This window comes from Lytechinus variegatus, chromosome 12 (assembly GCF_018143015.1).
Source record: "Lytechinus variegatus isolate NC3 chromosome 12, Lvar_3.0, whole genome shotgun sequence".
Classification (NCBI taxonomy): domain Eukaryota; kingdom Metazoa; phylum Echinodermata; class Echinoidea; order Temnopleuroida; family Toxopneustidae; genus Lytechinus; species Lytechinus variegatus.
The window spans coordinates 28,125,337-28,253,842 of NC_054751.1; the positions used below are offsets into that span (position 1 = coordinate 28,125,337).

A 128,506-nucleotide genomic window follows, 5' to 3' on the forward strand; every position below is an offset into this window, starting at 1 on the left:
ATCACTATCATCATCATCATCATCATCATAAGTTTTATTATTATCATTATCATAATCAGTTTTAGTAGTAGTAGCAGCAGCAGAAGTAGTAGTAGTAGTAGTAGTAGTAGTATAGTATTGAAGTATATAGTATGAGTACAAAGCCATCGTCATTATCATATTTTATCTTTATTGCATATATCTTCCAAAGTAATACATGTATAATAATTTTTATTTTTAATGCACATTAATTAGCAGTCTCATCATGATTTCTTCCAATGGGTCCAAAGTATGTAAAAAAATACATGCAAACACACAGCTGGAAAGAAAACAAACCCATATTTAAGTTAAGAGAGTGACTGTGTGTATATTATATTACGACAAAAAAAAAATCTGTGTGAGTATAATTCAATGAATAATTTACATTATGCGATGGCGGCGACCTAAGCAATAATTTACTAGATTAAGAATATTCAAGATTCGTGATTTATTCATTGAGTTTATATTCTTATAGCTTTTACAGATAGATTGTTTCTACTGTTTCGTATTGAAGCAAATTCATCATCTGCTGATTACAAACGGAATGAGCATGACCGCAATTAATTAAAAAAATATACTTGAGAGTAAGGGAGAAAAATCAAATTTAGCATCAAAACTGAACTAAATTATTGCAATACATTCGTCCTCTTAAATCAACCCAAAAATGGAAGAGAATAAGGTAATATTTATTTTAAGCAAAATTGTCTTTTTGGACAATATATATCTTAAGAATGTCGCCTACATGTTTAATCATTCGTTTAATCATTTCACTATTATTACTATCGTTATTATTATTATATCATTATCATTGTCATCATCATCATCAACATCACCACCATCATCATCAACATCATCACCATCATCATCATTATTATTGTTATTATTATTATTAGTATTAGTAGTAGTAGTATTGCTAATATCAGTAGTGATGTTCTTCCTCTTATTATTGTTATTGTAGTCGTCGCGGTGACGTCGTTGTATTATTGGCAGTTATAGCGTATAATAGAAGTGTGAGTGGCAGTTAACTTTAATGTTTGGCTTGATAAAATCACAAGTTTTTTTTGCACTTCGACAAAAACATATCGCTGCGGCAAATATTTTGAGAAGCAAAGAACAACGACAAATAAAAAACGGAAATTCTTCCCGGAAATGCCTATTTGTTTGGTTTTACAGGACTATCTTGGAATGTTTTGAAAAACGCCACAATTAAAGGGTGTCCCTTAAAACCAAAACATGTATCCACGTATTTCAATTTTAACGAACTTGGGATCTTGTTTTGATACCATTATTGGATTGCTGATGGATACAGCCCATTCACAGTTTACCTCGGAAATAATGGATACTCAATTAGTAGATATGTTTACACAGTATACCTACGATTTAGGCAGGGACACCATTGTTGAGGGCACTTAATTATGTTTACTTTATTTTTTTACGAACTCGTAATTTATCGGATTTTGGAATGCATCGGAGACCGTCAGGGCTTTAGGAAATTGGCATAATGCTTAGACAGAATGTAGATCAAACACCTGTTTCAATACCCCAAATCAGTTATAATGTAGTGGCTCCTTGTTCCAATTCGAATATATTTTTGACCTACGCATTTTGTGTTGGTCAAACACATTATTTTAGTTCAAATCGACAAAAAAACTCACAAAGTGGAATATTGATTTTCAAATTTTGAAAAACGAAATAATATCTCGTTTCTCGTGTTTTTATTTTGTGGGGAGGGGGGGGGGTAGTTAAATGGTTATGTTTGTTTTGAAAAGCCGCCTCATCATTGGCTTTGATTTTTCTTCAGTTTAGAAATACAGGATTGAGTGCGTGTGTGTACCTGCAAAATGATGAATAAGATATTCAAATTTCGTACGTTTCCTCTGCCATTCCCCCCTCTCTCTATATATATGTTCTTGTTTATAACCAGTGCAGGATAACATGTTCAGTGTAGCAAGGTTAACCTTTAAAAAAATCACCAATTTTATATAGTTCTTTACAGTATATAGTTTTAGATAATTTATCACTTTGATTATTATAGGAACTTTTTCTTCATTGAGCTGTCGCTTCTTTAAAGAAATGGTTTAACATAATCACGAATCTTAAATTCTCAATCCCCTAAATTAAAGCAATTACTCTCCCATCGTCTTGATTAATTCGTAATTAATGACGTCATCAACTTCTTTTGCTCACACGTGCGGATGAAGGCTGCAAGTGAGGCGTTTCCGTATGCTTGGTTTGAGTGTGCGTATGTGCGTGTGTGTATTTGAAGCTGGCTTGATAACGTGCGGTGATTACCCGGCGGTATACCATCGGTGAATTCGCCGAATTCGTAACTTTAAGATAGGGTATAACCACAATATACTTTAAAAACACCTTCAAATCAAGGTATTAGAATATGTACTTGTATTTGGATAGCCAGTTACCCATTATATTATGGCCGTACGAAGCTCGTAAATATTTGATTTTTATTTGATTTGATTTTATTTTTTTCTGCATTCACGTCAGTATCAGAATTACAAATATACAATATACAAAGGTAAAAACAAAATAATAATAGTCGCATAGTATAAATATTGTAAATAAATATCAACAAAATGTGTTATACAGTTTTCAAAACAAGATTATTTAAATGAATGCAGGAGACCGCCATCGTGATCGATATGAACCGGTCCGATACAACATTAATGTTTAATGCTTATCTTGTTTCCCGATATTTAATTTTGTTCATGTTAATACCCTTTCTGAGTTTTTATTGTAGAAAACTTGTTATGATTGCAAAATTACTATAGAAAGCTAATATAATACCAATAAATCATGCAATTTTACCTATGTATTTTGCGCTATACAAAAACGTTTCACCATTGTTATTATTATTATCATAATCATCATCATCATCATTATTATAAGTTGTTTATTTAATTGGCTTATCGTAAAGTTGTCATAGCAATTGTCTGGAATCTATAAAATCTTTGAGAAACTGGATCCAGCGGATCGGTTGGTTGACGCCGTCAAGTAGACTCCGTCTAATACATGGGGGAAGGGGATAGAGAAGACAACAAATATTAAAGAAAGAAAATCTTTATATATAACATACGTGACTTTCGTAATTACCATTGATTATAGAATACAATTAAATTTCTGTGTATTTTGGGATCATAATGAGAGGAGTAGACAAAGGGCACAGGAAACGGAATGATGCTATTCTAAGGGAAGTATATTTTAAGGAGCTCCAGTAATTAATGGAATACAATAGGAACTGTCGCTGGTAAGGGTTCTTTTGGAACAAAACATCAAGCAAAAGACGGTACCTTTTTCGGGGACGGGCGGATTTAAAAAGAGATCATTAGTACCACATAATAAAATAATAGTTCTGGACAAAAAGAGCATGAAGCGAGACGAAAACCTAGTTAATGATATGGAAAGTCCTATTTTGTACTGAAGACTTCGAGAAGCCAATCTTCAATGAAGTTCTATCAACAGAGATGTGATAAATGCGAAAACGTAAGGATAAATCATCGACGAGGGACTAACTTCATCAAAGCATGATCTTTAAGATTACGGGTCAGAGTGCACTTTCCAATCCATTACTTATCATTAAGGTAAAACCCCGCCAAATTGAATTCCCGCGGCAGACTATAATGACAATGCTATTTGAGACCTATTTGAAATAACAATAAAAACCCTCCAGAGAATGTCATTCTGTGACCTCACATCAAAAGAAGATGTCTCGCAGCCGGCCTGCCGCTCTTTTATTGACAACAGGGATTTGTTTAGTGGTGTGTGTTTTCGTGTTGTCTGTATTGGTATTTCATTGTGTTTATTGTGTTTATGGGATGCGCTCAATCGGTTTTCTTAGCCCTTACACAAAATCTTCACTTATTGTTATGTGAGGGATACCTTCTAATATAATAGATCCCCGCAGTTGGGAAGGCAAGGGTCGGGATGGGCTTTGGATGAAAACATGAAAAGATCCCCAATTGGTGCCATAGGGCAAAATGCTTTTCTCTTCGTCTTGGGCATGATTGGAGTTGGGTGAAACATAAACTGATATTTACAGTAGGCCTATTTGAAAATTCTCTGTCTCCCCCTTTTTTTGTTCGTATGTCTTACTAAACATTTAGCCTAAGTTTGTGCTGAGTAAAATAAGACTTTTATTTCAATAAAATATAGGATCACTCTCAGCTTGTGAAGTTATGTACAATCCCTAATGAAACATCCATGAAATTTTCGAAACATATATATATTATTTTTTAATCATTATTTTATACATCACATGCATGGTTGGTATAGACTCTTGAGGAATTGCAGACTAAAAACCATATACTGAATTAGGATTTTTTTTACCAAAATACAATTCATTCATTAAATTCCTTCCCTTTTTCGAATGACATTTCACAGGAGGAGATTAAAGAAGTTTTGGATTAAGAGTACCGGATAGTATCAGGAATAGAGAATTTTGCATTATTTTTTTTGGCGCAGAAACAAATGAATAAAATGCAATTATGTAAATGAGACCCAGAGGGAAGTTGATAAGCCAACTTTCTGTCGTATTCTATAAGATTTGACATATTCTTATTCCTGGATTTGAATCAAGTTACTTATTTTTCAACAGCAACGTATAGATGTCAGACATTCACGAGTAAGGGATAGTTATTTCGGGGTAATGTACTTTGGTACTCAAATGAGAGCCTCTTAGCTGCCCATGCAAACCCTAATCCTAAAGGTGCTGCTGTCCGCTAAGAGCCGAACCATTCAAGTTTTTCACTCTTTGGGCAGAAAATAGCGAATATAATTCTTAATATAATCATGAAAAATATAACACCTCCACTCACCCGGGCCCATTTATTCAGTTTCCTTTCCTGTTTGTTGCAAGAATATAACGTTTTCCTCTTTTTTTGGACTTATTCGTAATTATGATCATATTGTTCGTTTTACATGCATTATCCTATTGTTATCAGTATGGGGCCAATTTATACAAGTAGTTGTGCTCTTTTTGACCCCTCCACATGTGAAATATCTCTTAATGTCAATGTTTTGTATGTATGTATATATTTAACTGGGGAAATGAAGTTGAATTTTAATTTAAAAAAATATTTAAAAAATTATTCGATACTATTTTGACGGAATTGTGGCTGTTCTGCATGGACGGAGAATACCGCCTTAAATCAATTATCAGTTATCTATGGAAGACATCAACGAGTTTTCTTTTTCGTTCTTCATGGGTTTTCTTTTCTATTATACTGTGTGTGTGTATCATATCATCTTGCTCAGATACAATTTGCATTCATGGTGATATTAAAAGCGTTTTGGGGTTTCAAATTTCCTTGAAATATTAGTATTTTGATATTGAGTGTTTTAGGGCATCAACGGAATATGCGAGACTGTTGCATATATCCAAGGCCTACAGATGATGTGGGCAAAACCGTATGTCTGTATATGGGGCGTCACAAGTTACTCATTTTGGCGCCTTAACTTCAATTATAATCGCAATACACACATATCTTATGGGATTTTATTCACGATAAAAAACTTCCGTCTACTAGTAGTATACCATCATGACCACGGACGCCGTGATTTGATCTGGTTATGTGACCCTTTTAACATGCAAGTTATACATTCCACAATGGTGAAATTAACATTATAAACGTTCTTGTTCGCTCATTCTCTTGTTCTTTCATCTTAAAATATTGATTTGAAATGAAGTGAATTAAATCTCAATGTCAAATATATATATATTCTTAAAACAGTACATTAAATTTGAAGAAAAAAATGGTACTTGGAACTAACATAATAGCCAAATGCTGATCGAGGTTAACCCCAAATAATGTCATTTAAAGATTAAACTGTAATTTAGTGCACTAAATCACAACCTTTATACATCAAAGTCAGTATCAATTATACTTATCGCTGATTCATATTGCCCTGTGTAATGATTTCATTTAGTTTATGATTCAATATTTATTCATGTACACCTATGTATTTATAAATTGTATTAATTGTATTTATCATAACATTTATTAATTCGAATTAATTTCGCTTTGTGTTTGGCATGTTGGGAATGGCGGTATTCACTTCTCGGCTCCGCCACAACCAACACTAATACTACAATCCTGCCACGGAAACCGACTCCAAACCTATAGATTTTTTTTTTTTGTTTTAAATCATATTTATTTCTTCCTCATATCACATGTAAAAAAAAAAAATATATATATATATAACATGACATTAAAACTTAATTGTTTCAAGTTAACACATTAACATTTCAACATGGTGAGAAAAGGAATATATATAAATTTCAAATGGATACTTAAAATTAATCTGCTCAAATTTTTTTAACAACTTATAATCACGAAGGGATAAATACAGAACAGAATCCGGGTACAATAGCAAAAATCTAAATTACGGAAATAAACTTATAATCTGTATATAAAACTCAAAATTCTCCATACTCTTCAATCAAACTGATTAATGAGGAAGTTATATTAATAAAAAAACATACACACAACTTAAAACCAGACCCTTAGCTACACTTAACCCCCCTACCCCCATAAACTACAAATAAAGAATAATAATAATGGTAATAAAAAAAAAAAAAAAAAAAAAACCTAAGTGGTGGAAGACTGTGAGGCTGATTCGTCAAAGTGCTCCCATTTTCTTAAATGAAATGCCAAGGTTCCCCTTTCCGTTGCAAGCCGTTTCTCTTCTTTTCTATTTTCAATTAATTTATCTCTAATTTCCTTTACATTTGGAGGTAACCCCTTTTCCCTACCATGGAAGATCATGAATTTTATCAAAATCATAATGTGGTTTAATAATTGTTCTGTTTTTACATTAGTCCCATTTATTCCAATATGAATTTGTTTCCAAGATATTCTCCTAAGAAACGGTAAGTTTAATTTATCAGCACATTTCTCCCACAGTCTTTTAATTATATTACATTCAAAAAATACATGTTGGTATGTTTCTTCTGAAGTATTACAATATGAACACAACCCATTTATCCGAAGTTTGAATCTGTGTAGATGATGGTTCGTATAGACTATTCTATACAATAATTTAAACTGAAACTCTCTCAATTTGCAAACTAATGTGCACAACCTTGGTCGAACAAAAATCTTTTCCACTTCCTTAACTGTTATATTATAAACTTCCATTAAGTTATAAAAAGCAGAGCTAATTTCTACATTATTGCTAATTTGACTTCTATAAACCATTTTTGCATTTATTTCTTCAAATTTATAAACTTTCTTTGTAAATACTATTTCTAGGCTGAGGCCACAGTGGATAGACTTCCTTTCCGGCTGAACGTTTCTTTTCCATTCATGAGGAATTATTGAATATATTTTTCCAATTTTTGTAATTTCTTCTTTACTTAAACCCTTTAAAATAAAATAAGCATCCTTTTTCAATAACCCTTTTTCATCACAAATATGGTGAAGTCGATATATATTTTTCAAAAACAAATTTTCATCAAATAATGTTTTGCCATCCAGCTGAATATATTTATTGTTGTACAAAATTTCATTTCCCTTGTAATTCTCTTCTGCTTTAACATAATTTTTCATATCCGTCCATGTTTCTATTAAACTTCGATAGAAGGTAGGTAGCTTAATATTCACACTCTTGTCCCAATAGTTACAATAAAAAATCAAATTACCTCCCATTGGTCTCATCAAATATTTGAAGTATTTTTTCCAATTAATACCTTGTTTTCCTGTAACAAGCCTTTTTATCCACATTATTCTCTGTGCTTTCACAAACAGTCTGAAATTCATCATTTTGAGCCCCCCTTGCGAATAGTCTAAAGTTATTATGGTATTTTTTATTTTGTTTCTACCTTTCCATAAAAAATCAAAACTTATTTCTTCAATCTCACTATGTACCCACTCTGGAACTGGCATCAATGATGATAAATATATCAATTTGGAATAGCCATATACTTTCATTAATTGAATTTTTCCCATTAATGTTAAATCGCGTTGCTTCCACCAATTAAATAATTTTTTAATTTTACTTAGTATTTCTTTGTAGTTCATTTTTTCCTTGATATCTTCGTGTATCGAAAAATAAATTCCTAATATCTTAACGATATCGACTTGCTTCCCAAAAGGAAAGTTATGAGTGGAAAACTGTGGGCCTAAAAGTAATATAAACGTCTTGTCGTTGTTTATCTTTAATCCTGATATTTTATAGAATGCTTCAAAAATGCGTTCAGTCTCCTTAAATGAAGGTAAGTCTTTAATAAAAAGCGTTATATCATCTGCGTACAAAACTTGTTTTAATTTTGTATTTCCAAAACGGATCCCTTTTACCTGATGATTATTCCTAATCATGTGAGCTAAAATTTCAATACACAAAACAAACAGATATGGAGAAAGAGGATCTCCCTGCCTTACTCCTCTTCCAACCTTAAAGTAACCTGTCGATGCGCATCCATTTATAACACAACTTTCAGTATTAGTATAAAAAATATTTACCCATTTGCGAAACCTTGGTCCAAAATTAAATGATTTTAGTACCTTATGTAAAAATAAATGTGACACAGAATCAAACGCTTTTTCGAAGTCAATGGCTACCAAAAAAGCCCTTTCTCTATAGAAAGAAGTATGAAAGATCATATCATCTATTATTCGGATTGCTTCTCCAATATTTCTTTCCCCAACGTAGCCCAGCTGATCAAAACCTACAATTTCCGGTAAAACTTCTTGTATTCTCTTTGAAAGTACCTTAGATAAAATTTTGTAATCTACGTTTAGTAACGAAATCGGTCTGTAGTTTTTAATAAATTCTGGATCTTTGCCGTCTTTGTGTATCAAGGTAATAACTGCTTGTCTTTGAGAGGCTGATAATTCTCCCAATCGCAGAGCCTCATTAAAAGATGCAAGTATTAAATCTCCAATTACTGACCAAAATTTCTGATAAAATTCTACACTTAAACCATCATTTCCTGGAGATTTGTTGAGTGTCATACCTTTCAATATCTCTACACATTCTCTTTCAACGATTGTTCCTTCACATAAATTTTGTGATGTATCATTTAATTTTGGTAGGTTACCAGGAAAGAAATTTAAAATGTTGTCTTCTATAATATCTGTTTCCTTATATAGTTGCCTGTAGAATGATTTTATTCCTTCAATAATTTCCTTTTCGTTAGTAGTGATATTTCCATCTATAATTAATTTTTGTATTATACTGTTTTTCCTATTTGATTGTATTAACTGTTTAAAAAATGCTGTATTCTTTTCTCCACTTTCATACCATGAGGACCTTGAACGGACTTTCAAACCTTCATTAACATAATCGTAAAGTGAACTTAGTTGTTGCTTCTTAGTTCTTATATTTTCAAAAATGTCTTTCTGATGTCCACTATCAATCGACAATAGACTCTCTAAGTTCTTTATCTCTTCCTCCAGTTTTTCAATTTTTTCTTTTCTTTCCTTCGCCCTTTCTCTTGATATTTTAATAGTAAATTTCCTTATTTCCATTTTCATAAAATCCCACAATACTCTTTTATCTTTAATTTCCACTGACAATTTCTTCTTTAAAGACTTAATTTTTTCTCTCATTTTCTGAACATAATCATTATCGTTTAAAAGACTATTATTGAATTTCCAATAGGATCTTTTGTTATTTTTTGACTGTGATCTTTTATGGAAAACTAGATTAACTGCAGCATGGTCTGGAGCTATAGAGGGAACGATATCACAGTTGGATGTTATCCGTTCCAAGTTCTCTGATATAATCCAATAATCTAAGCGACTCTGCATGAATGGATTTAGCTGTTTATACGTATATTGTTTTTTGTCTTTATTTTTGTTTCTCCATATATCAATTAATAAAAAAATATCCATAAACTCTTGTAATTTTTTACTGAATTTTGAATCTTTTTTTGATACATGTCCAAAATAATCTAAATTGGTGTCTCTAATAACATTAAAGTCACCACCAAGTACTACTGAACTTCCCTCTAAATTATTCCTTAATAATAATTGACCTAAATCACTTAAAAATTGTATTTGGTCATTTTCGTTATTTCCCGTGGGAAAATATACACTTCCAAATAGCAACTTCTGTCCTTGTATCTTGCATTTAATTAAAACATATCTACCATTTTCATCTACCCAGGTATTGCCAATTTCAATGTCTATCTTACTGTCTATTAACACAAGAACTCCTCTTCCATGGTGCGTACCATGACTAAAGATACATTTCCCACCCCACTCTGATTGCCATTTATCCTCAATATCTGGCGAACTATATGTTTCTTGTAAGCATGCTATGTCAACGGATTTCGTCTTACACCAACTAAAGATTTTTCCTCGTTTTGTTTTGTCTCGTATTCCTTTTACATTAAGTGTGAGGAAATGGCATGAAAATACATTTAATACATTATTCACCATCCTAAAATAAATCAACCTCACAGCCTTTCAACCGAGGGGGGAAAATAAAAGAAAAAAATAAATATATATAAAAATTAATAATAAAAAAAAAAAAAAAAAAAAAAAAAAAACTGATATTCGATATAACGTAATAGCTATCGGTTTGGAACCGATATCGTTGGTGTGTCTTAACATTACACTGTAGGTAGACGAATGATTGAGCATTCACCAAGGTGTCTGGATGGGGGTAGAGTTAGTGATAACATTGCACTTTGGGGAATATCAAAGTATATTGCCTTTTCGATGCTCGTGAAAATGAGGAATCGAGGCAGCAAGGTATTATTGAAGTGCGAGATTGTTACCGGGTATATAAAGTCAGAAGTGATTTTATTTTTTATTGTAACGATCTGGATACATGAAAACTAGAGAAGACCTACCCCTCCTAAATAAGATGGAGTATATTCTAAAGAGAGAATGGGGCTAGGGGAGGGGAGGGGGCGAAACGTGATTGTGAAGTCAATTTTATCGTATCATGATAAGGCTAAGCGGAACTACCACACCAAAAGCGTCATGACAAGTGCGGCACCAGAGTCTGGGAGGGGGGGGGGAGGTGTTGGCAAGAAGACCTATGTTTTATTAAAAGAATTAAAGAGGGTAATGTACAGTTACATGATCCCCATCCATCTACCTTATTCCATTCTCTCTTCCCTTTTCATCCTCAGTTCTTCCTCCTTCTTTCCTCCTCTGAGATCGTTGTTCTTTTTTGGTTCACTACTTAAAGATAAAAAGATCATGGGAGGGCGAACGCCCCTGCCCTACCTCCTTTTGTATTTGGTCCACACTCTAAAAACAAATCAGTCAAAAATGACAGGTTAATAGGGTCAGCTGGGTTCAACTGCTATTCTAGTCATATTTGACTATTTTCTAGTCATATTTTACTAGAACAGAGGTATTTCTGACTAGAATATAATATGTCAGAAATATGAATATCAGTGATTGCCATATCAGTTGCTCCCAGCTGACTACTGGTCTGGTCAATTTGACTGATTTGTTTTAAGAGTGCATGTTTGTCGTGACTGATTTGATAATGTGATCATATTACCCCCCTCCCTCGAAGGAAAACCTTGTTCGAGAATATACCTGACATTTTCATAAGATGCGCAAGCACTCGTGATTTAATGGTTAAGAATGTAAAGGGGAATGAAACCTTTGGAACAAACAGTCTTGTGTAGAAACAGAAAAATCAAAGAATAAGAATAAAGAAAGTTTGAGAAAAATCAGACAAATAATGAGAAAGTTACGAGCATTTGAATATTGCAATCAGTAATGCTATGGAGATCCTCCCATTGGCAATGCGACAAGGATGTGTGATGTCACTGACGAACAACTTTCCCTTTAGTGGACTATAAAATACCCTCAAAATGTATCTTTTTACTTTTTCTAATGATGATACAAACTCTTTATGCAAGATGTATCCTTAAAAAAATATGTATTACATGCCCTCATGTAGAAAGAACACATGATCTATGGAAAGATGTGATACAAGAGGCAATTCAAGTGAAATATATACTAAAGTAATGGGGAGAGTTGTTCACAAGTGACATCACACATCTTTGTCGCATTGCCAATTTGCTATCTCCATAGCATTAGTGATCGCAATATTCAAATGCTCATAACTTTCTCATTATTTGTCCGATTTTTTAAAAACTTTTGTTGATCTGTTTCTTTGATTTTTCTGTTTTCACACAAGCTATCTTGTTCCAATGGTTTCATTCTCCTTTAATGTCTGGAGCTCTCGAGAAAAAGCAAATGGAATGAGGTATCCCTCGTTTCCTATTGGAGGACGTACTCGATCGGCTTTTATTTCACCAAGGTGTCATTTTGGAAGATAGTCGAATCATCATAAAACCAACACCTTTGGTGAGAAGGGACGAATAGCACATTAATACAGAAAGGTATTCACTGACAAGTCCTATGAACTGCTGGGAATCGACGCATCCCAATGGCTGAGAGCAAATTAGTCGGTGATAATCACTGAACATTAATCATTCGTGAAATGCATTCAATAATGGACTACTCTCAAGATAACTCGGTTACTTTTTTAAATGAACAATAAGATATTTCATACTTTTTCGGTCCTTCTAACTTGAATTAATTTCTTGTTTCATGCATGGGACTATATGGATTGATATATTCGTTAAACTGTTTTACACCTTTTGTTCTCAAGAGCACGACTTCGATCACTTCAGTATTTAAGTGTTTTCAGAAAAATCAATATCAGATGTTTTAAGTTTTATCTTTGTTATATTTTGTTTATTTTTCTTCAATATACGAGTATTATTCTCCTCTTACAGGCATGACTGGTAATGGAATTAAAATGAGTTTCAGCCAAATCCCCGTTCGACTCTGTCTGTCTCTCTCTCTCTTTCTCATTCTTACTTTAATTCCTGACAGTTTTTGTGTGTTTCTGTAACTATACCGCTCAGTGGATCTTAGTATACAGGCTGGGTACAATTGCCCACCCTTACAAAAAAGAAACATCAATAGAAAACGTGATAATAGTTGTTGGATGGATGGAGGCTAAATTCCCTTGAGATCTGAATGATTTTGAGAGGCATCTTCTTCAGATCGATGTATGATATGACAATAGAAGCAGCTGTGTGTCGGATCGGGACTGGGAATTAACAAGTGCATTGAGTGACGAAGAATCGAATAACGCCATAGAAAACTTGGGTACGCCCATGCTTCACTGATTCTGCGGCTGGAATATCTTTTTGGAAGCCGATCCTTAGTGGCTTCAAAAACCGTTCTTTAAAAGCTTGTGTGCAGACGATGTATCTGTCTTCAGTTTTGAATATAATGCCCGATATAATGATTATCATGTCTCTTCGTTTTATGTTTTCTTTGGCAGATGGTGTTTCGCCGACCGAGCATGAGGCGCGAATACTCCAGAATATCTTTTTGATCCGTTGTTGATGATGATGCGTTGAGAAGATGGGAACTTTGGTGGGGACCGACTTTCTCACCGAGGCAACGGTCCACTCATCGCCGCAGTCCCCGCTGACAAGGGCCGAGCACACCGTGACGACTGGTTCGATGTCCTCTACGTGGAGCTCTCAAGGATCGCCCTGCCTAGGCTGCTCTAAGACCACACTCCTGCCAGATTCAGACGGTGATTCACTGGATGTTTTATCGACAGATGTTACTGTAATTTCATTTACTGAGGATGTGAATTTTTCGTTTCCTTATGGAACATCAAACTACACCTCACCTGAGGTGTCCTCAGACTCTGGAGTCAATGACCTCACCCGTCAACTTCTTGTTGGCATACTATCCATATTCTTAGCACTGGTAATTACATTTGGAAATACGTTGGTTATATTGGCTGTATATCGTGAACATCACTTGAGAACTGTGACGAATCTTTTCATCGTGTCTCTTGCATGCGCAGACTTTTTGATTGGGACCATCGTTTTGCCATTTTCGATTCACATGGAGATAACGCAGGGATACTGGCCCTATGGCGTAGTTTGGTGTGACCTCTGGCATGCATTTGATATCTTGGGATGCACTGCTTCTATATTGAACCTATGTGTTATAGCATGTGATAGATATTGGGCGATTACTCATCCGTTCAGCTACCCGACGCGCATGACGAAAAGGATGGCTCTTATTTTAATCAGCTTGGCTTGGGTGTGTTCCGCGCTCATCTCATTCCCGTGTATCTGGTGGTGGCACGCGGTAGAGCCCCCTCACCCACCACGAGGCTGCATATTTCCGTCAAATACTGTTTACCTTGTAGCATCATCTTGCGTATCGTTTTATGTCCCTTCTGTCATCATGTTGGGCATGTATCTCAAAATCTACCGCACAGCGGTTGGCCAAGTACGGATGTTACGCTCAGGGACGAAGCGCGTCAAGTCTGTAAATGGGGACGGTATGGCAATGCGCGTCCATAAGGGAGGATCCGTCAACGGAGATGCCATGGCGATGCGCGCCCAGAAGAGAGGATCCGTAAACGGAGATGAAATATCAATGCGCGTCCATAAGGGAGGAATTAGAACAATTGATGGCTCGTTACAAAAAAGACGAGCAAGTACAAGCCCAAATTCCTACTCGCCTCAAACTGTGCCGGGAACTGTCAACAGGCGGAATAGCCTGCCTGGAAGGAAATTGATGTCCAGGTTGTCTCGAGAACATAAAGCAGCCAGAACTCTTGGCATCGTCATGGGTGTTTTCATCATATGTTGGCTACCGTTCTTCATCGTCAATGTCACCGCACCTTTATGTCAGACATGTTATTTTCATCCAATCTTAATCGGTATTGTCACGTGGTTAGGATATGTGAACAGTGCGTTGAACCCAATTATATATGCTTTCGCAAGTCGCCGTTTTAAAAACGCATTTACGCGCATCCTTTGTATATATAAATGGAAGCGCAAACGTGAAATGCACGATTGGTCAAGTTCTCGGAGAAAAGGATCGATGACACCGAACAGTCCCACAGGGCTCATTGCTGACACCTCTATTACTCAGTACAGTGAAGAAAGGAATTCTGTTGATACCACAAGCAGTGCTCATTCAAATTTTAGATACTCTTTACCAAATGGTTACTTCTGAAAAACGCCATATTTTGGTGTTGATAAATATTTATGATAATCGATGATGTTACTTTTGCACTTTTTGTACAATCATACTAATGAATATTGGAAATAACTTATTATGAAATCGTATTGATATTATTATGCAATGAAGTTTATAATATGAAGAAGGATAAAAACAAATCAAGACAGTTATCCGTTATTTTCATGATGGTACATTTGTATTTAACTACAGCAACTTTACTATATAGACCTTTTCGAATTTCATCTAATTCATAAAATCTACCACTGAATACTATTTTTATCTATATCATTTTATGTCTCTAGTCAGTTTGATCGATTTTTAGTGCATAAAAAATATGCCTTTATCAAATGCGTTCTTGCAAATTATGTATTTTATTTTTCACTCTAAGTCTAAATTGGAGTTATATTTCCATACTACGCATTTATCGTTGTAATATACTCAAATATCAAATCATTTCATATCTGTATTTAAATCTTTAAAAATCGACATATTGCCGACTTAAATATTTATTTTTCCATTTTTATTTGATCTTTGAGATAATCTTAATGTCAGTTACAAATTGTTTCTTTGGTACCTTATTTTGAAATGAAATTCATTGACCATTAACGTATGTATGAATATCATATATACATCGGCATTTAAAGAGAAATATTCACAATTGGTTTAGTAAATGCCGTAGAAATAAATCGTAGATTTTAAAAGGAGCGTAGGCCTAGCTCTAAAAAAAAAACGAAAAGAAAAGTCACACTCTTCGTCGGTGTCCATGATGTGACACAAATTAATTCAAGTAAATTTCTGAAACAGTCGTGATAAATAGTCTGTTCATGTGCAAACTGATTGTGAAACTCACCTTTCAAAGAAATTAATGTGCTGAAGATGGAGAAAGGCCAGCACTGTTAAAAAAAATCGCATAAAGAAACGTTTCCATGACTGCAAGATGACAATGGCGAATCTCCGATTCTAAAACAGGAAAATCTGAAAAGGGTCTAACCCGCCACAGTCCAAGTTTAGCAGTAAAATTACCTGAGTAAAATAGAAATAGTCTGCTTCGGCATATAAGAAAAATAATAGTCACAATTGGTTTAGTAAATGCCGTTGAAATAAAATCGTAGATTTTACAAGGAGCGTAGCTCTAAACAGTGAAAGGTAAAGTAAGTCACACTCTACGTCATTGCCCATGATGTAACAAAAGAGAATTCAAAATAATTTTCTGAATCAGTCGTGGTGAACACGTCTGTTCACGAGCATACAGAGTGTGAAACTCATCTTTCAAAGAAATCAATGCGCTGGAAGCGCAAGTTTAGTAGTAAAAGTCCCCGATGCAAAGTCTGCTTCGGCATATAAGGAAAAAAAATATTCGCAATTGGATATAGTATATGCCGTAAAAATAAAACCGTAGATTTTAAAGTCACACTCTTCGTCAGTGCCCAGTATGTGACAAAAAAATCAAAATCCGTTTCTAAACTCAATATTATATATATATATATATATATATATATATATGTGGAGCGTTGTGGCCCAGTGGATTAGTCTTCGGACTTTGAAACAGAGGGTCGTGGGTTCGAATCCCAGCCATGGCGTAATTTCCTTCAGCAAGAAATTTGTCCACATTGTGCTGCACTCGACCCAGGTGAGGTGAATGGGTACCCGGTAGGAAGAAATTCCTCGAATGCTCGAGCGCCCGATCAAGGTAGCCGTGCTAAAGCCGGGGTAATAATAGCAGGGCCCGCTGGGAGAACAGTTTTCGGAACTGAAGTGGCTACCCTGGGTAAATATGCCGCTATTATTATTGTTATTATTATTATTATTATTATATATATATATATGTATATATATGCCTAAATAAGATATACACATATTTTTATATATTTGAGTTACAAAGAAATCTATTTCACAACCTTCATTGAAATGTCCCTTTCTATTTTGGTCTTAAAACAATCCGCGACATCATGGTGAACTTCAAAATTGTCAGATAAGTTATGATGTGGATTTATTATTTTAACATTTGAACCCACAAGGTCATTTGATGAATGTTCTGTGTGACCTATTCCATTTTTCACATTTTGAGATGATTAAACATCCTGTGAAAATGTCTTGATTATTCGAGCTCTTACGAGTATAGTTTTCACAATATTCAGCAAATTTTTATCTACTACCCAAAGAACATATTTATACATATTGATTATTATCCTCATGTCATAATATTTATTTCCAAGTATTAAACATATTTTATTCTAATTTCCCATCACTTTATCGTGAATGTGATTCAGTAAAACTAAATGTTGTAATAAATCGGCCCATTTTATGGTGTCTTACACGATTGGCATGTGAAACCTTTCAAGACCTTATTTCTTGTTTGCTTTCAATTTGTGGCTGTGAATATAAGTGTGGCTTCGTTTATAGGTTCGTTACGAGACGGGAGTTTTCCGTCTTAGTCATCTTGTTATTCGAATAAGGCATAATAAAATGATAAATTAATACCTCAGTCACATTTTCCCCACGGTGGCCGTACGGCAAGTCGAAAACAGCCGTTTCAACATTTTTATACCAGCTTCATTATGGGTGGTTGAATAAAAATGAACAAAACGGCTGTTTTCGACTCGAAGTACGGCCGCTGTAGAGGAAATATGACTGAGGTATTAAAGGACAAGTCCACCAAAAAAAATAAGTTGATGTGAACAAAAAGAAAAACTTCCAACAAGCATAAACTGAAACCTTCATCAAATCGGATGTAAAATATGAAAGTTATGACATTTTAAAGTTTCGCTTAAATTGATAAACAATGGTATTTGCACATGTTCAGGGAGGAAGAAAACTTTGTTTCAGGAAAAGATTACGTATTTCATATAATAAAATACAAAAGAAATGGTGAGTGACATCAGTCTCCTCATTTGCATACCGACCAGGATTTGCACATAACTGTTTCGTGAAATTAAGCGAAACCTTAGAATGTCATAACTTTCTTATTTTTACATCCGATTTGATCAAATTTTCAGTGTTAATATGCTTGTTTGATTTTCCTCTCTTGATTTAATGCAATACTTTTTAGGGTGGACTTGACCTTTAATAAAGTGGAGCGAAATTTCTTACATTAATTCCACAATAGGCCCTTCAGTTTTAACTCCGTTCGACAACTCATGGTCGATCCTAAATACGTATTTTGCATGTATTCTTAAAAATAAATTTACTTTGTACTTGCATTACTAATTGCATTGAAAATGCCTTAAACTGACAACCCTGTCGGCTTTTTAATTTCTGTTCTTTTTTCTCATCTTTTCATGGTCTTGTGCCGCATAACTGTTAATTCGTTCTTGAACAGCCAAAGCTGTTACTTCTTATGAGACGTTTCATATGCTTTATATAGTTGTAAGTTTTTTCAGAATCAGGATAAAAACTAGAATTCTGTACAGTCGGGGTAACTTATATGGAATAACAACTTTGTGAAATATGATGAAGTATATAAATCGATGCATATAATAGACCTAATGTTACAGCATACATGTATCGAATTGTAAAGAAGGAGAAGAAAAATAGTTGTTTACGTTGCAAGCGTGTGGGTTTACCAGAATTGAATTTGTAGGGTATTTATTTTACAATGCAATTTTGATAATTATACCCAAACCACACAGGATTGTGTCCAGTTCAGGAATAAAAATTATTTTCAAATTGGTTTACAATTTCTAGGTCATGTTAAGGAATTGAGGACTTAAGTATTATCTCATTATGTTATTTCAGCTATTATGTGGGTATCTAGCTTGTGGAAGATGTTTACATAAAAGTAAAAAAGTAGACATTGATTAATATGCATTTTTGCGATTATTTTCTCTCATCTCGTATATTTGCTCTGATAGAAGGGAATGAAGCCCTGGTGACTGAAATGAAACTTTCCCTGAACTGATTTTTATTTGATTACTTTAATAAATGGGAAATTACCCTGATTAAAGTCTTTCATAAGTGCAATTGCAGGCCACAAAAATATTGATACATGAATCAAAATGTCATGTAGTATAATAAGATAACTACGCTACGAATCAGAAAAAAAAACTGTTACTGTAAGCTTTTTGCTTGTTGTGCTCAATATATAAATTGTACATTTTGGCGTCGTCGCAAAGACACCTACTACAGCTTCGAAGTGACAAATAGATTGGCAATTATCATTCCTGATAATCGCTAAGCTTAAAATGACTATTTATCTACATTACGATATACGTAATCGTAGATCGACTCCTTTTCGAAATTGTAATTTAACAATACTCCTTTTTATGGTTCATAATTATATCACGATCGAGCTGCCCCACTCCAAGGTTGCTATGTATATTAGTAAAGCACTGGGTTTTTTTCTAAGTAGTGATAAATAGGTCCAGTTTTTTTAATATCATCAAAGACAGGATTTCGAGATCATCAGCGCAAGGCTATTACTTATTCGTTACATTTTTTTAAATCACAGCCGATGGGATAATGGAATGTTGACGAAAGTATGTGAAAAGGAAGTACTGTCGAGTTTATATTTATTACAGTTATACAAACTGAGCAAATCTGTAGTTTAGGATTGTGGTAAAATCGCAACAGAAAGTTTTTTTTTAACATTTGGAAATTGAGAATAGTTTATATGGAATATGATAAAATATTAGACATCAAGACATATGTGAACTGCAAAATTTTCATAGGTTTACATTTCCATAAGTTTGTCTGAGTTTAAACCGAAACTATTAACGTTTACTAGTAACTATGGAATGCTGTTTATAGAGTTTTATATTTTCACAATTATAATGTACCCAACAATAATTCATTTCATATTCATCGTGTTCTCATTACGTTGTAAATTCAATTTTTGGGACAGTCGACACTTAGATAGATAAATATATACTTGAATTCGTTAGCAACAGGCATTCCATACATGCTTCGTCTTCATTAAAACATTGTCTATGGTGTACCACATAACACAATAAATTGTATTGTAAGATAATTTGCCGATGTTTGAAGATAATTTCAACTTTCTTAATACTTCAAACATGAATTTATCATTTATTTTTTAAAAATCTTTTTCCTATTTCTTTCATTTTTTTCTTTAACCCTTTAACTCACTTTGATTCCTGATTCATCTCATTCTTCTCCTCCTCCTCCTCCTTCTTCTTCTTCTTCTGCTCCTTCTTCTTCTTCTACCTCTTCTTCTTCTTCCTCCTCCTCTTCTTCTTCTTCTCCTCCTCATTCTTCTCCTCTTCCTCCTTCTCCATCTTCTTCCTCTCATTAACTTCTCCGTCTTTTATATTCTTGCGCAGTGCACAAAACCCGGGGCAAAACTGTATTACACAGCTGGCTACACAAAGTGGCTACACAGCTCACAGATACACACACTCGCGCGCGCGCGAATTAACGCCCATCCTCACACTTCCACACACACATACCATGGACTTGGGAGGATAGAGGAAGGCTATGCTGTCTGATAAAGGTCCAACAATCAGGAAAAAGAAAAAAAAAACCGAATTTAAAAAATGTTAAAGGACAAGTCCATCCCAACAAAAAGTTGATTTGATAAAAAGAGAAAATTCAAACAAGCAAAGCACTGAAAATTTCATCAAAATTGGCTGTAAAATAAGAAAGTTATGACATTTTAAAGTTTCGCTTAATTTCACAAAACAGTTATATGCACATCCTGGTCAGTATGCAAATGGGGAAACTGATGACGTCATCCACTCGTTATTTCTTTTTTATTTTATTACATGAAATGTGAAATCTTCTAATTTTCTTCTCATTGTCAAGTGAAAAAACTATTAATTTCTCCCTGAACATGTGGAATTAGCATTGTTTATATGGTATTGTCAAGTTGGTTCTTATTGTCAAATCTGTAAAAAAATGAAATATTTTATAATTCAAACAATGAAAAACAGAAGAAAATGTGAGTGAGGGACATCATTGACTGCCTCATTTGTATGTTACTGGGTTGTGCAAATTTTGTGAAAATGAGGGATATTTTAAAATGTCACAACTTTCTTATTTTACATGCGATTTCAATGAAAATTTCACTGTTATGCTAGTTTGATTTTTCTCGATTTATTTAAATCATCATTTTTCTGGGATGGACTTGATCTTTAAAAAGGCAAGCCCGAGGCTTAAAGGCTTTAAATACTACCAGGTACAGGTTCCTCAATTAGGAAAAGAAAACAGGCAAGGAAATGACAAGTAGAACATGCCCCGGAGCATTGCCCTAGAACAACCCACTAAAACACCTGCATATAGTACGATGGCTCATGGGCGTCAAGATGGAATATATAACTTATTATTTTTAAAGACCAAGTCCATCCAAAATATAAAGTGAAATGGAACATCATTTTTATCGTTAAAATAGAAAATGAAAATTAATGATATATATATAGATGAACAGCTAGATACATAAATTAATAAATTAATGAATAAATACACATACTGCTTATATCAGTGCTTCTCAACCTTTTTTTACTCGAGGACCACTTTGACTCTCAGATTTTTTCGAGGCCCACCAACCAAACTTTATTTAAAAACGATATGTCTATACTTGTCTCAACTCAAAGATTGTCTCGACAATGATTATAAAAAACATATTAATGCGTAACATTATGATCTTCTGCTGCAGTGGAGCAATGAGCCAAAAAATTGATGGGGCTTGATTATGGTGTATCTCGTACAATCAATGAAATGTTGCGAGCGAACATGGCGAGCAAGCTCAAATTTCGACATTTTTATTACAAAAATCCAAGTTTGTGATAGATTTTTACACAATATTTAAAAAATAATATCATATTTCACCCTTTTCCCTTTTCTTTTCTGTTTTTTTTTCTTAGTCACTAAATATCTGGGGCCAAGAGCCCCCCCCCCCCATCTGTACGCAAGTGTTCTGCTGTGAAGTAAATCCAGCCTTTTTCCTCTCGAAACACTATTTTGGCTTTCCTGCACTCTTCGGGGCAGATTTCTCTGAAGCTCTGACGGTATAAGCGCCTTATTTGACAATAATTTCAGCACATTCGACACACATTGCTTTTGGTTTTGCATCACTCCTCAGTTATGATTAATTAAAATTTTTATATATTCAGGGTCATATTTTCTTACAGTTACCTTCTGAGACTTTTCATTGGTACATTTGTTTCCTCCCTCACCCTTTCGCTTCAAAAGACGGTCCATTTTGATGAAAGTATGTCGTGATATTTGAACATAAAGCTCTTAATAAGCACATTCGAAGCAGTTTGAGAAATAAATACATTTGCAAAGGTCCGGTGTATGGGCGATAATTACTATGCATGCACATGAGGCCTGATGATCACATCAGAGTTAGATCGAAATCAACTTACAATGTGTATGTAAGTCAACAACATGCTACCTATAGGCGTGCCTTTAGCTTAGTTTGATCCACGGAGACCGATCAAACATACCATTTTCAGACATTAAATAGAACATGTTAAATACACTATTTTCCCCCAATTTTTTTTCTTCTCTGGAGCTTCTCGCGGCCCACCTGAGAAAGCTTCGCGGCCCACCGGTTGAGAAGCGCTGGCTTATATAAAGGACTAATGAATAAAGTAAATAATGAATAAAAAGATGGATAATGAATAATCAATGAATTAACAAATAAATACATATATAGAATGAAAAAAAATACATAAATAAAGAAATAAAATGAATGAATAACTACATGAATGAATGAATAGAAAAATAGATCAATTAACAGTGGCGGATCCAGAGGGGGGCGCCCGGGCGCGCGCCCCCCTATTTTCGCCGGATTTTTTTTTTTTGGGGGGGGATGGTTATATTTACTGGATTGGTACAATGTAGTCAATTTCAAGGGCTAGATCTAGTCAAAACTATATTTTAACTTACGCTCATGGCCTTTGTGTTCGCACAAATACACCTCTGTCATACTGTATTGCAATATGTAAATTCCGGAATTCCAGGGCGCGCAAGTCGATTGGTTGGAAAGTTGCACCACTTGTAATCGGGAGTTGCAGTGCAGTGACCAGTGTGAAGATGTTGGATTGGATATCATTTTTTCCCGAAATTTTGTGTTTTTTGTAACATGCGTTTGTCCGTCTTTATGGCAAATACATGTAAATTGTAAGTAACAGATCGCGAGAGAAAGTGTCAACGATGCGAATGATAATGTCTATCCCCGAGATTATTCTTCACTCAAAGATGAAGCCCTATATCGGGCGCCACGTGCGCAGCATTATCATTCTGCCTTGGTCATGTACGTTTTCACTGAAATGTATAGGTCAGACATATTTGTATTTAATGTAAACTAACTTTTACACTTTCTGGTAGATTCAGAGGCATATTATCCAGGGCGCCCCAACTAAGTTCCGCCGAAGCAATCATTCCAACCTTTATCAAGGAGCAAAGTTGTATATTCTCAATCACCAGTCGACCCCACTCCGCGTTTGCTGTGTATAGGCAGCTATATGTCAGCGTAAGGAGCGAAGATTTTATGTGACGGGGGGGGGGGGGGGGGGGGGGGGGGTGGGGGTGGGGGGGAGAATAAAAATACTTTCGTGCTGGGGAAAAACGTCCCGAGGACACATTGTGTATTGTTAAAAAGTAGAAATTGTGACATTAACCCCCCCCCCCTTACCCCATTTTTAATGTTTGATAATCTATAGGTTTGCTGATTACAATATATCTTTAAAAAAGATTACCAGCAAAATCGAAAAAAAAATAGTTTTAAAAATCTAGGGGGGAACGACCTCCCCCGACATATTTGAGGGAGAACACGTCCCCCGTCCCCCCCCCCCCGATCGCTGCCGATGATATGCGCGTAAACCCAAATCTATCTGACCAAGGAGGTTGGTGGAAGACAGATTTCCCCCTCCCTGATGTGTTCCTCCGCGCACCCGTCCGATTGACGTGACTTGTCAGGATTATTGAAGATGATTTGAAAATAATACGAGGGAAAAGGTTGATTACCAGAAGATGATGTCGTTTTTTTCTGTAGTTTGTAACAATTTACTGTGCAATTTGGGGAAAAAAGAACCAAATTTTATGCATGTTGCCATACGACTAAACAATTCTCGTTTGAAACACACAATGTAAATACACAAATGACAATAAACAGAATGGATTATTCGGAACTTATCGATTAAAAGTCTCAGTTTCGTATCATTTAAATTTGATGTTTCAATCACACGATGCAAGCAAGTGAAGGGCCTTTGCCAAATGTATGTTTTGAATGACCGCTTATACGGTGTGTGACTGGAAACTAGCTCCTAAATGAGTCAGTATGTGTCTTTTATTCATGAAGTTACAGTGATTTAAGTGTGCATTTTTCTTCTAAAGGTGCTCTCAAAATACGACTTTTGGACATGATTTTTTGAAAAAGTCCTTGCCGTGGGAGGGGGGTATCCCCCCTCCCACAACCTCCCCCCGCTCGGTCGCTTCGCTCCCTCGCCGCTGGCGCCCCCCCCCCTATTTCAAAATCCTGGATCCGCCCCTGATTAATAAATAAACACATAAATACATAAATTACGAAATAAATTTATTTATTTGTAGACAAAATACATTGAAAATGTTCCATGATTTCATTCGAAAGACGCAGTCATGGCTGAAATGCCATTGAAAATCACCCTTTCCTGTTTTATGATATATTTTGTTAATTTACCACCATTAATGTGGAGGTCCTCCATTGAAATAATCCATGTAGAAAAAAAAGATCAAAAGAGAGGAAGATCTTGCATAAATACCCGAGGAGTTATCCCCTAGTTTCTTTGAACAATGATGGAAATTGAAGAAAAACAAACAAAAGTACTCTCTTAAATGGATTGATCAAAGAATATTTTAGCGTTGGTGAATATGCGTCAAGTCAAATAAATTACAAGGAGTGTGGTTGATTTGGGTCATTATTTAAGGGGTGAGCACATACCGGTATTTATCAACACGATAAACACGAACATGAGTTCGACTTCTATTTAAGAGTGTATACATAACATGACATCACTTATAAATTTTCCATTCAGTTACTTTTACCATGTTTACTGTTGAATAAAGCAATGCGAATCGGATTGCCGTTATAATTGTAAATTATGATTGTATTGTTTTACACAAGTCGCTAATTGTATTTAGCATTAGAATCATCAATAAAATAAGTGTTTGTATTTATAAAATATAAAAAGACGAGGTGGCCGAGTGGTTAAGGCGATGGACTGCTAATCCATTGTGCTCTGCACGCGTGGGTTCGAATCCCATCCTCGTCGAATCTTTATTTACATTTTTTTATGGAATTGAATGAAAAATGAAGATGATGGTGAAGATAATCATGGCAATAATTAGAATAAGGAGATCAATAGGCAAGCAGTAGTACTGTTTAAAGTCATCTAAATACCTTGGCCACATTTGCTCTACGGCGGCAGTACGGCTAGTCGAAAACTGCCGTTTTAACATTTTTTGTACCAATTACATATAGGTGGTTTGAACTGAAATTAATAAAATGGCTGTTTTCGACTCGCCGTATATACGGACGCCGTATAGAGCAAATGTGACCAAGGTATAAGTAGTTCAAAGCGTATACCATAAAACCTTAACCATATATCAACACAATTTACAAAGAATTCCATATCAATTGGAATATAGGATTATTATCAGTCTATTACATTTATAAAAAAAATAAAACAGGCCGACGAGGATGGGATTCGAACCCACGCGTGCAGAGCACAATGGATTAGCAGTCCATCGCCTTAACCACTCGGCCACCTCGTCTTCTTGATACATTATAATAAACTAAGATTTTTCTGTATTATGAAAACGGCAGGCACGAATGAAAATGAAAGACGCGTTCTTGATAAAATTATTTAAATATATACTATAAATGATATGGTATTAATGATTAACGTGAATTGTACATCGCGCACCACTCACAGGAGAGAATTTTCTGCGCTTAAGAAATAGAAAATATGCTTGGGAGAAAAGAATGTAAAAAAATAAACAATTACAAAGATTGAATAATTCAAATTGATTACAATTACAGAATAATATCTTTAATTAGTTGTCATTAAAATCATATGCATATTGAAGTATAGAACAATCATTATTTTATATACATGTACATTACAATCGTTATAATGAAGTTAATTACTGTAAATTTTATGATGTGAATTGAAACCACCGATTAACAATAACAAGCTTAGCCTTAAAATGACACACAATTTATTTGTAAATAAAGATATGATTGAACGCATCCAAAAACGTTACGTCAGGATGATGTCCAAAGATTGGACTTCAAACTATATAACGAGTTATGAAAACGGTTTAAAATGAACTTATTAGAGAAAAGACGTAAATACCATCGGCTTGTTTTTTATTATAAAATTGTTCACAACTTGATTAATGTAGGCAGTGGCGTAACTACGGGGGTGGGGGGCATGGGGGGCACGTGCCCCCCAATCGGCTGACAAAAAAAAACGTGGAAAAGGAGAAAAAGAGGGAGAAAGTAAGATAAACGTACTGGGAAAAAATATATTATCGTTCATTATGATGTTATATTATATCGTAATTATGTTATGTTATATTACATAAGAAACATTTTTTTTCATAACTTTACGAAACATAATTTACTCAGGTCCTATGTCTTCATTGTTCCTGGTGCTCGCATTGTCTGTTTAACGAGATATATAACCCTGTAATACTAAATCCTCCCGTTTTCAAGTCAATATACAACATACTGCCAAATATATTTCCTCGCACTTCGAGTGATTATTGTTTTATGTACAATAGTATGCTTCTTTTTCAAGACTACTTAACCCATATTAAGGTCTTAATAAAAAAACATTTCCTTCGCAGAAGTGGATTGGTGAAATATATCTCCTCTCCATGAATTCCTAGAATCAGTCCTTAAAATGTCCCTTTTTCTGATCTGAATATCAAAAATTTTCAGCTCGCGCTTCGCGCTCGCATCATAATTATGGTAAGTGAACTACGAATGATCTTCCTGAATTCCTACAAACAATGCCCCTCTTCGGATCTGAATCTCCTAAATTTTCAGCTCGCGCTTCGCGCTCGCAAGATTTGATTAGTGATATGGGTATGTTAATCATGATTACAAGTTCATTATGTGCATGTTTAGATGCAATTCTAACAAAATCATCGAGCGCTTATTGGCACTCGCATTAGATGACTATGGTGAGATGTGTATACTCTTATGGATTCCTAAAATATAGTACTTAAAATCTTCCTGTTTGGGGGTCAATATCTACAAAAATTTCAGCTCGCGCTTCGCGCTCCCATTATTTAGTGAGACAGGTACGTATCATGATTACAAAAGATTAATTATAGTGTCCCTTTTTAGGTCTGAATATCAGAAATTTTAAGCTCGCGCTTCGCGCTCGCATTATTTGACCAATGAAATACATATCCGTTTAATGGCACTGTCCTTAAAGTGACTCTATTAGGTCAGTATACCTGGTAACTGGGCGCGCTTCGCGCGCTCAATAGTGACTCAAAATTTTTGCTGGTGTCCCCCAATGCAATGACCCACGGTACGCCACTGAATGTAGGAGAAGTGAATAGGTGCACACGAGCAAATAGAATAGGAAAAAATTATCACACTTTTAAGATGACATTTGCTAGTAAAGATTATTACATGAAGTCCTTCTATCCCCAAACAATTAATGAATGGAATCATCTCCCACAAATAGTAGTTAGCAATCAATCACTTCATACATTTAAATCAGCTTTGTTAAAATATCTCCAATTAGACACCTGAATTATCATTATGTAATTTAGTACTTTGAAGAATTATTTATTGTCTCCCTGCTGTAGTTTCATTTTCATATGATATTTGATATTCTGCCTATTTGTATTTCTTATCTAATGTTATTGATTATGTATTGTTTTATATTCTGGGATGCCTACTTGTATGGGTTTTTCTAGACCTTGTTTGGCAATCCAAGACATGTATATATTTCATTTTTCATTTGTCTGAATAAATTCAAATCAAAGAATGACTATCCATCAACCCAAGTGAAGATCGTTGATGCCCTACATCTAGCGGGTGGCAGCTGGGGCAGGACTACCCCCCCCCCTCCAGCAGTTATCCCCTGAATGCCTCTGACCTGATTTTCAAGGTAACCCAATTTGAATAAATTGCAAAATTTTGAAATAAATAGAATCCAGTTTGCATTGCATCACTTCTTCAGTGGCGTGCCAACACAGACACGAGGGCGACAATCCAATAACTTCCCAAGTAATGAAAAAGGGGCAGGGGAAAATGGAAAGAGGGGACAGAGGAATATCAGAAAGAGAGGATAAACATCCATTTTATATAATTATTTGAGATTTAATTATTCATTTTATTCTATTTTGATAAAATTCATATCATTCAGGCATAAGCACTATTTATTAATAGCACTGTTAGACTGAAATATTTGAAAGGGATAGGGAGAGAGGGAGAGAGAGAGAAAGAGAGTCAGAAAAATCCAATAAAATTAAGAAGCCTCCCCCCCCCACTTTTTTCCAAAACCGTGTACAAAAACGTAAAAATGACCATATGATTGTGATTTTTAGCATGGTCAGCCCCCCCCCCCACTTTGAAAACCGTTCCGCGGCCCCTGCTAAACGCATCCCGAATCAGCTCACCCCGCTCAATGCTCGTGGAGCGTTCGAAGGGAACAGTACAAACATGACAAAGGTGCCAGCAGAATGTGTCCCTTTCTCTCGTTCTACGGGCCCTTGTGTACAGTAAAAACACCTTTACATCGTATAACACGGTTAACTTTATCGGGTTTATTTTTCAGAAGTTGATCAAAATCAATGACCTTTTAAACAGCAATATTCAATTTTTGATAGTTATTTAATGATCGAAAGTTTAACAACACTGTTTCAGTTTTGTTTGAACATTAATTGTTTAATCTCTTCAAGAACAACCGTATCCCATGTTGTAAAAAACGAATACAAGTTGTTTTAATACATTTTTTTTTGCATATTGAGCATACCAGGGCTCCGTCTTAAAAAAAGTTACGATTGATAAAATCAATGGAAATCCATCAGTGTCATATTTTTTTCTACAGGAAATTGGCAAAATGTCCTCTGTAAACAAAGGAGAAAACACCAAATTGTCAAGAAATCAAGGAATTTATGGATATACATTCATATCTAGATTTTTTTTAAACAAACATGCATTTTATATGTTGATTTTGCTAGCTTTCCATAGTTGCGATTGAACGGATCAATTGCAACTCTTTGTAAGACGGGCCCCAGATATGGAGTACGATCTTACATGAATACGATTATGAGTTCTTTATCTTTTACGATCAGTATCTTTTCCCTCTGAGCAGTATTTAAAAAAAATATCTTAAGTAGCGCAACACATTCCTCTTTGATGCATATACCGATCACGTTGTTACATCTCAACTTTTTGAACGATCTGGTCACTTAATTTAATTGCGAAACATTCCAAACCTTCAAATTTGTTATAGCCTTCAGAAAGACATGGTGCTCTTTGACTTCTTGTATGTCATGCGATGTGGAAACCTGTGAAATATAGGGACTTAATTTCCCCTTTCTATGTTGGAGAACTCTTCTGGGAGGCAAACAACTATGACAACTTTAAGCAAGGCCAGAGAGAGAGAGAGGGGGGGGGGGAGTCAAAACATGATCTATTTCAACAGTGACACTGCAATAATGATCTTTGTTAATTCGGTCACGGAATGGCATAGCAATAATGGCAATAGCATGTATAGATTGTTTTGACCCATCATAATTTCGTCCTCTACTTCTTAAAAATACGCCCTTCTCGGGGGAGTTACAATGATCGAGTCATTTTCAAAGCTTTGCGTCTCATTGCCTTCGAATGCATTCAAGAAAATGGTTGACAAACTTGTATGGGTTCGAAAACTACTGGACGAGTCTTCTTGTTGGCGGCGGTAGATTCGGGTCCTATTTGCAATTATCGTATTTTAAACTGTGGGTAGTTTTGTGAAGACATGAAACTTCAGCAGTTCAGAATAAAAACGAATGTCTTCCCAATGTACTCCCCATGATAAAAAACCCCAGCAGTAATTAATGTAATGTGTGATCGGGGGAAAACAACAATATCAGAAATAGGTATATTTTCAGGAGCAAGGTAATTGTTGGTACTTTTATCTCTCACGAGGCAGTAAGCGATGAGTCGACTGGGCATTTGAAGTCGAAGATTATAAATCCTAAAGATTTTCAGAGAAGGAAAAAAAATAAATGGAAAAACTTAGGTCCTTTTCTATAGCTGTTAAAACTGTAAATCCGACTATACTTTTTTGCTCGGTCTATGAAGTCGCAATTTAACAAATGAATGTAGACCAGGGACTAAGTTTTCCTTTTGTTATATCTGACTTAGACTCACTTATATGAAAAACGAGCTTAAAGATTCATATATTAGGATTCTTTTTTTTTTGTTGTGGTGTGTTAAAACTTGGTTTTTTCTACACTGTAAAAAATATTGGGCAAAATTTTAACCAGCACGAGGGTAATTATGTATCCAACCAATTTTGGGCAGTATTTTACACAATGCGGGAAGCATATTGTCCAGTATGGTTAAAAAATAAGCAGAAATTACTTTAGAATGAGCAAATTTTCATCACACTGGATAAATAATAATGCCCAAAAGAAATGCCCAATGTTGGTTGGATACATAATTACCATCATGGAGCATTTTTACCCAATATTTTTAAGAGTGTAGCAATTGTTCTCAAGTCTCCCCTGTGTATTCATTTAAAATCTCATTAAGTCTATAGAACTTTAAATAAATCATGCAAATTTTCTGCTTTCCCATGCAGGACTGGCACATCGGGCTTGATCGGTCATGCCCATCGCCGAGTCAGGGGCGGATCCAGCTTTCGCCAATAGGGGGGGGGGCCGAAAAATATTGTGATCAGCATTTTTTTCGATTTGCCGCTACAATCTGGCTTATTTTTGTTGTTGGTTTTTCGGGGGGTACTCCTAACTAAAGACTGAAGTTTTAAGGATATGTTAGTTTTTATTGCTATAAACAATATAAGGTATCTCATGTGGTCTTAATATATAATGCGAGCGCAAAGCGCGAGCTAAAAATCTTTGATATTTTATGTCCTTATAACTGAAGATTCAAAGCAGTTTTTATAATCATGAACAAAGATGAGTATCCACTAAACAATGCGAGCGCGAAGCGCGAGCCGAAATTATATAGTAACGTGAACAGTGACTCATTTAGGACTGTTTTTAGTGATTAATGAAGAAGATACAAGTATCACCAATTAAATAATGAGAGTGCGAAGCGCGAGTTCAAAATTTCTGATATTCCGACCTGAAAAAAATGAACAGACTAAGCGCGTTTTTATTTAAATAAACAAGCTATGTGTCTCAAACAATTAAATGCCAGCGCGAAGCATGAGCTTAATTTTTTGATATACTGACATGATAAAGGAGCATTTTGACAAATTTTGGTAAGAATTTCCAAAGAGCATAGTTTTCTCACATATCAAACAATGCGAACGCGCAGCGCGAGCTGAACATTTTGATACACATTAACAATTTGTGTAAATCAAACAAAATAATGAAAGCTTGATGTGCGAGCTAAAAAATTGTGTGCAAATTGATATCAGAACTGGATATGTTGTATATATATTGGTTATATATTAGTGTGATTTAATCCTCTTGAATGGGATTCATTAAACAGGCAATGCGAGCGCGAAGCGCGAGCGAAAAAAATTATATAAAGTCTATTTTCAATTCTTCCCCTCACCTTTTTTGTTTCCTTTCGGGGTCGGGCCGGTCGTTACGAGGCTGTAAATTACACATCATGGGTAAAATACCTCTTTCTTACTTTTCTTTCTGTTTTTCGTAGTTTCTATCAAGGTAAAGAGTACACATTTTTCTGCAGGTTGTCAAAAAATAGGGGGGGGGGCCGGGGCCGGCTCGGCCCCCTCCTGGATCCGCGCTTGCGAGTGGCGGTACGGGAAGGGGATGGATTTGGAACGAAAATGAAACGCAATGAAGAAATGAAATGCAATGAAGAAAACAGACATAATTTATGGCGCAGTCACCCTTTCTCCTACGACGGCCGTATAAGGTGAGTCGAAAACAGCCGTTTTCACATACCAGCTACATTATAGGTGGTTCGAATAAAAATGAATAAAACGGCTGAATTCGTATAGGTACGGCCGCCATAGGGGAAATGTGAACGCAGCATTAATCATAAGTTGATCGCCTTCTTATGATTAGTGTATGTTAAAATTCTATTCGTTATCGCTAAAAAGGACGACCGACAAAACTCGAGCAGATTCATACAGCAATTTTTTTTTTAAACAAGATAAACAAAAAAAGATGAATGTCTTTCTTTAGTGTGCCTAGGCAACTTCATTAACACATATCCACCTGCACAAGAGTGACGCATTTATCAATGGAGGAATTATCAGGTATAATGGTGTCAAAAGCCATTTACCCGTCAATTATACCGATCGTGATATCGCATAAAGGAAAGCGATACCCTAACCGAGAAAGTCGTTATTGATCATACCTCTAAATCGATAAGACTCGAGTTCATTATATCTCATGATTACGTAATCACTGTCCACTTATCATTAACATCTTCAACTATTAAACTGTCACCCCTCTATATGAAAAGCGTATCAATTAATTTTACTTATATAGGTTATGATGCATATATTAAGAAAAAAAGTTGCGATATCGTAGTAGGTCTGGATTGCCAAGATTCTCTATTGGAAAGAGTTTTGCTCATTATTTGTCATAATGAAGGTGTAATAATTACAATTAAGGCATTAATTGATTCGAAATATCACATCATTAAACATACAAAGGAATTTCGTCGACGGCTCAATTTCTAATAACTTAGACCATGTTTCTACCAATTGCAAGTAACTATATGAAAAGCGCAACCATCAATTAAAATCTTATCAATACATAGTTGCGCTTTTCATGGCGGTGAATGTATGGAGCAATATAGCGGGATGTAACAAGCAACGAAGCCGTTGATTAGATATTTCACAATGCATTAATAAGACGAGGTGGCCGAGTGGTTAAGGCGATGGACTGCTAATCCATTGTGCTCTGCACGCGTGGGTTCGAATCCCATCCTCGTCGCCTTTTGTCTAACAATTTTTAATGGAAAAATGATTTTAAATGGGTGAAAAAATTAAAAAAAAGAAGAAGCAGAGAATATTTCTAATCATAACTTCTTGTCAAGCGCTGGAAGCCATCTTAAAGAAAGGGGGGGGGGGGCAGTGTGTCATTTATGTCAAACATCATTGACATGGGTACGGCTTCACCCATGCAGTTAAGGTCAATAATATTGGTACCTGACAGGAACTTTGGAACAAATTGCATCTAGCTTGTTTTCTGAAAATGTAAATGAAAAGTATCTTTTTTTTAATTTGAGATTCCAAGTAATTGTAAGAATACTAATATCACAGTTTTGGATGATTGCAAGCCTTCATTTCTCAGTAAAGTCCAAACTGGTTTCAAATCGTTGCCAATCTTACGATTGCTTTGACGTCATTACGGCTGAATATTCAATTCTCTTTTATTCTAAAAAAATATATGATAGAATAGTCACAGATTGGAACATAAGCATTCGCACAATGATTTAGAACTTTACATACTATAAGATGTTCCATGACTCAATAAATTATTCACTTCAAGTCTTACTACTTTTTTATATCCAAAATCGGGTTGCAGGCCAATTGTAGGATGTGCGTTGACCTTTACGAGAAGATATTCACAACATCAGATTCGAGGGAATCATCCGAAGCGATGATACAGTCGGTTACAGTAATACCAACGAAACCGATCCCAACCCAACCGATTGTATATCGTTGGAAATGACGTAATAGCTTTGATCGGTTTGGAATAGGTTTCGCCGGTGTGTTTGTCTATTAAATCGCCATATCAGTCACATTCTAAATTCAACGGATTCTTTGGATATCGGGTCAAGTATATAGGGGAGAATCTGAGTCGAAAGGATTATAATTTTATCTTCAAATAAGAGGAAAGGGAAGCTTTTAATCCCACTTTTCTTTTTGAAATAAGAAATATCTAACTCCAAACCGACCTGATGTGCCATTGGAATTGGCACAATAATGTTTGATCAGTATGGAGCCGAATTTCGTTGGCGTAACTCTATGACAGTCCATGACATTCGACAGGTCATGATAAGGGATGTTATCATGCTGAGGAGGATGTTTCATAGGCATATCTTGTCAAAAAGTCGCTTCTGATAACAGACATGGCCGCACGCGAAATTCTTTCGGGGGGGGGGGGGGGTGGCGTAATTGACTTTCGAATGTGAGGGAGCGAAGCGATCGAGCTTGTCATATGGGGTGCTCTTGCATTTTCTAAAGTGATTTTCGAAATTTCTTGGGGCAACTACCCCCCCCCCTGCGCTGTATATAGCCATGCATCGACATAATTTGACACAAAGTCGATTGTCCAAGTGACATAAAAAAAAGAAAGAATTCAAAACGGTATTAAATCAATTGATATTATATGATTCATCCAGTAACATTTTTTTTAATTTGTTTTACTGATGTTGAAAATTGCGAAGTAAAACCTGACATGTTGGACACTGAGAGTAATAATGCGTCGTGTAATTTTTAGGATCAGACATCATCCTTAATTTTATCGACAGAAAACTGAATTATATACGTACCCCTGGAGCTGCCCATCGTATGGGAAGGAAATTAAGATATGGAAACAGGAATGATATGCGATGGTGATCTTAGAAGGGGTTATTCCCCGGGGGGATACAGGCTAGGATCTGCCTCTAAATACAAATATATAGACATTTTCACTGGAAATGGTAAGGTCCCATTTTGTTGTTATAAAGCGGCTCAACTATGTTCCTTTCAGAAAGTTACTAGACAAGGAAAGGAAAGATAGAGAGAGAGAGAGAGGGGGGGGGGCAATGATGCTAAAAGGATGGTGTAAAGAAAGATGACAAAATATTCCAGTCATTCAGCGCCCCTATCCCGCCTTCAAATCGGGTATAAATCTCCGTGGCGGCACTGCAGCTTGATGAGTTAATTTTCGATCAAATATGATAGCTGGTATTCTCACTATGCAGACAAAAAACAAAAAAAAATGTTACATTGCTCAAACAATTGCTCTTCTATACTTATATACTTCTATAAATTGCTTATTTTGAACCATAGGATAATGATCGCATCGGGTAATGTATAATCGCGAAATAACTGACTTTTTATGAAAATCAACGAAACGCCCGTTTTGGAAAAGGAATATACTCCTCACAAATTCCGCGGGCTGTGTCAGCGCGTCTCTTATTTAAAACCTCCACCTTTTAAAGATATATTAGTATAGTTGCTGAGTTCAGGAACCCAGTATCCAAACTTCATTATTTTTGGTCATGACGTTAATTTTTTCAAAGCTTATGTTGGTTTTTTTAAGAGTTTTTCGCTTATATTAGTTCTCATCTCTGCCTTTTTTTTCATCCCGGACTATAAAGAGGGCAGGGAAATAAGAAGACGCGCTGTTTTAGTTTCGACGAGATCACCTTCATTCGAGAGTGAAGACCCCCCCTTTTTTTTCCTGGCCATAATTTTCTTGACGAAAATTTCTTTCATTCGGGAGGGAAGACTATATTGGCGCTTGTCAAAATTTTCTCAACTACTAGTAATCAGCACCCCCTAAAGTAAACCATTCCAAGACCCTCGGTGTCCGACCGACAAAAATTGTCAAAATCGATCAATACCGATTAATGTCTTCCTAAATTCTTATTGGTTAATCAATTGACATTGAACAATAATTTTGTGGATCAGACGATAAAACCCTCCAACTAATTGGTTACTTTAACCCCCCAGTTCTCTTTGTTTTTTTTGGTGGGTAGATTTTCCGCTCGATCTATTGCTGTATTTTTTTTTTGAAAGGGGGATGAGTTTACTGCATGACGTCTGGAGAGGGGGGGGGGTGAAAATGGGGTCTGGTCAATCTTCGATTCAAGTATACACTGACCAATACGTATTTAAGGAATGTGTAAGGCATGCCAACAAAGGCCTATACCGCCCGATATAGCGTTGATAGAGTGGATTCCATATACGCTGATGTGTCTTCAAAATGGATATTTCACGGAACAAAGTTTTCCACGAAATAAAGTCACCCTTCAATCCATGAGATTATATCCAAACTCTAATATGCCAATCTGATATAAATAAAGAGGAATGTTATTCATAAACCAAGGATCTTAAATTGATTTGCCTGACATCGAGCGGGAATGTTAGTTGTCCAATGTCAGGATTATCCCGGCTCATCTTAAACATAACTCCGTGATCATGGTATTAATGAACTTCGTGTGTCTAGATGGTCCGCTCTAGGTTCAGTCAGTCACACAGACAAAGTTTATTCCAGACCGATCAAAGCTAAACGTATATTTTCAATGACATACCATCGTTCGGTTTGGAGCTGGTTTCATTGATGTGACTGCATGACATTCCGTATCACAACGAATCGCTTTTGAACCCTGTGGGAACTTGTGCACTGGACTTGAATCTGATAACACGTTATGAACCATATTATAGTCAGTAGCTGGGCTGTGGGTGAACAAATTTCTAAATGATTTCGGCGCGCGACCGAACGAGCAAAATATGTCTGTTTATAGAACTGAAACCTAAGTTTGTCACCGATTTCAACAAAATCTAAAAAAATATATATTTCGCCCTTTCGAAACGAACGAGCAAAAGAAAAATGACTGCTTTTAGAATTGACATATAATTTTGTCACCGATTCTATAATTTTTATACGCATATAATTCTTAGATATTATTTCTTGCTGTAAATTACTGTTTCTTTCAAAATCATATTCTATTTCTTTCTCATTAACATGTGAAAATAATGCATAACACGAAATCATATTCAGAATTCATACATACATAGACATTTTGAATTGATTATTCCCAAAGTAAACTCAGAATCAAACTTTAAAGGAGAATGAAACCATTGGAACAAGATAGCTTGTGTGAAAACAGAAAAATCAAAGCAGATCAACGAAAGTTTGAGAAAAATCGGACAAATAATGAGAAAGTTATGAGCATTTGAATATTGTGATCACTAATGCTATGGAGACACTGATCTCTCAGTGTATGGAGATAGCAAATTGGCAATGCGACAAAGATGTGTGATGTCACTTGTGAACAACTCTCCCCATTACTTTAGTATATATTTCACTTGAATTGCCTCTTTTATCACATCTATCCATAGATCATGTGTTCTTTCTACAATGAGGGCAAGTAATACATATTTTTTATGAATACATCATGAATAAAGAGTTTGTATCATCATAAGAAAAAAACAAAAAGAGACATTTTGATGGTATTTTATAGTCCATATCACCAAAGGGAAAGTTGTTCATCAGTGACATCACACATCCTTGTCGCATTGCCAATGGGAGGATCTCCATAGCATTAGTGATTGCAATGGTTCAAATGCTCATAACTTTCTCAATATTTGTCCGATTTTTCTCAAACTTTCTTTATTCTTATTCTACGAATTTTCTGTTTCTACACAAGCCTATTTGTTCCAAAGGTTTCATTCACCTTTAACAATTTATAGTCACAATGGGAATAGTGATAGAAAACAAATCTTCTATTTAAATAAATCTCAATAAATCAATGATAAAACGCAAACACATTAATAAAAGATAAATCTCAAGTTGAATACGATTTTTTTTCCATTTGAATCGAAAAAAAGATGAAGCTATGATAAAAAACACAAAAGAAAGGAAGAAAAAAAAAACGAAACAAATATAAAACACACACGCACACACGCAGCCACGCTTTATACCCCCCGATAAACAACGCATAATAAGAAGAAACATGAAGGAAAAGGACTAATACCAAGATGAGCAATCTAAGCCGACTTCATGTCATTCATGAAAGAACGCAAGGGGGTAAACCTACATTTTCAAAAGTGACAGACCTTAATGCAGCGCTCAAATCTCATCAACTTCATACAGCTTCATGTATGACAGTTCTTCCGCCGTGAATGTTTCGCAGGAAGATTTATTGAGATGCATCGGCCAGTATTATACCAGACAGCCAACATTCAGAAGTTACAAAATACGGTTTTAATAGCCGAAACCTTATAATCTTTGCACTATTTCTATTGATTTTCCTTTCGCTATTTCAAGCAGGGCAGTCAATTGAGTAACATTATATGGAGCATTCTTTGAAAAAGAATGAGCTTTGAAATTCATTGAATATAAACTGGTTGACAGAAAAGTATTTAAGACGAAAGAAAAATGAAACGAAAGTGTTACATATATGATAAAGCATTACCAATGACTACACCAATACGTGTTTAATTCGTACATGTATAGGCTATATTCTGGTTTGAAATTGACTACATTTTAAATGATATATTTCAAGTAAGTGGATTTGACGACATTGCTTAATCATCTAATCCTGTTTTTTCTATATCAATAATACAAATTCTTTTATTCGCAGCGCAAAATCATTTTTTCATACCAAGAATGAGATTTATTTTTATCAAGAAATTAATTTAGAAGCAAAAGATTAAGTGATAAAAAGGTTTGCCTTAATACGTCGGTATATTCTCTGGCTTAAACCTCCAGCTGGGACGGTGGCCAGCCCCTTAATTTTAATACGCCACGAAGATCCCAAAGCTTATTAGCACCGTGCAGCTAAGCCACATGCACGATACCCTTCTTCCGAAACGGTTCTTGGGGGATTTGACAAGATGTTCAGTATTATTAAATAAGACATCGATCATTCAAGAGTTACAAAATGAAGATTTAATAGCCGAAACCTTATGATTTTCATCGAATCTGCATTGATTTTTCCATGCCGCTTGAGGCTATTCAATGATGATGATCAGGGAATATTGTAATGAAGTGAAGTGACCGATCGAATACACAAAGTAAAAACAAGCCCATTGGTGGTTGGGAAAGAGAGGTTGATGAGTATTCGGATAGGTAAAATGATAAAGAAGACATGTAAGATGAGATCCCGATATTTCTGAAAACTTTCGTCAGCTTTTATGAAAAGGAGAATGGTAAATCAACATAAGTTAAATTGATAGATATACAGATAAAAAGAGAAGGAGATGGATTGAGATAAAGAGAGGGAGAGTAAGAGGTTGAGAGAGGGAGAGAGGAAGAGAGAGGTGGCGGACAGATAGAGAGTGAGAGAGGGTGAGGGAGAGAGATGAGGGAATAGGTAAGTAGAACATCCTATCCCATACTACCATTTTTCTCATTTTCATAATAACGGTAATCGCCTTTTCTATTATCTTCATCAAACTACCAACTTGACAACCACAGTTTCAATCATCATCACCATCCACATCATCACCATCATCAGCATTATCATCATCACCATAACTATCATCACCATCATCATCATCATCATCACCACCATCATCTTCATCACCATTATCACCATCATCATCACCATAACTATCATCGTCATCATCATCATCATCATCATCACCACCATCATCATCACCATCATCACCATCATCGTCGTCATCATCATCCCCATCATCGTCATCATCACCACCACCACCAGCACCACCATCAGTCACCATCGTCGTCAGAGTAGTCATCATCCCCATCATCATCATCGTTTTTTATCATTTTTATCATCGTCATCGTCGTCGTCGTCCTCATCATCATTATCCTCATCGTTATCATCGCGTTATCACCATTAGGCCTACAATCATCATCGTCATCATCAATCATCATCACCATCATCATAATCGCCATCATCATCATCATCATCGTCGTCATCATCATCATCATCATCACGTCGTCATCACCACCACCATCTTCCTCCTCCTCCTCATCATCATTAATTAACTCCCTATACGATTTTTTTTCTCATGTAAAAAGAGTTGCGTCGTGGTTTCTGATTAAGAGGAATCCGCCTTGTCATCTGCCTTCGAGCAACATTGGCTTATTAACTGTTCTAAATTAATTTGCGACAAATGAGAAGAGAAAAACCTTAAAATCTTATACATTTAATAATGCATTGACATTGTGTCGTGTCTTCAATGAAACAGGATGAAAAGAATTAAATCTAACAAACTTGTGAAATCGACAAAAAAAGGCAAATTAACAGTGGTTTTCATTTTTCTTTTCATATCCATGCGCATACCCTTGCCTTGCACGTTGTAAGATGCTGTCACTTGCGAGGTCTTCATTTATCTTTGAATAAATCTGTATCACTTACTGATCGCATTTAATCACATCTATATAGAAAGAACTTTTCTATTTTATTGTATTATTGTGAAAAGTGAGAGTATCAACTGAAATGGCAAGAAATCAAGTATTTGAAGAAAGTGAATACGAATCTCTGCAACTTCTTCTTTCCCTTCAATCTCCACAGCATGGTTAGGGATGAGTGAATTCACCACCTTCATAACCTAGAATTATTTGAGAAAATAAGCAGTAAAAATGAAAGAGAAAGGCGTCAGATAAGCGGAAAAGTAATTTTAACGATAGTGATATACTGACAACTGGGAAAATGTGTGTTCGAACAAATTTATTGTAAACGAATACATAGGATTAAATCATTTAGCCATTATGATATGACAGATAAAAAGATTAATTAAAATAAAACAATAATCAAATATTCTCATCAACGGAAATGATTGATGTCGGGGGGAGGGGGTAAGACTGACGTCACATTTTTCTCTGAATCAGTGGTTGTATAGACTTACATGTACCAGTAGTGGCCCAGATCGACTTTTTTCTCCCTTTCCCCCTGTTTTCTAATTTTCCTGCCATTTATTTTTCATTAGGACCTACTTGAATAGTCAAGGGGGCTTTCCGCTCAGGTGTACCGCCCCTATTGCAGCAAAGGAGTAGTTTTTTTTGCAGGAGTTTCTGCATTTTATTCATAAATCAACAAATGAAAATAGAATGATACAATAACAATGACATAAATGAGTACATTTTTGTGTGACAATCGAAAATATAAATAATGAATAAGGTTGAAAAATACATAAATGAAGCACGTAAAATAGTAATTTTGGAGCCCGAGTCTTTATGGATCATGCAGAATATAATATGTATATAACCAGATCTGGCCAACAAAATAGTATAAAAAAATACAGATACTATGTAACAATGATCGAGTTTGCGGTTGAGTAATTGGGCGTCAAATTAAACTGAATTAGTAAATGCACAATATTGTCCCTTTTCCCATGCACCCCCCATCCATCCAAGCATCCTGGAATCAAAACTTTAAGTTTACACTGATGACAAAGAATGAGAAAGAAAGAAAAATCTTCGCCCCCTCAAAAAAAAAGAACTACCAAAACAGACAGCAAGAGAAAAGAAGGGAAAGTACACAAAAGAAATCATACACCATTAATACAAATAAACAAAATAATGAAAGCCGGAAGGCGGTATAAAATTGCATCAAACAAACAAACAAACGAAATAATCCACCAATACACATAAACAAATGAAAGCAGGAAGGCCGTATAAAACAGCCCCCCCCCCAAAAAAAAAAAAACGATCGAAGGGCAGTATGTGCAGTGTGTAGCAGACCGATAAAGCTGGATAATTCTTATACAAGATACAATAAATGCACAATTGAATAACTTTCAGTTTGGGTAATAAAATTGGAAGTTTCGTGAAAAACAGAACAAATATAATATGACCTATTTGAAACTGCATGAAGGGCCGCGGATCTATATTTGGACTCGGTAAATATCGATCGAGAGTGCTGCAAGAAGTAGTTTATATTTTTCTGCCTAAAACAGAAAACCTAAAAAAATAAGTCAATTATCAAGAGAATATAAATTTGGGAAGAAATCGAAACAATCCAAGACGCTTGAAGGGAATAATTCAATGATAAGAAAAAATATATTTCGGACTCCTTGCATCACGTCCAGCTGATTGCGAATTGTTCTTCTATATTCTCAGTCTGCTTAAACATGTATAACATGCTTGTATATGTGTTTTTATGACTTCAATCCATATGCAATATGTTTAACTATAAGATATTAATCAGTGAATTTTTTATGTATTTTGAATCACCATCTTTGCTCAAGAGCTATTACAAGACCGAGTGAATCAGAACAAAACTACATCATAAATTACCAAATTAATGAAGAAAAAAATTGTCCAGAAAACTTTCATCGTATCTCCTCACCTGGAAGAATACCTTCTCCAAAATAGTTTGATACCATTTTACGTGTACATGTTTATGCTTGGATTTGGATGTGAAAGTTTTGAATAGAAAAATGAAATGAATTTTAACTGATATTTACTCAGTGCAACTCTGAAGCAGGAGCGTAATGATTTATGACATCATAGACAAGTATTCATTCATTGCATCCATGTCTTTCTACTTTGACGCAAATTGAATTTCACAAATGCATCTTCCCAAGCTGAAAACAAACAATAAGTCATCACAAACCATTGAAAAAAAAAATTGAAATTTATGCACGTTGTGTTACATAACATAATATACTCGTTTATAGCGTCGCAATTCCAAAACTTAAAATTCTAATAACTTTCTTATTCATTGTTTAATGGATTTCCGCAAAACTTCAGCAATATTTTTTTTCTGCCATTTTTACAACAAACTTTTCTTCAGGGTGAACCCGGGGGGGGGGGGGGCACTTACATTGACGAGTGGTTACCATGCGCGACCAAAAAAACACGTAAATGTCTTTTTCACGATAGGGCACGTTACGTACGTAACGTGATAAGGGTGTCAAAAACACAAAAATAATGAAAAAAGGGTATCTATTTCTCTAGGAAAATTACGTGTTTAGGGTCGAATTTGTGGGATGATAAAACAAAATTAAAATGTATTATAAAGGATGTCCTTTTAGCCCCAACACTTCGTGTTTAGAGTCCGATTTGCGCGAGGTGTAGAAGGTGGGGTCGTATACTAAACCAAATTAGATAAAGCCGACGACCGAAGGACCCGTAACAAGAAAACATTCCTGTACTTGTTTAGGGGTTCATTTCAGGGAATATTTGCCAAGAGTATCGTTTTGTTTCCAATACTTGGGTTTCAGACGCCAATACTTGTTAAGGGGTGCATTTTCAGAATATGGAAATTACGTGTTTAGGGTGCTTTTCGAGACCCCATGGTCGCGCATGGTATCCATTCGTAAATGGAAGTGGCCCCCCCCGGGGGGTGAACTTCCTCTATAAATCTACGCCAATGATTATATTCAAGTGCAAGGAAATGAAATCGAGTGAGAATTAAACATGGTAAAGTCTTGAATACGTCTACTAAATTGAAAGCTGCTCAGCGACAACCCAACGCGAAAATTGAGCTTAAAACAAACTCATTTATATATCTTTACGTTTGTCCATGTGAAATTTAAAGAATCGTGCCAAGAATAGTATCATCATTTAATGTGTTGTCGCTGTGAAATCCCACATGAACTTTGTTAAGTTAAGTTCTATTGGGTCCCGAGCAGCTCGATTCGATTTCACCTCCCCAGTTACAGCGGCTTTCTCGACCCGGCTTTAGTTCCCCAGTCAAGCCAGTACTCCCCGGGCGCCACTCTTTCAAGTACCGTACCTGTCCTTTTGGGCTTGTTGTTCGAGGTATCTACAAACTACACTGGCACTGCTGCAACTGTCCTGGATCACATCAGTCTCTGAGCTCTGATCACCGAATAATGATTAGCCATGCCTTGTATTGCAATAGGGCTACCAGTCACAGCATTGGATGTTACAGAAAATTTCATATTGGCAGGTGAGAAATGACAGAAAAAGAAGCAAAAAATTAAAAGAAAGATACCTAATATAGCTAATGAGCCATGATGAATTATTGATGGTATATTTTGATATGATATCTATCATTCATATTATTAATTTCAGTTTTATTCAACCTTTCAACAATGCTATGGCATGCGCATAGAAGAAGGAATGAAAGAAAGATGGAAAGAAGTGAGATAGCTAGTGAAAGAGATATTAACAACATGTTAAGAGGGAGGGGGTGGGTTGAATGAAAAGAAGAAGAGGAAGGTCGGGGAAGAAGAGTAGGCCATAATATTCTTTGATGTACAGACCTATACATTTTTTTAAAACATCAGAATCTAGAGATAATTCAGGTCCCCTGGTTGCTTGCTCACAGGCATTTGTGCTTTCTTAGCAGTCAGGTAAAAACCTCGGTATAACATAAGACATGAATGTGAAAGCAAGCATGTAAAAAAGAGAAAATAGGCCTAGAGATCTAGTAAATTGTAAAATTAGTTGCAAGTTTATTATATTCAGTCAAAAAAGTATTTTTATTAAATCAAAAAAATATTTTTTGATTCATGACCAGGTGAAGGCCCATTTCTTCATGTATTTGACCTTTCGGCCGAACAGGCTTCACGGTTCAGCACTCAAGTCTTACATCACCAAGTAATTCATGGAATAAGGAAAGGTGAGAATGATCTGTAGTTTAAATGAAGGGCAGCTCCTCCCCTGACTTCAAAACTGCTTGCATAGATGTTACACTCTTAATTATTCATACAGGCCTACTGATGCTGGTTTTTTCTATTCAATTCATTTATTTGACATCCTCTAAAAATACAATAACAAAACGAAAATATCTTGAAGAAAAAAAATCAAATGTTTCAACAGTACAGAAGGATATCGCAGACAAGGTCAAGTCAGATTGTTTCAACTTTGCCATAATAATCAACACTTTGATTGTGGGCATCAACAGAAGGACAAGAGAAAAGAGAAAAATAACTTAATTAACAATAAAAAAAAATATTGATCAATATCAGTGCTTGTATTGATCTTTGCTATTGTATTCCTGAAAATTAATGAATAAAATGGCTTAAAATTACTGGAAGATGTAATAATTGAAGAACATGTAGTCCAAGTAGCATAGCAAACAAAAATATAAACATGACTCTGAACAAACATGCTAAGACATCTCACTATTATTATGACATCACAATCACCAAATTACATGAGCTGTGTGATATAAAAACATTACCTTTCTTTTCTAGGTCATGGATCCACTTTCGCTGTGTTTGGACAGAAAGCAATCAACTTTGTCAAGATAGATCAGCAAAACAAATGGTAAACTAATTCATCCATTCAGGAGATTTAAACATATGTAGCAAGATCAAAAGTTAAGCATTTGCTTGTGAATTAAAAGAAACATTGTTTTGCAAGTGATCTAAGAGAGAGGAAGTAAAGGAGGGGTAAGATGAGAAGTTATTATCCTATCCATGTGTGGGAAAAGAATGCAAGTTAGAACCCCAAAGTGGTAGAAAGAGATATAATAAAGAATGCAGAGAAAAATCTATCTTGTGTAAAGTGTGAAAATAATCCAACAGTGTGTTTTATAAAATTATTTTAGAAATTGCACACCAAGCACAATTTTGCAAATTGGCAGTCTTGTTTTGATGATTTAATATATCCAATATACTGGAAATAAAATGTTCCTAAATACATGGTAATGTCATCGGTGTGTTGGTAGAGCGTCCGTCTCACAGCTGGGAGGTCAGGGGTTCAAACCTTGGCCGCGTCAGACCAAAAGACGTTAAAAGATGGGAGTTGCTGCTAACCTGTTTGGTGTTCAACAATTAAAGGGATAGAACCTCGTTGATCTGGTGCTGCACAGCAGCTGCAGTGCCCACGATCAATTGGGCAAAACAAATTTTCGGAATATTTCATTTCTGATGTCTATTTCGAACAATGAAATATGGATGGATTTCAAATACAATTGTTACATTCTGCATTTAAATGTTTCAATATAACCAATGTGGTAAGAAGTAATTGAAATGTACTATTTATGGTATTAGAGGCTGTTTCCTGAAGCTGTTTGTAAATTCATGTTGCAATTTTACATTACATACGTAGATAATGATTCCATTGCCTTTTTTTCCTCTCACTGTATCTCTCTCTCACACAGTATATTTCTCCTAAATAATGCTCATGAAGTCACAGACTGGATATGGGATGTGTGCTGGCTCCAGTCAAACACTGTTACAAGTGACACGAACAATTATGCCAATGAGGGAAAGGAAAAGGAACATTCATTGGATGCCATTCTCCCCAATACGATGGTTGCCATAGCGACCGGCCACAACGCTGTTCTCCTGTGGGACGTTGCTAAGATGTGTGTTTTAACATCAGTCCACTGCCAAGAAAACTGCATTTTGTATCTTTTTTATTTGAATACATACTGATACATACAATATACAGGTAGAGGGTTTATATTGATCATGGAAGTTTCTGTAAAATGAAAAAAATCTAGAATTCAAATTTGTGGAATTCATGAAATATACATAAATTCCTCTGGAATGTCATTGAAAATTACTAGTATTCAAGCCATTTTGGTTTCTAGATTAATTTATTTGTGTCTTTTGAAATCTTACATTGTATGAAAGGTTCATGCTTACACTTATGTCAATTAGTAATTTAAATTTGTGTATTTCTGCTCTGGAAGTCATGAAAAGTTGCATTTCAAGTGGTGCTGTTCAAAATATCAGGAACTGTGGTCTCTCATTGCATCTGAGCTGGTTCATAGTCATTAATTCAATCATTGAAAATTTCAAGTTCTCAAGACCAGCCATAGAAATTGACACTTCCTCTGGTTGCCTCCATGGATACCTTGACTTCAAGTCTTCAGATACTCGGCAAAGTTCATCGGTCAAACATGGAATGACCTGGTGCTGGCGGCTGGTACAGTCTTCAACCAGGTTGTGTTTTGGCGCCCTCGCGGGTCGAGAGATGTGTCAGGACGTGTTGTAGTTGATTATAGATTCAAGGGACATCAAGTAAGTATGTTACTTTGTTAGTGCTAATCTCTGGAAGAGTCTCCTATCCTCAATTATAATTGCAACACCTCTTCATTTCATCATAAATAAGTTCAAAAGTTACGTTTTATCATCAAGGCTTCCATGATTCTCCTATTGATACGATTTGATTGCATTCTTTTTTTTGTGTGTGTGTGTGTAAACTTTTTTCCTTTCATAACTTGCTTTGTATTATTGTAATCCACAGTTGAATCTATTCACATGTTAACAAACAATAAGTTGCCAGGGATGGTTTTCTGTAAATAGTTAAAATAGTAATATGGTCTTCAAAAACAAACATTACATAATTGGCTTAGCTGGGAGAGTATTTTTTTCTTCACACTGCTAAAATGTGAAGTTGTTAAGATGAATAGAGCAAAAGATATAGGAGTTTGTTTGACTCCATATTTTATGGACTGCTTGGAAAATTCACCGTGAGTGCAGAGTGTGCACATCTCATACTTGAGAGTGAACTTCAAACCTTGTTTTCTCCTTATTTTTTGGGAGCTGACTTAATTTCTTCAGCGTTCAACCAAGTACTGTCAGGGTTATTGTTGATCAATGTTGGCAAGTTATTTATCATTTCAAAGCTTGGGATGTGCTTTTTTTTAACTTGAAAATCTAAAAATTGAAAGTTGTTGACGTATTGTTGGTTTGGGATTTGGATGCTAGTCACACTTTAAAAATTAATGTTTATTATCTGTTTTTTATAATTTCATTTCAACTTTGTTGTCTGTTAATTTTATTACATCCACATTGTTAAACATTTTGATATAAATTGTCATGAAAAGTGCTATACATGTATAAGACTAAGTTCTTATATTTATATTCTTGCAGGGTGTTATCTTTAACATTACCTACAATGCAAAGTTAGGGTTGCTGGCTACTGTCTCTGACGATCGCAGCATCCGCTTGTGGCGCCACCAGCATCCCCCGAGGCCATCGGGAGATAGACCCACTGAACCTGAGCATATCCTCTATGGACACAGTGCCAGGGTTTGGTGCGCAGAAATTCTTAGTGATAGGATAGTAAGCATTGGAGAGGTGAGTAGTGCATTTCTCAATGGAAATATTTCAACCATTAAATATATCCATTTCACAATCCTAGCATTCAAGTTTCACCCGGTGACCCAACATTTTCTCCTGCGAAAATTGCTCCAGGCTTTGTTTCATCTGAGCTAGTGTAGGGTTAGGGTGGCAAAAAGGATTTTATTTAAGATTTAGAGTTTAGTCTAGGGTAGGGTGTACTGTTAAATCCATCATTGAACTTGGTCATTCGATTGGTGTGTAGAATTGATTGCGGAGTATTTGTCGCCAGAGCAAATATCGTGGAATTGTTGTGCTCTCATTGTGAGGACACTCCTCATTAATCCTGAGAGCTGAGAAAATGGTCGACCACACATCGCTCTCACCACCGTTTACATTAATCACAGTGTCTCTCTTTCAAAGTGATTACAAGCACCATTTGAACGCTAAACATTTTTCCTTGTCACTGCCTGTTCTGGTTAGTTCTCATTCTTCCCTCCATATGGGATTCACCGTTTAGTTAAATATGTTATACACTTTTTAACCCTCATTCGCAGCGTGTGCTCTCTTGGAAAAAAAGTGGTGGATATGCATGGGTGGTCCATGTATTTTGAAACACACAAATTTTTCATAATGGGGGCAGACTTGTTATTTTGAATTATTTGTATGCATTCTAGGATTTTGTTTAAAGAAATATCTCTTATTGATTTCATAGAGGGGGTTTATTATTATGTAAGGATATATAAAATAAGCTGCATTTGTAATAAACAGGGAAAATTACACAGGGCTGAAGCGATTTATCCCCCAAAATGCAAAAAAGAGCCCTGAAAACTATGTAAATGAGTCCTGGAAATGCCCATTCATTGTGATGGTAAAACTTATCTGTCGCAGATTTAGGCAGTATTTTGCGAAAAGTAGCCCCCCAAAATATATATTTTTTTGCCAGGTAATAATGAAATATGCACAATTCTTTACTTGCATTATGTGAATAATACTCCCTGATTTTTTTTTTTTGGTCACTTTCTGTACCACGAATAGGATGCTACATGCTGCATCTGGAACATGAATGGAGAAATAGTGCAAAAACTCAAGAGTCACAAGGTAGGTGTAACAGCGAGTGGCTTTGGTCATTATAATTTGGGCTCGACAGCGTTATGGTTGGCGCATACACACTGGTTGGTTGGGCTTGATGGGCAGTTTTCTCACTGCTAAGATCATTTTATAATCATGCAAAGTCAATGGAGTAGTGCACGCAGAAGTGAAATATTCTAACACAGACTGCCAGATTAATCGTAATAAAATATCTTTAAAATGATAATCTAAATTCTGTTAACCATGCCAAGAAAATAATCCATGCTTCTGTTGATACTTTTATCTACTCCTGTAAATGAGATCAAACTAGTGACACAATGTGACAGATTTTGGCCAAGTAAACTAAGAGCACCATAAAATAGTTATTTGTTATGGCCCAATCTGGAATAAAACAGTATGAAAATCTTGCAATATCATTCAGTTATTGAAAAAGAATGCTTGTAAATATGTCTTTTATTTTCACTAAATATACATCATTTTATTCATTCATTCATTCATCTTTCTTTCTTTTTTTTTCTTTCTTTCTTTCTTTCTTTCATTCTTTCATATAGTGAAACCATTTATGTGTTCAACTCTGAAAGTTAATTGGTTAATTTGTTAATGAAGACATGATCTGAGATAATGTTTTATTAAGATATTATTTTTAGTTATTTAAAATTTGTATTCAATTTTTTTTCAATAAATTCCCATTCATCCTCATTAATTATTTGATAGAAGTAAAATTTGGTTGAAATCATAAATTTTTAATGTGATATGACTGATTTCCTTTTTTTTTCAAATAGGGCAAGAGCATTTGGAGTTTAGCTGTTCAGAGAGATGGATCATTTGTTGTAAGTTCACTTAAAGGGATCATTTCACTTTGTAAGCTGCTGATTTAAAAAATTCCCAAACAGAGGTGGAACATGTGTATGAGTGCCTTTATTTGTCCTCAAAAACCCTGAAGCAGACCACACACAATATAGGATGAAAAACTCTAATTTATATACAAGAAGCAATTTATTAGCCTGGATTTGAGAACCGTTTGCTAGATGGGTTCAGCTTATGACCAGTTTTCTCCAATTCAAGAAGTCTGTTGGCTACTGCCTTCTGCTGTGTGTATCTCCTATACACACGCTATTATTAGCTGCACTGTACATTCAGTGTATACCTTGTACACACTGTATGTAGGTCATGCTGTGTTCATCTAGAGTTAATGTGTTGTAGTGCACAGATTCGCTGTATACACATCGTCATTGAAACCAACCTCCAAATATTTTCAAACTTTGGTTTACATCTCCAAGGTTTTGATATTGTTCCTGTAGATATGACACTTTGAAACTTTTGGGGTGGTATTTTTACACTATAAACCCAATGTTTAACCCATTTTTAAGAACCAAAATTAGATTTTTTAAAAATCAGAGCAAAGTGAAATGATCACTTTAAATGAAACGAATGAGTGACATCATTAATAGCTACTGCTATATAATGTTACTTTATATTTGTTTCATTTAAATGCTAAAATTTTCTTAAGAATATGATTTTTTTACAGCCTTTTGAAGCTAGGTAACACAATTATGTCCTATCCTGTGGAGCGTTGTGGCCCAGTGGATTAGTCTCCGGACTTTGAAACAGAGGGTCGTGAGTTCAAATCTCAGCCATGGCGTAATTTCCTTCGGCAAGAAATTTATCCACATTGTGCCGCAATCGACCCAGGTGAGGTGAATGGGTACCCGATAGGAAGAAATTCCTCGAATGTTCGAGCACCTGATCAAGGTAGCCGTGCTAAAGCCGGGGTAATAATAATAGCAGGGCCCGCTGGGAGAACAGTTTTCGGAACTAAAGTAGCTACCGTGGGTAAATATGCTGTTATTTTTATTATTATTATTATTGTTCTACCAGTATTATATTTTAAAGAATCTTATCTCATTGTCTTTGTGCATATAATGTTGCTAAACTATGCTGCATCATAATGACTTAAACAATACTTGCTTAGCACGTATAAAGCAGGCTCCATTTACCTCACCTGGGTTGAGTGCAGCACAATGTAGAAGTCAAAGCACTCTACAATATTGTAGCATAATTACCCTCAGACTGGCTTTAGCAGAGCAGCTGCTACTCACTCATGGTTTCAAAGAATAAATTCACGGGAGGCTCCATTTACCCCACCTTGGTTGAGTGCAGCACAATGTAGATCAGTTTCTTGCTGAAGGAAATTGACACTTGGTGTTGGATTTAAAGCCATGACTCTTTTATTAAGAGAAAGGACTCAGAACCACTACAGCATGATGCCCCCAAATATTTGGAATTTTGGAATAATGTTGGTACACTTTTTGCTACACTAGATCTTCCTGATTTCCTCTCAGAAAGTTATGTTCTTTTTGGTATCTGTAAGCCCTAAATTCCCAGAAATATATTTTTATTGATCTTTCTGCTCCTGTCAGGTAAACTATACACAACAAAAAAAGTAAGTCCCCCCTTAAACAAACATCAATAATTTCCCAACCAATGCGAGTTTTTAGTATATTTTTATATGAGCGTGTAGGTAATTTTATAAGCTACCCTCTGAGTAAATGGTGTGGACTTATTTTGCGTCATGCTTCAGTGAGCACCGTCGGAAGACAAAAATGTCACTTTTCAAAAGTCACAAGCCAAATATCATGACTTTGATTCCATTTTACTGGAACTAATTCCACATTCTTATCATGAAAAATAGTTAGAAGGCTTGTAAAAGGTACTTTCTAAAGTACGATACAACTTTTTCGGCTAAATTTCACGGTTGAATAAACACAAGTCCAAATTTGAAATAATTCGATTTTTTTACACATTTATATCAGTAAGTATGAAAGAATATGATGACAGTTATTTTTGGGAAGAGTATCTTTAACAATATTCATCGTTTCACGGTTCAATGAACATTTAATAAAACAAAAAATACGATTTTCAAATATCATAGGCAAGTATTGTTTCATTTTGGTTACTGAAAATGATTTTTTCTCAACTTTTGCGTTATGTTCACGACCATTTAACATGCTTCAATGATTCAAAGGCGTTTAATTAAACATTCACACTTGAATGAACATGTGGAATTTGTTGCTCTCTTTTTTACGTTATTGGAAAAAATGCAATTCTTAACTATGGATATCTGTTTAAAACCTCCTTGCATTGTTCATTTGATTTGATTTTTACGAAAATCCCGATGTTTAATGCATCAGTGAGCACACAATATTCGAAAATTATGCAATTGAGAGGAAAGTTCAAAGCCTTGGCCCCACTCTGTGCCGTGTTGAATGTTTATTTTGGTGTGCACACCTTTTGGATAGTGTTACTCTGAGGCCATGTGCGAGGTTTCATGAAATAACTGTTGGCAGAAGAAGCAAAAAACGTCCATGAAACAAACCCTCATTTCATATTTGTGAAAATTTTGGCTTCTTCTCTCATAGACTTGTGTACATTACGGGTGCATATGTTAAATAATAAGTAACCCCTCATTCAGTATGGTGGAACTTTTTTTCAAGGCTGTCTTTAGCAATGTCATTTGGCAGTAATGTTTATCAACCTATGGGCAGAATTCTGTGCATAAATGAAATCGATAGGTTTATTCATGGATGAGTGAGCACGCATCAAAGAGGGAAAATTGGTATTTTCAATGTCACAGACTCATTTTAAAGGGTAATAAAGTGAATATTGAGGGCAAATTCGGTTTCAAATGTTTTTGTTTTATCATCCATCATTTCTATCACCACACATTTTCCGAACTTAAAACATTTTCATGGTCGAGCGAGCACAATCGAAAACTTAGGAATGAATACTCTTTATACGGCATAAATGTATTCTTTTCGTAACAATTTCTCATGATCAGTTTAATTTATGGGCAAATTAGTGGTGGACCCAGAATTTTGAAATGGGGGAGGGGCCTATAATCGGGGGAGCCACCAACATTTTCAAATTTTAACATGATCTCGCAAGTTGTAAAGGATACTACCATAACCCCCTATGAATATGATGATACGTCACACTTTCAAAGTGTGGGGGAGGGGCTGAGTCAAAAATTGGGGGGGGGGGGCTGACCATGCAAAAAATCACAATCGTATGGTCATTTTTACATTTTAGTACATGCTTTTTTAAAAAAAGCGGGGGGGGGGAGGCTGAACCCCCTCCCCCGCTTTCGCAGCCCCTGCAATACAATGTGCTCACTCAACCGTGAACATATGATATCAAAATTGTGTGTGGAGTGGCTAAATGATGGATAGTAAACCAGTCTAACACCATAAAATTCACCTAAAAAACAACTTTTGTCCAACATTGTATTTGCGCAATCTGAAACACGACTCTTGTGACTTTCAAAAATGGTCATTTTTAATTCAATCTTTGATTACTCATGCATGACTCAACCGATCAATCTCGTATTTTTCCAGGAGTTGCCTAATGAGTGTAGAAAACCACCTACGAAATATATCTCAAAATAATTCTGTTCAAAAGTTACAGCAATTAGATTTAGGGGGGACTTACTTTTTTTGTTGTGTATATATATTTTTAGATGTCGATGTGATGAAACAAAACTTACTCTCCCCCATTTTTGTAACTTTCTTTTATCATTTGAAACTGTTGAACATACCGTAGCACAAAGGAAATGCAAATTAGAAAAACATGATGGCAAGTGGGCTATCATTCTGAATACTTTAAAGAGGCGATAAAGCAGAAGGCTGTTTTTGTAATGTTTATTTTTTTTATAGGCCAAGTGCCTGATTTTTTTGTTGTTAACAAACATATATGTTTTCTTATTTTATACTATTTTGTATGTTAGACGTGTTATTTTATATGCCAACGTCATCTGAACTTTAATATGTGATCCATTACACCATGAATATTTTGTTGAATATTTTGATGGAAAGGATCAATTAAACATGAATCACAAAAAAATTATACCCCCAAATCTGAACAAGATGTATTCCTTTTTTTAAATTTTTAATCTGAAATAATGTAGGTAACAGGAGGTGGAGACAGCAGTATAAGACGATGGTCTCTTAAAAAAAAGCAACATCAGTCACCAGGTTTGTGACTAGTTTTCTTTGAATATTTATGGATTGACATCATAATAGGGTTGGTTTTGTTTGATTTGCCTCTTCGGCCACCCCTAAGATCTTGGCCATTGATAGTGCGATTGTGACAAAAACCTGAAAATGACTCGACTCTAATTAACTAATTGACAGTGCAAATGTGGTCTCAACAGTTGGATACAACTTAAAAGAAATGAAATGATGCAATGCAACATTTTTCATGTAACAGATTCATCACAAATGAATCTTGAGCTGGCTGAATCAGCCCCACCCAATCTTATTTATAAATGCAATGATGTATGTGTTGGTATGCAATGAAAAATAATGACTTAAGTGTGTTTTACATGCTTCTCCCCCATACAGCCGACACAGCTCCATCAATCTGGGATGTCCAGAGAGAGTTCAAAGCACTTCTAAAGGGTCAAGAAGAGGTCATGGGTATAGATGCAGATGTAGTGCCCAGGACACTGACCATTGCATCTAATGGTCAGCTCCTGGTTATGACACAGGGAGGGTGAGTCATAGATGGTCATTTCCAGAGTTGCCGACTGTTACGAAAAAAATTGTATTTAGTACAGAATATGACAGGAATACAGAGATACAAGAGGGCATCCAAAAAGATACAAGGTGAAAGAAGGAAAAGTAAAAAAAGATGGGGAGAAAAAAGCTAGTTTCATACGCATACAGTACTTGTAATATTGTATGTAGATATGTACATGCAAGCACTGAAATGATCTAGGGTCTAGTATATTCATATAAGTCAGCCACTTGTAGAGCAAAATAGCTGTGCATACAGCATGAGAACAGTCTATGAATAATGGTAAATATAGTCGATTGAGAAATTACGAAATTGGATAGAAAATTATTAATTATTTTCAGGGACTATATAATACTAATATTCAGTCTTCCAAAGGCTTGCAGCTCTTCATTTCTGATTCAAGCTTAAAGAGAAAAAAAGTTGTGGCGATCAAAATAATCATGAGGAGAAAAATGTTAATTTCTTGTTAGGAATGTTAGGTATCTTGTCAAAAGTCAAAGCTTTGTCTTTTGCATGGGAATCCTGTAAGCGGCCTCTCATTATCACTTCTCTTCTGAGACAATACAATGGGGAATACAGGAAAGCTGCCATAAAAAGCCTTTTACCTTGTAAAAAAACTTATGAGGTACCTTTAATACAAAAAAAAAATAATGTTGTAGAGTATATTTAAAGCACCAGATCTACAATGATTATGTGCCCAAGGCGCTGGGGAAAAGAAATATTAAAGAAAGATAATATGGAGCAGGAAAAGACAAAGGATTAAAGAAACACAGTTATAATAATGAGAGGAAAACTACTGGAAGGCAATTTTAAACAAATGGGTTTTTAGAGCAATTTTGAAACAATCGATATTTGAAATATTACGAATGGAATATGGCAACTGTTTCCACAAGGAAGGTCAAACATGTGCAAATGACCAATCCCTCCATGATTTATTGGATTTAGGAACTGCACAGCAATTTGGAATCAGAAGATCTCAAACATCGAGGAGGGTTGTATGGTATCAAGAAATTAACATTATATTCTGGGGGAGAACCATGGATACAGTGAAAAGCTAACTTCATTAACTTATTAATGGGTAACAAATGCATTAAACACAAAGTTGGAGTTTTGTATTTTCTATCTTCCTTTTCCACAGGTATTTGTTTGGTTGGTCCAATATTTCATCAACGTACCATCTTGTGATGCATGATGGGAATTATCGGTCCTACAGTGTCATGGCTTCTCCACCGTCATCACCAATGGTTGCTATCGGCAACATCAATGGCTACCTCAAACTCATCTCATTAGGTGAAGGTGGGCTAAATATCCACATTCTTGCTTGTTGGCCCATGTTGGCCCATTCGTTGTTGTATTGAACAAAATTGGGTTAGAATCTACAAGCATTGTACGGAACTATTTATGTTGTTTTCGTTTGGAAAGTCTAAATATTAATGTATATTTACATTGGTTGGAATCAATAATAATTCACATGTTATATTGTTCTTATATGGAACAAGGAATGTGTTTTGGTTAGCATATATAAACATTTAGAATGTGTTTTATTTTTTTCATTTGGAACACCACAAATGGATTGGGGCTAAAATGTGTACAAGATCTTGTAGTGCTGCATATGTCAGCTCGTAGCTTGAGATCATCATGCCAGCATCTTCAAAATATTCCCCAGACTTTCAATTTGAGAATTCCATTATCCTTACATCTAAACTGAAGTCTGGACTCTATTACCAACACTAGTTCTTGGTACTATGACACTCATTTAAAATCTTTTGTTGTTTTTTTTCTTTTGTACCCTTTTATGTAGTTAACTCTGATTTTAAAAATCATTTATTTGGACATTTTACACTCTCTTATTGCCAAAACATGATTGATGAACAAAATTTTTTTTCATAAATTGCCTGCAATGTCAGGATAATTATTGTGTCTTATTTCTTTTTTCTTTTCAAATTAGATGGATTTGTGATCAGTGAAACCGAAGTAAAAGCACATGATGGGAATGTTGTTAATGTTACTTGGGCGAGCAATGAAGACCTTTTCTCTTCTGGACTGAATGGAATGCTTGTAAGTACCAGTATGTCTTTTATTTACACGAAGTATACACATCATTTCATTCATTTATCATTTGTTTATTCATTCATTTAATTAATTCCTTCATTCATCATTTATTAATTCATCCATCCAACCATCCATCCTTTCATTCATTCATCCATTCTTTTATTCATTCAATCTATCCATCCATACTTTCATTCATTCATCCATCCACCCATCCATCCATCCCCATCCATTCATTCATTTATTCATCCATCCTTTTTTTTATTCATTCATTCATCTGTCCATTCATCCATTCCTTCATTCATTCATTCATTCACATTTCAAACCATCCACCCATTCATTCATCTATTCTTTTATTCATCCATCCATCCCTTCATCTATCCATCCACCCACCATCCATCCATATATCCATTCTTATTATTATTATCCTAAAGATTGAATTTCAGCAGCTTTATGCTAGGATCTTGGAATTGCTTGTCACTGCCAAAATTAGCTCTTAGCAAATCAGATTCAACGATTGCAGTAGCTTTTAACAATTATGGGTTAAAATTATAAAAATGCCTGTAAGAAAATGTGTTTGTCTTCTCCAGCTGTTATGTAAATCACGATAAAGAGAAAGTGGTGAAAAAGTCTACAAAAATGAATTAACTCTTATAATTGGAAATATAACCCTTTCCCCCCCAAAAAAAAAAATGATGGGAAATCAAATATATCGTCGCACGCATCACGAACCGTGCTCTCTGCGCACTTCAATGCGAAAGTTAGTTTTACAGAAAACGCATTTAAAGAAAAGCTTTTTTAAAACCAGCAATAAGTGCAACTACAAGGAGAGCAAGTTATTTACCTGTGTCTTCGTTTGATAGTTCAGGTTCCAAAGTTCCATCCCGTATCTTTATATTTCCTTGAAGTGAATTATTTACGCTACACTGGGCATCGTATCAGAGCGGACGGTTCGTGGAGATATCGCGAGGCGCGATAGCGCACTGTATCTATTCCAGAGAGGACGGTTCGTGGTGCGTACGACGATATGTGTGGTCCCATATACTTGTTTGTAAATGGGCTCTAAGCAGACATCTAATTAATTTATGTTCATGTATTCCTTATGCAGACATGGTGGAAAGTTACAGAGAGCCCTTCACTGGCCTTGCATGCCCATGCCCACTTCACCCTGCCCCCGTGTAAGCAGCGTTGGGCTACCTCAGTCACACTCTACGGTGAAGATCGGTTTATATGCGGGGACAGAAGGGGATCGGTCCATCTCTATCAGTGCAGCCACATGCAGGTTGGCATACTGATGGATGACTTTACAGATGACTGGTGACCCTTTCTTTGGAACTAAATCAACACCAATGGAGATTTGGTGTTTACCATTTAACAGGAGAAAGGATCACAGATCGTTTGTAAAGTCATTCATAAAGTCACTTGAAACCGATGAACAGCTTCATGAAACACCCACCCGATCGGTAGATTACTTATTAATCTACAACTGGTATGTCTACTCTTCATTTGGTCTCCTCCTACATCAGGGGTGTGAGAGTTCAGATTTAAAAAAAAATTCATCTTGATTTGAACTTATTTTTGGCTTTCCTCTGTAAAAAAAAGTATAGGAGCTCTTTCTATTTCAGACTTTTCAGACTCTTCAGCTTTTTTCAGATCTTTTTATTCGTGACCACTCACACCCCTGCTACATGGTCTAATCCTAGTTCATCTATAGGGACAGTGATTTTCCATTTAAAAAAATTTTCTTTTCTTTTCAGAAAATCTCTAATTCTGTTTCAGCTTGTCAGAAAACAGAAATTCTGTTTCCCCTTAGACTTTGTGTACATAAAAAGTGACAATTCCGTTTCCCATTGAATAGCAATATCACATTCGCGCTGGTCAAAATTTATATCTGCTACTGTACCAGCATCGCAATAGAATCCATTCTAATCGGATCTATGCTGGTACACAAAATATTTTGACAAACACATTTAACATAAATACATCCTTACCTTTCACATTATTAGTATTATTTTATGGTTAAATGAAATTTTATCAATCATGTTGGGGTTTTTTGACATCTTTTTTAACAGTCAATGATTTTCGCCTATCCGCCATTTTGGATTTCAAGACCCTGATATCGTGCACATGCTGTTACATCTTCGGTGAGCACAAAGGAAGGATACACGATCGAGTGTGATGAAGTCGAATGCAGTCATGATAATTGTCATGATTGTAGTGAAATGAGATCTTGTTTTCTGGGTTTTGTGGCCATTTAATATTTTGTTGAGATTTTGGAGTAATTTCTGTTGCTGTTCTGTGTATTTTGAGGAAAAATATGTTTTCCGTTATTTTCCGCTTAAAATGCCACTTTCCGTTTTAAATAGCCCTTTCTGTGAATTCAGTCCGTTTTTCGCAATAGTGGAAAATCACTGTCTCTACATCTACAAACATTTTGTCTACTGACCATTCAGCCTAGATGCTGTTTAGCCCATTTGCCATTTGTCTAATTTCCATTTAGGCTTCACCCATTTGGTCTAATAGTAGAGGAATTGGAAATTAGACCAACTGGGCAAAGTGGGTATAAGACCAAGTTTAGAGTAGACCAAATGGCAGGTAGACCAATTGATAGACTAACTGATTGAAGATCAATGGAGATAAATAAAATGCTGATTACTAGTTGTTGTCATGTCATATGGAATAATAATTTCATGAAAAAAAGTCTTTGTAATAAATGATAACCTTTGGTAGTAATATCGAATAATGATATCATGAAAAAATATCTTTTAAATAAAGGTCAGTCGTTGCCATGTCATTGTAGATCTAGATTTGTATGTTAACATAGGCCTAACTTAATAATTCATGAAATCTGAGCTGAAAAATGAGCACACTGGAGATTGCTAACACAGATAAACACATGTGGGACCATGTATTGAAAAAAGACCCAACATCAATGCCATGCTTTTTTTGCAAAAAAATCACAGAAATTACACATTTTGTACTCTTTATCTTTGACACACACACATACATGTGTATATATATTTTTCTGTTTTATGATACTTATACACCCTGTATATACTACTTAAGTTATTTGATTGCATTCCATCCAAAATCATTTTGATTTTGATAAATTTGTCTTTCCTTACCCTAGAATGATAGGCCTGGTCCAGTTAGTTCTATACCAGGAATACATGGCAAGGCTGGAACCTCTTTTGTCTGTCAGTATGATGGATCAGTTTACAGTGCTGGAAGGGATGGGACGTATCGTCAGTATTGCATTACGGAGCAAGGAGAGATCAGATTGGAAAATACTCACAAGGTTTGAAGAGTTAAAATTCATATTTTTTTTCATATTTGGATAAAACATCAAGGTATGTTTCCTGAAGCTGACCTATTTTTATTTCAATTTTAGTTTATTTTTGCTGTGATGAATATGTACTTTGAATGGGATTATTATCTTTCTTAATATCTGTCAGTATGCATTTTTTTAAATTATATATTTTTCAAAGCTAACTTGTAAATATTAGGTAGAGCTGTAATGCTAAACTAATGAAAATGAAATAAATTGTCCATGCAGATCCAAAAGGCCTGGGGGCATATTTCTAAAAAGAGTGAAAACATAAATGATGAATTACTAGTATGTGTCTGTTTTGAGGAGGCAAACAAGGCAGAAACTTGATTGTGTGTGTGACAGAATATGTCATGAAATGTTGCCCTCATTTGGGGCAAACGTATAAAACAAAGGGAACATCTGGGGTTGAAGATATACTGTAAAACAGTGGAAACATGATCTGAAACATCTCACTTGGTATATCTTAGCCCTGTAACTGAAAAAAAAACAATTAATTGTACGATTAATCATACATGTATGTCTATTGCAAACCATGTACAAAAAGTTACAAACGATAGAAAATATCAATCCTATCTCTTCTGTGATACTTTTTCATTCAGGTATACAAAGGGTTTGAATGGTTGGAAAAGCTTGTTTTCACAGAAGATGGTGATCTGCTTGTTCTTGGTTTTCATTCAGTAAGTAGTCCAGGTAGCCAGACCACAGAACGTAATTACTGATCGTACCATGATCGTACAACTGATTTTCATGATTGATTTATATTGTGGTCAATATATCAATCTTGAAATTTATACGACAGTCAATTTAAAAGCTTTTCATGATTTATGGACAACTTTTAGAAAACTTTTTACAGGTTTTGCATAAGTTAATGAATGACTAGTGACATGTTCTTCTTCTTAAGAAGATAGGCTTTACCCCAAATTTATCCTATATTGAACATACATGTAAGGCGAGTGATTGTTACTAAAATTTTGACAAGTTTATAAACTTTTCATTTAGATGCTTGATAACAACAGGAATTTGAACTCTTTAAAAATACAAGCTGCTATTGCTAATTAGCACCAGATAACTCTAATCACATAAAAAATTAGTCTACATATCAGATCTCAACTTAAGCTGGAGGGAATCGAAATAATTTAGTAAATATTTAATTTGGCACCCAAGGCTAGGTCATTAGTCAAGTGTAAAGCTGTTTGTAACTTTCAAATAGCTTTATGTGATACCACCATGAATCATTCCTTCATCATTAATTATAATAATAGCAGGATTTATGTAGCACTGTTCGCTAGTTTGAGCTACCACCTCACCTGGGTTCAGTGCAGCACAGTGTGGATTAATTCTTGCTGAATTTCTTTCTCTTGAACATTTGGGTATATTAGTCCAGGATAGGCCCCATAGAAAATTGACCAAACCTTGTTTTTTTATATATACAATATTTTTTGATGGTTTCTTGTCAATTCGAGGGTGCTGATTACGAATCTGGATGATGCCACTCGTGTAACCTTGAGCATTTTCCGCAAATTGGCAAAATCCAATATGGCCGCCAAAATATGAAAATTACCCATGAAAATCATAAAATTGTCCACACATTGGCTGTGAAATGCATGAAATTGCATGGCAGGAGTGAAATACAATCTTAAGAAATAATTTTTGAAGAAATATTTATATTCCTGATATTCAAAATGGCCGCTATAGGCCATTGTATACACTATCATGTACAATACGAATAGGGAAAACTAATTTTCACAAAAATTAGCACTAAACTGCAAAAATCGCGATGTATGAACGAAGTAATATATGCAAATCATTATTACTAACGAGATATATCATTTATAATGTCATATATGAGAACATTGCTGTATTTTGATATCTAAAATAGCCGCCACTGGCCCAAACAGTATTGCGCACAATGGCGATGGGGGCCAAAAATTCACAAGAGTGATCACTGAAATGCTTATTATAAAGATTGAACAGGTGGAATACTGACTAAAAACATTATTGTAAATATGCCATTTACGTGGTGAATGGTGTATTTTGAAATTCAAAATGGCCGCCATAGCCCCTATATTCATCATGTACAATGCGAATGGAGAAACTAATTTTCACACGAGTAAGAAACATAAAATGCATGTAATTGTGATCTATGAGTAAAATATTGCCTGCCAACATGTTTTATAGCAAGATATATCATTTCTTTAGTCATACATGTGATAAATACTGTATTATGAAATTCAAAATGGCCCATATATGCCCTAACAGTATTATTTGAAATGTGAATTGGGACATATAATTTGGATTATGCTAGACTATGACATCCATATAATCCTGTTGTATGAGTAACACGTTATTTGAAAACCTTTTTTTTAATCATCGCATTTCTTCTTCCATATAGATGATAAATACTTTTTTTGACATTCAAAATACCATACTAGCCCTAACTAAATTACTATGCGAACAGGGAAACAAATTTTCACAAGAGTGAGAATCATTAAATGCATATAACTGTGATGTACGAGTAAAGATATTGTCTTAAACATTATTTCTAACTAAAAACATCACATATGGGTCGTGGACATGGTGGAGGTATGATAAATGCTGTTCTTTGAAATCCAAAATGGCTGCCATATAGGTCCTAAAAGTATTGTGTACATTGTAACATGGGACATATAATTTTGACAGAATTTGGCTTTGCTCGACTCTAAATATTGCATATAATTGTTAATTGTGATGTAAGGGTGAATTATTGTCTAAAACCATGGTTTCTAACGAGATATATCATAATGTTGTGTAATTAAGGTGATAAATGCTGCATTTTTTAAATTGAAAATGGCCACCATAGGCACTTATCGTATAATATACAATTTGGGTGGAGATAAATAATGTTCACAAAATGGGCATATGGCAGCCATTTTGAATGTTGAAATACAGTATTTATCACCTAAATTACACAAGATATGATATATTTTGTTATAAATCATGTTTTCAGACAACATTCCAATCATACATCACCATTTGACCAAGCAAAGCTAAATTCTGTTGAAATGATTTGTTCCCATTCATATTGTGCATAATACCGTAAGGGACTGTAGCAGCCATTTTGACTTTAAAATAACCGTATTTATCAGCTAACTGGCAGAATAAATGATATATCTTAATAGAAATTATGCTTTCAGACAATATTTTACTCATAGATCACTGTTACGAGCATTATGGTGCTCACTCCTGTGAATATTGGTTTCCCACTTTGCATTGTACATAATACAGGATACGTCCCGTTAAAGACAGCACGTTAGCCATTTTCTGATTGGTCAATTAAGGACGTCCGATAGTGTGTGCGTGTTACGTGCAGTCTATTTAATGCCAGCTACGTAGCCGCCCGGTGGGGTCACTCAATATGACTTGGGGACCGCATGACCGTTACCAAAATCGCGGGAAAAGGGGTCAATTTTACGGAACGTCCGCGGACAGAACACTCCTCGAAGTAGTGAAAATAGGGGTGCTCACCGTCCTCGATCTGATGGAAATAGGGGTCAGGAAAAAGGGGAGAACGATTACGGGAAGTAAAATCTGTCGCCGAGTCACCAGCCGCATAATGCGCGCGCATCATGCTCTGTATCTTTATATGGACAACTATTATTTTTACAAAGAATTCTACTTTTCTTATTTTTCAAGAAAAATAAAGTTCTTTTGGATTATTGTATCAGTATGACATGGCTCTTGGTCATCTTTAAGGACTGAGCACTCTGACGCCTGTGTTGCAATTTCCTCTAATGAGGAAAGGGTGTAAATGCCCTGTCCTTGAAATACGGTAATTAGGGGTAAATTTGCGAAATGGGCAAAAGTGTCCTTACAATCTTATAATTAGGGGTGTTTCAAGGTACCATTTTACCGCAATTTTGTCCTTGTTTTGCGTGAAAATAGGGGGGTAAATTTCACAAAATGTCCTTGAAATTGACTGCAATAGGGGGTCACTTGCATTTGTGGTAACGGTCATACGTGTCCCCCCTTTGCGGCTGAGTGACCCCACCGGGCGTAGCCGTACTAGCTGTTCTCCTTCTTCCTCTATCTTTCGTTACGACTTATGAGTAATGTAGATTCTTGCGAATTGGTTTCAGATGATTTATGGGTTAAAACACATGTCGATCTATTTAATGTTCACGATATCGTGAACAACAGAGAATCTATGAACCCGAAACAGAATAGTAGTAGAGCTAGCAATACTCGTTAGAGGTAAGGTATGTGTGCGCGCGTACGAAGTTAGATGCGAGACCAGTCGTTTTTCGAAAATGGAACAGTGCAATTACCACCATTAGAGTACCAAATTCAATCATAAATTCAAGGGAAGCGAGCGCGAGTTCTGCAGCATACCAGTGGAGTTGAAATTTGAAAACATCAACTCGTAGATTATATTGCCCCACTATAAAAGCATCTATTAGTCTAATTTAATATGATTTCATGAATTTACAATTTACAAAAAAAATACTTGGCGGAAGATTCAATGCACTAAGAGTTAGAAAAAATAAATATTTTAATTTTAGGGTAAGGTAGATAGGACTATTTAATTTTGTAAATATATTTTCATCATGATCATTTTCAATATACAAGGCAAAAATGTTATAGCAGGCCCTAAATATTGTAATAGAATTTCAAATACAAAAAAATAAAAATACATTTAATAATTTCATGAAGCCATTGCATGCCAAACAAGATTTTCTTTTCAGTAAGCAAATTTAGACAGAAGTTTGCATAACCTGTTAATTTATGTATATGTCACGAAAATGGCAACACGGCTGTCTCTAAATGTCATATAGACTATATGTCAAGAAAATGGCAACACGGCTGTCTCTAAATGTCATATAAACTATATGTCAAGAAAATGGCAACACGGCTGTCTCTAATTGTCATATGACTATGTCAAGAAAATGGCAACACGGCTGTCTCTAATTGTCATATGAACTATATGTCAAGAAAATGGCAACACGGCTGTCTCTAATTGTCATATGACTATATGTCATGAAAATGGCAACACGGCTGTCTCTAATTGTCATATGACTATGTCAAGAAAATGGCAACACGGCTGTCTCTAATTGTCATATGACTATATGTCATGAAAATGGCAACACGGCTGTCTCTAATTGTCATATGACTATGTCAAGAAAATGGAAACACGGCTGTCTCTAATAGTCATATAACTATGTCAAGAAAATGGCAACACGGCTGTCTCTAATTGTCATATGACTATGTCAAGAAAATGGCAACACGGCTGTCTTTAATTGTTATATGAACTATGTCAAGAAAATGGCAACACGGCTGTCTCTAATTCTCATATAGACTATATGTCATGAAAATGGCAACACGGCTGTCTCTATTATGTAGACTATATGTCATGAAAATGGCAACATAATTGTCATATGAACTATATGTCGAGAAAATGGCAACACGGCTGTCTCTAATTGTCATATAACTATGTCAAGAAAATGGCAACACGGCTGTCTCTAATTGTCATATAACTATGTCAAGAAAATGGCAACACGGCTGTTTCTAATTGTCATATGACTATGTCAAGAAAATGGCAACACGGCTGTCTCTAATAGTCATATAACTATGTCAAGAAAATGGCAACACGGCTGTCTCTAATTGTCATATGACTATGTCAAGAAAATGGCAACACGGCTGTCTTTAATTGTTATATGAACTATGTCAAGAAAATGGCAACACGGCTGTCTCTAATTCTCATATAGACTATATGTCATGAAAATGGCAACACGGCTGTCTCTATTATGTAGACTATATGTCATGAAAATGGCAACATAATTGTCATATGAACTATATGTCGAGAAAATGGCAACACGGCTGTCTCTAATTGTCATATAACTATGTCATGAAAATGGCAACACGGCTGTCTCTATTATAGACTATATGTCATGAAAATGGCAACACGACTGTCTCTATTATGTAGACTATATGTCATGAAAATGGCAACACGGCTGTCTCTAATTGTTATATGAACTATGTCAAGAAAATGGCAACACGGCTGTCTCTAATTGTCATATAGACTATATGTCATGAAAATGGCAACACGGCTGTCTCTAATTGTCAAATCGACTATATGTCATGAAAATGATGCCAAGATATTTGTAAGACTTAACCACTTGTAGGGGGTGATCATTTCCTAATAGAATAGAACATTTTAAAATGTTATTAAAACGTTTTTTTTTTTGCTTTTTGGGAAACGTTATAACGATGTTCAAAAACACTATTTTCTTTTAGCATACAACATTTTTGTCAAAACATTATTAAAATATTAATCGTATGATTTTGTTTTATTATTGTTATAAAAACATTATTACAAAACATTATTTGGAATACATAAATGAGACCTTTTCGAAATGTTAAAACATTATGTGCTATGGGAAAAATGGACCGTTTTATATTGATGGACTTAAATATGCTTCTTATAAGGTAAATATATAGTGCATAAATTGAAGATTATATTTTAATATATGACTCCTCACTATGAAACGAGTCTGCATGCAAGGCAGCCGCGGTCAGCGTTAATTGACAGCCGATTTTGATGTTTTTTGGAAGGCCGTGAAATATAAAGTTATAGAGGCCCGTCGTCGGACATCATGATGGAGAAAAACTTCAACTTTAACATTTATGTGTATATTCCTCATACTTAATTTCCTTGATGATGTTGATGCCTACTGATAGAATGTCTTCACACAGCTCTTAATTAAGTGTGTCAGGGTGTGCATTTAGAGTTACGTCACAGTATAATAGGAGGGGGCGGGGTTTCGGCACACTAAAAGCCGCGGGGGCGTGATTAGGGCGGCGGCTATTATGAGGCGAGTAATCCGGGAACACTAGGTCAATTGTCAGACTTGGACACTCTGTACCTCCTATACAGAAATACAATAGCGAAGATATCATAGTCCCTGAATAGCGATTACTATAATTTCGTCATGAACTTGGCAACACGGCTGTTTCTAAAAGTGCATATAGACTATGTCATGAAAATGACAAAACGGCTGTCGCTAAATGTCAAAAAAGGGCAACACGGCTGTCTCTAAAAGTACATATATGTCATGAAAATGACAAAACGACTGCATGTGTTACCATTTTCTTAACATATTATAGTCTATATGACAATTAGAGACAGCCGTGTTGCCATTTTCATGACATATAGAGACAGCCGTGTTGCCGTTTTCTTGATATATAGTCTATATAGAGACAGCCGTGTTGTCATTTTCATGACATATAGTCTATATAACAATTATATAGAGACAGCCGTGTTGCCGTTTTCTTGACATAGACATATTACAATTAGAGACAGCCGTGTTGCCATTTTCATGACATATAGTCTATATGACAATTATAGACAGCTGTGTTGCCATTTTCTTGACATAGTTCATATAACAATTAAAGACAGCCGTGTTGCCATTTTCTTGACATAATTTATATGACAATTAGAGACCGCCGTGTTGCCATTTTCATGACATATAGTCTATAGTGACATTTAGAGACAGCCGTGTTGCCATTTTCTTGACATATAGTCTACATGACATTTAGAGAAAGTTTTGTTGCCATTTTCGTGACATATACATAAATTAACAGGTTATGCAAACTTCTGTAGATGTCTAAATGTGCTTACTGAAAAGAAAATCTTGTTTTGCATGCAATGGCTTCATGAAATTATTAAATGTATTTTTATTTTTTTTGCTACAACATTTTTGCCTTGTATATTGAAAATGATCATGATGAAAATATATTTACAAAATTAAATAGTCCTATCTACCTTACCCTAAAATTAAAACATTTATTTTTTCTAACTCTTAGTGCATTGAATCTTCCGCCAAGTAATTTTTTTTTTGTAAATTGTAAATTCATGAAATCATATTAAATTAGACTAATACTATAGATGCTTTTATAATGGGGCAATATAATCTACGAGTTGATGTTGTTACTGTTTTCAAATTTCAACTCCACTGGTATGCTGCACATAGGCGGATCCAGAGGGGCCCGCCCCCCCCCCCCCTATTGGCGGAGCAAAAAATAAAAGGAAAAAGGAGAAAGAGAGCAAAAAAAGAAAAAGAACGGAAAAGAGAGGAAAAAATAAGGGGAAACATAAGAGGACGAAGACAATTGAATGAAATAAGATGAGGGGGGGGGGGGGACTTGGAAAATAAAAATCTTTCGTTTCCCTATAATACAATTTTCGCTCGCGCTCGCATTGCGTTTTAGGTGATTTACATTATCTTGCTCAATATGGAGCTTAAAATATCAAATTTTGAACTCAATATACAAATATATTTCAGCTCGGAAAACGAACTTTCGTTACTTTGTTTGATTTTGCAAATTGATTTTTAAAAAGTGCTCTAAAAATGTCTATTATATGGTCTGAATATAAACAATTTCTGACCGCGCTGCGTGCTCGCAAAATTTGATTTGTCTAGTACCAAGTACCTATTATTTTCGTGTATTCCATCAAGTTTTCAAAATGTCCCTTTTCATGTCTGATTGTCAAAATGTACCAGCTAGCGCTGCACGCTCGCATTTTGATTGGCGAGTTGTGTATCTCGTAATATTGATTATACATGTACAACAAACCTCTTAAAATCTCGTTTCCATGACATTTTACCAAAAATTTTGGCTTTCGATTTGCACTCGCCCTAATGGTTAAAACATATTAACTGATGCATCCTATTTATAATTACAAAAGTGCTTGGAATGTCCAGTTTTCAGTCCATAATGTCATCAGATTTATGAATAAGATATTAATTTGATAATTAATTTGTCCCCTTTGTTTCATCTCCCGCTTAGCAAGAGGAATAGGGATATAGTCATTTTCATATGCATGTCCTAATGATGTCCATGTCCTATGTTAAAATTTAAAATAATGATAAAAAAATATCAGTTCTTTATTAAGTGCGATCCATATATCCACCTCAAATTTTTCCTACAAAGTGCTTGAAATATAGAGCTGATATTGACTTTTTTTTCTGATCGGAATATCGTGATAAGAGTGTATTAAGAATGCCTAGATTCTATGTCTAAATATGAAATACGCACGCGCATGTTTATTCAGATACTCAACTTGTTCTTTATTAAAATCATTATCCAGTTTCAGATCACAATGTCAAAAATTTTCTGCTCGCGCTTTGTGCTCGCATTGTTAATGCAGGAAGATTCCCTATTACTCACTTTTTCATGATTTACAAAACAGGAATAGAGTGAATCATTTTTTTTCCTCTAGCGCTTCGCACTTGCATCAATTGTTTCGTTATATACCTATCCTGTTCACGATTAAAACAAATTGATTAAATTTTTACATTTTTTATGTAGAAATGTCAAAATCTTTCAGCTCGCGCCTCGCATTATTTGACTGTTGAAATATGTAACGTCTTCATGGCTAAGTCCAAGCAGTCCTTAACAGGTATCTTTTCTGCTCGCGCTCTGCGCTCGCATTATTAATGTAAGAAGACCCCCACTTACTCATCCTTTTCATGATTTACAAACTTGAATAAAGTGTCTCGTTCAGTAGGTCTAAATTTTCTGCTCGCGCTGCGTTCGCATCAATGTTTAGTTATATACCTATTCTGTTTAAGTTACAAAAAGTGCTGAGAATTTCCATTCCTTTGGTAAAAATGTCAAAAAATTTCAGCTCGCGCTTCGCAATCGCATTATTTGATTTTTCAAATATATGTAACGTATTCATGCCTTGCTAACTGCAAGCAGTACCTTTTTCCATCAGTTCATTTCTGATCGCACTTCACGTTCGTAGTAATTACTCATTTGCATACACATCTTTTTCGGGATATTAAACATTGCCCAGAATGTTCAAAATTTTAGGAAAAAAATACATAAGATTTCCAAAATAATTTAGCACGCGCTTCGCCCTCGCATTATATAAATGAGGATTATGATATTATATATTTACATTTATTATATATATATTCACATATATTATATATTTATATTTATTCATTTAGTCATTTTGCCTCCGAAGAAGATTCTGCTAGAATCGACAGCTTAGGCCCCTTTTGACTCTCTAATTTACATTTATTCATAAGAATAAAAGTGACTATTAGGACTATACCATTCAAAGAAACGTAAAATCATCTTCGAGCGGCCGATCGGAAAAAAATATGGCTGGAAAAAAAATCCGCCCCCCCCCTATTGGCGAAGGCTGGATCCGCCCCTGGCTGCAGAACTCGCGCTCGCTTCCCTTGAATTTATGATTGAATTTGGTACTCGATCTAATGGTGGTAATTGCACTGTTCCTTTTTCGAAAAACGACTGGTCTCGCATCTAACTTCGTACGCGCGCACACATACCTTACCTCCAACGAGTATTGCTAGCTCTATTCTGTTTCGGGTTAATTCATAGATTCTCTGTTGTTCACGATATCGTGAACATTAAATAGATCGACATGTGTTTTAACCCATAAATCATCTGAAATCATTTTGCACGAATCTACATTACTCATAAGTAGTAACGAACGATATAGGAAGAAGAATAACAGCTACGGCTACGTAGCTAGCCCACTACATAGACATAGTCATAGACTGCACGTAACACGCACACACTATCGGACGTCCTTAATTGACCAATCAGAAAATGGCTAACGTGCTGTCTTTAACGGGACGTGTTAATGTTGATGGCGGCCATTTTGAAAGTCGAAATACAGTATTTTACACAAACTTGAAACCTGAATGATATATTTCGTTAGAAAATACGTTTTTAGACAGTATCCAATTAATTTATCACATATATATGCATTTTAGCGCTCACTCTTGTGATTTCCTTTCTACCATTTCTCATTGTGCATTATACTTTTAGGGCCTATGGCAGCCATTTTGAATATCAAAATACAACATTCACCTCATACATGGCATATAAATAATATATTTCGTTAATAATTATGTTTATAGTCAGTATTCCACCTGTTCAATCTTTATGATAAGCATTTCAGTGATCACTCTTGTGAATTTTTGGCCCCCATCGCCATTGTGCGCAATACTGTTTGGGCCAGTGGCGGCTATTTTAGATATCAAAATACAGCAATGTTCTCATATATGACATTATAAATGATATATCTCGTTAGTAATAATGATTTGCATATATTACTTCGTTCATACATCGCGATTTTTGCAGTTTAGTGCTAATTTTTGTGAAAATTAGTTTTCCCTATTCGTATTGTACATGATAGTGTATACAATGGCCTATGGCGGCCATTTTGAATATCAGGAATATAAATATTTCTTCAAAAATTATTTCTTAAGATTGTATTTCACTCCTGCCATGCAATTTCATGCATTTCACAGCCAATGTGTGGACAATTTTATGATTTTCATGGGTAATTTTCATATTTTGGCGGCCATATTGGATTTTGCCAATTTGCGGAAAATGCTCAAGGTTACACGAGTGGCATCATCCAGATTCGTAATCAGCACCCTCGAATTGACAAGAAACCATCAAAACATATTGTATATATAATAAAACAAGGTTATGCCTCTTCTATCCTGGACTATATACATGGAACCAAAGATGTTATAAAGAAATGACACTTATTATGATTTAGTCCAAATTAAACAACCTTTCATTAAATTAAAGTAGAAATGAAAATAGGTTAATGGTTTGAATTTTTCAGGACATGTATACTTTTAAGTGCAAATGTTAATGATGTCATGGAAATGTTCCTTATTTATACTTTCTTGTTTTTATTCAGGTCAACTTTGTAGTGTGGAGTACATTGAACAACGAAGAACTACTCACTATACCATGTGGCGGAGGTCATAGGTCATGGGATCTCTCTCCGTTAGATGATGGTTCAATGACCTTTGTATGCATCAAGATGAAACAGCTCCTCGTACAGCATGTGCCATCTCTTGCCTGGCAACGACAGACCATCCTAAAGGTATTTTAAACCCTAACAAGGCCAGGCTTTTGTGGGTGTTATATGACCGGGGGGGGGGTGAATCAAGTCCCCCTTGAGAACTTGGCCACCGATCACGCGAATGCCATGTAAATTGGCATGGTAATTATTGTGTGGCATGTGATCTACAAGGCTTTATGGTTGATTTTTCGGAAATAATTAGATTTTTTTACATGAATTAATTATCCTGATTTATACACAAATGATACTTTTTGCTCTAATTCACTAAAAAAACCTAGAATGCTAATTTATGGTGTTAATATTCTTTATAGGATTGCTTACAATTACAAATGAAACAAATACTGGTTTGAAAAAGAATTTTTTACTGTATGTATTCTGTTTTATGAATTTCTTGTGTATTTCTTTGTTTTTTTTACATGTTGATTTTTGTCTCACCTGCGAAGCAGAGTGAGACTATAGGCGCCGCTTTTCCGACGGCGGCGGCGACGGCGGCGGCGGCGGCGGCGACGGCGACGGCGGCGGCGGCGTCAACATCAAATCTTAACCTGAGGTTAAGTTTTTGAAATGATATCATAACTTAGAAAGTATATGGACCTAGTTCATGAAACTTGGCCATAAGGTCAATCAAGTATTACTGAACATCCTATTAAAGTTTCATGTCACATGACCAAGGTCAAAGGTCATTTAGGGTCAATGAACTTAGACCATGTTGGAGGAATCAACATTGAAATCTTAACCTGAGGTTAAGTTTTTGAAATGTCATCATAACTTAAAAAATATATGGACCTAGTTGATGAAACTTGGACATAAGGTTAATCAAGTATCACTGAACATCCTGCATGAGTTTCACGTCACATGACCAAGGTCAAAGGTCATTTAGGGTCAATGAACTTTGGCCGAATTGGGGATATCTGTTGAATTCCCATCATAACTTTAAAAGTTTATGGATCTGATTCATGAAACTTGGACATAATAGTAATCAAGCATCACTGAATATTTTGTGCAAGTTTCAGGTCTCATGATTAAGGTCAAAGGTCATTTAGGGTCAATGAACTTTGGCCAAATCGGGGGTATCTGTTGAATTACCATCATAACTTTGAAAGTTTATTAGTCTAGTTCATTAAACTTGGACATATGAGTAATCAAATATCACTGAACATCCTGTGCGCGTTTCAGGTCACATGACCAAGGTCAAAGGTCAATGAACTTTGCCGAAGTGGGTGTATCAGTTGAATTACCATCAAAACTTTGAAAGTTTATGGATCTGATTCATGAAACTTGTACATAAGAGTAATCAAGTATCACTGAACATCCTGTGCGAGTTTCAGGTCACATGATCAAGGTCAAAGGTCATGTAAGGTCAATGAACTTTGGCCATGTTGGGGTTTTTTGTTGAATAACCATCATATCTCTGTAAGTTTATTGGTCTAGTTCATAAAAAGTGGACATAAGAGTAACCATGTATCACTGAACATCTTGTGCGAGTTAGAGTAGTATTCAAAGTCAGCACTGCTGCTATATTGAACCGCGTGATGCAGGTGAGACGGCCAGAGGCATTCCACTTGTTTGTTTATTCATCAAATTAACAGCAGAATCCCTTTTTAGCATAATTAATTAAATCAATTGATTTCAGCTGATGAAAGTAAAAATAATCATATCTTTATGAATAAGATGAAAAAAGTCAATTTGCATTGACTTTGTACACAAAAATCACGTTTTGGAGAAAATTTTTGCTCTGACATGCACTTAATTTTTCAATTGCACACCCAGCCATCATAAATTTGATCTCAAATTATGTGCAAGCCTTCAAAGTTATTAAAGGTCAGCCAGTATTGTGGTTGGAAAAAAAATGCGCAGCAGAATGGTTGTGGAAAATTTTGAGGGGGGGGGGGGTTAGAGTGAACTCTTAAAGTGCTGCAGTCATTGGTACCAACTAACATTTCCTTGTAATTAGCTCTCAAACAACTTATTGCCAATGACCTTTTTTTTCTCACTTGGATGGGTATTCAATTAGCTGTTAATTTTTTTTAAAATCATGTTAGCTTGCCTGGTATAGCAATCTGAGCTATTCAACTCTAATATGTACCAGGTTCCTGTTTCATAAAGACTTGTCATAATAACAAATGCTTAATTTCTATAACAAATTTACTATTAGCCAATCAGATTGAAGGATTTTAGTAGCTTATAACTGTTATTGAAAATTTGTTATTGTAACAAGTTTTATGAAAAGGGGCCCAGATTACACACACTACTTGTAGGTGACATTGATTTAGAATTTGGAAAGCATCATTGTCCACTTTCAGCTAATTTGCTATCATACCAAACATGACTGAACTGAACTCTGTTATCTTTTTAAACGAGATAACAGGCATATTTTGAAATGACATGAATAATTATGCTTATTTCAGCGATTTAAGAAAGCACTATTTTGTTTACGGCAAATGACCTTCATCTCCTCATGCCCAAATTAAGATTATGAAATGGCTTTATGTAAATTCCAAAAAGCTACAATTCATCGAGCAGATCAAGAGTTGAGCAGCTTGGGGGGGGGAATTGGTTTTAGCTACTTTTGTTCATACCAAATTATTTTTTGTGTCAAATCATTGGCAATGTTACATTGTTTTTTTTATTTATTACACATATTTTATTTTGTATAATAAATAGCATTAACCAACATGCAAATTTTAGTTAATTTTTATCTTCGTACCATAAGGTAAGATGAGTACTCTATCAATAAATCCATGTTTATTTTCGTTTGAATTACATGTAGACGAAGCGGTTGTTGAAAAAGTGGCAATTTAGCATTTCATTGAGGCAACTTGTTGAAAGTTTATGCCACATCCGTTGGCAAAAATTTCGCTATTAGGGCGCTACTGAGCTGCCAAGTAGTACTGATTTTCCACAGTAAGTACCGAAAAATGAGTAGAATACTGACGGTTTCATGCAAATTACTGATTTCTTCACCAAAATAGTGATTTCCAGAATGAAAATGACTGATATGCTCTTATTCAGGTTGGCAGCTGTGGCGCTAGCCTATGCTCTTTTCATTGTAGCTTTCCTGCATTGCCCATAATTTTGTCCGTGATCAAATGAGAGTATTTTGAGTGAAAAGCTGCTTGCGGAATTCCTGCAGGAAATACGCCGCTCTAACTGTGTGTGCTCAATCTATTTTACAGGATGACCTTCATGGCAGGGAAATCACATGTATCAAGGTTTTAAGAACAATGCGGATTGCAGGTAATCACACGATTCATATTTGTGCAGATTTTAAAAGGATGTTAAGTGTATTCATTCTTAACCTTAATTAATCTTGAAAAAAAATTCACATCTTACTGACGAATAACAGAGAATCAAATTATTGGAAATTCAGAGAAAGCTTTTGCTTTTTATGATAGGTTTATTGTATCTTCACCTTTTAAGGAAGTTCCACAGTTAAAATCCATGTCATTTTCATAAAAATCACTGATTCATATTTGTGCAGATTTTAATAATGTGTGAAGTGTCATCATTCTTCACATTAATTAATCTTGACAAAAAAAAATCACATCTTACTAGGGAATAACGGAATCAAATTATTAGATATCCAGAGAAAGCTTGTGCTTCTCATTTTAGGATTATTTCATCTCATCATCTAGCACCTAATTGTTCCAAATACGTAAAAATTAACACGGATTCATATGCTTGATTTTTTGCTTTCGAGCATTAGCAAGGTCTCAAAGAAATATTCAAAATAATTTTACGTAAGTGTAAATCTCTATTACTCACTCAAAATTCATCTAAATTTTTACCAAATTTTACGTTATATTTAAGAATTATATTCTTAAGATAAAGAATCTACTCATATTGCTGTTCGTTTGCTCTTTAAAGAGTAGTAACACCTTCAATTTGAAAAATAAAGTGAGAAAGGCTACAAAAACAGATGTAAAAAACTTAAAATTTATTTACAAATTTATGAAGTACAGTAAATGCTGCACTTTATTTAAAACCCATGTCATTTTCACCAATTATTATTTTTTATTATTATAGCAGGGGCCAATGGTTTTGAAAGTGGAGGGGCTGAGCTGAAAGTGGTTGGGGGACTGATCATGCACAAAATCACAGTAATCAGATGGTAATTTTTTACGTTTTTTTACACAGCTTTGGGAAAAAGTCCAGGTTTAGGACTAGCTACATGTATTTATAGGACACATTCAATGAGAGGCCGCATACAGTGTTTGTCTATTTGCTCCCTTTTTGAATAAATTTTTTTTAAAATGATTTCCTCTGTTTCTCTGCTTTCGTTCCAACAGGTAAAGAACACCACGTTTGCGTCACAGGAAGTGAAGATACAAAGGTCAACATCGTGTCATTCTCATGTATCCTTTTCAGGGTCGGAAATGATGTTTATTTTTTTAGGGGCCATCTTTTTTTTACACATTGAGGCGATTGCAGAATTTCGGGGGTTATGTCTTTCATTTTAAGGGCTACTTTTTTAGGGTAACAAGCAATTATGCAGTAAACGCAAATGCTATTCTTCTGCCATACATGTAGTTAGAATATTTTCTAAATCTTGAATATTGATTGTGACAGATCTTGGATGGCCAAACCTAAACACGCATTTTGGAGAAATTTAAGGGTGATTTAGGTTGTCGTGAGGGCAAAATCGCCCGTCGCCTTCATGTATTTCCTACGGCAATTCTTTTCATCGCCAATGATTATTGTAGGTTCACAAAGGTTGCAGTATAAGAGCCCATGTGAGAGCTGGTTTCCTGTTACCTGTTGTCTAGAATTATTTTCAATATGGAGGATTCACGGTACATCATATACTCTTTTGGGGGCGTATGTTCGTCTTGAAAATGACCACATGAAATCAATGTTTTGATAAGTATGCTCTTGTCATCTTCAGGTGAATAATTTTTTTTTTTCAAAGCAGGGAGTATTTATTCTATCAGGGGTCCAGATGCAAAGTGCTCTGCAGTGTACATGTCTCTGATTGGTTGTTAATGTCACCTGGTGTACTGGCACAGGAAAGTGAGTGGGGAATTGTAGCCTATCAACGGACTGGCCAATGAAAACAATGCACTAGCGACCTGTACAGCGGCGCAGCATTATAGCATGCCTACAATGCATAATACACAAACATTGCATTCATACTGTGTGCTGAATGTCGATTCCTGTGCTGTGTCCAGGCTTTTTAGATTCCTCTATGATAAAACTGACAAAATCTTCCTTGAAAGAAGTAGCTTTTGAAATTCCTTCCCTCTCTGGTGCTGAGCGTGATCTGGTCCAGTAATGGAGAATTCTTCTGAGGTGGATCGTCTCGGGTTTCTCTCATGATCTTTGATGGATGGCATCTGGTATTTGTCCAATACTCGTTGAATTCGCTCCCCACAAGCAAAGACAAACCCTCTTCAGTAGAACTTTAGCCATAGATCCATAAGATGAACTGCTGCATTGCAGAATGGTTTCATAGATGATGATATACGCTAGCTGAATATCCCACAAGTAGTCTTGTCTTGACTGCTTTATTGTTCTTCAAGGTGTCCCATTACCATGGGCTAGAGGAAGAGCTACATGTGTGAATGTGAATCAATTTGCACTAAAATAGCTTTTATTTTTACAAAAAATAAGTAATTTTGTGTGAATTTTTCAATAAACCTATTATGACGAATAACTATGTCTGCTAGACCTGTTCCTTAACCACTGACTAACAGCACCAGAGTCATGTGCCAATTCCAGCTCTAATTCAATAGCATTATGGGATATCAAGGTTCTGCATCATTTGCATGCCCATGTGTCAAGTGTGAGAGCGTTAGCTGTCTGTCATTCCAAGGCCACAGGAGATGAGATGTTGGTGTTCTCGGTTGGTGGTCGATACTCTATCAATTGCTGGAAAGTTAGCTTCTGTTCAGAGGTAAGTTTGCATTTAGAGCAATGTTTTCTGGGGAAAATTTTGGGTTGTATTTGAGTTCACAGATCAGTGTTCATAAGAGTTTTCTCCAAATTATTTTTAATCTTCACAAGTTGTTTCTTATTGGAAATAAAGACTTGCTTATAATTGGAAAAACTTGGATATGATATAAGCTTCAGAGAATGAAAGGTTTAGAAATCTATTAATTTCACTGATGAATCAGACTCATTTTCTATAAATGAATCTTGAAAGAGATTCATGGAAAAAATGCACAATGTATTTCACATTTTTATGTACCATGGATTTCCTTTAAAAGATATGACTATATTTGCATGTAAACCACATTTAAAAGGAAATTGAAAACTCATTTATTCAACTAGTATGTATAGCAATTGAGAGCAATATCAGTATAGTCGAATGATTATAATGCTGAATGATGTTACACGTATATCCACCCTGGATTTAATACTACAGCTTGCATATTCACATCTGGGTTATCTTTGATTAGCCATTTGCCTCTGAACTCCTTTCTTTCAATTTCTCTTTTATATCTAGGCATCTAATGTATCCTCCATTAAGCAGATCTGTTCTGTCCGCCATCTTGCCTCTCACTCCTCGCTCATCTCAACGAGATCCAGACAGAAGCTGAGACAGCAGGGGAAGGTGTTAGACCCCGATACCAGGTTCTTAGGAGTGTCTGTCTGGCGGAGGGGTAATGGGGAGGGCGTGGCTCCTACCGGTGGAGGTCTTGTCATGATGTGCGTAGCAAGCTCGGACGCTCTCTTGAGGTGATTGGATTTTTTTTTGATTTATCCTTCCCATCTCACACTTCACTTTCGTTGCTATCTGTGTGTTTCTTTGGGCATTATTTGATTTATACATAATCTACAATTTGGGTTCGAATAGGCTACTTTATCCCTGTAATCATGTTATATAGGAACCTGTTTGTAATGGCCGCCATGGGCCCATTTAATACCAATATAGGCCCACTTAGTACCATTATGGCAACTTTGCCATTATGTCACCTACATTGTACCATAGTAACATGGCTCAGCAGCTAATCAAAATCAAGGTTGCCATGGTAGTTATCATAATGGAAAAGTTACCATTATACTCCTCTTGAATCAATGGGCCCCTGCTCATTAACACCCATATTCCTCATGGCTGATCTTTATAGACGGGTTTCACTGTATTCTTCCACAAACTGGCAAAACTGGCATATTTGCTTGAATTGTACAATGATCTCTCTTTTTCCCTCCAAGTGCCGTATCAGGAGACGTAGGCGATCATGGCATGGCACAAATCTCTGTTCCTAGCTGTTTGAATGAGCTCCAATGATACCATGAAAGAAAACATGTTTTCAGAATCAGTATTCATGAAAGGTTTGGCAAATTGATATCATTCATCGTTTCAATTACTCTTTTGTATCAGGATGGGTAATTCAGAGGATTATCTAAATCTTTGTTGCAAAATATGCAAACATATGTAAGATACTAATTAAATATTCATATTATTACTCACAGTAGATTTTCATTTAGAAATATTGCCTGTCAATCATTCTAATGTCATGTCATCCTTCCCTATTGTTACAGGTTTTTCTGCTTTGATGAGGACCAATGCAAGATCATTCCTCTTGGGAGTAGTAGCACACATGATTGCTGTCTCCTGTGTGTGACCTCTATTAGTTTAACCTCTGACCTTGAGGTAAAATCTCGGAATATGGTATTGACAGGAGGAACCGATGGACGTATTGTTGTGTTGGATCCGCAGGGAGTGGAGGCACAAGCTCGTAAATGTGATGATGACAACAAGGAGGGGGAGGAGGAAGAGGGGAGAGCAGGTGATGCTGCAAGATACTTGGACACCGTTCAGACTTCATTGGATGATGCAATAAGGACAAGACAACAATTGGAGATTGATGAATCCAGTAAAGCAGAATTGAGTGGAAAGATGTTGGAGAAGGATGATACAGACACATTGCTCAAGAAATATTCTCGCAATATACCAAGCAATAGTCTGGACAGTGAGGCGGTACCTTCTGCTACTGGGTCACCCAGAGCCTATCAACATGCAATAGACCATATTTCTGCTACACATCAAGGTGGTAGATCAGGGGAAGAAGGAGGCAAGTCCCTCCTCCATCAGGAGACACCATCAAGCAAATCTTTAAGCGCAGTAAGGACTAGTGGGTCTCCTAGCTTTCAGGGTCATTCCTCTCCTTCATCCAGTCTTCCATTTGATAGAGATGAGAACATCCAAAGCATTTCCATGGCAACCTACAAATCAACAGAATCTGTAGCATCTCCCGTGCAATTGACTAATAATGATGTGGGAGACAAGGGCAAACTGCAAAATGCAGAGGCCATGTCTATGTCACCGAGGCAGGCAGCAGCTGTGACCTTTGACGAGGTGGAAGGTCATGACACAGGGTCAGGAGGTCAACTTGTGTCATCATGGTCTGCGCATCAATCAGGAATCAATGCTTTGTCAGTATGCAATGTTCAGGGTGAGTTCGATTTTTCACGAGTCAAGAGTCACGTCTTTATCAACATGATCCTGGTGAAAGCCAGATTTAAGAAATCTAGCATAAATTGAAGATACATCTCGTTATGTTATCAATAACAAAATCATGTATGTTTTATTTAAAGGGCTGCATGTGTTTTTCTGGAAGCTTGTCTACCTAAGCTTTGAATAATTTGATTAAATTTGTGGCGTACCGTCTGCATACGGTCATTAGACACAGAGTTAGACCAATCAAAATATAAAGTTTTTTAATTGAATAACATTCAGATAACACTGATCTGATATAATACAAACATGCAAGATTACAAAGAGAAGAGAATGAGCATTCAATCGTTTGATTTCTTTAATTTTTCATCTGGCATCTGAATAAAAGGATAGCAATTGAAATTCTTGAAGAATTATGTCAAGTCAAAGTAGAGGCAGCCCTCTTCTTACTAAAGTATATCATTATCAGACATAGAACAGTTTACTTTTGACTCTAGTAGGTAATTCATGTGTCTCACATTTTTCAGAAATCATGAATCATTTCGGTAATGGCGGAATACTGGAGTAAGTTGTCACTATTACTATGTTTTGCCTCCCCCTTTTAGATGACAAATGGTTGGTCGTCAGTGGCGGTGATGATAATGCGATAACAGTTACTCTCGTAGACTTCACTTCCTCAGTGACCACTGAGAATGAACGTACTATAGGTACAATTCTTGATACTTACAAGATACCTACAGCCCATGCTACTCAGGTTACAGGTGAGTGTGAAGTAGGAGAAAACCCAGCCCTCTTCAAATGAATGTAGAAATGAAAGCAGAAAAAGAGAAAACAGATGTACCTTCTTGAAAGGGCTTTCACAAATGCTTGTGCAATCATTTGCAATCATTTGGTCACAATACATGTTGCTCAGAATCGCAATGGTTGTAAGTAGTCGCACCACCAATTGTGAAAGGGGCTTTAGCTACCACCTGTTTATAAAGTGACCTTTAAGTTTGTTTCCCTTTACTACTATTTCCCATTGAAAATTGTGGTACCAGGGGGCCATTTCATAAAGCTGTTCGTAAGTCGCAAATGACTTTACGCATGACTTGTGATCCTTTCTTGTGCTAAATGATATCCCTATGTAACTGATTTAGCACCAAAGAACAGGTTCCAGTCGTGTGTAAAGTTGTGCGTAACTTTACAAACAGCTTTATGAAACACCACCCTGAACCTGTCCAGAAAGACCACTTTAGGGGTGTTTCATGAAAAATGTCGTTGGTGGTTTCCACTGACTAACTTGCTCTCAGCCAATGAGATGTACGGATTTTCAGTAGCTTATAGCATCTCTCTGTGAAACTCACTAGCGACAGTTTTCATGAAATGCACCCTGCTTACAAAAACAAATTTTCTTGTCTTGTTTGGGTAGTCTTTAGAGAAAAGTTACTCTCCAAGTTTCAAGGTTAATCCAATGAAATTTGTTATTGGTAAATGTATTTTTTTCTGAATTACCTTGATTTTTTTTAAAGATTCTTTCTGATATATATGGATGCTACTGATTTTTTTTCCCAATGTTTAATTTCTATTTTAATTTCTTTTATTGTTCACTAAATCAGAGTGGTTTATATTTGGTGTTTAGTTATACTGGAGAATTCACTTGCATTATAAAGCCAGGGTTCTACCAAAACCAAATTCTCCAGAATTTTTTGGGACCAATTCTAGCTGAATCCGGCATAATTCTGATAGTTTCAATGGATTCAAATCTTCCTGAATCCTTCCTGAATTTTATCGCATTCACGGAGGGAGGACAGAATGCTCCCGAAACCACCTGAATATGTGTATTTGGATGGATATGCTGTGGATTTGGGTCCTGTGTAACCCGGCCCTAAGGCAATTTCATGATATATGTCTGTCCCACTTCCTTCTTGAAATGATTTGTTTCTATTTTCAAATGAAGTGTTGTTGTGCTCAAAGATTATCAAAGTATGAGCAGGTCATCATATAAAGTAAAAATGGTTAAATTATGAATATATATATATATATTTATGAATATGGTACAAAAAAGGTATAAAAAAGGTACAGAAAGGTCGAATATATTATTGAGTTGATTTCATTGAGGTGCCCTGTATAGAGTTTAATAAAAGATATCAGATTTATTTTGTTTCCCTCATCTGCTAAATGTGAATATTCACAATTTACATTGATTTTATGATGTTCTTTTCATTTATTGGTGAAATTCCATGTTGTTTCTTTTATAGGAATTCAGTTCACGAAAGAAGCAAATACATTCCTATCCGTATCTGTGGATCAGAGATTGAATCTGTGGAGACTGAAACTATCTGAAGACAACAGAAAGATTGAAGAGGTAGGCTTGTTGATTGTCATGAAACACATAAACTTGCAATTAAAGGGGAATCCAACCCAAATAAAAATTTGTTTTTATAAGAAAAAAGAAAAATCAGACAAGTTGATAGGTGAAAGTTTGTACAATAATTGACAAACAACAAGAAAGTTATGAATTTTTAAAAGTTGTAAATATTGGTAATCACTATACTCCCGGAGACTTCAAATTGGCCGTATATGGGATGTCATAGTGATGTAAGGCAAGGACTACTCTTCCATGTACTCCAATACATATTATGGCTAAAATGTCATTTGAAATGTACATACAATGAGTGATCTCAATTTGAAAGCAGCTATAACTTTCTTATTGCTTGTCCGATTTCTTTCAAACTTTCACCATTCTGTTTAAATTATTTTTTTTCCTTCCCAACACAACATTTTATGGCCAAGGCTGGATTCCCCTTTAATTGCTTAAATGAAACAAGCAATCTTGTTTGTTGATATTGGGTATGATAAGTAATGTACACTATAATAGCAATCTATACCAATACATTCCTATAGAGTACTGAAATGTGACGTCATCAATTTTCATTTTTTGCTTTTTTATACCATATTTTGGTAGAGCATGATGAAAAACCCCCACAACCTAAATTTGGTGAGAATCGGTCCTTGGGGCCCCAAGATATGACCTCATGAATACAATATATTATTGGTCTGGTTCTAAAAGTTAGGAACCAAGCCCGGGGGGGCCACTTACATTGACGAGTGGATACCATGCGCGACCAAAAAAACACGTAAAAAGGATGTCCTTTTCACGATAGGGCACGTTACGTACGTAACGTGATAAGGGTGTCAAAAACGCAAAAATAATGAAAAAAGGGTATCTATTTCGCTAGGAAAATTACGTGTTTAGGGTCGAATTTGCGGGGATGATAAAACAAAATTAAAATGTTTTATAAAGGATGTCCTTTTTGTCCCAACACTTCGTGTTAAGAGTCCAATTTGCGCGAGGTGTAGAAGGTGGGGTCGTACTAAACCAAATAAGGTAAAGCCGACGACCGAAGGACCCGTAACAATAAAACATTCCTGTACTTGTTTAGGGGTTCATTTCAGGGATTATTTGCCAATAGTATCGTTTTGTTTCCAATACTTGTTAAGGGTAGGGTTTCACACGCCAATACTTGTTAAGGGGTGCATTTTCAGAATATGGAAATTACGTGTTTAGGGTGCTTTTCGAGACCCCATGGTCGCGCATGGTATCCACTCGTGAATGGAAGTGGCCCCCCCGGGGAACCAAGTCAATAATACATTGACTTCAGTGGGGCTAATTATTGAGGTCATATCTCAGGCCCCCATCGACCTATTCCCACCAAATTTTGATAGTGGTTTTTCATCAAGCGCTACCAAAATACAGTATCAAAAACGCTGAAATGCAAAAAGAAGTTTTTAGTGACGTCATCACTTTGGTACTCTTTATTTAACAAAACATGTCATTGAAATTATGAACAAAAGAGACAAGCTATGTATGTTTCAAAGATTTATCATGCTAAAATAACTAGCAAAGTTATTAATACACTGGTCACGCTGATAAAGCTTGGTTTTCATGGGGGCTCAGGAACGTTTTGTAGGGGAATGGAATTAGAAAAAATGGCAAGGTACAGCATTTGCATTGGAAGTAGCACAAGTGTGCCAAAGATGTGCAATATAAACGCAACTGTTCGACTTTGCCTTTACTCGACGATCGTACCATTGTGGATATTATGTCAAATATTCAAAATCTATCACAAAATTGGATTTTTGTATTAAAAATGTCTAAATTTCAACTTGTTAGAACTTTTGCCTCATTTTTGTCTCACGTGCATAGCAGAGTGATACTTAAGGTGCCGCTTTTTCGATAGCGGCGGCGTCAACACCAAATCTTAACCTAAGGTTAAGTTTTTGAAATGACATCATAATTAAAAAATATATGGACCTAGTTCCTGAATCTTGGACATAAGGTTAATCAAGTATTACTGAACATCCTGCTTGAGTTTCACATCACATGACCAAGGTCAAAGGTCATTTAGGGTCAATGAAATTTGGCCAAATTGGGGGTATCTGTTGAATTACCATCATACCTTTGATACTATATGGATCTGATTCATGAAACTTGGACATAATAGTAATCAAGTATCACTGAACATCCTGTGCAAGTTTCAGGTCACATGGTTAAGGTCAAAGGTCATTTAGGGCCAATGAACTTTGGCCAAATTGTGGGTATTTGTTGAATTGCCATCATAACTTTGAAAGTTTATTGGTCTAGTTCATAAAACTTGGATATAATAGTAATCAAGTATCACTGAACATCCTGTGCGAATTTCAGGTCACATGACCAACGTCAAAGGTCAGTGAACCTTGGCCATAATGGGGTATCTGTTGAATAACCATCATAACTTTGAAAGGTTATACATGTAGATCTGATTCATAAAACTTGGCCATAAGTGTAATCAAGTATCTTTGAATATCCTGTGCGAGTTTCAGGTCACATAACCAAGGTCAAAGGTCATTTAAGGTCAATGAACTTTGGCCATGTTGGGGGTATTTGTTGAATTACCATCATATCTCTGTAAGTGTATTGGTCTAGTTCATAAAACATGGACATGGACTCGCTTTGCTCAAGACGTCCCAAGCGAATTAGGCCTGGGATGAGCCAGGGCCTCTTGACATATGAGCTTAATTATATATTCATGAGGAATGTCTTCCTAATGAATATACATGAGTTGTAATATCAACGGACACCGGTCACCTAGTAAACCAATGAAATGTCAAAGCTGTTTCGTCCAGGGTTCGGAATACTATAGTAGTCCACTATTCTGCAGGGGATTCAATTAATTGCGGGACACTAAAGGGGATATAACCAGCAAAATGCTACAAGCAGCGGTACTACTACTACTACTAGTACTGGTCGTAAAAGACCCATCACCGTCCCGAAACTTCCCGGGAGATACTGGTCAGCCGCTGGTCAGACTCGAGTAAAGGGGAAACAACTCTACTCCAGCATTCCCTCACTGCATCAACATATAGTGGAATCGCATGAAAGATAACATTTTTTCCATATCCTGTGGGTAGATTTACAAAAACATCTTGTCCTTTCAGTGCAGATTTAATTTTATCGACTTGCAAATCCTTAAATCGGTCAATATTCAGCATTTTAGAGGCATATTCAATGCTCTTTGATATTTCGTCGTCACTCTTCGCCAAGAATCCACGGGACGCCATTCAAGATGAGCTCATGAATATTCAATGTGACGTCATAGCAGCCCGCGCTCTCATTGGATGATTTTCTCTGACCAGTTTTTGGTTGGTATATTGGTAAAAACAATAAAAAAAAAACAAAAGAAAGTCGGTGAAATTCGGCCCAGATGTCAAGAGGCCCCGTCTCGCTGCTTCACCATGTTCCTTTGGAAAGCAGTCGACAGGGCCTCGACAAGAGGCTAGCATTGCTCCTACATGTATATTGAATCGCATGATGCAGGTGAGACAGCCAGAGGCATTCCACTTGTTTTTTTTTTGCTCATTATGCCACTGAAAAAACAGTGCTTTAAACATTGATGTTGATGGGTTTACTTTCCGCATTGCCCATCATGCACCATTCTTGATGTTTTTTGTCTGTAAAGATTCCATCAATGTGTTTATTTCATTATATACTTCCATGGATTTCATGAATATTTACTTATAATGTTTGTATATTTTGCAAGCACAATGGTTGAAAATTAGTTCAAAAATATGAAATTGAGTATTTGGACAAATCTAATGAAATAATATGATTCATTTTCCCAATTGATATTTTTGTTGTAAGTAATTATGCAATGATTTTTTTTTATACATTATGCCTGTAGGTGAGAATGATGTCATCAAGCTTTGTTCATGTCTCTGATGTTGCTGGAATGGATACATGGTGTGACAGGTTAGTATTGTACAACATTATACAAATAGTGGAAATTCATGAGTGTGATCATACAAGATTTCCATTAGGTGAAAGAGATACCCCATTCAACTGTGCCGTGCCTTGTTGAAGAGCGTATATCTCTCTTTCACCGAATGCAAAATATTGTACCATTGCAGAAATAATATTTGCTATTTTTGTTGTGCAACATCTTGGAAGCAAAAATATGAACAATTATCAAACCAAATTTGAAAATAAGGAAAGAATTATTGAAAGCAAAGTGCAAAATATCTGCATCATATCTGTGAGAGCATAGTGCGCAAATAGCCAGTAAGCCCTCAGCTTATTGCATCTCCAGAATTCGCCGCACCAGCTAATGTTTTTGCTACGGTCCTATACCCCGATAACAAAATCCTCATTGGAGGAACCAAGATATTTCATTCCCAAGCGCTATCAACCCTTAACTGCCCGATAATCCCTCTTATGTAACATTTCTCCTCAGGCGCAAACCTGGTGTTAAACCATAAACAACATCTGTGATATTTTTTAAGAGCAGCTCTGCCTGTAGTGGGCCTTTCGGAATTAAATTATTGTATTTGATATTTTATCAAGGTTTCAAAGGCATATTGTATTTTGAAATTCAATGTTAATATGTTTGCAATTTCGAGCGAAGAAAATCGGCCCTTTAAAAAAGAAGTGCTTGCATGCGCAGTGTTTGATTGAATTTTCATGCTGCGTATGCAATATAAAAGGAAAGAAAGGAAGAAAGAGAAAGAAAGAATTAAGGCCCGGGGGGGGGCACTCGACCAAAAAAGTGGTGGGTATGTGCCACGGGCGAGACGAAAAACTGGGGCCTTGGAGCGGGCTTATTGTAAAAAGAAGGGTCCTCGGAACGAGCTTCGGAACTTCATTGTTTGTGAAAACGGGGGTCCTTGGAACAGGTGAGTGCAAATGCATCCCTATGGAACGTGCATGCAGCAAGCCCGGCGGCACGGGCGCCGGGTACGCTAGCGCAGCGGCAATGGTCGGACAGCGCTCAGCAGCCACTTTTCACCAAAATTACGGCTCATAATTGTAGCAGATCAATGCGGTCAGAACGCTGTAACGGAAAATATACGAAGCTGCCTTTGGAGCGGATTTCTTTCTTCTTTTTTCTTGATAAGAAGAAGTTGCTATGCTTTGGAGCGACTTTCTTTGTTCCTTTTCTCAATAAGACAAAAATGCTATGCCTTGGAACGGAAATTTGAGTGTAAAAATAGGGGTCCCCTCCGCGGCACATACCCACTATACAACATTATATATGCCGAGAAAGGAAAGAAGAAAGAAAGAATAACATTTAAAGAAACAAATATAAAATGTAAAGAAGGAAAAATAAGAGGAAACACAGGAATGTAAAAGGAAATAGGGAGAGAGATAGAAAGAGAGAGGATCCATGATATTTCATTTCCAAGCGCTATCAACCCTGTACATGTATCACCGATGATCCCTCTTATCAGACCAGCCGAGGGTAGACCATAACAGCTGATATTACCTAAGAGCAGCTCTGCCTTCAGTAGACCTTTCGGAATTAAATTATTTTATTTGATATTCAATCAAGTTTTCAAAGGCATATTGTATTTGGAAATTCAATGTTATTCTGTTTTCAGTTTCAAATGAAGAAAATCGTCCCCGTAATAAGGAGACTAGTAAAGAGAAATAAATTTGACTGCATGCGATGGCGAGCGAATTTGCTTGAATTGGCATGCTGTGTATGTAACTGCAGTTTTAATTTTTTTTTTACATTTTACCTTTGATGTTTGATTTCTTTTCCCAGATCATCCAGTCAGCAATATGCAGTGATCTGTGGACAAGGTCTCCAACTGCAGAGCATCTCAACGAAGGAAGATGATGCCATAAGATGAACCAGGACTTTCTAAGCCCAGACCTAGGATTCTCATATGTTCTGCATGTCAAATGCAGATGTGATAGTTTGATTTGATCTATTTAGTATGTGGTATAGCGTCTTTCCCTTTGGTTATAAAGCGCTTCTCATTCTGCTTCAAAAGATAAAAAAATTGTCACTCCCAGTGATATTTCAAAGGAGACCATTTGAGCAATAAAAACATCAAAGATCTTTAACTTACTTAATCAGCCTTTAAGAGCTTTTTGAGCTGGTCCACAAGAGCTGCACTTTGCTTGAATGTAGGTAGCTTGTTGCATTACTAATTCAAAGCAATAACGGTAGAAGAAAAGTCACCGGCAGGTTTTCAGAAAGGAGAATGATTACTTTAATGAAGCAATTTTTCAGACCGTATTGTGCAAAGAAGATCCATATGTAGGGGAAGGCGGGGTAAGTTGTGACAGTTTTTGCTTTTTGCATGTTAGAATTGATATGATTAATAATCTTGTTGAAATAAGTACCTTGCCTTGAAATTTCATTCTTCTGAAATATTTTCCACCTATATATAACTTTCTACCCCAACACTGAAAGTCATCGTGACCTTTGAAAAAAACGATGTCAAATGGCTCAACTTGCCCCATATATGGGGTAAGTTTGAGCCACCTTCTGGGGTAAGTTGAGCCACAAAAACTATGTACAAAATGTATGGGGGGAAAACCAGCATGTCAATTATTTGTTTAAAGTCTTTTCACTTGCTAATTCTCTATAAATACTAACATCCTGTAAAAGGAAAAGAGCAGTCATGTAAATTTGCTCCTTTCAGCCTGCATTCCAATCTATTTTTATGGTTTGTTTGTTTTTTAAGATACATTACCATAGGAATTACCATGGCTCAACTTGCCCCATGCTGTTTGGCTCAACTTACCCCAGTCCGCACTTAGTGCGATAATTTTGTATCCACACATTTATTATGCATCCATCATATAAAAGACTATGACAAGAATGAAGATCCATACCTGGACTAATAATATTGATATCATGTCTTTATTATATTTAAAGACGTGTGTGTTTATAAAGCACTTATCTATTTCACACTCTTTTTTACTTTTTTGGCTGATATTCATAATTTTCCCTCTAAAAAACTACTTTTTGTTTCAAAGTTGGAAACAATGTGGTGGAGTTAGGGGTTATGCTATGGGTCATCAATACATGACACCGCCACAATGTCTGACTCATTCATTATTGGCCTGGGGCTGGTGGCTCAACTTGCCCCTATGCTCAACTTACCCCGCCTTCCCCTACCTATTCTAAGTTGGAATTAATTAAATTAAGATAGAGTTATGTGGTCCCAAGATGATTTAGATTGGCAAATTCTTTTTATATATATATATTCTCACTAATTCGCATCAGTTTGGGCCACTTTCAAAATTTGTTTACCTATGACAAGTCACAAGTTGCCATTTTAAGTTAAGCTTACTAAAATCATGCAGTTTGATTGGCCTAAAGTGTATTTTGTAATTGATTTTTAGCATTGGTGTTGAAAACAGGCATTTCTGAAAAAAAAGGTATGGAGATTGCTTGCCTAGCATTGAAGTATAGCTAAAAATTCATTTTGTTATCAGAAACCAGCATTTTCACATTTCGTGCAATATATATATATAAAGTACAATAATTCAGGAAAAAATTTAACCCCACATTACCAGAATATTGTTTAATAGTAGAACAAATTATGGATTGAATAAAGGAGGTGGTTTATAGATTGATTATGCCTTCTCCCCCCCCAAAAAAAAAGAAAAATCCTCCATGTTACAGTCAAGACATTTTCAGATACTGTATATTGGTTGAAAGTTCATGATAATGTTAACAGAGATATGTTAATTACTTCTTGATAAGAACATGATAATACAAATAAAACAAATATTCATTTTTTTTTCAATTTGGTCATTTACCCTGTGAGCTTTTGCCTACCTGTTTCGATAGGCTTCTTCACACTAGTGCTAACTCACTGCCGATATTACCCATCTACGTCTTGTCAGCGCTAGTCTGAAGAATTCTGCAGAATCGAGTAGATGAAAGCTCACAAGGTTAAAAAACAAATTAATTGTGAAAAGATGAAAATTTGTTTATCTGAGTTCTACCAGTCAGAAGAATCTCTCTACTGTTTTCATAATATAATCATTTATTTTACATACATATTTTACAAACAAATGTTTATTGTAACAAACAGTTCTTTGGATGAATGTGGCATTCATCTAGTTATTGCATATCAAACAATGTCAAAAATCTTAATTGATTAATTGGTTTTTTGATAAATCTTGTTTATGTCACACTTTGCCTATGATTACCTGGAGTATATAATCATACAAATGAGTTTAGTTGGTCCTTTTAATTTCGATGAAAAGCTCACATACATTGTAGCTGTACAAAATGATAACACAAATTTTTATTGGGCATAAACTGTATAAAAAAAACAGGGTTTATCCACAATTCACTTTGTATGAATTGCTTTAAAATGGAACTTCCATAACTCTTATCCCTACCTTCCTCTATGCATGTATGTACCTAGTGGCAATTTACTATCTCTTGTCAGACCTCACATTAAGTGGAGTTCAGTAGTCAAACATGTATCCTGTTACAGAAAGATTAGCAATTGATTGTGGGGCTAATTTATACAATCAATCAACTGCATTGATTATTGTGTTTGCTCCATTGTAAAATTTGCCCCACAATCAATTATTGAGTTTTATGTTACATGGCCCAGTAGCAAATACTTTATTTTAACTAAAATTATTCTACTAAACAAGATTGTTATGATATTCCAGTATTTTCTCTATCATTCTTGACCATCTTAAACCATACAATTGACCTTATCGAGACTTCTCAATTAATACCAATGATTTATAAGTTATTTCCTGATGTACTTACGAGAGATATTTTTACGATTAAAAATAAGAAAGCTGGATTATTAATAAAAACCTGTGTTTTTGCTGAATTCTTGTTTCATTCAAATTTACTGAAAGTAGTATTATTTGTCAATTTTTGTGCCTGAAAGTGTGTTTGTGCATCAGAAAATCACAGATAATGCTTCTCCCTTTCATGAAAGAAGAACATGTGTTTAGGGAGCAATCTAGGTCCATGGTAGAACAGAAGAAAGAGAGTATGTGTGTGTGTGTGTGTGTGTGTGTGTGTGTGTGAGTGCATGAGAGGGAGATTATCATAGAGTTAAATGTGAGAGAAGAAGGAAAAGAAAGAAAGTAAAAAAAATAAAAGCAAGAAAGTAAGGAAGGAGGAGAGAGAAAGTAAAAATTATTGAAAAGAAAGGAAGAAAAGAAAAAAAAAGGAAGAGGGAGAGAGGAAGGAGAGAAGGAATTGTGTGTGTGTGTGTGTGAATGCATGAGAGGGAGATCATCATAGAGTTAAATGTGAGAGAAGAAGGAAAAGAAAGAAAGAAAGTAAAAAAAACAAAAGTAAGGAAGGAGAGAGAGTAAAAATTATTGAAAAGAAAGGAAGAAAAGGAAAAAAAAAGGGAGAGAGAGAGGAAGGAAAGAAGGGAGAAAGATAGAAAAGGGGAAGGAAGGGAGGGAGGATTGAAAAAAAAGAAAGAATGAAAGAAAGAAAAGATTACTCCAAATAAAAAAGGATTATAATTACAGTGTATCATGAAAAAATTGCTCAACCGCCAATCGAAATTTCATGGAATTTATCATTGCATGGCAAAGTTATGATTGCAACTTTCATGCAGTGGAGCGGAATATAAAGATTGGGTGGTCCATACATGGGATTGTTTAGGTTTGGCGCTTTTCAAAGGTTTCATACTTAAGCACTTTTCACTTTGGTGTTGTTTAAAGTGTTTTTTGCATAGTGGTTTTTAAGCAGCTGATAGCCTGGTATTAGATCAGTATAAACCAAGACGACAACTGCATTTACAGGCTTGCGAGAGGAAGTCCATTCATGTTTTCTTGATATAGAGGTAGATATTTTTTTTCAAACAAGTACACACCTAGTTATCAATAATGCATATAGCATTTTCATTTATTTGAAAGCAGGATAAAAGAGCATTGTAGATATGCCTTGCTCACGGGCATAGCTACCGTGGCCGGGATTGAACCACGGACTTGTTCATGTATAGCCAGGCGCCTTAGACCACTCGGCCACGGCACCCCCAGGTAGATATGGAGCTTCAATGAAATGACCAGCGCCCTCGCTTCAAGAACATGACCCTTACCAGCTTTCTCTGTCTTATCCTGCACCTGCATCTTAAAAGGCCATGTGTTGAAATCCATATTAATTCCATCAAGTTGATATATTTTTTTTATTTAAAATGAGCTGATTTGCAGAGTGTTGAAAAGTATTTGAATTATTTTGCGTCATTACAAGTTGGAGACATTCTCATTTGCAAAAGCATGTGAAAGTATGGCACGCTATTAGGGAATCATTAAAAATATATTTCACTCGAACAAAAAATGGATTCCCTAATAGCGTGCCATACAAAAGGGTGTTGTTGTTTTGTTCCCTTGACTGGGCGATGTACGCAAAATAATGCAGCAAAAAGGAACTGTCAAAATAATGTTATATTTTTCTTCAACCATGGATATGTGAAAGCTGGGTATGTATTTCACCCTATCATAAAAATAAAGTGTTTGAGGCATATCTTCCAAGGTTCGTGGGCAATACATGACAAAAACTTGTTTAGGGTATTTTGAGATTGTTGAAACAATATTATTTGTTTGATGTCCTTTTTGAAAGTACATGGATGAGCATAGGCGGTGACCCCCCCCCCCCCCCCCCCGGTTTGCCTCTTCAAAAACAAGCCAACAAGGAGACTATTGTGTTTGGTGAATATTTCATCCCTCATTACGCACTTTTCGCATTTATTACGGAGACACTCTCTACAACGCATCAATTCCTTTGAACATGCAAATGAAATCACAATGGAGAGCTGAGGGTCTCTTGTCGAAAGTTGATGGACCAGGACAGCAGCGTAGTCTCTTGACTCTAAACAAAGAAATATTTGCAATTATTCGTCCGGTGCAAATCTTCGGATGATCTGCTGTCTGCTGTGGGATTTACGACTTGTATTTTCAAAGGACTTGGTGCATTGCAGAGAGCAGCTCCGTCTGCGAAAACTCTCTAATATACGAATGACGGCATGAACATACATAGTATGGCACTATACAACTAGAAGAAAAAAAACACCAACATCGCAAAATTTGTGTAAAAAGTTGTTTTTTTTATACAGATATAACCAGCTAGATAAGAAACATAATAAAGTTAACAAACATTATGAAACACACGAGGATATTATAAATTCAAATTTTACAGAACATGCATGGTGAGGATGATGTCCGTAATAGGAAACCATCTGTCGATATATACATTATGCACAACAAGTAAAATAAAACAGTTTGAAAAAGGCTAAAGCAATTTTCATCACCATGATCAATTCATGTATCATGTTTTCATCCGATCTAAATTGAATTCAATTGCTAACTTAGACACCTATGTAGCAAAGTATCCTATAGTTTAAATTTTATTAACTTTGGAACCATGGGGGGGGGTATGACTTCTCTCCCACGTTCTTGGATAATCTGAACATCGTGTGTATCTGTGTGTATCTCACACAGCCACACAGAGATAGACATGATGTTCAGAATATTCCCCGCTTACTGCAGGGACATCCCCGGGAGATCTGTTTGTGGCTGTGTGATTGATGTAGTCATTATAAAAAAATGATGTTAACTTTCTGTAGCTTCTTTGTGATTGAGCCAATCTCTTCAACATGACCGCGAAGGACATGTGTAATAAGCTGGGAAGTTTGTTCAATTCCATCCCATTTTCATGGGTCTTGCTTTTGCTATTTTGTGACTTTGAATTCTGAAACCATGATGCATGTGAGGGACAGTAGCCTCTCAGTGATTGAACAATTATCTTAATTATTCATGTGTGTTTAGAAAAGATTATTGAAGCTAGCCTGTGTATTAATATTGTTCATTTCTTACCTAGTGGAATTGTGCTGTGCCCTTGTAAAAGTTTGATAATTTTTTGGAACTCAGTTTATTTTCACAAAGAGCTCACATAGCTCAATAACATTATAGTTATGGAGCCCAATTTCGTTTCGCATCTTACTAATATTATGAATTGCTAATTACGCTCAATTATTTCCGAATGGCTAGATATAAAACTCACACAAACAACTTTCCTTAAAAATAGAAGATTCTGTTTCAATATTGATTACATAATTCTATTTTCTTGACTCATAAAACTGCTAATGTACATAACGATTCACCCATGGAAATCCTAAGAGATATTTACAGTTCCCATTTCATATTTTAGGCCTCTTCTGTGATCTCAAATGATGGTCAAGGACTTGATATTAAACACTTAATAGTAAAAGGGTGATGTCCAAATAAATCACCGAACAAAAAATAATAATGCCCATAAGCATTAGTCATAATACCATAGGTATTGGAAAATGCAACTCTGTCTTTAAATGGTAATTGACAAATCTAATTTTTGGGGGGCGGCACTTTTATTAATAACAAAGATTTAGAATAAGCGAAGGAAGAAATGGAACAAAACCCCAGAAGATTCGAGATCTCTGCGTGCTCAGTCGCCCAATTGGACTGGATATGCGTAGATCTTAAATCTTCCGAGATCTGCCCATTCTTAGATTCATACTTTACGACTAGGCATGCGCAGTTGTTATATATTCTGTCCTTATTTCTTGCTATGGTGTGTCCGCAAGCTGAGCTGTCTTACAAAACAATTATATCGAATTTCTTTAAACCTCAGCCTTTGTGCGTATTTGCATTCATAAATATTTAGTTAAATGAAAAATGGAAATAAAAAGAGTTTGTGCCTAAAATGTACATTCACCGGCTCTTTGTCAGCAGTTTTTTTTGTCATAGGCTAATAGTGGAAGCGCAGCTACAGAGCGTCGTAGTCGATCACTAATTCATATCCTCGTATCACCGGCAACGTATTCTGACTCGTTGTTATGAGTAAGTGGTTTCTTTATCTCGTCCACCTCTTCGACTTGTTCCTTTCCTGATCGTTCGCTCTTCATTTGCATTTCGTCAGTCTCGCCCTCGTACTTGACCTCGTTGGGCAAGGGTTCGACGTTGGTGACGCACTTGAAGACATCCCATCGAGGTCCAAGATGACCTCGCCTGAAGACGATGTCGGTGACATACGAGACGACGATGATGACGGCGAAAGAGGTGGCGACGGTAAAAGTCCGGAATGGAAAACGTTGGCCGTCTGTTTCGCTGTAGAAGGGGAACTTGATGAAAGCAGGAATGTGAAGAGCGTCTTCTCCCCCTCCGACTCGGAAAATGAAACCCAGGATAAAACCCGCAAGTGACCCGTACGTGTTGCAGAACTGATCCATGTAAAATAAATAAAACATTTCAAAGGACTTTGAATGATATTTGGGGGTCACAATTTGGATAATGATGTTGACAGATACTATCGAAGAAAATACTAGTTTGGTTTATTTTTTGAATAAAAAAGAACCAACAATTTGATAAATGCTCAAGCCAAGGTAATAAGCATATTTTGTGCCGAATGTTCAAATGAATTATTGGAAGATACCAATTGATATTTCACACAAAATTATTTTATGGTAGATAAGCCGTGACATGTATCAACGAGGATGTTCGCCATGTAATAGCCTGCCTATGTCAGTATGACCTTTATTCATCTTCTTCCCTGGATTAAAGTTCCTACCCCCTTTTGATCTATTTTACCCATACTATAGATACCTTTGCTATTTTTACCTTTGCGGCCATTTCACCAGGCCATGTTTACCTCGGTCATTTTAGCCTATTTTTACATGGCGCCGTTCTATATAATATGGTGCAAGTGTGGAGCACCAAATGTCAAGACACTTACCTTGACGTACAAGACGCACACGAGTTGAGGAAATATGATGACATAGACGAGATCCGAACAGAGTACGTAGAGATAGTAGACGGAGTGGACAGTTAGGGCTATGATGGTAGCTAATACAGTAGTCACCACAATTGAGATTCGAATAACCCATACCAGTTCCCGTTTGGATACCTGGGACAAAGATCGAAAGACACTAGGATAATGAATATATGCATTTTTATAATGATAAAATATCCCATTAAATCAGGTAAAGCATAAAAAGGATTAACACTCAGACATATCAATTGACTTCCTCCAAAATTCTTTGCTAAGACCTGGAAAAGTTATCTACCGAGCCAAGCAATTTTGAACAAAATAGTTTGTGTAACATTATTTTCGGATTCGTAACGTATATTCGAATGTTAGTCCATGAGAAAGTAAGAAATCGTTGTACATAAGAATGAGGAAATCTTGGAATAGCCTTAGCAATAATTCAGTGAATGAACCCAGTGTCCAAAGACTCGAGAATGGAATGGATATGTTCGTGAGGTGTTGTCCAGTAAAGGTCAAGTTAGATTCTGATCCGCGAGGATCCAGCCAATCTAAATGAAAGGAGGGAATTCGGATCATCTAAAAGAGGCTGTCAAGAATGTTTTCAGAAGCATGTATGGATATCAGTATGTTATAATAGACCTGCCCATCGGCATCCGTACCTTGGTCCGGAAGAGACCTCCCCATATGTTATGAGCAAACATGGAACTGGCTGCAAGGACCGAGGAATCTGCAGAGGACATGACTGCTGCTGACAATGCTCCAAGGCCAACGAACGCTACGTAGGTAGGAGTCAGGTACTGTATCACCAAGGGGAGGATCAGGGCCGGTTCCTCATGAGGATTGGTCTTGTTCAAATCCAGAGCGGTGGAGTTCCAGTCTGACGTATAGGCAATTTGAAAGAGATATTTAATATAAAGGTCCCAACATTAGAAGCGTTTTATCCGTAATCCATTAAATATCACATATGAATTGTTTCCAGGATAGTACCTACCGGTCCCCTTTTTGAATCATGAATAGAGGAAGCGGAAAAAGAGATAAAGAGGTGGGTATTAAAAGGAAGAAAGAAGAAAGAATAGCTTTGGGTCGCGTAACTCTACGTTAAACACGTTCTTCAAATGAAATAAACAGGGTGACTCCACCTTGAAGCCTTCTTGCCCTACCCCTTTATCAAAGTATCGTTATCATGAAAACTGATAAATCGTATATCGATGAAATGGGAACTGGGAACCTTTACCTGTGCTGTATCCCACAGCACCGATGAGTACGCTTGGGACTGCCATTAAGAGTACGACGAACCCAGCAATGTATGACATCTTCTGAGCCTTTTCAGGTGACCTGGCTGCTAACACTCGCTGGAAGTACGCCTGCCAAGTTATCCCACCCAGTAACTTGAAAAAAGGAAAACATCAAGAAATAGATAGCGTCGGTGAAAAGGACACTAATGCGTTTTTGCAACTTCCATGTGGACAGGTTCAAGAATACAGTAAGTGCATTGAAAAATGCCTGTCAAATGACAAAAAACAGATGGGAGGGCTTTGTCGAAAATTGTCAAAAATCGCCCCCACAAAAAAATTCCACTGCAAAATGGAAGAGAAAGTGGTAAAACACGAAACTATATTTCGGAACCTTCGGCTAACATTTTCAACATTTTTTAACAGAGGTGTGGGGCCACCTTCTCCTCGACAATCTAACCAAATTCCCTGATAACCAAGTTTTGCCCCCTCATTTTTTTTCACACCTTTCACTCTTTTCAGCCACCCACACAGAGGTTACTTTTTATATAACAACCCCCTATTGGAAATGATAATTCGAATATAGTTAGGTTTCTTAAAATCTATTTTTTTTTCGTATAATGACTAGAATGAAATTATTCAATCCTCATTTATTGCTGCATCATGGATATAGCGTCATTTCGTTGTTCTAATTGGCTGTGGCATAGTGCCTTTACGTACTTACCATGAGCATGGTGAAGTCTATCCAGACACCGGCATCCGATGGTTTGATAGTTCCGATCCATTCTCTTGATGTGGATGTGATGGGTGCTGCGTGCTCGTACGTCATCACAAAAGGAACACAAAACCACTGCAAAGGATGGAAACAATACTGAACTCAGATATGTTTTGCTAACTTTGCAGCTCTTTCATTCCATTATTACGAGTTCACACCAACGACCAAGGGAGTTTTTTAGGAAGCAACTAGTCAGTGATTTTCACCAACTAATTTGTTCTATACCAGTCGTAATGGGTACCGGTATGGCCGATAGAAAATTTGAGGTGGCTCACTAAATAGCGTTCATTCCAAACATAACTATGAAAGATGTAGTGATGTTCTTGTACTGCGACTTGACCGACGTTCCTGCTTGGTAGCTTACTATTTTCATGAAACTATGACCCTGGTGACTGAGATCTATACGTAATGAATTGAACTTTCTAAATAGATGAACAAAATATTCTGTTCAACCAGAATGGGAGAGAACTTTGGCTATCGTTGGTTAAGGTAGTAAGCTATTTGCATACTCTTAAAATGTTGGGCAACATACTGCCCACACAACAAGTGGTTTAAAAAAAATCCAACTCTGGGTGTTTTCAACCAATACTGTGTAGTTTTCATCCAAAGAACACATTATTGTTCTACTACCCAGAATTGGATAAAGTTTTAACCACTTGTTGTGTGGACAGTATGTTGCCCAACACTTGTACGAGTGTGATCAATTGCAAGGTGAGTCCAATAGAAAGGTTTGGGGTGAGCGGCAAGTGTGTCTGCCCTCAACCAAAGAGGTTCGAATCACTCTATGGGAGCATTTCAGGCATCAATAGCCTGCAAGCTGTTTTATCCGACAATGTAACATTCAGATATTTGCGCTTGACTGTAAATCAAAGTCAAGAAAAGTTTTTCAGACGACAAACTTCTGATCAAACGCTGCTGGAGAAGTAATTGCTTTTAAGTTAGTGTTTTCAAATCAAACGTGCGGAAGTGTACGACGCACCCCAAAAAGGGTGTTCTTTTGCCACTCTTTGAAGAGAAGTGATTTTATTTTCTAAAGTGAATGTTGACAATTTGTTTGGACGATTTATATTCCGACAAAATATGAGGAAATGAGTCATTGTTTTACCAGACCGATGAATATGCAGAACAATTGCACGACGTCCGTGTAAGCGACAGAGTAGAGACCCCCGAAGAAAGTGTAGAATGCGACGATGACTGCCGAGATGATAACAGACAGTGTTACATTCAGATCCAGGATCACACTCATCGTTGTTCCTATGAAAAAAATTGGCGTAATTTACATCATGAAAACGCAATGTTGATTAGCTTTGCCATGTATTTATTGTTAAATCTTTGTATTGTATTTTTTAAATCAATGTCACGATTATCATGGGATTTCCCATTCATATCTGTTCGATTTAACCTTCCAAATATCTTTTAAAAAACATAGGCTTGTTCCCAACGCTCACTCGCTTGAAAATTTATTCAGAATATTGAACCGTATGTAAAATTCGACCTACCCAATTGTTTTCAATTAATTACGCCACTGATGTTTAGAATTTGTATATCAAAACCGTCGTATGCTATTCCTAGTTTTGACGTGATAATCAATTATCCAGATCACGTGAGTCTATTTCCGTTTAATTGATGAGATCAATCCTTTAGAAAATAAACGGCGAGAATGTATCAAAGTCTAGTTCTCCTACATTTGATAAAAAAAATTATTCAATATATAAAAATCTTCAAATAGCCCTGACCATTAAATATTACTTAGTACTGCATTCGAAATCATATCATTTTCATTGCGATATTTGCTCGTATCAGATTATTCATATATTCAGCTAAAGAAACGGATATTTAAGTTTTTTCTGTTTTATAATTTTCCTAATGGTACATTTTCAAAATGCACATCAAATAAATCAAGCGTCGAATTCATTTAAATTACAACAAACGATATATTCGACAATACGAAGCTGGACATATGCCCAATATATTCGCAAAGAAGCCAGCATGTGTTTACGATTTCGGACCTTATAAACTATATAATGATCATAATTGAAGTGCTTTACTTTATTCATTCATAACTTAATTACAGCTGGTGTATTGATCGAGAAAATAGACTAAATCAATAAATGGGAAAGGTTGTCTGCGTTCTTTTATCCTAGGTTGGTGAAACTACAATGAAACAAATCGATCTATTGTACGTTAATGCAATTACAAAACTATTTCTACTATTATCTGTTATAGTATAGTAGTTGTGCAATAAATGATTGCAAATGAATTTATATCTTTCAAACTATTTCAATGTTTTTATAAGTATCGTATGCATATCACACACACTCACAAAAAACACTAGGTTGGGAAAACATATAGCAACTTTTGGATAGGGGTTTTCTTAACCAAATTTTTGTAGGTTCATATGTTTACCAACCCACTAGGTTGGTTAAAACATTATTTTGTGAGAATGCAACAATAACTTTGAAAGATACCTGTACAAAATAATTATAGATATAAACTCTGCTTTCACTTTGGCGGCTAAAGCCAAAATTTAAACCTCGTGTCTAGTTCGAATGTTTTTGTTGCTGTTTCCTCCGCTGGTTTCCCACGATTTAATGGTGGAGAATATTATCATAATTATCATTCCCAGACAGTTTGGTTTGAGAAGGTTTACCTTGTTCACTGTCATAGATTTGTATTAGATTTTGGCTAGTATCCTACCCAAGGGTGGAAATCTCTCTCAAAAGGTAGGGGGGCAAGGGGCTGGTAAATTTGACAAAAAAAGGTTATCATCCCAAAAAAGTAATCTCGTCCTAAAATACATGATTCATTTCGATTTTGAATGATGTATTTCTTACCATCATAAAAGGCCACAAGTAGTAGGTATGATATTGTGTCCCCTACAATTTTGAGTTGGGGGGACACGTCCCCCTGTCTCCCCCTAGAATTTCCGCCCATGATCCTACCCATATTGAATAGTTGGAATGCGAAATTGAAAGTGTACGGTTTCAGATTTGTCTCATAATTGTTTATCCATAGTTATAATCACAATATCATGAATATTCATTACGCATTTAAATTTAACTGACGTCTGAATAGAGACCACTGAATAATAAATATAACGACCCGTGTTTTGAAGTCTAGTTTGGTTATTTAGTCCTTGTGGTCTCACGGTGTACTAGAATTATGGGAAGCCGAACGTGTCAAATAAAATAACAATGTATGTTCGTTTAATGTTTACATTGTCCTATTATCACGCTTTGATGATGAATAAAATAATATTTTTTTATGATTTACAGAAAATTCTGAATAAATACAATGGTCTCGAAGCGGGTTTGAAAGTGGGAGTGGGGGAGGGGGGGGGGGTGACCATGAATGAAGGAAGAATCAGATGGTCTATTTTATGATTTTTTTTTACACTGTTGTGGAAAAAGTGGGGGATGAATCCCCCAGCCCTCCAATTCCGCTGCCCCCGGAATAAACTAGAAACCAAAAATGTTCTGACAACATAAATTCGACAGAGCAGAGACGCAGTTGGCTTTCCATATTTAAACCATTCAAACCAAAATTTTAGATAGGATTTTAAAGCAAACTCGAGTTCATGATACGCGCCAACAAATTTATTTTTCAATTTTCATACCAAGAGCTGACAAGATGGCGGCTGACCAAAGGATCTCTCCGAAGAGGGCAGGAATGAAGAGAAGTCCTCCCATTCTGTTGCCGTATTTCTCTTGAAATGGATCGAGCATGGTCAGGTAACCTTTAGCTCTCATATTCTTGGCAAACAAAATCCCACCTGTGAATAAGATATAAAGAATACATGTATAGCCCGTATTCTGAAGTCAGGTTTAACTTAGACCATGGTCTAACTCTGTGCTAAAATTATGGGAGCCAAAAATTCAGAAGTTCTTTTCATATTGTATATTTATGTTTATTATCATGTTTCTTTTTGATTTCATATTGAACAAAAATACCTCAATATACTTCAGTTTTCAATAGACTTCCCATATAACCATATAATTTTAATTTCATTTGAGTTAATAAATTGGATGTGTATTGTTAGGGATTTGTGCCCCATTAGCTCTCCATAGTTAAACCACAACTTTAAACCAAGGTTTAATTTAAACCCAGCCGACTTCAGAATACAGGCCTATGTGAATAAGAACATTATCCTGCTGGAAAGAACGCGGCGTCTGACAGTGTGTTCACATAGTGGACAATATTATCCACACTGTCAAATGCTCAATTTCAACAGTGTGGATATATCTTCACACTGTGGAAACCTAGACAATGTGACTGTTCACAGCATGCTCACATGGTCGACAATATAAATGTGTGATTCGCACTTTTGAAATTCTCGAATTTAACAATGTGAAAATTATTTCGCATTGTTTTCCACACTGTGGAACACTAGCTTTTCTTTCCAGATAAGTAATTAAGATTATCCCACATGCCCCAGTCTCCTTTAGGATGCATTGTCTCTTGTAGTTTTTGTTTATTCGAAATAATAACAATTAATACTCATATATTGTGATTAGAAAGAGAAAATAATAGGTTCTGAATGAAAATACAATAGCCATTGCAGAGTGCTGTGGCGTTCGTAACAAAAAAAAAGAAGATTGCTCAGGCTATAATCATTAAACATTCGATATTGGCACTGCGATGAAAAAAAATCACTCTTTCAAATGCAATGGTGAGTTGTAGTTAAAATCAAATGTTGGCTGTCGCTATATCGATTGAAAGTTTTTTCAATTATTATGACGAAAATTTGTAAATCAAAATCAGATTAATCTGGATCTTATGAAACATGTCAAGTCAAAATGGGTTTTAAAAAATGACTAAAACTGAAACACCAAAATAAGGAAGGTAGTCCTTAAAAAATTGGACTGAATAATATCCAAGCTCATTACAATCATTACAAATTTGTTTTGTGTAAAGAAATAGAGCTGTAGTATCGGATATTTTCGTCGGATTTTATTGCTTCTGTTTCTCTCTTTTTCTGCCTCCCCTCTGACGTTTTCTCTCTTTCAATCTCTTTACATCTTTCTTCCTCTCTCTTTATTTCACAACTTACCCAGTGATATACAGAGGGCATACGCCCAAGGTGCTTGCGTCCACACGAGACCGTATGCAAACACTGACTCGGCTGCTCCGTTGATGTACGCACCCCCTACAATGGTAGCTGTTGAGGAACATAAGAAATAATGATTACTTCCTTTATGATGGAAATAACATTATTTGACCATGGACCTACTATCATGATTTGACACACTGCCTTATCAAGAGTGAATTTCTTGAGTTCCAGGGGACCAACCATAACATAATAGACACGTCTAAATCATAAGTTCATGCACATTGCACACACACACACACACACACACCCTTACACCATACCCACACCCTCTGGAAAGAACTAGTGTATTCACATACCGGTACACTGCTAAAACTCCGGTGTTGGTATACCACCAGCCCGGCCGAATATTATGTCCACACCAGAGAAGTATTGAAACAACATCAGCTTGAAATCGGACCGATGCTGTTTTAATACTAATTGGTGTGTTATACAAAGACCTATCTGGTGTTAGACCAAAACCAAACTGGTGTTGTTTAATACTTCTCTGGTGTGGATACCGGGCTGGTGTAAAATAATCACCGATGTTTTTGCAGTGTAAAGTGGACTAAATGAAGATGTGATCCACACGGTTAAAGTGATCAAATTTATCAATGTTAAGGCAATTCAACACTGTGGACATATATGCAGTTTGAGTGTTCCACAGTGTGATCATATAGTTGACTATATGAGGACGTGATGCTTAATTACAACGCGTGAATTAAACAATGTGAAGGTGTTTCTGAAGTGTGGACACCTATACAGTGTAAGAGTTCCACAGTGTGTTCGCGTAGTGGACTGTGTGAAAATATGAGTCACGTGCACTGTGAAAATATTCAAATCTAAAAGTTTGTAGATAGTTCCACAATAGATAGTTCCACCTACGACACCTACAACATAGGTTTTCACAGTTTATTCACAGTGTTCTATATAATATGTGATTCACACTGTTGAAATGCTAAAAAAATAACAGTGTGGGGTCAAATCCACACTGTCGACACATCTACAATGAGAGTATTCACAATGTGCTCACAAAATCAACTGTGTGAATGAATTACTCACACTGTTAGATTTTACAGTGGGGGGTAGTTCCACAGTGTGGACACCCCTACATTGTGTGTGTTCACAGCACGTTCAATGTGACGACAATTTAACAGTGTGAGTCAGTGTTCAGCTTAAAGGGGAATGAAAAATTTGGATCAAGTAGGTTTGTGTCGAAACAGAAAAATCAAAAGAATAAGAACAAAGAATGTTTGAGAAAAATCAGACAAATAATTTGATTTGATTTTATTGTTTACTTCTGCAATTACATCATTCGTATAGAATACATTTTCCATAACATAACAAACATAGTATATTGATAATTTTTTTGGCATGAATCATAACTAAATGTACTAAAATTATCATTACAAACAAAATTGATCTCATACCAAATTAGTTAACATTTACAATTTGCAGGAGAAGGATTGTCATCATAAGCAGATTGCTTGAAAAAATGACAACCCCAGGTTAAAACTCATTGATTAATATAATACATTAATACAGCAGAATCGATACACAGTACATTTTATGAAAAACAGCAGTAATCTAATTTGAGCATTGAAGATGGAGATGATAAGGATGAAGATGACGGTGAAATGGTGAAGATGAAGGTGATGGAGAGGATGATGATGGTGATGATGCTTTAATGACACAACGACACAGAAATTTTACTTCAAATATTCTGATATCAACATGGATTTAACGTTTGCTTTAAATGAGTAAAGGGACGTGGATCTTTTTATAGATTCTGGTAGAGAGTTCCACAAATCAGGACCATGGTGTCTTATGGATCTCTGCGCAATAAGCAATTTGGGGTTAATGAGAAGGTTATGAGCATTTGAATATTGCAATCACTAATGCTGTGGAGATCTTCGCAATGGCAATGATTTGATTTTGATTTGATTTTATTTATTTCTGCATTCACATCAATATCAGAATTACAAAATACATATATACAATATTTACAAAGGTAATACATGACAAAATAATAGAATTACAGAATACATATATACAATATTTACAAAGGTAATACATAACAAAATAATAGTCGCATAGTATAAATATCGTAAATAGATATTAACAAAAAAAAGATGTGTTATATATTTTTTCAAAACAAGGTTATAAATGAATGCAGGAGACCGCCATCGTGAGCGATTAGGCTTGATGATGATGGAGGCCTCATAAAAGGTACGTAATAGTTCTTCATTGATCAAGTGGGTGCTGTGCAGGTGTAGGTGCAGGTGCGGCAGAGAGCAGTTGAGATATTAAGTTTAAGAGGGGGCTGCGTAAGATGTAATAATGTTACGTTTAATATTAGCTTTCAAGGAGTAGATTGTTGAACATGATTTGATATTGTCTGGAAGATTGTTCCAAATATCGGGACCGTAATGTCGAATGGATTTGTGGGTTATTAATAATTTGGGGTTAGTGAGGTGGAGGTTTCCAGATATGCGGGTTGGGTAGGAATGGACAGACCTGTTGAATCTAAACATATTATTAAAAGACTGAGGAAGTTGATTATTAAAATACTTAAACATAAATATAGCAATTTGAATCTTATTAATATCAAAGATTTTTAATGTTTTGAGTTTGTGAAACAATGGGTCAGTATGAGCCAAGTAATGTGAGCCTGTACACATACGGATAGCTCTTTTTTGTAGTTTAAATATAGAGTTTAGTTTAGAAGAGCCACAGTTTGCCCAAACGATATTACAGTATGATATATATGGAAGAACTAACGAATTGTATAATAAGAATAAAGTTTTATGAGGAAGAAGGAATTTTAACTTTGAAATGATTCCAATATTTTTTGAAACGCACATTGTAACATGGTGTATGTGTTGGTTCCAAGACAGAAATTCATCCATAATTACACCCAAAAATTTTGAATTGGTTTTCTGTTCTAAAGGCGTACCGTCAATGTTAATGTAAATCGGTGTGTTGATATTATGAGATTGATGTCTGAAATACATAAAATGAGTCTTTTTTGTATTTAAAGAAAGTTTGTTGGCCTTAAACCAGTTAGACACCTTGTAAATTTCACGATTTACTACATAGTTTAATGAATTAAGGTCTTGATGAGAATAAAATATATTTGTATCGTCAGCAAATAAGACAAATGACAAAATAGAGGAGGTTTTTATAATATCATTAATATAGAGTAAAAATAAAAGAGGACCTAAAATCGAACCCTGTGGAACACCACATTGAACTAAAAGAGAATCAGAGTCATTATTATTAAAAGTGACATATTGCCTTCGATTATTCAAGTAATCTTTGAACCATAAGAGAGATTGGCCTCGTATTCCATAATGATTGAGTTTGGAGAGTAAAATATCGTGGTTAAGAGTATCAAATGCTTTACTTAAATCACAAAAAATACCAATTACGTGTTCTTTATTTGCTATGGCATTACTTATTTTGTCATAAATTTGAAGTAAAGCCGAGTCTGTTGAATAATATTTCCTAAAACCATATTGATTCGAATTTAGAATATTGTGTTTATTGATAAATTTGTAAAGTCTTGTGTATACTATTTTTTCTAGAATTTTTGATATTGTTGGAAGTAAAGAGATGGGACGGTAATTACTTATTTCGTGAGGATTGTCTTTCTTAAAAATTGGATTGACTTTAGCTATCTTAAATAAATCTGGGAAAACGCCTTGAGATAAGGAGTTATTAAATATGTGAGCCAAGGGGCTAGCAAGAGGGTGAATTATTTGCTTAAGTAAAAACATACTGATGCCATCAGACCCAGAAGATCTAGAACTGTGAAGGGTACGGGCAATGTTGACAATTTCAGAAGGGTTCGTCGGGGTTAGAAAAAGAGACTCCTGATTTGGATCTGACAGATAATCTGCAAAATGTGCATTGGGAGTATTTATTTTATTTGCTAATTCGGGTCCGATATTCGTAAAAAAAGAATTGAATGAGTTTGCATAAAGACTGGGATGAAGTATTTTAGATCCATTGAGAGTAATGTTATCATTAGGTGGAGGGTGGGTTTTTGTACCCAAGACTTCTTTAATAATTTTCCAAGTTATATTTGTATTACCACTGGCATTATTTATTTTGTTAGTATAGTGCAATTTTCGGGATATTCGAATCAATTTAGTTAGTTTATTACGATATATTTTATATGTTTTTAAGGAATTATCAGTTGGATTGCGCAAATGGGACTTATAGAGTCGATTGCGTGTCTGTATTGACTTCAGTAGACCTTTTGTTATCCAAGGATTTTGGGGTTTATTACGTTTGGTTTTAGCTTTACCTAAAGGGATATTTTTTTCATAATAATGTTTTAATTTATTATTAAAGTGATTGTAGGCAATATTGGGATTTACTTCATCGTAAACGTCTTCCCAATCTTCTAAAAATAAATCTTGCTTTAATAGTTCAATATTTTGTTTAGATTCTTTACGATAGAAATATTCTTTTTTGGATTTTGGGTAAGATAGTTTACATTTACAAGTTAAAAATATAGGTAGGTGGTCCGAAACTTCAGAACAGAGGATCCCTCCGATAGCTTTGCTATTATGGATGTTCGAAAAAATGTTATCAATTTGAGTTGATGAATTTAAATTAATTCTGGTGGGTTTATTAATGATAGAAAGGAAGCCAAATGAGTACATCAATTTCATGAAATTAGTTGCATTATTATTATCGATTGATGGCAAGAAGTTAATATTAAAATCACCGAGTAGAAAAATATGTTTGTTTTCATCCCCTATTTTATAAAGAAATTGTTCTAATTCATCATGAAAGAGGTCTGTATTTGAATTAGGGGGTCTATAAATCAATCCTATAATAATGTTTTTGGAACTAGTATTTTCGATCTCTATGAACAAAGACTCTGCATGAGATAATTTTGCATCAGAACGAACTGTGAATTTAAGATTATGTGAAATATAAAAGGCAACCCCACCACCTCTTCTTTCTTTACGGTCAGTCCTTATTAAATTATAATTAGGCAGATTAAAAATATCAGGGGAATTTTCATGTAACCATGTTTCGGTTAAGCCAATTACGGAAAAGGGAAAGTTGTTTAATGAGTGTAAGAGGTTAACTAAATATTCAAAGTTTTTATTTATACTTCGTATGTTTGCATGAAAAAGTGAAATATTGTCTGAAGTATTATTAAATTTGTTATTAAATTCTTGGGGAGTGTAATATTTGCTATCTTGCGAATTCTCAATAATGATGTCCGGGGTAAAGGTATGTGACTCAGACAGGGGGGCGTGAAAATGTAAAGTACCGGAGGTTTGGAGAGAGGTCAACTGCAAGTGTGCAAGTGGTGCAGGTGATTGTGTGTGTGCGTGAAGGTGTGTTCATGTTTGAAAGTGGTGCTCGTGTATCAGCAATTGGAACATAATATACAAGTACAAAATGAATAAGACCCATCTTGGTCAATGATGAATAGGCAGAAGAGCAAAGCCCGACCACCAAAAAAAAAAATACAATAAAACAATTTCAGCAGCAATACTTAGAATTAACAAAGGGGGAATCGAGACAAGACATAATTAACAAACAGAGCTTAAATTCAGCTATATCGAACATTTGATTATTTACAGTGGTTTCTATCGGTAAAAAAAAAAAATCTGTTTTGAAAGGACATGAATTGGTATGCTTGAGAGAGGAATATCAAGAAAAATGAAAAGAAGGGAAAAAAGCAAACATGATGTCAGATCCATTAGCCAGAAACGATTAGGTTTCTCACATCTTAGAAAAACAAAATACTGCTAAGACAGTCATAAACGAACATAAAAGTTTGTTTAAGTTTGCGATCATTTAGAGTAGCTGAAGTAAATGTTGAAGTACAAAAACAAACAATTGATTAAAAGGATGATAAGCACTGTCAAAAAGACTGGTGGGGACGACAAGGTCAGTGACTACACGAACCCGCCAACTATTGTTTAATCGAAAGTTTCATTGAGGAGTGGGAAGTGATCAGTGGTGCATAACCATGCCTTAGTGATTGAAACCTGGGGATGAGATAATGCAAATTGATTACATTGAGTTTACATGAAATGAAGGTACAGTACAAACTTTTAGCATATCTTCACCAGCAGACCGTTTACAAGTCAAATAATGAATTTGGTTATCCGCTTTGAGACAATGCTTAATTGGATAGAGACATTGAGCGTTTGGTACACAAAAAGGTTCTTGTAAATGTGGGGATGAATTCGAGGAGTGGCGGGAAAAATACTATATGGAAAAATGTTAAGTACGTGACTAAAGATAATGGTACAACCATGTAGTAGAAAGGACATTATAATGCACAGTTTATACACTTGTATCAGCGTAATCAACATGCATAAGAGGGTATATTTTTCCCCTTCTGTCTCCCTTTCTTTTAATCAAAGGATAAAAGCAATTGAATTAACAAATTTTCGTCTAATAACAATATAAACAATAAAAGGTTGTTTTATGAATACCATTGAAGAATGTAATTACAGTGCAAGTACAAAAAAGTTCACTTGCGGTATTCTGGTTTTGCTAGCTGTACATAAACTTCATTACGTAATGATTTGTAATTGTAAAGGGACAGAGAACAGAACAAAAAATGATTAGGCAAATGTCAATGAGGTTTGCCCATGGTCAGTCTTCATGTTCTTACATGCTCACGTATCGACCAATAATAATCATGGACAATTTGGTAGGCGGGGAATGATCGATGGTGCATGATAATCACGCCTACATGAAACCTGTGGATGCGATAATTCAAGGTGATTGCATGCATTGAGATTAAATAATAGAGAACAACCTTTTATGAAATAAAAATATGCTAATCGTATCTTTCCTGACAGTTTAAAAGTCCAAGAATGAATTTCGTCATCCAATTTGGGACAAAGCTTAATTGGATAGAGAAAAATGAGACAAGGATGTGTGATGTCACATGTGAACGACTTTCCCTGTGATAGACTATAAAATACCCCCCAAATTTCTCTTTTTGCTCTTTCTTATGGTGATACATACTCTCTATCCATGATGTATTATTTAAAAATCTGTATGCCCTCCTATAGAAAGAAAACACAATCTACTGATAGATGTAATAAAAGAGGCAGTTTAAGTGAAATATATACTAAAGTAATGGGGAGAGTTGTTCACAAGTGACATTACACGTCTTTGTCGCATTGCCAATGTGAGGATCTCCAAAGCATTAGTGATCACAATATTGAAATGCTCATAACTTTCTCATTATTAATGTTATTTGTCCGATTTTTCTCAAATTTTCGTTGATATCTTTCTTTGATTTTTAAGTTTTCACCCAAGTTATCTTGTTCCAAAGGTTTCATTCTCCTTTAAATACACTGTCCACACTTTGGACACTTCCACAGTGTCGGTGTTTACACTGTATGAAGAGATGTGATCTACTATGTTAAAATAGTTAAATCTAACAGTGTGAGGACATTTTGGGACACACAGTGGCGTACAGTGTGAGACAATGTGCTCTTTCCATTAGCCACGGATACGCCCTTATCCATACACTTTTAGTCTCAAGAGCCGCGCTACAGGGGTCAAAGGCTGAGCTCCGGTGGACCTCTCCATTTCCAACATGTTATTGTCAGCTACACAATAATTTTTCATGATCCATCCAGGTTTCAAATATATAATTGAGATATATATATTGTCATACATGTTTGTGAATTATACTTCAATTGTTTATATTGCATATTTATGGATTTTGAATACTGTGCTGTTGGAAATGAGAAAAGAAAAGTGAAACTGAACAAAAGGGCGCTAACCGTTCGGATTTTTTTTAGTGGGAGAGGGAGAAGAGGGGGGAAGGGAAGAAAGAAGGAAGAATATAGACGGAGAGGTTTAGACCGTGTAACTGTTTGAAATGATATCCCCCTGTATTTACGACGTTCTACCCCGCCCCCATCAAAATTTCCATACACCATTACCTGCAGTCGTCAAGACTCCAACGAAGAGATTCATATCTCGGCTAGCTACGAGCACGCTGTCGGGATCAGAGTCGCCCTTGGATTTCTTGGACGCCCACAGTCCGATGGCGAGGATGAGGAGGTAGAAGACCACGATACCAGCTATTCCAACCCAGTTGACCGCCATGATGCAGTGAAATTAATCTGTAATAGATATAGGAAAGGGGAAGAGCGAGAAAGGGAGAGAGATGGAGAAAGTGAGCGAGAGATGGAGAGTTAAAAAGGGGGGAGAAAGGTAAAGGGGAAGAGGGACATGAGAGGACGGAGAGATAACAAAAGAAGAAATTAAAAGATGGAACGAGAATTTTTTTTAAATTGAGTTTTGTTATGAAAATGGCTGAAGATATTAAATAGGAAGGGCTCAGAAGATCTATTTAAAATGATTTCAAAAATATCGATAGAGAATTTTTGATGCCTGTGTGTTAATGATATTTTGGTAAATTATCATCTATATCTTCTTTTAATTATTCTTTGGAGAAATGAAACATATACTGTCCTAAGAAGACTCGTTTTGCCCTCGTCTTCAGCTCCGTATAATACAATTCCACTCACGACAATTAATAACGTGTCTCCCTCAAGGAAACTCCTCAAAACGTTATTTGCCCCGGGCGCCACAATAGCTACGATGAAATAAAGCCGTTATCAAATCTATGAATTGTTGCTTCAATCCATTTTAGAATCCAAGTTCTCCTCGCAGTCCTATACGATCTCTTTCAACGACATGAAAACATTCCCGCTTTTTCTAGATGTAATGCTGGACGACGTCAGGGTACTTTAGCAATACATCTTCGTTCCCCCCATGTAACGGTAGAAATGTAATTGAAAACATCAATATCTATTTGAAATGATTTTCCCAGGGGTGGAACGGGAGAAAATATATTTATGACCTGCATTACGGTAGATCCATGCATCATTTTGGATATTCTATACACCGTAATTTGGCACCCATCCCCCCATGTATACATCAACTTATCATTTTGCGACTACATGAGGACAATGATTCCGAGTCCGTTCAAATGTAGCCGAAATATATTCACCAATATATCTCTACTAAATTGTGAAAAGCCGTGGCCAAAACATAATAACAGCGAGACATGTTTTTCTGCTTGTCTTATTTTCAAGGCCAAAGATTTGTTGTTGATGCCAAGAACGGTTTGTAAAAACTTGACTCTGGGAATGGCTTTAGCAAACACAAATATCAACTGCTTTGAGATGCAAAGTTAAAACTATTTATCATTAACATGCTTAACTTTTAGTTTCGTAATGTGTAATTAGACAGCTATAAAACTGGACAAAGGGGTCTCATCAAGATGAATTTCTATCCCAATCAATTTCTCATTTTGCGCATATAGAGGAACTCCCTTAAAAGTTTGTTGATAACATGTGCATTATCAACAGTGGCGTGCATTTATCATTAATTTTGTTCAATTAACTCAGATTGTTGAAGATTCGCGTATCCCACAGTAGTTGATAATATTAACTCACCTTTACTATGATTCCCAAAACACGTTCTAAAATTTAAAATCGGAGTCTTAAGACATCCTTGTCCATTTCGTTACAGCTTGATCAAGATTGAACATATCCATGCATCAAAACGATAACATACACATTCACGAAATACAAGGTCACGTTTGGTATATATTCCGATAACAGAATCACAGATTTGAAATTGTCAGAGTTGAACTTCCCCTTCCATTTAAACGCTCACACAAAATAATTGGTGCATGCACTTTCTGCATGCATCACGTACACTACTTCGCTTTCAAAAGAATGAATTAGTGCGATTGTTTAGACGAGACAATAGCTTCATTTTTTAATCTAAAGAATAAAAACAGCTGTTCGCAGCATTTGTAAGAATCGATATCCATGTTTTATTCATTCATTTCCTCATATTATCAGGTTGTCTATATATGTTTCATTAAATAAGGGGGTCATATGCAGTAACGTAATGAGCCCAAAATTTGAGGAGCCGAATATGATATATGGAGCGAATTATTTCCAAAATGTCCCGAGAGAGCGAGCTACACCTTTGCCCCTCGCGATACGAAGAGCTAAGTTTCGTGACAAATTTAGAAATATATTTATAAACCAACATCACGTTTCACTTTCTTTATTTTTCTCATCTTAGTGATGGAGGTTTTGGGGGCCCCATGCCTTTTTTTATGCGTCACTGAGGTGTTTTATGACAAATCCCCGAAGGCGAAAAAAAACTTTTTGCCCGTATTCCATAGTCGGGTTTAATTTGAACTCTGATCTTAAGTTGTGAGTTCACTATGGATAGCCAATCGTGACATAAATACCTTGCATTAGAGGTTAAATTCACAAGTTCATTTTACACTCGTATCAATGCAAACTTCCTGGCGATAATAGATAGAATAGCTGTCTCTCAATGAAAGAACGCAGTTAGAATAAGAAACATATAATGTGTAGACCATGGTCTAAATTAATTAAGAATTTAAAAATTTTTTTTTTTTAGTTAAGTTTCAGCTCTTATCCGGGCAGCGATGTGCTCTTCAAGGGCGGCTCCACCGGAAAGAAGACGGGGGAGGAGTGATGGAATGCGTGACCACCTCTATGGAAACGACAGAAAAAAGGGGGAAATAATAATTTCAAAAAGAGAAGTCTGGGTCACGTAAATCTGTACTACCCCATTTAATTCATTGAGAGAAAATTGAAGTCACATTTCGATAAGCCCCCACCCCCGTCAAACTACGCTGTCAAACCACTACTGTAGAAGGTTACCATAATAATCGTTATCATGTATGGCTTCACTTTCGAAAAATCGAGCAAAATAAAGAAACATATGTTCCGTTTCAAAACAATAACAATCATTTCAAGGCTGTTGAAATAACATATTCATCTGAGTCCCTGAGTCAAATACATATACAGACCTTGATGTTGTTATTATTTTTCGTAATAATATAAGCTTTGTCCCTTACAGTTATACAAGAGCCAAATAGCTACTGTCTGATATGTATGGGGTTAGGGTTAGGGTAAGGTTGAATTATCAATAACAGTGAATATTACATTATAAGTTTTTGCCTAATAAAACATAAGTATAGGGGCGAAGAAGTTTATTTTTATAGCAGAAGAATGATGAGAGTTCATTTTGACAGGGCTCATTACACTTTGAGGTTCAATTCCTGAAAAGTTTGCAAAAATAATAATCGCATTCACTTTTATTATTAGAAAGTCAAGTGAGAGGAAGAGCGCTGTATGCTTTGTAATGTTGTAACATCCGTTGTGTGTGTGTCATTTCACTCAGCCTCTACCCGTATTATTATTCTCCCCAATATCCCAGGGAATTTAAATATTCACATGACCGAGCGGTTTTCTTATGGAGACACGACATATTTCATGCAGACATTCTGAATTATGTAAAAGCTTGCCACTCTCCACCCTGGTGTAGTAAATGCGTACCCGGTAGAATTCCTTGAACACTCGAGCTCCTGATCAAAGTAGCCATGCATAAGCCGGGGTAGACGCTTAGAAACATGGCATATAGTGTATATAAATGTCGCATATTATTGTTATTAAGGTAATCAGAATGTGTAAATATTGCAAAAAAATGTGTATGAAAGAAAAAAAATTTGTAATCACTCTTTCTCCACCCTTTTCAAGTGCATCTACTGAAATAAAAAGGGGAACCAAAGTGGAAGTCAGAAACAGGTAATCATAAAGAATGTAGTCAGCGCATCGTGAAATTCCCACCTCCTTTTTGCTTGTAATTTTTAGTGGGAGGATTTTTTATGAAGTGAGAGAGAGAGAGTGTGTGTGTGTGTGTGTGTGCGGGTGTGTGTGTGTGTAAATGAGCAGTTTTACAAGGAGGAGGCTTCGGGAGCTGAATTTCCCCCAAATAAATGAATGAATAAAGATTGACGGTAATGTGCAAAGAGTGGCTGTTACAAATAGGCCTATATTTTCAATTCTTGAAAAAAAAATCATCAACATTGTAAATACATTCAAATTAGAATAATTATGTACTCAGTATACATAATTCATTTTGAAAATCATCTGTCTGTGTAGCTAATATTCTTTCTGAAGTTATTGGTGACCGGATATCAGTGTCGCGTTCCTCAGGCCACACTGGCCTCGTTGCCATCCTCAAGGACAATATGGCCTCGGCCTTATCTTCGTCCTCAGACGCCGTCTAGTCCTTGGGATTCACCTAATTGGCCTTGGCCTGGGGTTAGGTCAATGTTTTTTTTTCGTTAGAGACAAGATCGTGGATTTCCTCCTAAGAAATGAGACTCTCACATTAAAATCAGAACCTTGTAATATCGCCCCAAGGACTCTAGGGAATGCTGCGTATGTCATACACCATAGGCAGCACCCCCTGGAAAATCAGGTTGGTATGCTAAAAAGTACATATTTGACCGAAGTCACCTTCATTTTGGAGCAAGAAACTTTTTTTTCTTCAAATTTCATAAGCAGCACCCCTTCTTCAAAAATCGATCCCAGCGCCCTATTTCAACGGAAATCTTGGAAGTTTCGGATACCGGTGAACCTAGTCCACTCACCTACAATCATATCACAGACCTACACCAATTTGTCACATGCCGGAATCATGGTTAGTAATTTTACAGATGTTCTAGTAAACTTGAACTCACTGAATGAATAAAAGTACAAATGTACTTTTAGTCTCATTACGGTCACACCGGCGCAACAAACTCCTTGGCCCCGTCTTACAGAGAGTTACATTTGATCCGATCAACATCAAGTCTATGGAAATCTTCAAATCATATAATATTTTCTTCAAGAAATTTGCACAATTTCCTTTGAAAAGAAAGAAAAGCAGACTGATTGTCAAGAAACCAGCAGTGAATGTATTGATATACACCAAATCGATTTAGAATCAATCGGCTGTTGGGGAAAGGGGTAGAGATGTTTACGACATATGCACTGATGATTTTAGACCCTTGCTCGAGCACAAGTGATTCCATTTGGCTTAAAATAAGTTAACCACCTATCATTATTGATAAAACTCAAATTGCATACAAAGTCATGTATCGATTATAGCAAATAGAAATAAGTTTTACTATAAAACATGTGTCTTTAAAAGTTTCAAAGGTAGAGTTTGACATCTACATGTATAAGGGCGTTCTCAAATTTATAAGGATTTGAAACGCGTTCATAATACAGTTACATCAAAGACACCGACTCCAAGCCGAACGATGAATAATTGTCTATGGAAAAAAAGGTTATATTATATTTGGCCAGCTTGGAGTTAGATCTTGCCGGTGTCACTGTGGCTTGAACCTATTTTTTTCTCCAAAACGTGTGATTTGCGACAGGTATTACCTATCAACGGCGTGGTCATGATGGTCTGGCGCTTGCTTTCGTTTTCTCCTGTCGTTGAATGTTGATATTTGTATTTTTATTGCTATAATTATCGTTTAATTGTTTTTTTTTTATTGTATGCATGTATGTAGGTATGTACGTACGTGTGTGTGTATGTATGTAAGGGTGTGTGTGCGGGTGTATGTATGGGTGCGTGTATGGGTGCATGTGTGTATGTTTTATTCATGTTCATTGTCATGCTCTTGTTCGCCATGCTTAGTCCTCCGTGTTTGATTAATGCTCTTATGGACTTTGAGGCCCACCTATTATAACTCATCTCATCCCAAAATGGGTATACTGGTACTATAATTACTTTAACCTTTACTACTTGTACACTACTGTAATTCATGTACGTTAGCAACAGGGACTAGGGAGCGCGTGGGCCCTATTACAGCCCCAAAGTTGTCATGTTAATTGTATGTCACATTGATCAACAATAACAACACCAACATACCTATGCTGAGTGAGGACAGTGCACCTTCCCACAAATTGATGACCTTTGTTGATTACTTCAACAGACCTTATGCATTGATAGCATTTCGCCGCTTTCTTAGAGGCTGAAACTATTGTCAAGCATGCATTGATGCTATCTATGACAACTCAGTTTTATTCAAATCCTCTGAGGGAGGGCGCTATGAAATTATGACCTTATACGCATAAGGTCTTTTGTATAAAATGACGTGAAAAATCTTCCGGAAATGACGATGACCTTTTATTTGTTCTTTTTTTGTTTTATTTTTGTCTAATTATCAAAACGAATTAACAAGAATGTGCTTCCAGAAATGATGAAGGGATTATGATATTTTTATCTTATTATCTGTAATGATTTATTTTTTCATTTATTTTATTTTCATTTCTTATATTTTTATTTTGTTATTTATCTATTTATTTATTTATTCTTTTTTTGGCGGGGGTGGGGGTGTTCATCAAGAATTTGACCTGAAATGACGGTGACCTTTGATAATTTTTTTTAAATTCTTCTTTATTTTTGTTGTTGTTGACAGACTTATTCCCCCCCCCCCTTCTCCTATGACATATGATTTCACGATCTTATGGAGAATAGCGAAAGTTGATGACTCCAATTTAGTCGGGAAAGGATTGGAGAGAAAGAGGAGCAAAAGAGTTAGGCGAATAAAGAGAAGCAAAAGAGTTAGGCGAATAAAGAGAAGTTGAAGATACCGTATATAGGGAGGAGAGAAACAGAGAAAGAAGGGGGAGACTGAAAAGGTTGAGAGAGGGAGAGCGTAAGAGAGGAAGAGGGGGGAGACGAAACTATTTTCAGGTTCACTTCAATCTCACTGGGTGTACTCAACGTTCTTTTCATGGATATAGAATTACCGTAAATTGTTAGTTTAAAATTCCGTCAACAAAACAAAAATCTTCGGCTTAATGGTTGCTACAAGGGAGGCGCATTAAATCTGAAGTCGAGATTGCATTAGAACCAAAATGTATACCTTTTCATGAAATGATATAAATGGACTCCTCTTAAAAGCTTTCATTGCCCTTCTTCAAATATTTCGCTCCTTTGAATATTCAAATGTTCACGGTTCTAGTTTCTGTCATAATCATCAATCTATTAGGATTTTTTTTATTTCAGGTGTCAGACACCACTCTGTCATTTGGCCTGTATTGAATGCGAAGTTTTGATTTTAGGCTCGTCGGGCAGACTGAGCAAATATACTTTATTTCCTTATTGTGTGCCGTTAATTGGATGCTCACAGGATGATGGGCGAAAAGGGAAAGGAAAGAGAGAAACGTGAAAGGATGAAAAATAAGTTGAACTTCGAATTTTACGGATTATCATAATCCGCCACTCTCATTTACCCCCCCCCCCCCCACACACACACACACACCATCATACCCCAAACAGTGACCCAAATATGAATTTATTGCAAATTGCCTCTTTAAAAAAATCTGAGAATCATACAGGTAACAAATTTTCATAATTTGCTCGGTAGTGAGTAATACATAACACTCTTTCCCTGCACCATTTTCCCTTCAGAAGTATGTGCGTAATATAGTACAAACTTAAATCTATTGCTTTATCTCACTGGTGATAACTTCAAAGTGTCTGCGCTTCGCGTTGGTTGGAAATATATATACCCCCCTCGGATCCACCATATACATCTGAAGTTGTGCGTGCTGCGTGTTTAATATGGCTGTATAACAAGCTATTTCGTTTTGCAAATGTGCAAGCCAACATTGAAGTATAGACGATAAAATGTCCCCCCCCTATCATTTCTCTCATCTCTCTCGCCCCCCCCCCCTACTCTCTACATGCTCCAGCTGTACGTGGTCTCCCCCTCTCGATCCTTTCTCTCCCTCCCTCTCTCTCTTTCTTTCCCTCTCTCTCTCTCTCTTTGTCCAATTCGTAGGAACCACCTCTTAAGGTTCGCGTGCTTACTGCCGCCCCCAAAGAAAAAAACCCTTTCCTCTGGTCACCGTTGAGTTGTGAAAAAGCACCAAACTCCTGATCGAAATTGGTTATTACAGCATAATTGAATCAGGAATGAAAATATTTCAGAGCGTGTAAACAGATTGATATCAGTATCGTGCAAACATCAATTTTCTCTACATTAGATGAGGAAAACAGACTGAGGCACCTGGGAAATTGCCTTTTTTCATTCTCCATCATCATGATCATACACTTAGAATCGTTGACATGTATCCGGTAAATGATCTTTCATTCACCAACAATGATGTTATTATTAATATTGAATAGAATGCACTTTTTAATCACTCTGTATTTCCTGCCGTATATTTCAGTAAAGGTATTCCCCAAGGATTAAAATCCATGTCACGTTTAGATCATCATGTTTAAAAAAAAACATAATCAGATTCCCCTCAGACTGCAGATTTTTAACGATTGAGAGTTTTAGGTAAATTCAATAATATTTAAAGAGGAAGGCTTAGAATGCGAGGTACTTCATTTATGAAGGGATGATACGCTCATGACTGAAATTGCATTTTGACAACAAAGGTCAAATCGAACAGCACTTATTTTTAAAAGGGTTGGAAAAAATATATTTGTAATTGCGATTTGTTATTTATTGATTTAATCAATTTGTGAAACCGTGAAAAAGTAAGATGGTTTACTCAAATCTCATTGCAAATGAATTCAGAGAGAAAAATCGTCAAACAAGACGAACCTATTTTTAAATTTGAAGTAAAATCCTGAGCGCAAAAATAAATTAAAAACATGCTAAATCGCCTTAAAAAAATGAATTGATTATCTTGGTTTGTCCTGTTGGCATGAAAGAAAGAATAATGTAAGGTTAACACAAAGAAATGGATGAAGAGAACAATGCTATGCGTAGCTTAAATCAAGATTCCCCAGAGCTATCTGCCCTTTGAAAAAATTGGTGATGCCGAAAAAATGTCTCTGCCTGTACTCGAACCCGGGCCCCCAGCTTTAAACGCCGGTGCCTTAACCACTAGACCACAGAGACGGGTTAGTGGCTAGGGCGACCCCGATTCGATTGACAGTCAATTTTAATTGATGAGAAAATGTTGTGGTTAAAATACCGGAAAAAATAATGAAAAATAGTGGTGAAAGTTTGAGGAAAATCATTCAAAGATGAAGAAAATTATTAAAGTTCATGATTTTTTTTTATTTGTGACGCCATATACGAGCATCTGCCCCATTAGTTATGTAATATAAAATTTAAAAAAAAAATGATTCACGATGATTATTTTATTTCATTTCAGGAGCGGGTGTGAAATATGTAGTCTATTGAAATGCTGAAAACAAAACATTTTCATTTTCATGAGAAATTTCATTTCATTGATTTTTTTTACTACACGACATAATGTGGCAGCTACTCGCATCGGACATCACAAATAAAACAATGTTTAAAAAATTAATTTCCTCGAGCCTTCGTCAATATTTTTCATATTTTGTTTTCTGTTTTTTTTAATATTTTTACATAAACTTTTTGTCAGGATGAACTTCCCCTTCAATGTTTTGAAGCCATCGATTTAAACTTTGCAGAATGGAATTTTGGATTGTTGTTGAAGTGCAATAGGAAAAGACTTGAAATGTTTCCAAATAACCTTTAGGCGCGTAAATCAGACGGCTTAGATAAATAAATCGATTTGGCGCACCTTTCCCATTGTTACACGGAGTAAATCTTTCATGTCCTTTCGAATCCGAGGACCCGTTTCACAAACAGTGGCAATCAAACGTAACTCCAATAATCAAGCGTAACTTGAGTTTGAGCCAGTCAGATACGTGTATCTGAGACTAGTGCTGTTTTTTGTGTGTAGTTGTAGTTTTCTCTATCCTTCTTCATTTCTAGCTCTCTCTCTCTCAATTTCTACTTCTCCCTACATACGGACCCCATCCTCTCTTCAAAGTCATTAAACCATCAATGCTTCATCATTATACACTATGTTCGAAAAGAGTCAGTAATCATCTTGAATAAAGATGATTTATTATGGACCATTATCATCAACACTGTATTCGGATGAGTCATATCAATGTTTCAGAAATACATACGAAATGAATAAAATGCTAAGATGGTTTTTGAATGTTGAAGCAAGGACATGAAATAATAATGTGTTCCCGCGAGTGTCCGGTCACATCAAACAACTTTGTCTCTAAATCTAAATCAAATTTAAATAGTCTCTCAAAAGAAGTTAAATGTGATCTGCATGACACTGTGATCAAGCACATAGCAATAATGAAAGCTCGATAACCTACCTGTAAGTGAAAGATATTTATACTCCTGATGAATATATGCTTGCGATCCTACGTTATTCATGAGCGTCACCACCGTTCTGGAGCTGGATGTCGATAGTATTATTCCTAAAGTCATTCAATGCAGGTGAATTTAAACATCCTTCTTTGAGGTTTAACTAAATAGTGTGGCAGGATCAATGAGAGCAAGTATAGTAAAGAGGTAAATTCGAATAACTCCCTGTCCAAACCTGGTAAAGAATCTCCCAGGAACGGGCGGACGGACGAGGGTCTCGCGGACGAGATCAAGTGCAAGAATACCGCGGTTGAATTGGCAGAGCTCAGAGCCCCTTGGAGCTGGACGTTAAAGTCACACCATCAAATCCGAATCGAAGTCGACCGATAGCATCGCCATTCGAAATTAGCTTCGATCGGCATGGATTAAGTTCAATTGGTGTGACTGCAGTCCCGGACTGCAGTATAGTCAATAGCAACCACTCATAGCGTTGTTTTATTGGTTGCTTCACTGGCGCACTGATGGGAGGGGGGCTTGTGGCTCCAGCCCCCCCCCCCAATTTTTTCACGACCAATAAACAAAAAGAGACGAGGAAATATGATGAAAGTGAAAATATGACATTATTTTCTGAATGTATCAATATTGTATATCACAAAACTGGATTTTTGTAATAAAAAAATAAAAATAAAAAATGAAATTTTTACTCGTTGGCTTCGCTCGATCTAAACTTTTTTTTCTTAGAAATTAATTTTACGCGACATACTATCTAGCCCACTCAAACAATTTGGCTCATTGCGCCACTGGGTTGATTGTTTGTTGTTATAATAATGAATACCAGTAGCACGATGTGATGTGAATTGTGGCACATGTCCATCCGGTATAGAATGGAAGAGAAGCGGAATAAAAAAAAGACGGAAGAATTTCATGTTTTGACTTTTGTTATTGGAATTTTTTCAAGAGAATAAAAAAAATTAATTGGAGAATTATAATTCATGTGACTGTGTTAATCATCATTATTGTTTACTAGTGTTTTCATCATCATAAACTGATTTACCGTAAAAGAAGTATTTCAACTACAATTATAATAGAAGTGATAATGCACAATGTCGTAATGAACAAAAACAGTTGACGGGGAATAACATAGTACATGAGCACAAATTTCTTAATATTTTTTTTTTCTTTATTTTCCTGATCACTACAATCTTCTGTATATATTTTGGTTCATCCTTGATTTTTTATGTAACTTTTGTAGTGAAATTTTATGTAAATGATTTGTATCTTGATGATTTCTCAATAAAAACATAAATGAAAAAAAATCTTAAACACTTGGACCAAGTGAAGTAAGCGAAAAAAATTGTTAATGATAATCGTATTTTTAATACGTTTGACCTAACATTCAACAAATGATGTTAGATTTTACATTTGTTCTTCTTCATTTACCGTTGTCCCTGGTCATGGAATTTTGAGGGCTATAGTGACCTCAAGCAGTCGTCTTTTATTCAGATGCCGGTGGATACTACTGATAGAAAACAATTATAACAATAATAATAGTAATGACAATTATTGTAAAAAACAACGATAACCCTCAGGTTTGAAGAGAGAGGAATAAAGAAAAGAAAAAAAATACAGAAGAAAGGAATAATAAGAAGGAGAAGAGGAAGAAGAAGAAGAAGGAAGAAGAAGAAGAAAAAAATAGAAGAAGGGAAGTACAGATAACAAGGAGAAAACAAAGACAATAAGAATAAAACGAAGAAAAACTGATTATACGAAGAAAGGGAGAGGGGAAAAAGATGGGAAAGGAACAATATTTTCAATATTTTGATTACCCATAATAGGATTTAGATATTCTAATATTTTTCCCATCATAATCATTTGAATAATGTTTAGCATTATTATAATTTAAAAAAAGATCAAAGTTCATTGATTGATTCACATTGAATTGCATTAAATAGTAAGAAAACAAAACAAAACATGACTTTAACAATTTCTAAAAAGGATTCTAGAATTCGACAATACCAGGGACCCGTCTTACAAAGAGTTACGATTGATCCAATTAATCTCAAGTCTATGGAAATCCATCAATGTCATAATTTTTACTCTTAGGAAATTTGCTCAATATCCTTTGAAAACGAAAAGAAACTTACTGAATTGTCAAGAAAACAGTGAATATATGAATTATGGTCATTCGTAAAAAAAATATTTTGAACAAACATGATTGTATTTTAGATGTTGACTTGGCTGGCTTTCCATAATTGCGATTGATCGGATCAATCACAACTCTTTGTAAGACGGGTCATAGAAAGACCAACGGAGAGAGAATGTTAACTATGAACATGATTTATGATATGTCGACGGAATACCCTCTCTCCCTCAACCCTTTCATAAAATTGGGTCACAGTCAGGAGTGAGAAAAAGGAGCATGGGGTCACAGTTCACTGTCAGAGAACCCTGTAATTGTGCACCTCGTGAATTGATGCCCCGGGATAGTGACAAAGTTCAATGTTTATGGAAGGGCTTTCTTCGCAAAAATAGGAAAATCTCATCTGAGCGAAAATCACCCTGCCAATCTGCGCGTTCATAATACTACACTCATTTCAACGAAACCAACTTCATGCTGATCAAAGTTGTGGCATTATTTGGAACGGTATTATCATAGGTCGCTTTGGAGTTGCTTCAATAGGTGTGACTGTACATAGCACGAGACAGGAAGCAGTTTTGCTATTATTCTTTTCATAAACGTATTCTATTGATAAGCTTATACAACGAAATAATTAGCTAATTTTTAAGCGTTCACATCATCGAAAGTCCTAATTAGAATAGATGTACATAGATGGTTCTAAATCTCTGCTTGTTTAAAGTAACACATCTATTAACATTTCCATAATTTAATTGATCGACTGTCTGTGTTACAAAAAAAAGACCAGTTGGCAAAAGATCTTATGCACAGTTGATCTTCAACGAAACAAAGAAGAGAGTAAATCAAAACAACAGTTACTCTGCTTCTTTTTGATAGTTTGTTTATTTAATACGTCTGTGATTAGTGAAATCGTCTCAAACAACTATTGCTTTTGAACATTACTGAAGTATATAATTCATGGGACTTTTGAGTTGATTGAGGTGTCATTGAATTGCAGAGTATAAACTATTTAAAATTTTAGTTATCCCATTTACGTACGACAGGAATTATGTTCTGAGGTACTACGTCGGTAACATGACATTTGCTCGGGTTTTAATATCTCAGAGGCATAGGGTTAGAGTTAGTATTTTAAGAGATTTTGTTTAAGAATAATGTCAAGATGAGGATTAGGGTTCAATTAATTTTTGAGGTTTTAAGTTTTATATTTGGCTCAACGTGCCAATTTCCCATCGGAGCAATAATTGCCGGAGCAAATGTCTTGGAACCGCTACGTCAACTACTTGAAGTATACAGCGTATATCACTTCTCACAAGAAACATGTCCTATGTCGTGCGTAAAGCCACGCGTAACTTACATAGAACTTTGTGAAACTGTCTCCTTGATCAGTACAAAGCGGCTCTCTGTCCAAAGACATACTAATGTATAAGAGAAACATCTATGTCAGAGTAATTGAATAATTTGAAAGATGGATTCACGGTATAGGCTTTTCGATAAACAATCAACAAAAAAAGAGCGTTTGGCGTTGTTGATAAGTGGAGTTGATAAGTGTGGGAAAGTGACCAGGAAAATAAAGATTGTGAATGAGAATGTTAACATATAAATATGAACTCCTTAATCTGTGAATAACGATTCATACTAATCATGTTTTAATATAACTTGAAGAAAAAGTTATATTGATTCAAATGATGATTATCAATGTTTTACAGAGGGGGGTTCGGGGGCGCCCCCCAACAAAAAAAATCACGGAAAGACAAAAAAAGAGGGAAAAGGAAAGAAAAGGAAAGAGAAAAGGTGGAATATGATATCATTTTCTGAATATTATATCAAAATCTATCACGAAATTGGATTTTTGTTATAAAAATGTCCAAAACAATTATCGCTTGCTTCGGTCACTCGCAACTCTTTATGAATTTTGGCCGATACACTATATCTGGCCCCCTCAATTTTTGTTGGTGGGCCCCATTATGTCATTGGCTTCAATTCATTGTAAATGATAGAAATAGGGCCCCAGATGTGAGGAGGGAGAGAGAGATGCAAAATGCAGTGAAAAACATAATTGCAAAGAAAAGAAACAACGGAGAGAGCATTAAAATAGTGCGCGAGTTGTGGGTGTTGGTTTCGTGACGCTTCCTGGCAGTATGTAAATATATGAGTGCATGACTGGATGTGTGTGGGGGGATGGGTAGGCCTATAATGTGTGAGTGGGCGAATGTATGTGGATGTGTATTGGTTTGTGGATATCAGGGTTTGTGGGAGGGAGATGATGTGTGTATGAGTGTGTGCGACTTTTCATGTGCATAATGTGTATGCGCGCGTGTGTGTGCGTGAGAGAGAGAAAACAAAAATATGGGTTGGAGTGTGTGTAAGAATCACACGAAAGTACATATCTATGTGCGCACAAACGTGAGGGTGGTTGCGCGTATGTGAGGGCGTATGTGTGTGTGAGGCTTTGAATGTACATATTGGTCGGGACATTGGTGTATATGTAATAGTGATCGTGAAATTATCTGTCACTTGCATTCAGTTTGACAACAATTAGAAGAATATTTGACTGAACGGGTCATGTTTTCCGGGTTCAATCTTTTTCAATTTTCCAACAACAACAAACATTCAGCTCGTTATCCCATCATCGATACGGCGACACGAGTATCAAACAACAACTTGGACGAAATCGGACGTTAACCCACACTTCCTATGGGATTTGAAAAAACATACAAAGATGAGACACGGAAGATCTCAAAATCAGTGAACCCGCAGACTGGCAGGATATCAGAGTCAAAGGCCAAGATGAAAAACCAAACTGTCGTATTTGATAGATAGTTCATCTGAGGTAGCAAGTAACTATACATGGATGGTTGATAGACACTCCCAAAATGAAGTGATATTCTCTTCGAGTTGACGTGATAGAGCAATAATTTGACGAATGTCAGGACCGTGTCATTGTCATTGTATGGAAGATATATATGCCACCTCTGGTAGGCATAGTAGGTGGAATACAATATCTCGAGAATCTATCGAAATACCCTTATTTCATTTTGCTGATTAAAAAAAAAGTTTGGATTGACATGGTAAGACTGCTTGTGATTGATGGTAGTGATCTTTTAAAGATGATTGCTAAGAAAGCGTGTTAACATTTAAGCGAGCGACCAGATGACCTAAGGCCTACTGTCCATTCCGAAAGACCTGGTAATGAGGATAAAGCCTAAAATACCGCTGGACACTAGTGCACAAAATGGAAATCGAACCCGGTTCACCGGTTTGTTAAATCAGCGCTCTACCGACTGACCGATCAGCTTGTAATAAGGGTTCCTATATAAATGATGAAAATGAAATTAATTCTTCACAAATTTCTAGGCTTCTTTGAACTAGAACGTCTTGAAAATCAAACAGAAGTGCCCCGCCCTCTTAAAGAAAAACAGCAAAACGGGCACACGAGTGTAATTCATCTGCGCGCAATGCATGCCGGACAGGCGTAAGTAAAGATCACATGACTTTGTTGATTAAAATAATTCATTAAAAATAGATCAAATGTTTGTATATCAAAAGAAAAACGATAGACATAATGCTTTGTTCATACTCTTTCATAATCAAGGCGTTTGGGAAGGCTAGACTGCATTTTTGTATTTCATTTTAATCATTATTACCCACAATGCAGTTCTGGTTTTTCTGGCGATGAACTGGCCGAAATTATGGTTAGTCTTATTTCAGGCCATTTAACTTTTGATTGAGCTGGTCAAGTACCTGATTAACATATCAAGTCTTAATGCACTGTTAATTGTGACTAATGTCAGTGAATTAAAGCAAAATCTATCGAGGGATTGATTTTTAATGATTTTTTGATGAGCTATGATATAACACGTGAGTGAATGGGGGTCTGTATTACTCATGTGTGCCCTATATCGCGACTACACTTCTACACTGTCGTTGCTATGGCTGGGCGTCGTCTGCTAGAAATCGGTGGTGAGAATGCTTCAAACAGTTTTATGTAAAGTGATATAGGTTATGTTTTGCAACAGATGATAAGTATATTACTCGGCATTTAGTGCATTTATCGCTTACTATGCTGGAATGACGCTTTCAAATGTATATTCAATGCTTATCATTATTTTATCATGCAGAAATGCGAGTTTCTACTGCCAATAGGAGATCTGGTTGGTTTGAGAGTGTGAAATGAAACAAGTACTAGTAGGAACTTCAAAATGATGAATAACTTCTAATTATCATCAGGATTCCTATTTTCAATATTTAGAGCACGCAGAGAAAGAAAGATGAACAAAACATTAAAATGCATAAACTTGTCTCAGTCAGATACATCATAGATTGCGCACTTGAATACTATTCACTTCGTTGAAAGCTACAGGAGAGGGGGGGGGGGGTGCTGAGTCGGGGTACATACCCCCATCCTCCTGGCTTGAAAGCAGGGCGGGGTTGATGCCTATAACACCCCCCCTTCTTCATCCAAATTAACGGTTATAATAGGGAAGAGTGGCGAATGAGCAAAAGAAATGCTTACAATCTTTGTTTGTTATCAATTTTCTTTTATTTACTTTGTTTATTCTTATGCGAATACATAGGTAATAAATCACCTCGAACGAAATTAAACATGTAAACAAGGAGTTGTAAATCCACACAATACATATTTAGCCAATTGATGGACATCAAGCAAGTAGAACTTGTAGCTGCAATACCATAGGAAGCGCACAAAATATATGAATGGAACACTGCATTTTTACATTAAATTGAGGGGTGTCTAATGAGACGTTTTCTTTTCTTTTACGCGTTTAGTCAGATTAGGTATTGAATGCAAGGTATCAATCTCTTCAGGAGAACTCACTCTTTCTTTTGAGACCAAAATTTTCAACTTTTCGTCATTTGACCCACAGTATAGGGCACACGAGTGTAATTCATCTGCGCGCAATGCATGCCGGACAGGCGTAAGTAAAGATCACATGACTTTGTTGATTAAAATAATTCATTAAAAATAGATCAAATGTTTGTATATCAAAAGAAAAACGATAGACATAATGCTATGTTCATACTCTTTCATAATCAAGGCGTTTGGGAAGGCTAGACTGCATTTTTG

At 35.9% G+C, this 128,506-nt stretch overlaps 3 protein-coding genes and 3 non-coding genes across 7 annotated transcripts; 4 read left to right on the forward strand and 2 right to left on the reverse strand.

Annotated features, from left to right (window-relative positions):
- The first annotated feature begins 13,053 nt into the window (after positions 1-13,053).
- LOC121425293 (beta-2 adrenergic receptor-like) lies at positions 13,054-16,157 on the forward strand. The gene has a single exon (XM_041621319.1). It carries the CDS (start codon positions 13,389-13,391, stop codon positions 15,012-15,014), a length of 1,626 nt encoding a protein of 541 aa, XP_041477253.1. The 5' UTR covers positions 13,054-13,388; the 3' UTR covers positions 15,015-16,157.
- Positions 16,158-25,149: 8,992 nt separating this feature from the next.
- On the forward strand, positions 25,150-25,231 carry TRNAS-GCU. Its single transcript has one exon. It is a non-coding gene; the product is annotated as a tRNA-Ser (tRNA).
- Positions 25,232-25,651: 420 nt separating this feature from the next.
- On the reverse strand, positions 25,652-25,733 carry TRNAS-GCU. The gene has a single exon. It is a non-coding gene; the product is annotated as a tRNA-Ser (tRNA).
- A 7,268-nt stretch (positions 25,734-33,001) lies between these two features.
- Positions 33,002-33,083, forward strand: TRNAS-GCU. Its single transcript has one exon. It is a non-coding gene; the product is annotated as a tRNA-Ser (tRNA).
- A 10,149-nt stretch (positions 33,084-43,232) lies between these two features.
- Positions 43,233-88,677, forward strand: LOC121425015 (WD repeat-containing protein 6-like). Its single transcript, XM_041620947.1, has 25 exons — positions 43,233-43,698; positions 44,272-44,373; positions 44,951-45,023; positions 45,862-46,110; positions 46,582-46,729; positions 47,585-47,791; positions 48,812-48,874; positions 49,648-49,695; positions 53,829-53,895; positions 54,265-54,415; positions 55,578-55,735; positions 56,388-56,497; positions 57,597-57,770; positions 59,619-59,786; positions 60,419-60,496; positions 71,551-71,739; positions 74,895-74,955; positions 76,008-76,073; positions 77,412-77,611; positions 78,164-78,396; positions 79,201-80,114; positions 80,722-80,877; positions 82,357-82,463; positions 86,320-86,387; positions 88,180-88,677. The coding sequence occupies exons 1-25, from the start codon at positions 43,632-43,634 to the stop codon at positions 88,265-88,267; spliced, it is 3,945 nt and encodes a 1,314-aa protein (XP_041476881.1). The 5' UTR covers positions 43,233-43,631; the 3' UTR covers positions 88,268-88,677.
- Positions 88,678-94,151: 5,474 nt separating this feature from the next.
- On the reverse strand, positions 94,152-121,516 carry LOC121425040 (high-affinity choline transporter 1-like). 2 transcript variants are annotated; one of them, XM_041620982.1, is made up of 10 exons: positions 121,295-121,516; positions 111,214-111,396; positions 103,229-103,336; positions 101,795-101,950; positions 99,284-99,432; positions 98,128-98,253; positions 97,406-97,559; positions 96,831-97,048; positions 96,139-96,309; positions 94,152-95,626 (listed from the first exon to the last, which is right to left on the reverse strand). In XM_041620982.1, the coding sequence occupies exons 2-10, from the start codon at positions 111,377-111,379 to the stop codon at positions 95,201-95,203; spliced, it is 1,674 nt and encodes a 557-aa protein (XP_041476916.1). In that variant the 5' UTR covers positions 111,380-111,396; positions 121,295-121,516; the 3' UTR covers positions 94,152-95,200. The 2 variants fall into 2 exon arrangements, with proteins under 2 accessions (XP_041476916.1, XP_041476917.1); XM_041620983.1 differs by lacking the exon at positions 121,295-121,516 and adding an exon at positions 112,738-112,967.
- Positions 121,517-128,506: the final 6,990 nt, after the last annotated feature.

Coding starts and splice junctions, on each gene's coding strand:
- LOC121425293 (XM_041621319.1), top strand. CDS start 13,389: ATGGGAACTTTGGTGGGGACCGACTTTCTCACCGAGGCAACGGTCCAC.
- LOC121425015 (XM_041620947.1), top strand. CDS start 43,632: ATGCCTTGTATTGCAATAGGGCTACCAGTCACAGCATTGGATGTTACA. Junction 46,730..47,584: donor ATAGATTCAAGGGACATCAA/GTAAGTATGTTA, acceptor ATATTCTTGCAG/GGTGTTATCTTTAACATTAC. Junction 74,956..76,007: donor AAGAACAATGCGGATTGCAG/GTAATCACACGA, acceptor TCGTTCCAACAG/GTAAAGAACACCACGTTTGC.
- LOC121425040 (XM_041620982.1), bottom strand. CDS start 111,379: ATGGCGGTCAACTGGGTTGGAATAGCTGGTATCGTGGTCTTCTACCTC. Junction 97,560..98,127: donor TAGACTTCACCATGCTCATG/GTAAGTACGTAA, acceptor CCTTTTTTCAAG/TTACTGGGTGGGATAACTTG. Junction 96,310..96,830: donor GAGGTCTCTTCCGGACCAAG/GTACGGATGCCG, acceptor TCTTTGTCCCAG/GTATCCAAACGGGAACTGGT.